This window comes from Papio anubis, chromosome 3 (assembly GCF_008728515.1).
Source record: "Papio anubis isolate 15944 chromosome 3, Panubis1.0, whole genome shotgun sequence".
Classification (NCBI taxonomy): Eukaryota; Metazoa; Chordata; class Mammalia; order Primates; family Cercopithecidae; genus Papio; species Papio anubis.
In genome coordinates, this window is record NC_044978.1 from 133,881,498 (window position 1) to 134,025,676 (window position 144,179).

A 144,179-nucleotide genomic window follows, 5' to 3' on the forward strand; every position below is an offset into this window, starting at 1 on the left:
AAATATATAAAAAATATGAAATATAATTTTATATTTTTATTTTGCTGGGTAATTACTATCATAGATATCTCCCTTTTAAATTGTGGGAAAATATATTCACCTAAACATAATTTATTTTAAAATGTAATGTTTAATCAAACATTAGTGTCAAAGCAAAAATATTTTTATTTATAACTCATTATTAATTTAGTCTACTTGCGATGGGATAATGTATTTATAAAGCATTTAAGAAGTTATGTACCCTGACTCTAAATAGGATAGGATAGGGCCACATAGAGGAGAGCTGAACTCAGTATTGTTCATGAATTTGGTAAGTCATGTTTGCATAGAATTCTATGATAGAATTTGTATTATTTTATGAGAGAGATTTATGATAGTATGTTATGGTTCTACTCATTTTATAAAAGCAAAACAACTAGTGGAATGCCTACTTCACTTTAAAAAAGAACACCATGTTCTAGTTTTTCTTTCCTCTGTATAGACTCCGTCTTCTCTCTCAAAAGCATATTTTAAAACTCGCTGAAATTTAGGTACAATGGCACTTCCACCTTTCTAAAGGGTTCAAGCACAGGGATCTGAATGCACAGTCTGGAGACTTTTTCAGCAATGAACAGCCTGGAGACTGTTTGTCAACAATGAACAATGTGCTTAGTCAGGAGTCTTAGCTGAACAGAGTGAAGAATCTGTAGGAGAGCAAAATACATGTGAGGAAGAACTCAAACTTACATCACAGCTTCCACTACTTTGAGCTACAAAAGCAAATAGGAAGTCACTTCAATTCAAGACATTTATCAATCACCTATCATGCACAAGATTGGACCTTTTGTATTAAAAAGATGAACAAAAGCACAAGTCCCTCCCCACCACCAATTTGGAGAGGAAGGTCTGGTTACTCAACAGAAGAAATAGGACAAATGTTGCAATAGAGAAGCACTCTAAGTAAAAGAGATTCACCTCACTAGAGCTGACTGAAGTTTTCTTATGATACAGACTCTGGTAACTCATTTTCCACCCACTTAAAGAAGCGGTATAAGAAATTATAAAATAGTATATAATAAATATATAATAAATAGAAATTATAAAAAAGTCTTGGAGATTTTATCAGTGAGTTGTGGGTGACTACGAAATGCTCTCAGGAATGTAATCCAGGGTTGAAATAATCTTGTAATCAAAAAGCTAGAGCAGGAGATTACTCCAGCTTCCATGATTTTTTTGTCTTGTTTCTAAACTGGGTGGAATTAAACATTTAAATCTTAATATACAAGATTGATTTATTAGGCCTATTTCCAGTACTGGCTGAAGTATTATTAATTAAGAAGATACAATACCATCAATATTTTTGAGAAAATTATCTTAGCTGTAACATTATTCTGAACACTTTAATCATGGTGGCTGTTAAGCCTTCAGGTTGTATAACACTTTTTAGTAAGAGCTCCAGGATCCTAGCTACACTGAAAGGACGTGGGGCAGGCTGGGGGTCAGTGCCCTCAGGCATCTTAGTTTCTAGGTCCCGGGACTTCTGTTGCTAGGCATTCACTGAAAGAATAATGGCAGGGCCATTGTAAGGGTGGTTTTCTCTCCGCCCTCTTTAAACTTGCCTTTCTCTGCTTCTGAAAATAAGTGAATATTTGGAGACAGCCTACAGAGAAGCCAAGAGGTTTCTGCTTCTGTTGATGTTAGCATTTGGTTATAACCACGGGCAAAGAATATTAAGGTAAGAGCTACCAATAATTTTTTAAATTAACATTTGCTTATTTTTGTAAGATAGAACTTTGTTATTGTTGCTTCAGCTAAGATTACAGGTCTATTTCAAGTATTAATAGTTTAGCTCTTTGTGTAACATACATTGTCTTTTAAAAAAAGCATTAATTTTCCTTTATAATGGGTACTTAGAGTTCAGGAAGAGTGTGCAGAGAAAATGTTCTGGCAGAATTCAATAAGACATGTGAAAATAACCTGAAGAAAAGCATTTATGTTGAAAACTGTTATCATGTTATTGTTTATGGCATTTTGATTGACAGGCTGAATCCACTACTAAATCAACAAACTTTGTACTGTGGAACTGTTAATCTTTTGGACATGGTATGATGCTGCTTTTAATTTTACAGATATTCTGATTGCTCTGGGTATAGAAACCCTGGAGGAGGACAGTTGGTGAACTTACAAATATAACTGCCTGCTTCTCTTTTGAAACCAAACTCTGGTTTAGCTGTTTACATGTTTTCTAATGTAGCAGAAATTGACTTCTTTGTGTCAACACAAAGAATCTAAATTAAAACATGAAATCAGTTAAGTTGGGAGAGAAGGTTGAGTTTAAGCCCTTAAGCAAAAGGATCTGGGTTTAAATGGCAGTTCTGTCCCCTCTCAGCTGCCATATCTTGGGCAGTTACTTAACTGCTTGTTAAAATGGGGATTCTGAGTCACTATGTCATAGGAGTTTTAGAGAAATTAAGAAAGATATTATAGTTTATATGCCACTTAATAGGGTGCTTAGCACAAAATCAGTGCACAGAGTTAACGATTACCCACTATAATAACCTAAAGAAGGAAATCAGCATTAATCTGCCCTTCTCTTGGCATAAGAAAATTCAGAAAATCTGTAAGCTGTCCAACAAGAATTTATAGAAAAGGTGAGTCACATAGAAGGCTCTGTGGTGCTTTAGAGTAAGAATAACGTTGCCTTGAAGATCAAAGAAATTCAAGGATAGGTGAGTCCAGTACCTTATCCTGACAAGAGGAGAGAAAACATAATGGACATTTAAGAATTGATAAAGCATAGCTTTGGTTTCTTGATATAGCATCTCTCCTTTTTACCGATATATCGCTTTACATCGAATGGAACAGTCCTAGGCAGTGTGACCCATGTAATCATGGGAAGAAGAATACAGAGGAGAGAACTGAAGCTTGGCAACATCAACCCATATGTCTAAGACCACACCAGCAGTACCTGACAGCAGGGATGTTAAAAAACAGTCTCAGGCTCGATCCTGATATTTCTTTCTACATTGCACTGCATGTAATTCTAAAAGAAATGTTAAAGGGTTGAGAGGGAAGAAGTCCATAAAAATATGAGAAAAACTATGTGCTTTCACAAAGTAGATAAACGTAGTAACTACTGGGATTTGGGAGCAGAAGCACTGATAAATTAAGGGTAAGGCATTTGTTTGCTCCCTTAATGCAAATCCGCAGAAATCTGTTGCTTGTATTCACTGGAACTTTTTCAATGACTAATTTCTTTAATTTAACGAATGATAACACAGCTTGTATACAGTAAGCTAAGCAACAAATTAACTGCCGGTGGAGGCAACTTCTTAATTTTATTGGGGCATATGCTAGCATCTAGTTAAGTTTAAATTCCAATCTGGCACATACATACTTCAAAACTCAAACCACATTTGTAAATTTTAAGCAAATACATTTGTAGCACAATTCTTAAATTTAGGACCTGCTTGTTCTGAGGTGTTAAAGGACTCGAACAAAGTGTGGCCGTTTTCTAGTCATGACATACAGTCTCCACAAGTTGAGAATGAATGTTGTATGTACTTGTTTTGTTAAAAATGATTTTTTCTAACTGTAAAAGCAGGCGTTCTCATTTTGTATGAATTCTAATGTGTGTATAAATGAATTATACGCCTTTTCACTTTCTTGTAAATGAGGGACTGATAGAAGAATATTATTGATATTAATTAAAGAATATTATTTAATATTCATTAAAGCTGTTTTGTGTTTGTCAAAGGTGCCCATGGTGAATGGAAGATGTCTTTTCTAGTCAGTACTGTTACTGCAACTCTAGTATTAGTTCATCTAGTATTGATTCTTATTTTTACACAATTAAGTGCTGTACGCCTGCTTCAATTCATTAATATATTGTTGAAAGTTGTGTACTGAATCCATTTTGGTTGCACTACTTTAAACTTACAGTTTAGCCTTTGAGAGCTAAAGAGTAATGATACAACTAATAAAAGAGTCTAGCATAATAACTTATGCATTAACTATTATTGAAAATATTTCAGATGAATGTAAAGTGCTTTCTGGGCTATTTTGTATTTTCACTTTGATAATAACACTTGTTTCCAATATCTAGTTATACCTTAAATTTATTACTAATGCCTTAAATTTATTACTAATGCCTTAAATTTATTACTAATGAAAGTTTGTCAGCAGCGGGGATCTCTCTAAATTTAAGCTAAGTTACCCTCTGAGAAAGATTACCTTAGTATTTTGGTGATGTTGATTATCACAATCACATTCACTAGAATGACCATACATCTTTAATTTAATTACTATGATATGGAGTGGAGGATATTGTTGTCTCTTAATTTTACTACCTTAAGTAGGTTTTGTCATGTAAAAAAGAGAATTTAGATTGCTATTCAACTACTTGCTATGAGTTTTTTTGTTGGTGTCTCTTTATAAATCCATGTTCCTGATATTGAAACATTTTCATCAATATTATATTAAATAACAGTAAATATATAAAATATATAACCTTAAGAACAATACTTAACGTTTTTTCATTCTTTAATAAAGTTAGAAAAAATCTTCTAAGCTTTAAATTTATCTGCATTTAGGTGATTTTAAGAGAACATGTATGAAGACAGACAGAGTAAGGTGTGGAAAGACTACTGACCTAGTTTTAGAAAACTTAAATTTTAGTCTAACACTTTTAACAGTGAAGTTTTCTTAATGCCCTTCTGCATTTTTTCCTCCATTTAATGTCCTAGGCATATTACATCTTTGATAAATATCAGTTCAATTTAAGTTGACTCTCTGTGCTGTAGATAATTGCTGCTGTCCAGAAGAATATATATGCGTCGTATTCGGTAAGCAAAAGATTGCATACTTGATTTAAGGAAGATGAATACAATGATAGGAAGAGGCAAACATTCTTTATTACATTTTCATTAAGTTCTTTTCTTTCACTTTAAAAACTTAATTTGTAATATATACACAATAAAATGTACGGCTGTTAAGTGTTCTGTTTCACGCGTTTTGACAATTGCATCTACTCAGAATCTACAACCGAAAGCAAGATGTAAAACATTTTCATCATCCCAGAAATGCTTTTCATGTCCCTTTCCAATCAATCTTTCCATCCCCAAAGGAAACTTCTTTCTGATTTCTATCATTGTAAATTAGTATTTCTTGCTCTTGAACTTTATATAAATATAACTGTAACATAAGTATTATTCTTCATCTCAAATCTCTCAGGAATCATATTGATTTTTGACATTCATACATGTTATTGCATGTATCAGTGTTCATTCCTTTTCATTGCAGAATACTATTTCATTGTATGAGTGCAATATTCCAGTCTTTGTTTATATCTTCTTCTCTTGATATTCTCTTATATTTGGGCTGTTACGAATATTCTTGAACAAGTCTTTTTGTGGACATATTTTTTATTTTCCTTGTGTAAGTATCTCAGGCAAATTCTTGAATCATGAATGACATGAATTTTCAATTTTATAATTGCTGCGCAATTCTGCAAAGTGGTGGTACCGTTTTATTCTACCTGAAATGAATGGGTTCTGATTGCTTCACTCCACTCCCATCCAACATTTGGTGCTATGAGGGTTTTAAAATTTTAGGTCTCTTAATGGGTGTGAAATGGTATCTCAGTAAGGTTTTAATTGCTTTGTTTTGCTGTGATCACTAAAGATGCTGGGACATCTTTTCACATGTCTGTTAGCCAGTTGTGTATCTTCCTTTGTGATGTGTCTGTTCAGGGCTTTTGACAATTTATTAATTGTATTGCTTGTCTTTTCATTAATTTATATGAATTCATTTTATATTTTGGATGGAATAATTTGTTCAAATATCTAAATTTCTATTATTTTCCTCCAAGATGTGACTTGCCAATTTGTTTTCAACTATGTCCTTTGATGAGCTAAAGTTTTAAATTTTGAGGAGATGCAATGTTTCAACTATTTTTAAATGGTTCATGTTTTCTGTATCTATTAAATAAATCTTTCTCTATACCAAGACCATGAAGATATTTCCTTATACTTGCATCTACAAGGTGTATGGTTTTAATGTTTATATCTAAGTCTCTGAACCATCTCAAATTAATGTTTGGATTTGGAGTGGATTCAAGGTAAAGGTTCATTTTTTAAAATTCACATATTTGTTCCAGCATAATTATTTAATAAGATATTTTACCATTGAATGGACTTGGTTCCTTTGTCCAAAATCGGTATAGATTAATTTTTGGACTATTTTGTTCCAGTGCTCTATTTTTCTATTTTTACACCAATATTATATTATTTTGCTTATTGTAGATTAAGTCTTGACATCAGGTAGTATTAACTATCCAATTGTTTAAAAATTATTTGAGTTTTTAGATCCAATGTATTTCCTTATTAATTTTAGCATTGCTTATAAATTTAATCAACAAAAATCTGCTAAGATTAGTTAGTTTTGTATTGAAGGTATAAATAAACTTGAGGAGGATGGACTTTTAAATATCAAGTTTTCCATTCCTTGAACTTGGCATATTCACTTATTCAGGTTTTCAAAAAATTTTTGGCAATATCTTGTTGTTTTCATTGCAAAAATCTTGCAAAATTTGGTTTATTCCAAGATTTTGATGGGTTTTGGATGCCATTATAAATGGAACTTTAATAAATTGCTATTCCCATTGCTTGTGGCTATCATATGAATTACGATTAATATATGAATGTTAATCTTTTATCATGTGAACTTGCCTAAATTCACTAATTTTGAATTCTTTTTCTTTTTCTTTTCTTTCCTTTTTATAGAGACAGGGTCTTGATATGTTGCCGAAGCTGGCGTGCCCTGGCTATTCACAGGTGCAACCAGAGCACAGTGCAGCCTAGAACTCCTGGGCTCAAGTGATCCTCCAGCCTCAGCCTCCCAAGTAGCTGGGACTACAGGAGTGTGCCACCACACCCTGCTTTAGAAACTTTGAGGATTACATCACATTTTTATGTACACAGACAAGTCATTTATATATAGTATAGCACTTTACATTTTCCTTTCGAGTCATCTTACTTCTAACTTCTTTTATTCCTTATTGCATCAGCTAGGATTTTCAATGCAATAGTGAACAGAAGTTGTGAGAGCAAATAATTTTGTTTTTCCTTTTTATATTAGGGAAAAAGCATTCAAAGTTTCATAATTAATAAAGATGCTAGCTATAGATTTTTTGTAGATGCCTTCTATTACTAGTATGCAGATAGATTTCAATATAAACTAGTGTTTAGTCTTGTCACATGTTTTTACACTATCTATTTAGATGTATATACATACATTTCCTTCCCTTCCTTCCTTCCTTTCTACGTTCTTTCCTTCCTTCCTTCCCTCCTTCCTTCTTTTTTTCCTCTCTCTCCTTCTCTTTTCTGTCTCTGTCTCTCTCTCTCTTTCTCTCTCTGTCTTTCTGTCTTTCTTTCATTCATTCTAATATGGTGAATAACATTGCCTGACTTCTGAATGTAAATGAACCTTAACTTCTTTGAATTACCCCTGTGGGATCATGATATATTAGCTTTTACATAATGATATCATTTGGTTTAATACTTCTCCTTTTATGTCAATGAAAGATATTGGTCTGAAGTTTTGTTTTTATTGAAATATTTTTTGTAATATTTGGTATTAGGTTTTTATGGCCTTATAAATGAGGTTGGGATGTGGTATCTCCTTTTCTGTTTTTGAAAAGAATCCATGAAGATTTGTATTGTTTTTTCTTCAAATGTTTAATATAATTTACGAGTGAAGTCATTTGGACCTGGAGCTTTACTTGTGGGAATGGTTTTATTACGAGTGGAGATTTTTAGTTTTCTAAATGTCTCTTTATACCAGTTTTAGTTTTTAAAGGAATATTTTCATTTTGTTTAAGTTGCCAGATATATTGGCATAAATTCTTCATAATGTGTCCTTACTATTCTTGCAATGTGTGTAAGCTCTTTATAATGTCTCTACTTTTATTTTCTAACACTTATAATCTCTTCTCGCTTGTTTTTCTTGATTAGTCTTGCTAAAGGTCAGTTAATCATATTAATTTTTGCAAAAAATCAACTTCGAAAATTATTCTTCTCTCTTCTTTGTCCATTTTCTGTTTCATTAATTTCTGCTATTATTTCCACTATTTCTTCCTTCTACTAACTTTGGGATAATTTTGATCTTTTTTATCTATTACTTAAAATGGAAGCATACCTCAATAATTTCATCCCTTTCTTCTTCCTTTTTTTTTTATTTTTATTTTTTATTAGCCACCATGCCTGGCTATTTTGTTTTTTACTTTTTTTATTTTATTTTTTTTGTATTTTAGTAGAGACGAGGTTTTGCCACATTTCCTACGCTGGTCTCAAACTCCTGAGCTCAGACAATCCACCTCCCTCAGCCTCCCAAAGTGCTAGGACTATAGGCATGAGACACTGTGCCTGCCCCCTTTCTTCTTTTGTAATATAGGCATTTCAAGTGACAAAATTGCACAAAATTTGGTATGTTTTGATTATCATTCAGTTACACATATTTAAAACATCCCTGTTATTGCTGCTTTGACTGAGGATTATTTAGAAGTATATTGTTTCATTTAAAATATTTAGGGATTTTTAACAGCTTACTTTTATTTATTTGTAACTTAACACTTTTGTGTTTATAGAATATTCTCTTTATGATTTTTATGCTTTGAAACTTACTGAGAAATAGTTCATGACCCAAAACATATTCTGTATCAATGATGGTTCCCTTTACATTTAAAAAGTATGTGTTCTGTAGTTGTTGGATGTTCCATGAATATCAATTAGGTCCAATCGGTTAATAATTTTGTTCAAATCTTCTATATCATTGCTGATTATGTGAATATTTGTCTACTAAAGGAAGGATGTTAATATCTCTGACTATGATAATAGATTTATCCATTTCTCCCTTTAATTCTATCCATTTTGGCTTCATGATTTTTATTTTTCTATTTCTTATTTTTATGGCTACATAATGGTTGTACATATTTATGGGGTACATGTGATATTTTGATACAAGCATATAGCATTTAATTATCAAATCAAGGTAATTAGGATATCTATCACCTGAAACATTTATCATTTCTTTGTGTTATGAACATTTCATATCCACTTCTCTAGTTATTTTGAAATATACAATAAACTATTGTGAACTATAGTCACCCTATTGTGCTACTGAACCCTATATCTTATTTCTGCCATCTAATTGTATTTTGTACCCAATAACCAACCTTTCTTTATGCCCCACTCATCACTATCCTTCCCAGCCTGTGATAACCAAAATTCTACTATCTACCTCCATGAGAGCAAATGTTTTAGCTCCCACAAATTAAAGAAAACATGTGTATGTTTTTGGAGCTTTTGTCAAAAATTATTGATGAAAGCAATTGAAGGCGACACAAAAATGGGAAGATATCTCATGTTCATGGATTCAAAGGATCAATATTGTTAAAATGTTCACGCTACAAAAAGCAATCTACAGATTTAATGCAATCCCTATCAAAATACCAATGACGTTCTTCCAGAAATAGAAAAAAAAAATTCTAAAATTTAAATGAAACCACCAAAAATACAGAATAGCCAAAGCAGTTCTAAGCAAAAAGAACAAAGTTGGAGGAATCATATTACCTAACTTCAAATTATACTACAGAGTTGTAGTAACCAAAATAGGATGGTGCTGGCATGAAAACAGACCCATAGACTGATGAAACAGAATAGGGAACCCAGAAATAAATCCACACATTTACAGTGATTTTGGCTTCACATATTTTGAAACACTACTAGGTGCATTTATATTCAGTATTATGTGTTCTTGATTGACTGAGTCTCTTTTCCTCCTTTCTTTCCCTTTTTATATGAAGTGAGTACTTTCTAAATGTTCCATTGTAATCCTATATTGATTTTTAAGCTATATTTTTGCTCTAACAATTAAAATATGCATTTTAATTTATTCTAGTATGTTTTCAAATAACATTTTACTTTTCACTTATAACATCAGAATCTCCTTATAACTGTGTAATTTCATTTACACACCTGCAGGCTGTTTCTGTTCCTCTTTCTTGAATGTTAACTACAAAATGCTATCAATCTCACCATACATTATTGCTGTGATTTTTGTCTCAACAGTCAAATAAAAAATAATTTAATTCATTATTATTTCACACTACATTTGAAATTATAATGCTCTCTCTTTTCTTCTTTATTTCCTCCAATTATAGGTATGTTGAACCATATGAAATTGTTCTACGGATCTCAGACACTGTTCATTTTGTTCACATATGCATCTTTTTTGAATCTATACTAAAGATAATATCAATTATCTACCTTTTTTAATCAATAATAAAGATAATATCAAATTTGTTTACCTATATAAAACTTTTCTGATGCTCTCCATTCCTTCTTGCTAATCTAGCTCCATTTTTCTATAGTTTCTCTTTAGCTGGAAGGGTTTCTTTACTATATCTTATAGGGTGGGTCTTCTGAAATCAAATTCTTTCAAGTTTCACCTATTAAAGTTGTGTTTATTTCCCCTTTACTTTTGAAGGATATTTTTACAAGATATAGAATTATAAGTTGACATGTTATTTTTTTCCTTTGAGCACTTTAAAGGTGTAATTCTATTGCTCTCTCTCATCTATTTGACTTAATGAAAAGTCAGCTATAATTATGTTCCCCTTTATGTGATATGGCGTGGTTTTTTTTTTCTAACAACTCATCAATTGTGTCTCCTCAATTTTGGAAAAGTCTTACCTATAAATCTTTAAAAAATTATCTTTTGTACTATTTACTCTCTCTTTTCTTCTTTATCCCTCCATTTATAGGTGTGCTAAACCATATGAAATTGTTCCACAGATCTCAGACACTGTTTATTTCGTTCACATATTCATCTGTTTTGTGTTTCAGTTTTGATAATTTCTTCTATCCTATCTTCAAGTTAACTGCTTATTTTCTTTGATATTTCCAGTGTGCTATGAAGCTTATCAGATGACTTCTTCATTTTTGTTATGTCTTATTTCTGGCATTTTCATTCAACTTTTTAAAAAATAATTTTTATCTCTGCTGAAATTCCCTTTCTATTCAGACATGTTGTCCACCTTCAATACCCATTCTATCATACTTATTTGAAATTCTCTCTCTTATACTTCCAATACCTTGGTGCTTTCTGGATTTTTTTAGGGTTTCTCTCTTGACCATGAATTACATTTTCTTATTTTTTCATTTGTCTTAAAATTTTTTATTATATGAGGCATTATGCATAAAAGAATAAAGGGTATACTAAATAATATTTACCTCAGAGAAGGACATTCTTATCCCGCTAGCCCTTTAGTGTAGGAGCGGAGTTATCCCAATTTGTAATTGAGCTAGGTCTAATATAAACCAAAATTGTTGTAGTGTTAAGTTTTAACTCACCATGCTCTTAAAATACTTTGAGGGCATGATAAGGATTTTCCTTTCAAGTAAGTTTGAGATCTGAGCACAGGCAAAACTCTGGAGAGCTCTTTATCTTTGACAATACAGAGAAAAAGCTCTCTGAACTGTGTGTAATATGAGGCCTAAAATAAAGACATAGAATTATGTGCTGTCTTGACATCTGCAACCAGAGGGCATCGATGGCCTTAACCCAAAAGTTTCCTTCTCCACTCTGCTCTTGTGGATAAGGTTTCCAGCCCAATATCCACTGCCTTATCAAGGGGACCAGGCATAGTTCCTGCTTATCCCTGAGTAGTAGGTTTCAGTTCCCTGCCAGCCCACAGAATTATTCAAACAAGCCAGTCACATCCGCCTGTGGCAGCCAGGGGACACCTCATACTCTTAATATTACCAAGTCCATCTTCTAGCGTTGTTGATTGTTCACTCTATTCCCGAGTGCAGCCCTGGTGTGGCCCTGCGTGGTATGCTGTGTCCTCTTCCCCAGGGCTTTAGTTTATGTATAAACTGCTGCCAATCACATCAATTCAACATTGGACATCATGTGTTTACCCATTCCTATAACCCTAAGGTGGGAATTCCTCCCTCAACAATAGGGTGAAGAGAGGGTGATTAAAACACTACTTCACAGTGAAAAATCTTCTACTTTACAATGAAAAATCATTTAAAAAAAATCTCTAGTACATTCTCATTTCTTTCCAGACCCACCCTTGGATTTCTACACCTTGGAAGACATCTTTCCAACCTCTTGCCTTATCTCTAGCCTTTGGAGGACCTTTTGAAGCTATTGATTTTCATTCTTTTCCTTTCACTCAGCTTTTGGAGAGCTATGGCAGTGTACTCAGGCAAGGCCTCTTGATGAAGAAACTTCTGGCTCCTCTGTTGGCCTTCTCTGACACTGCCCCAACAGGAGAATGAGGGTTGGGACACCTTGTTACAACCTCGTGAGGTGGAAGTTTAATTCTCCCTTCAGGCTTTGCTGGCAAGGGTGGGTTCTTTTGTTTTTTGTTTTTATTTCTTTTTTCTTTTTTCTTTTCCTGTGCTGTACGGTGGGGGTAGAGTGGTTATTTTCTAAAAACTTTCCCTTCTAGGCCGGGCGCGGTGGCTCACGCCTATAATCCCAGCACTTTGGGAGGCCAATGTGGGCAAATCACGAGGTCAGGAGATGGAGACCATCCTGGCTAACGTGGTGAAACCCCGTCTCTACTAAAAATACAAAACCTATTAGCTGGGCGTGGTGGCGGGCGCCTGTAGTCCCAGCTACTCAGGAGGCTGAGGCAGCAGAATGGTGTGAACCCGGGAGGCGGAGCTTTCAGTGAGCTGAGATCTGGCCACTGCACTCCAGTCTGGGTGACAGAGCGAGACTCCGTCTCAAAAAAAAAAAAAAAAAAACTTTCCCTTCTTTCCAGGCTTTCAATTTTCTAGTCATTGGCCTAAAGAAAGCTTTTATTGGGGCTTTTATTGCTTGTGCCTATTGGTGTTCCTAGTTTGCCAAATTCCCCAGAACCCAGAAATGAGGCAAAAGAAAACTTGGGAACTCAATGCTTAATTGTTCCTTGGGTCACCTAGTCATTCTGCCTTCTTTTCTCCACCCTTCAGAATCTTCTATTTGTTCTATATATAATGTCCATGATTTTCAGATGTACTTAGCAGAAGGAATAGGGAAATATGTCTATTCCATATTTTCAGAAACAGAAGTCGCTACTGATAATCACTTGATAACCAGAGACAGCTTTCCATTAAGAAAATGAAAATATTGTTATTTCTAAAATGATCAAAAGAAATGAGTTTTGAACTCTTTCACTTCAAGGGTACTGTTCTACTTAAATGGGAAATGTAAAATCAGCAATGGCATGGTTCTGTGAACTATTCATATGTTCATTTTCTCATTGGGGCATTTGGTCATCTTTATCAGTATGTTCCTTATGTTCTTATAAAGTTAAAATTTTAATATTAGGACAATATATGTTGGTTTTTTTTTCTGATAAACTAATATGTTTCTCTCACTTAATATTAAGAATTATGTAACTCATTAATTGTCCATCTTCCCTTTCCTGCCAGCCTACTCAAACCTAAATTTTCTTACTTTCAGTTTATTTGTTTATCTTACATTTTTCTAGCATCGCTACTGCTTCGTTATCTTTTTTTTTCTACAGCTCCTAGTCTTTGGTTTATTGTTCTAATATGGCTATGATGGCTTCAAAATAAACCTCATATTTATTTTGAGAATAGATAATGTAGAATCAATAGGCTTTCTGAATTTTCTTTAGGAGGAACTTACAGGAAGCAATGTGACTGAAAGGGTATTTCAGAAGACTTTTGAAGTTGTGTTCCTGGAACAAGTTCATTATATTTATTTAGATCACTTTTTTTTCTTTTGTGTGGCTATAAGAATGTGAAATAGAGCCCTCCTCAACCCATGTGTTATCACTATACATAGCAGTATGGTCATAGCTTCATCCATTCATTCATTGATTCAACAAATATTTACTGAGTGCCTATTGAATCAGAATCGGGCATAAATATCTGTTCTATCAATTACTAATGTGCTACCCTAGGAAGTTATTTCACTTCTTTAAGTTTAACTTCCCATGAGTATAATGAGAATAGAATACTTACCTAACACATGTGTAAGAATTACATAATATGCCAAATTTAACTTACCTAGCACATCGACTCATCAAAATTATGCAGAAATCAGTTTCTCTTCTTCTCCATCCCCTTTGCTGTATGTTGATAACCCCCTTTGTCCACATGTAAATTTAAAAGGTTTTCAATATTTTTCAAACACCATTAAATTGAAAAAACTCTAAAATTTGTTTTCTTCAATTATTTTTGACTGATACATCTTACGGAGGAAGGTTATAATGAAATCGCATTTTGGATGTTTTAAACTATTTTAAGAAAATAGGGATTTCTTGTGAAAAATAAAGAAAACAGTTGCTGAAAAATCCTACTAATGGTAGAAGTTAGCCCATAACCCCAACATTTTACGGAGAATAATAACTCTTACAGTTTTAAAAATGCTTTCAGGCCGGGCGCCGTGGCTCATGCCTGTAATCCCAGCACTTTGGGAGGCCGAGGCGGGCGGATCACGAGGTCAGGAGATCGAGACCATCCTGGCTAACATGGTGAAACCCCATCTCTACTAAAAATATACAAAAAAATTAGCCGGGCATGGTGGCAGGCGCCTGTAGTCCCAGCTACTCGGGAGGCTGAGGCAGGAGAATGGCGTGAACCCAGAAGGCGGAGCTTGCAGTGAGCCGAGATGGCACCACTGCACTCCAGCCTGGGCAACAGAGGGAGACTCTGTCTCAAAAAGACTTTCAATAATACACAGCACCATCTACAGTGAACTCCTCAATCTAAGATTCCCTTTTAACTCACATTTGTATTTTCTTTCAACTTAATAATTTTTTTTTGTTTTTTGTTTGTTTGTTTGTTTTTCTTGCAGTTAGAAAATTAATGCATATGGATTACAAAGGGGAAAAGAACCAAACCCATTATCTCATCACCTACAGATAACCCATTTTGCAGTATATAGTGAATCCTGTGTTTATGATACAATGAAAAATGACATAAAAATCTCCTGATAGCACGTAATATAATAAATTTCATGATTTTTATCTTATAAAATATTCATGGTGAACAAATGGCAAGATGGTAAAACATAATTTAATATAAACAACCTAGTGGGAAATGGGAGGTAGAGCAAAATGACGGGGTCCAGGTATACAAAAATGATGTTATAGTTTAATCCAACAATAGTGTTTAGAGTATCTAGAAGAATGAATAAACTGAGTACACCTCAGTCAGTCATCTCAGCAATAGTATTTTTCTTAATTGTTATTTGATGAATATTAATTAGTCTTAGAAAGCAGAATTTGAGATGAGGCCTCTGACAGTTTCTGGAGCATTTTATATGTCTAATTAAGGGCTGATCCATACACCCCAAATCACTAAATGAGCTTGGGATTCTCTGGGGAGTTAAAGCACAAGATGGCTTTGTAGATCAATAGTGAGATATAGAACCTTTAGCCTTTGGATTGCAGGGTCACTTGTAAGCTAGGATGGGGGTGAGCAAAAGTCATTATTGGTCAATACCTTGTAAGAGGTGAAATGAATTGCTTAGCTTTGTTCAGCTTTTATTATCATTGGATAACTATTTGTTATCTGTTATAGAACCAGTGGGTGACCTTTTATCACTAAAGTTCACTTGCCAAACCAGGTTTGAACAGTCTTTCAAACTGTAGAAGAAAAAAAAAAAAATCAGTGAATGTCATTATTCTGGCAGTTTTATAAATCTTCAAGACAGTCCATTCATCTATTTTTACTAAATCTAGGAAAATTGGTATAAAATTGAATATAAATAGGAATATTTTTCCTAAATTTTACAAAATTACTTCTCTTCTATAAGCCAAAGCTATTTCCTTCTGTCTTTTCCAGATAAAGACACTGTAAAGCCTTTTTCTTTGTACTGAAAACCGTGTTTGTATTGTGACAGTTGTGCAGTTTCATTGCTCTTTTTATTAACTACTCATTTCCTGGATTGTCTGTGCTGGACCTTTTTGCTCCTTTACTAAGGTAAGGCTTGTGGATTTTTCTGTGGTATATCTGAGAAATGGATGCTTTTTACTCCATATCAAAGTCAATTGGGGTTGCTGATGATTGTCTTAGTTTAAATAACTCCATATTATATACTCTCTAGGAGGTCAACAATACACTTATGGAAGTAAATGGCAAAGATTGAGGGAAGAAAAATATTAAGCCCAAGTAGTTAGTAGCCCAGGGAAGAATTAGGCCTTATTTCAAATCTGGTGCACTGTGTCCAGGAATAAGGATTAGAGAAAATATCTACAATAAAACATAACCAAGCAGGAATTAGATTTCCAGTTCTCTAATTTTGAAAGAAGGAACTTAATAATCTAATAACAGAAAATAAAATCTAATAATAGTTTAATAATCAATGACTGAATATTTAGCAAGAGCATAATGCCTGGGACAGAAGTTGACAGGAAGATTGGTTACACATGGATTTAGCTTTCAAATAACATAACAGACAATTAGCAAATTGACAGCAAAGAATATTTTTGCTTTCCTTTATAATCCTAGCATATAAGAGAGTACTGTGCACAGAATGAGGGGTTATGCAACTACTGAACGTGTAAATACATAAATAAATGTATCAGTGAATGAATGAATGAACTATTATAACTTAGTTTACATATCTATTTAAACAGGCTGTTATGAAATTTTATAGACGAGAGGTTAATTGAAGTCTGAGGATCAGAGATTTGCTGGAGAATTTAAATCATAAATCTCATGAAACATCTCTACCAGAAAAAAACCCACAGAAAACTCTTTGATACATCTGGTTCTCTGCTACCTACAACTGGTATAATTTTGTCCTACAGTAAAAGTATAAAAGCATCCTATATGATCCCATTTTAATTTATTTTTATGTGACTCCACTTTTTCTTCATCTATCCCTTACTAGTAAAATATTGATTACCCACATCCACCAGACATTCAGGATTGGAAAATAAAGGAAGTAAAATTCTGATTATTTATTCCATTAGCGGGTATCTCTGGTAGAAGTTCCAGGAGCAGAATTTAAAGTGAGTTCCTGGTATACCTGTCTAACTCAATTACTTATACTTTCCTTTTCTGTTATTACTTATAATCATTGAGATTAAGTAATGATACAGCTGAAGTGTATTTATAGAAACAGAAAGATATATATATTATATATATTTTATAATTTAGGGTATATGTACCATATGAAAGGATAGAGACACTGTAAACAACCTTTTGATTATGTGTACGCATGTTGATATGCACTTGAACAAAATGCAGGTCTCTGGATAGAGCATAGCAGATAAGAAGTATCATAAAAACTTTTCTCAGTGTCTTTATGCAGTAGAACAAAATGTTAAAACTCCTGTGTTCAGCCCATATCAACAAAACTTTACACTGTCTATGGTGAACCTGAAATTTCTCTTTGAAAGCAGTGAAATGTGAAACATGGGTGTGCTCAGAAAAAGAAAGTTACTTCATATTTTTCTCATGGGTTTTCCTGATAATAATTGCCTGTGTTTTCCCATTTACCCTCAGCTTTGTCAGAGACCCTTCAGCACTTCCATAGAGCCATCCCACTAGAGGTCACAGATCACCAAAACCCTACAGAAACAGGAAATCGAACTTCCTGAGCACACTACAAAACACAGAAACCTGTTTCCTCTACACATCTCAAATTGGCAAAGCTTGGTCTTAGCAGATTCAGTGTGGAAGCAGCTATCAAAAAGGCCACACGCATTTTGTCCCCAAATTTCACATGAGCTACCTTGCTTCAAACTACTGAGATGAAGGGGGCAAGATTATTTGTCCTGCTTTCTAGTTTATGGAGTGGGGGCATTGGCCTTAACAACAGTAAGCATTCTTGGACTATACCTGAGGATGGGAACTCTCAGAAGACTATGACCTCTGCTTCAGTTCCTCCAAATAAAATACAAAGTTTGCAAATACTGCCAACTACTTGGGTCATGTCAGCGGAGATAGCTACAGCTCCAGAGGCAAGAACTTCTGAAGAGAGTCTTCTTCAATCAACACTGCCTCCCTCAGAGACAAGTGCACCTGCTGAGGGTGTGAGAAACCAAACTCCCACATCCACAGAGAGAGCAGAAGGAGTGGTCAAGTTGCAGAATCTTACCCTCCCAACCAAAGCTAACATCAAGTTCAATCCTGGAGCAGAACCAGTGGTCCTTTCCAATTCCACACTGAAATTTCTTCAGAGCTTTGCCAGAAAGTCAAATGAACAAGCAACTTCTCTAAATGCAGTTGGAGGTGTTGGAGGCACTGGAAGCGTCGGAAATCGAGCCCCACGGGAAACATACCTCAGCCGGGGTGACAGCAGTCCCAGCCAAAGAACTGACTACCAAAAATCAAGTTTCGAAACAACTAGAGGAAAGTAAGGAATCTTTTTTTCTTTTCGTTCTTTCTCTGTCTAGCAGGTCTAGAAGATTGCGAGTGAAATTTACCTCACTCCCAGAAAATTATTTCAAATTCAGGATGAAATTGGATCATATTTATAATTTCGCCATTTCAGTTAGATAAAGTTATTTATTGTTAGTTTACCTAATAGGGAAAAATGAACAAATAAAATGCAGCAATTTTGTTTTAACTAAAATAATCATTCACTTTTCTATTCACTTATAGAGGTGGTTTTACTTTAGAATAGTCATTGCCAAGCAAAGTAGCACCACGGTGGCTGTTAGTTTAATTCAACTCAAGGATATGTTGATTGTGTTCCAAACCATACCCACAATATGAAAGAGAAAAATAAATAAATAAATAAAATTGGGGCATGAACAGATTTGAAAATTGAAATAGCAGTATTATAAAAAGTAACAGTTGTTAAAGATTGAACCAAGCACACCAGAGGTGCAATCCTGGCTTCAGTATGGTCTAGTTCCATGATTTTGAGCAACTCAATTGATCTCTGTGAACCTTGGTTTCTTCATACAGAAACTACAGATTTAATACAAGGAATGTCAATAAAAATAAAACTTTGCAGGGCTCTCGTTCAGATACAAATGAATGAAATGTGCTTAGGTGTGTGATCCTCACAGAATAGGTGCTCAACAACTCAAATTTTGATAGTACTGTTTTATTATTTGAGTTGTGTTGCCATCATGAATGTGATGACTCAGAAAATCTACTTTTCAGATTAATTTTAATTTAAATTTAGAGCAATTTGAAAGGTTGAAATAAAATAAAACAAATTTAAGGGAGCATTGTTAAAGAGGGTTTTCAAAAGAAGTGATAGTCAAATCAAAATAAACAAAGAAAAAATATCTGGGTGGGTCAATATTTTATTCATTTAAGGCTCCAAGTTATCTGTATGTTTAGAATACTAGAAGTTTAGTGTTATAAAACTAAACTTACAAATAGTTTTTACATGTAATAAAACAAAGTCAAGACACCAGACATGTCTTGGGAGCAAAATGGGGTTAAACATCTTACTAATATAAAATAAAATAAAAGTTAAAAATAGAAGTTGACACACCTGCTATGTGAAAGGCATTTGGTTAAAGCTGTTGCTGATATAAAGGTGAGAAGAAGAGAGACACTGGTAAGAATACAAGCTGATTAATTTACTTATTTCTGTATTATTTATTATTCAAGTCTATTTTTCAATATATTTCAAAAGTTACAGATTTTTTTAAAATATATAAGTAAATCTGATTGTAACTAAAAAAGTATTCACATAGTGGACTTTGGAACAATGCCAGCTTACTGTAAAACAAATAGTACAGATTACAAAATGTTCATTTTGGGACAAGTAGATTTGCCATTAAAAAACATTTAATGGACATGTATTAATCTTTCCCATTTTGGGGGACAAGAGGATTTTGTCTATTAAATAATAATCAGAAATGTCATTTATTGAGAGCTTTTTCTAAATCACTTGAGTGCATCATCTCTGTTAATCGTATTTTATTAGAGGCTGTAATTAAATTTTTAAAAATTAGTTACAATAAAACTCTTGGACATTCATGGGAAACGATTGTGAGCTTTTCAGAGATGCTATAGCTAATAATTTTTTTTTTTTTTTTTTTTTTTGAGATAGAGTCTTGCTCTGTTGCCAGGTTGGAGTGCAGTGGCACAGCTTCGACTCCCAGGTTCAAGTGATTCTCCTGCCTCAGCCTTCTGAGTAGCTGGGACTACAGGTGGCGCACCACCACGCCAGGCTAATTTTTGTATTTTTAGTAGAGATGGGGTTTCACCATGTTGGCCAGGATGGTCTTGATCTCTTGACCTTTTGATCCACCCGCCTCAGCCTCCCAAAGTGCTGGGATTAGAGGCGTGAGCCACCGCACTCAGCCAGAAATTTTTAATAGAAAGGGAAGTATAATAAACAGAACAAAGAGACAATTCAAGTTAAAATAGCATTTAAATGTTATATACCACATAGAAAGTGGCATACAGCTCTGTCATAATTAGAACTAGTAACTAGTAGTTTGATCAATACTAGTTTTTAAATAAATACTAGTTGCTTTATCCAAGGTCCTTGCTTTCAAAGGTTGCGAACGCTTGTTTATTTGATGATTTTTTATAATTTGCCCATCATGTGCCAGCACTGTGCTAGGTTTTGGGACACACAGAATTTTAAAAATAACAATAATTCCTGCCTCTAAGGAATATTCCCTATAAAAAGTAAACACTAACATACCTATCAGACTTCAAAAAATTTGAATATGCTCTATGAGAAAACAATATTAAAGGTATAACTTGCTGAACAGAACTTTATCCTATGACTTTTCCAACAAAAGTGTTCTTAAATTCTTTCTATAGAAAAGTACCTACTCCATGTAGGGATTCTGTTGTTTGAGGTCCTGGAGAGCTTGAGGTTTTCTTTTAGTAATCCTTTCCATTACCAAGATTCCTTACTCATTAAGCCATTCAAATGACAATGGCATTAGAGAAAACCTAGGTCCTTCGCTTAAGGACCTAGGATGCAAACCCTTGATAAGGTCAAAAGAAGTCTTTCAAATTTTCATTTGATTGGCAAATAATAATAATAATAGTAGCAAACACGTACATGGCATCTGTTCCTAGTACTCTACTATTGTGAGTGAATATATTCACTCATTTAATCATTACCATAACTCCATAAAGATGAGGAAGATTCTATCATTATTTCTTTACAGAGGGATTAAGTAGCTTACCTAAGGTCATTTAGCTAACAAATCTCGGGGCAAAGATTCAAACCCAAGCTGGCTGGCTTTAGATTCATTGCTGTCAGCTCCTACATTACACTCCCTTGGCAGGTACAGTCTCTTATCACAAGTGGGAGGATAAGCGTGACCAGTTCACTTCCCAGCTCGTGAGGCTTCATAGGCTATTGATTGCCTCCAGATTACAATCTAGATTTGTCACCCAGTTAGTCACATGATGCCATCCTAGATCTGCCTCCTGCCTACCTCCCCAACCTCATCTTCCGCCACTTCCTTCCTATTCAAATAAGTAGTTCTCTGGTCCAATATATGCTGTTTGTTAAACCCACGTTTTTTCCCTGTCTGCCCCTCTGACTAACAATGGTTCTCTTTTGCCATAATTGTCTCCTTTCCCACCTAATAATAACTGCAGGAAGCCTTCTCAGGTGAAGTTAGGTGGCCTTTCTAACTGCTCCTACAGGTCTCTTTGAATTCCCCTATTCACTGCACTTACAACACTGCATAATAATCATAATGAATTTTTAGTGTCTTTGCATACAGGGACTTATTTTCAGAGCTAGCAAAGTCTCTGGTTTATAGCAGGTACACAATCAATATTTAATCATACTGAATGTGAAATATGAGCATCAATATGTGAATATAAAGAAGAAAGCTTCCCAAGTAAATATTTGCATTTGTTTATGAAAAAAACCTGGTTGATTTAGAATAAACATATTTTTTTTCCTACCATTCTTGGAATTTTATAATAATTCTTCGTAAAAGGAGTATTTGTGTTTATTACAGGTTCTTTTCTAGATTATTCAGGATTACTCTGGCACATTTTTGTTTCATCTTGTAGCTCTTTTTTTTTTTTTTTAGCATTGCAGGAACTCCTGGCTACAATAGCCCTGTGGTTTCCTGTCTGGCAGAGTGGGTATTAGTCAATGACCAAGCACTTTGAAATAGGAAGGATGGAAATAAGAAATTAGGATTAGTGTATTTATATGTTGAACAAATATTTGCTGAACACCTTATCTGTCACCAGCACTGTGGTTGTGCTGGGAGTAAAACAATGAACAAGAACTCCTACGTGTCCTGCCTTATGGAACCAACAGCCCAGTGGCAGAGGTGAGAGGAGGAATAACGGTGAATCACAAATGCTGATTCTGAATGAAGCTTAAGAAATTGTAGTATATAACAGGGGAATGGTCTACCCATTGTGAATGGGGTCAGTAAACCTTGCCTGAGAGGATAATAGGTGAAATTAGGTAACGATACGATTCAACTGCCTGCTTTTCTCACAATTCCCAACCCCTGTACCCATGTATCTTAATTTTTACCAAATCAGTGAATGGCTAGTTCCGTAACTAGAAACCTTGGATAGATCTTTGGAATTTTTCTCTCCCCCCTGGTTTTTTTTTTTTTTTTTTTTTTTTTTTGAGACGGAGTCTCGCGCTGTGTCACCCAGGCTGGAGTGCAGTGGCGCGATTTCGGCTCACTCCAAGCTCCGCCTCCCAGGTTCACGCCATTCTCCTGCCTCAGCCTCCCAGTAGCTGGGACTACAGGCGCCCGCCACCACGCCCGGCTAGTTTTTTGTATTTTTAGTAGAGACAGGGTTTCACCATATTAGCCAGGATGGTCTCGATCTCCTGACCTCGTGATCCGCCCGCCTCGGCCTCCCAAAGTGCTGGGATTACAGGCTTGAGCCACCGCGCCCGGCCTGCCCCCTGGTTTTTATCTAATCTATCAAAAAGTCTTGTTACACCTCTAATAGATCCCAAATACCTTAGCTTCTCTCCATCTTCTAGTTGCCATTATTCACCACTAGTGTTCTAACTGGTCCACTTCTTTCCACCCTTGTTTACCATAATCCATGATCCACACAAGGGAGGAATCTTTTGAACATTTAAGTCAGATTAATGCATTTCACTGGATGTAAGACTTCATTATTGTAAGTGACACATTATTTTAGGTACTAATCAGAAAGAAAACTATGACATCATACTTGCTTACTTTGAATTTTTAGTTTTGTCTTTCAGACTTTGAGATTTTGGTCACATATCACTTTTGCAAACTTAAGAAGAAAATGTAAATGAAACTGGTAAAGTATTTCTAAGGCAATAGCAACAACTGCTGTCTGACCAATTGTGACTGAAAAATGCCATTGATTTCAAGACACATTCTTGATTTCAAAAACGTGTGTCTTAAAATCTGTGAAATTTGGTCTTTCATTCATTGTCACACTCGAAGCTCACTGCACTTCATTTCCTCCAGCCACGCTGGCTTCCCTTCTGTTTATTGAACATGTCAAGTTAATATAAATCTCAAAGGAAACTTTTTTTGTTCTTGCTGGAATGCTCTTTCTGCACCTTTTATAATGAAGGACTCTTGCACCTCCAGCTTTAATGTCACCTCCTCAAAAGGACCTTCTCTGACCCAATAACTATCCTCTCACTTGCCATTCCTTATTTTGTCACCCTTATTTTTTCTTTGTAGGAATTATTTGAAATTATTCTATTTATATAGACAACAGTGTATTTTATGTATTTCTGCAATACATCCAATGAAAACAGGGACCTTGCCTGTCTTATTACTACTCTATTTGCTGCCTAGAACAGTGCCAGGCACATAGAAAGAGCTCAATAAAACTCTGTAAAATCATGGATTATTAGATGGGTTTGGCATCCAGAGGGGAGATCAAGGCTAGAGATACAAATTTGGCGAAGCATTGGTGTATAGAAATGTATTAAGTCATGAATGTGGATGATGCTGAAAGAAAGAAGGACCTAGAATTATGAACAGAGAATCTCTAATATTTGATTAATTGATAGTGGTGGATGCCAGCAATACAGCCTTAAATGGGGTGACCAGAGAAGTTAGGAAGGAAACTATAAAAGTGTGGTGTCATAGAGCAAGGGAAGAAAATATTTTAAGAAGGAGGTAAGTGATCAACAGTGTGAAATGCTGCTGAAAAAGACAAAATGAGGACTGAAAAATAGTCAGTATTTCAGTGACATGGAACTGATAAGTAGTTGAGTGAGCACCGTGCTCTGGCCTGAGAAAATTGAGGTATGAAGGAAGGCAAAAAAGAGCCATTAAAACCAACTCAATTAAGGAGGGCTTTTATGAAAAAAAAAAAAATGGAGAAAGTGGTCAGAAGCCAAGGCTGGTCCAAACAGTTATTTATTTTTTGTGTTTGTTTCTTATTATATTTTATTTTATATACAGAGGGGTCATACATATGTTAACATATTAATGAGAAGGGTCAGAGGAAGGTAAAATTTGAATATGCAGAAAAAAACAGGAGGTTTTTTTTCTGAGTTTAATGACAAATTTGAAAATTATTTTAAAATTACAAAAATTAACCATTAAATTAATTCTACTGTCTATCATAATAGACATTTTTTTCTGCTCATTTTGTGTGAATTATGAACAGGTTTTAGAAGTGAATTATCTGATCAGCTAAATTTCTGTGTTGTTTGCAAAGTTATTATTAGGGCCAATAACATCCAAAATGGGTAATTTTTACACGCTGTAAAATTCTAAAGAGAAACCATTATACTAAAGGGTATTTTCTTTTATCTTTGTGAAATAGACGTCTCTATTACATTACCGCCAGTGAAATAAACACTATATAAAGTATATTCTCTATCAGTTTTTACTCATTAATCGCATTCTTTATTTCATTACTTTGCTGTTTCTACGTTACTATAAATATATATTGCATTTCATATGCTAGAATTTAATGAGTGCTTATATATTCCTAATAATTAAGTGGGAACTTTTTGTATTCGCAAACTTTCTGCTTTTCTGAATATAAAACTGTAATTTTAAGTTGATTATTTGAGGGTAAATGCTAAAAAAGTCAGTTTACAGGAACTGGATTAAGCATAGAATTCTGCATCACGGCATCTGTTAGCCTGCCTTTGTGGTCTGCACGCTGGGAAAGCCTGACACCTACTGGAACAGAAACAGTTTACAATGCCCGGAGGATGCTCAAGTCACAGTTATGCGGGGAAGGGGGAAACAAAAAATAAAATTAGATAAAATAAAACAAATTTATGAAAAAGGTTGTATTAAAGGTTGACTTTAACAATCATTACTTATAAAAAATATACGTTATACATATTTAATTCGATGTACCACTTTAAAAATTGAAAAATTTCACTTTAAAATTGGAAAATAGGTTGGATCCAAGCAGCAAACTCTATGCACATCTTGTGATGGGCACACATTCGGCTCGATCTCCTAAAACTTTACACTGACAATATTGTGTATAGACAGTAATTTGTGGCTGCGAGGCACTCTACAGTCATCTATCATTGAAAACTCAACTACATTCACCACACTGTTCCCACTACAGAAAGCAAATTAATTATGCCTGACGAAAATATTTTAAATGCAAAAGTTGGTACATAAGAAAGGGTTTCTTCTTAAAGTCTAACCATAAATCAAAGTATCTGAAATTCCCCATGATCTGAGCTTTGCATAATTGCTTTTCAAAAAATTATTTTAAATATCAATTTATTTATATGATTCTTTTACAAAACTGATATTTTTATCTCAGTTTGAACATTATATAAAATTCTGTAAAAGAATTAAGTATATAAAGGTACACTACAAAAAAAGAACCACAAACATAAATTATTTTGTTGTTAGGAAATAAAACAGTGATTTTCTTAAGGAAATAAGTATTGAGATGAACTTGTCTTTTGGACTGTTAGCCGAAGCTAAATATCAAATGTCTATTGCTTTATTTAAATATAAGTTATATATCATGAATCATTTCACTAAGTGTAAATTATTTCTTCCCATTTTTATTATCTTTTTTCATGTTGTATATATTTCCCTTGAATTATTTTCTCATTTATGACTAGTGAACTACATGCCAATTATAGTCTCTCAAATTAATAATTTGATTAAAAACTTCTCTTTTTAGCTTGATTAGAAAAAATAAAGATTTTAATAAACAGATTCTATAACACTTTGGAAGTATTTATGTTCATGACTTCTTAAGACTGTAGAGACATTCTCAATATTATTTTTTCCTGAGAGGCAAACTTCGTCATCTGAATTGACCATAAATGATGATGATGGTCTTCTGTGTTAGCTTTATGGAAATTATTGACTTGAAACATACAAACAATTATGGTTAAGATGAAATTATCAGGTCATTAAAGAAGCAAATCAGGAGTTGTGTCTCTTTGTATCTGAGGCAAAAAAATATTGAGGCCATATTATATATATATATTCTCTTTAAAAAAAATTCCACTTAACTCTGAATCATTTAATTATTATGAGCAGTGATAGCAGCAAGTATTTTACTTTTATTAAAACATTTAGTCTCACGACAATCGTGTGAGGTAGATAATATTATTGTAGATGCTTTGTAGATGAGGAAGTCACCTTTGCCAGACAAAGTCATGGCTATAAATTGTGGAGTCAAGATCTAAAAGCAGATAGCCTGGCTCTAGCATCCAACTATGTTATGAGAAATTTTTCTTTATTTTCTTTTGCTTATGCAGGTGTGCCCACTGCCCCCACCCCTCACCCTTGCCTAATTCAGGAATAAAAACAAACAAACAAAAAACTCTAGGCACAGAAATACACTCTCTTCTTTATTCGCCCCTATGTGTGGAGTTAAAAGAATAAAAATCTTGTCCAGCAGGCAGACCTTCATCATCAGAAATGACTTTCTAATTCTGACCTAGGAGGTGAAAAAAGGCATGTATTGATAATGGCTCTGATGTTGCCAGAAATGCCTCATTTCCCTCCTCCTTCCTTCTTTTCCCCTTTCCTGTTCTTTTGTCCTATTTTTTTATCCTTTGCGCTATTTCTTACTTTTTCTTCTTCAACTCTCTGTGATTTTGACAAGAGATATGCAAAATTATTATTTATCACTTTGGCATTTTTTCAGTATGTATTTATTTATTTTTATTGTGGTAAATATACATTAAAAATTTATATCCATCTTTAAACGTACAATTCTGTGGCTTTAAGTATGTTCACATTGTTTTGCAGTCATCACTACCATCTATTTCCAGAACTTTTTCATCTTCCCAAACTGAATCTCTGTACCCATTAAATAATAACTTCCCATTGCAGCCTCCTCACTGTCCCTGGCAATCACTGTTCTATTTTCTGTCTCCATGAATTTAACCACTTAAGTACATCATATAAGTGAAACTGTACAATATTTGTCCTTTTGTGTCTTGTTTATTTTCACTTAGCATAGTGTTTTCAAGGTTCTTCCTTTTCAAAGGTTGAATAATACCCCATTTTGAGTGTGTGTGTGTGTGTGTGTGTGTGTGTGAGATTTTCTTTTCCCACTCATTTGTCAATGGACACTAGAGTTGCCTCTACCTTTCTGTTATTGTGATACATGATATTTTAATGATGTTCTCAAATTAGGGTAGTGTGCTAGGGAGAACACGTACTCTGACTAGTGGTGCTATCTAAAATCTGTTCTACTTTTATTGACTTAGGACACATAATTTTCCTCAGGGACTTAATAATTGAACTGTTAAACCAAATGAGGCTTCAGTTGAATTTTTTCCTTGATTATTGACACCAATAAAAATAGGTTTGTTAAGGTATAGTTGCCTTTAAAATTCTATTTTCCTCTTTAAACAAACTATTTTTTACTAAGTGATATTTTTTAAAAAGAGAGAGAGGGGGAATTATCCACATATGTCAGACTTACAGAGTTCAGAATAAAATGAGCAGGTTTGATTTGTAAAAAGTAGTAAACACTTATTAAAAAATACAAGACTAACTTTTATATATTTAGCATATGTTTGTCCCACTTATCATTGAATTGGGTGAGGATTTTATCCCTATGGACTTCCGGAGTTTAGTGTAAAATGATGTACAACACTATTATTTCATAATTTTGCCATTAGTAATGGTCAAACAGTTAAGTTTTGTTTGGATGTACTTCCATGCAATAATAATCTTATAATTAAGACAATAGTATTTTTCATGAGGTAAATTAGGAATAATATGAATAAGTTATTCTCTTATGAGGGATTAATATTATTCTCTCTAAATTAAGTCCCACCAGAGATTTAGTTCTTCCCCTGAGGCATTTATGAATTCATTAATGTATGCATATGTTGTCATTTGCAAATTGTAGTCATCTTTAAGTACAAGGTAAAGAAATGGACATTTGAGATCTTATACTTTCTCAAGTCAGAGAGGTATGGGTGGGTTTGTGATCTTACACTTTCTCAAGTCAGAAAGGCATGGGTGGGTATTAAGTGAGGTGTGAGGGCTTATTACTAGAGTCACCTGATAATCCTATTTCTTTGAGAGAATGTTAATTTTCAGGAGCAGTATGTCTGTCTTGTCCTATTTTGTTTTCCTCTTGTTCTCCTTTAAATCTCTACGTTCAAGGGGATGATGGGAAACAAAGGTCGTTCAATCCATAAAGTCTCCCCCAGACACAAAATCTTCTCCAGCTTCTCAAAGAAAATTATATACCATTGGCTTGGTTTATGGTGGTGTTTATTGGCTTACCTTGACTTCTAATGAACATCCTTAGGACTTGGTATTTTCATACTATTTTGTCTATTAAAGCCACAGTTTATTAATATGAAAGTTTAAGTAGCTTCTTTTGAATTAGATGACAAGCAATCTATTCATCTGGGTTCTAAGGACTAGTATAACTGAATAATGTTAATTCTTAGATTATCCCTTTATTTCTTGGGAAAATATTCTGTGTGGTCATTAAAGCCATCTTCTTTGCTTCAGTCCCCTCTCACTCAGTTCAGGATAAGAACTGGTATGACTGGGCCATTATTTAGTCAATTAATGGAAGTTTTTTACATTAGTCTTTTCACTAGTTTCCTGAAAGATTTGGTTTCTAAAATGTCAAAATCAAAAATACAATAAACTGTTTATTTATGATGCCTTCTCTTAGTTCATTATCCACAAGTCTTTGAGTTTTATGAATCATAATAGCATCCTTTCCCCTCTCTATTTTATATGTTCAACAAGCTAGGCCTTTGCTCATAACCAAAGATGTCTGCTTTTCCCTAGAACAAACCTTTTACCTATTAACTTGAAAAATCCAAAGAATCAATATGAGCTTTTTTTCAGTACATGTTGCTGCACAAAAGCAACAGAGTTATTACCCTGAAAGAGAATCCCAAATGTGGTCTGCTGGATGGAGGGTTATGACCCCGTGGAAAACTAAATACTTCAAAGTAACTGCTCACCGTCCACCATAATCTGTCTATGGTGTACAAAGGTACAAAGGATTACTAGGTTTGAGCAAAATGCTTGTCTGGGCTCATTGCATTTTCCTTTAAACTGCCCATCACCATTTTGCCATGCTTCATTTTCTGTTTTTAAACCTACATTTTCAGATAATTTGGTTTTAAAATTATATTTACATTTTTAACATCCCTTAATGAGCTTATTTCATTGGTAGCGTAAACCTAATTACAAGTCACACCAGGGGCTCTTTTGCTGTGGATTGTTCTTCCAATTTATACTGGATCAAAGATTGCTGGGCCATGAGCAGTCTGCTGATCTGCTTCTTTGCCTCCTCAACTATTTTAGTCATGAGATTGTTTTAATATTTAGGATTTGAAAAGGCCTCTGCCAAGTGACACTATCATTTTGCCTCACAGGGAATGAATATATTTTTTTCTTTTCAAAGCGCTAAGCATGCAGTGACGGCGATCCTTGTGTTGTTTATGCCCCACACTCCCTCCTCCACAGTCATTCAGAGAATGTTCATGTGACAATTTAATTGTGCTTCTGTTGAAGTTAGTCAGTCTCGGTAATTAGGATCTTCATTGCATTGGCATGAGGAATCTAGTTAATTTTTTAAAGATCCCTTTATTGTGGTCATCTCAATTTCAAATCGTTTTATTTTTATTTCTTTCTTTTTCCAGTTCTTTGTTTTACATTATTTTTGCCTCAGTTGTTACCAGTGATTTAACAACATGTGCCAGCGTGTTTTCTTACTTCTTTGAGGGGCCTGAAATTTTAAACATCGCATTCAAAAGAACACAATAAGTTCTATGGAGCTCAATTTATCTGCCTTAGATGAATGACAATGTGGAATGATTAAATCAAGCAATTAACATATCTTTTTTTTTTCTTTTTATGTGTTGTTTTCTGGAATTTGTGTATGATGTACTTAAGCGGGGTTTTACTATGTGTTTATCCTCCTGGAATTCATTGAGCTTCTTAGATATGAGGGTTGATTTTTTTTTTTTTTTTTTTAAACACATTTAGAAAACTTTCCTTTTTTTTCTTCACATGTTTATTCTGGCCGATCTTAGAACCACTTCAGTTTTACTCATTTATGTTTTTGAATTTTTTCTCTGTACTTCAGTTTGGCCGGTTTCTATTCCTTGTCTTCGAGTTTATTGGTCTTACTTTCCAAAGTGTCCAGACTTCAGTTAAGCACATCCAGTCCATTTTTAATTCATATGTTATATACTTCTAGTTCTATTTAATGGTTAATTGTTTTAAAGTCATGGGTTGCTAATTCCAACATCTATGTCACCCTTATTTTTTTTTTTTTTTCTATTTACTGGATTTTTACTCCATATACTGGTCCTATTTTGCTGCTTTTTCTCATATTTCATTTTGTTTGCTTTTCATGCTGGGCACTGTGGATGCTATGTTATCAGTGTCTGGATTTTATTGTTTGCAAGCACAAAATAGTATTCAGTCCAAGATTCAAGGGCACCCCTATATTGACTTTTAAAATGATATTTCTCTCTGTCCCCCTCATTTTATTAATCTTTGCCACACTTTTAACCACCCTAGTATCCCCAAACTCAGATCTCTATTTTCTTTACTTGGTGTCTTTTCTGGAATCCATCCTTCTGTGATGCAGTTTGAAAATTGTTCCCAGGCACAAAACTAGATTGAATGTGGAGCTAACATCACATATTTTCCCTCAAGCATCATATCACTGCATTGTCTACTGCCCAACATCTGAAAACTGTTGCTTTATACATCTTGTCCAGATTTATAATTTTTTCCATAAAAAGGTAAATCTGATAGTTTATATAGCCAGGGACAAAATCTCTGAAATTTATGTTTTTAGTTTTTTATATGAAAACTTATAGAATAAGCTCATTTAACTCCTTATCTCAAGCTAAGATTTGTTGTGAAAATGCATAGAGTTTGGAGATTAATTTCAGGAAAATTGACATATTTGCATTGGGTTTCCCATTAATTAACATGATCCATTGGCTTTTTCTTTAAAGTTTTTCAATAAAGTTTAAAATTTTTACATATTAAATCTAACACTTCTTTTGCTGAATTTATTCTTAGGTACATTATTCTTGTTATTTTTTGCTATTGTTAATAGTGTCTTTTTGAATTTGTTGTTGGTACAGAGAAATGTAACTGATCTTAACTTTGTGATTGAATTAATATAAATTAATCTTGTATTAACTCATAAACATTTATATTTAATTACATTGCTGAATTCTCTTTTTAATTATAATAATCTGCATCTAGACCATTTTGTATTTTGTTCGGTTACAATCACATCCACTACAGCTAATAACAGTTCTTTCTCCTCTTTTTTGATTTTTAAACCATTTATTTACTTATTTACTTACGCTTTACTGCACGTATTTTAAAGTAATGGACCTGGATCTGAGTTTTTTAATCTCAGTACTAATATTAATACTTGCTACAAGAGCATTCTTGCATTTTGATTTATCTTATAGCTATACTCTGCAGGTTTCTCATTTTAGCTTTGATTTATTCTTTTCTTTATTTTGTTTTTGTTAGTGTTTCCTTATAATTCCTGAGTACAGCAATGCAGTAATAAGTTATTTTCTCTTATATTTAAATATTTTAAAGCTAAATAGCAATCTTACAAAGTTTCTGATCTATAGTATGGCAAAAATAGACGTTTGTCTGTGAAAATAATTTTGATGAAAAGAATTCTTTTTGACAACAGTTTTTTTCCCTAACAATTATAATCTTCCTTAGGAATTGGTGTGCTTATGTACACACCAGGTTATCTCCTACAGTGATATTGGACAACCAGGTCACTTATGTACCAGGTGGGAGAGGACCTTGTGGCTGGACCGGTGGATCCTGTCCTCAGAGGTATGTAATATTTCTTGAAAACAGCCACTGTTTTTGCACCATAATAAATTGTAGCTGGGAATATATAATGTTAGTCATCCAAGGTACATAATACATAGTAGGGTCAGGGGATGGTCGTCGCATTATGCTTCAGTAAGTGAAAATGTAGACACTAATAATGTTTGCCTCATATGGTCATTTTTAGAATCATTTGAGATCATGCAATAATATATTTAGCCTAGTGCCTTGTGCCTTGTAAGCATTCAATAAATGTTCATTCTCATGCTTATTTCTATTTTTACTATCACTATTACTTTTACTCTATATCAGGTCAACAATCCTGTCCTTTAATTGCTTATGAATTTCATGCACAATTTTGAAGATTTATTATTTTCTCTTCATGCCAGGTCAGAGACAAGTTTATAACTTGGTTCATATTCTAAAATTAGAAGTGCTTCTAGTTACAATTATGCATGGTAAAGCAGCTAAGTGAAGCTTTTCTTCTTGTATCTATTGTAATTAGCCATATCATTTGATTATCATTAAAAAAAAAAAAAAAAAGGCCGGGCGCGGTGGCTCAAGCCTGTAATCCCAGCACTTTGGGAGGCCGAGATGGGCGGATCACTACGTCAGGAGATCGAGACCATCCTGGCTAACACAGTGAAACCCCGTCTCTACTAAAAAATACAAAAAAATAGCCAGGCGAGGTGGTGGGTGCCTGCAGTCCCAGCTACTCCGGAGGCTGAGGCAGGAGAATGGCGTAAACCCGGGAGGCGGAGCTTGCAGTGAGTTGAGATCCGGCCACTGCACTCCAGCCTGGGCGACAGCGCGAGACTCCGTCTCAAAAAAAAAAAAAAAAAAAAAAAAAAAATCTATGTTGTTGTCCTAAAAGATGGGGCTGAGTAATTGATAAATTCTCTGAATTCATGTAGTCACAGTAGCTCAGCCAGGGGTGTTTCCAAAGAGCCTGCAATAAAAACTCAAATTGTTATTCAGGCCATGATGGCTAATGTTATGCAAATTGTCATACAAATAACTCAGGCAATGAATCTGACACATGGCAATCTGGAACAGTGCACAATAAGGATACTTAAAATCAAGGTGCTTCTTAGTCCCTTGAGGAATAGCTAAGGTTCATGGTCCAGAGAGCTAAGCACATCTTAGGGATTTGGGAGAGCTGAACTCTATTTCTATTTTCACCCCTTACTCCCTTTGTGACAATTTCCTTGCCAATATGAGACACAAAGAATGCATTGCTAATTCTTTAGTAATGAAAACTTGACCACAGTAGTCCCTAGCATACTGCCTTTCTGGATTCAAGGTGAGCTCTTTTTATTTATTTTTTCTTTTCTTCAAACAAACCAGAAGTATTTATCTTTATTCTCAAATCTTATCTTTTTTATGCCTTCTGAGTGGGTCCATTCATTCGCTATTTTAATACTTGGGTCATAATTGCTACCTTTTCTTTTATTATGTCTGAGCTACATGCAACAGATACTCAATTTGCCAAAGCAGGAATATTGACCCCAACAATAGTTCAACTAACTGCTTGAGCCCATCCTTACAAACTCTATATAGAGTCCCTTTCCAAATTGCTTTACTTCCTACTTAGCTTTAACTATGGGATTGCAGATGATATTTCACTAGACAGAAAGATTTAGTGAAATAAATGAGGGTAAATGATTAGCATGCTTTCACAAATGGAAAGGATCTTGTAGCTCATTTTGCAACTGACAAATAGCCTCAGACATACTCGGTTACCTGTCATGTTATAGTAGAAACTGAAACCCAAGTCCCTAAAGGCCAGTCTATTATAATGTTACTGTTCCACATGTTCAGGGTTTACCCATGTGGATGACTGTTGTCTCCATATAGTTGTACGTGGCAAACTCCAGGATAATAACATGGGAGACTAGCCCACATGTCATGGGCTAAAAATCACAGCTCTACCCCTTTTAGATATGGGACTTTGAGCCAGTTATTTCATCTCTCTGTTCTTTTGGTTTCTCATCAGCAAATCAGGATAATAATAATGCCTTCATCATAAACTAATATGAAAATTAAGCAAGATAGTATGTGCCATTTTACAGACCCATTTGATAAATAGCAACTAAATATTAAAGTCACATGGGTAAGACTAATATGGCCAAATTGCACTTATGACTTACATTTACACACATGGAGCTCACAATTTAGTAGCATTCACTAATTATGTTGATTGTTGTGTTGAACTGCTATAGTTTTCTTATTCCTCTTCTGCTGTTTTATGGTTTCATCTTAGAAATAAAATTTCCTCATATTACATCCCTTCTCTCTCTCTGTCCTTCTCTGTCTCTCTCAGAGAAATACTATATGACAAAAATAGTAGGTAGTATAATTTCAAAACTTCGATGATAAAAAATTCAATGGGAAAATGATAGTGGTTATCAAAATTTCAATTAGATCATGAATATCCAGTTGTTTCAAGTTGTTTGATACTGATCTGGAGGAAATATAGATCTTTTAATTATAACAATATAGGAAATAATATGAATTGAAGTAGAATAAATTATCTCCATATAACTTTAAAATTGGAATGAAAATATGTTTTAACATTGATTTAGCTAAAAGTATTATCAAGAGAAAAGCTATAATATCTTTAGAAAGTCAATGACAGCTATCAATTTAAAATACCAAATACCTTAACTACTACTGCTTTTTGTAATGTATTGAAAGAAACCTAAGTTAGGCAATAATATTGATGATGAATATTATGATTATAACAGCTAATACTAAATAAATGCTTGTTATATTGTAGGCATTTCCCCAAAAACTTTACATTTATTATTCCAACTGATAATTTAATGTGAAACAAATAATTGATTTCCCCCCAACTGCTCAACTCTCTAGATCTCAGAAGATATCCAATCCTATCTACAGGATGCAACATAAAATTGTCACCTCGTTGGATTGGAGGTGTTGTCCTGGATACAGTGGGCCGAAATGCCAGCTAAGAGGTATACTCTAATATTAGTAATCACAATTCTGAACAATAAGAAACTGATTCTATTGAAGAAAAGAATAGCATTTCCCCCTTTGAACCAAAGTAAATTAACATGTAGCCAAATTCCTAGGACTGTTAACTTTCTAAGCTTTCTAACTTGGTAGCTTTTATAACACTCTGAAGTCTCATAAGCTAGTCTCTAATTTCTTCCCCCATTTTTATGTTGGATTTATATGATGAGCAAATGGAAATCTGATGAAAGATCTTACTTATTCTTAACAACAAGCTATAGAGGCATGCCTTATTAAAATATCAGGAATGCTAATTTTCAATTTTTAAATAAAGTGTTATTAGAAGTGACTCAATATAAAAATAAGACTACTCTCTAATTTTGTTCCAGTTCAGTTATTTGAAATAATGTGCATATGAATGAAATTTAGTATTAAAGGACATACAAAGCATGTCATGAATAATTCTCTTTTTCAAAATTCTAATGGAGCTATTTTTTTTTCAACCGAGGTTTTAAGGACTTTCTGGTGGCAAGGCTGATCAAACACATGGTAACCCGCTGTGGCCTAATATCCATGTGACTATTATTTTGCTTTTGGCTTTAAACAGGTTTCCTTTGAAAAATAAAATATGGCATCAGCATACATATTTTAAGTGAATGAATATTACGAGAAAGGCCATTAGCAGTGGTGGGGAGTTCAATCAACAGTGTAAGAGACTGTGATTAAAAATTAACATAAGTGTGGATAAACCATTATGACTCACATTAAGAAAAAGCAAATTATAATACAAAAGCTCTAGGAATCCTGCATTTTAGTTAGGGATATTATTTATGGTTTTACTAGCCCATACAATGAGAATCTGCAGGCAAATTTCACCATAATGCTATTTATTCTGGGTCTGGCCTGAATTTCGAAGATGTTATAAAAATTCAATTTATTTTTAGACTATAGAATGAATATGTACTGCATTTATAACCAGGCAAAATAAACTTTTAAATAAAATATAATCTATGCTGAAAATATTTGGAAATAAAGAATTTAGCATATTCTAAAAAGGCCCAAATATGGCCCTGATTTCTGATTTCCATGAAGTACACGAATATACTCACAATGGTAAAACATATTTGTGTCTAGAGTTGGTGAATGGTTAAAAGTTCTGACTAGTATTTAGAATTCTGTTTCTGAAATCTGTATTTATTTTCTTCTACAAGGAAGGATATCATGAGATTATTAATTCCATCATTATTTCTTGGTGATTCGAGTGTTTGTTTGCAGAGCACATTTCTAGAAATTTAGGATGTTATTACACATCCTATTGGTAGACACATGGAAGGGAAAAAGTCTACAGATGAAACAATGTCATGGACTCTAGTTGATGAGAATTGTTGTTGCTCCATGTTTCAACCTTTTATACTTAGGAATCAATTCTTTATCACTATGGTGAACTACACACATGTAGGAAGAAAAAAACACCAGAATATCCCTGTAAATATAGACACAAGAAACAAAGACTAGTCGACAGCTTCAAATATAGACTGTGTCCTGCCATTCTCATTTTTCAAAGTATGATATGAAATATTTATGAATTCAAGTAGTTTAGGGATTGTTTAATGGCACCTTATATCCTAATTGGAAGTAACCTGTGGATAGGTTTTATACTAGATTTACAAATCATTGTATTCATTTCCAGTGACAAAAAATGTCCCAGAACAGTTCCGATTACTACCTTCTGTCATAACAGTGTAATTGGAACCACTCATAATTCAGGTATCTGCTGATTGATTAAGCTGTTATTGAAAGGCCTCTTTTCTAAGGAAATCTACAATGGGAATAATGTTCCAATGGCAGATGTGCATATTGTGTCATGTTGTCATACAACCAATTCTAATATAGCTTTGATTCCAAAAGAACCCCCTGTTGCTACCTACTATACTTTGACCATTCTACTTTTCACTTTTAGTGCAGTTGTATTTTCAATGACTGAATTTTCTATTAGTGCAATTGATGCACTGGTTGTGTTAGGAACTACTGTGTCCCTTTGTCCCTTGAACCTTCATTATTTCTCTCCTGGGGGGCTGTTTGCACATTTTCCCTTCTAATAGCTAACCAAATTGTAGTAGGAAGATCTTGTAAATATGCAAGAAATATCACCAGTTCAGGAATAAATTGGAGCTATTTGCAACTGTACTGTTTTTTACTTCTTCTCCTCCACTTTTGTACCCTTCTTTCCATTTCTTTCTTTTATACCCTTCTTTCTATTTCTTTGGGGATGTAAATCCATCACGAAACTGTTAGAAAGAGATGTGGTGACTCAGAATCCATGGGTGATTCTCTCTTTATTCCACAATATGCTAATCTGCTACACATGTACTTCAGCTGCAACTCAGATAATCAAAATACTGGTAGCCACAGTTCTAGATTACCTTGTAGAAATATTCATCATATTGTCAAAAGGAAACCAATTTTAAAAATCTAAATGAATAGAACCTTATATGGGGAAAAAAAGGAGCTTTAAGTCCAACATCAAAGTAATAATTCTGATATGTTTTACATTTGTTATGTCATTTTCTCATTTCAAATATATATATTTGTACATAATGAGGAATGAGTCATCAAAGACAGTTTGCACAAGGGTTTTGCCTTTAGAAAAGACCTAATTTTGTGATATGGTATTCAAGACACTTTTCAAAAAGTCAGCAGTAACATACACTTAAACCTGTTTTATAAAATTTGCAATAATGCTCTTTTCCAGTAGATGTCTCTAAAATATTCTGAAGTGGGACGAGGAAAGCATGACTTACTTTAACGACACAAAGGGCAATGATTTAAACACAAATAATGTTAGATTACAGAGGATGAAGAAAACTTGTCTGCAAATCTGTTTTTAAAAATACAGTGGCTTTAATCATCAGATCCTTTATAGGAAAAAGGTATCTTATAACATTCTGTTTTGTACTACAGATATTATGAATGCTGACAAAATGTGAGCATGTACAAGTGCGGAAATAAACTGGCCCCACCATATGTTATGAATATATAACAAATATTTGGTTTTACAAATGCTGTGAAATCATGCAATAAATTATATAAGAGCTACTGTAACTAACATTTGAATATGGGGCTTCTCTAGCAGGAGGATTGTAAAATGCATTCCCTGTAGTTCTGCATGCCTAGTTCTTCCCAGCAGTAGCAAATGTTTTCTTCTTTGAGAAAGAACATTACCTTCTCTAAGCATCTTTCACAATAAAATGATGATGCCTTTAGTGAAGAACACTGTGTACCATAAGTGGTTATTGCACCAAACTGCCTACTTCAATTTAACTAGTAAATCTCAGTAAAGCTTAATATGTACACCGAACATTCACCATGCCAGTATTCACCTGATATTGATGGATCAGCTGGAAATCTGTCTCCTCAAGCCACACAGGAAGGTTTTCTGGCTCTGAGTGGGAGAGAGCAAACATTCTCATTACTGAGTTGCCATTAATGACTTCCTCCATATGGTTCAAAGGCCTGGAAGGAAAACAACAACAAAATAATGCAAATAAAACCCATCTAATTAAAAAAAAAAAGGATCTAATAAGGAAGCTGTTGCTCCTACTGTAGACACTTGGAGACTTTGCTTCTGTAAGTCCTTGATCTATCAAGGTCAGGGCTTCCATTGCAAGGGGAAAAGAAAGAGAGTAATTGTGCTGGGAGAAAAGCAAAAAGGAATCCAACTTAAAAAATATATTGCATTTAAAAAGAATCTGAAGTGCACAAACATCTTTACAAATTATTTGACTGAAATAAATGTCCTCCGTCCCTGTGCTTATCGCTTAGAAGGGAACAAGAAAAAGAAACTTAGAAATCTGTCCTGTAAGGAACAAAGCAAAGGTCTGTGTCAAGTGAAAGATAGATTGCTTGGAAAACCTAGAATCTGTGGCAGTCCTTGTGGTAGAGAATACATTTGGGGAGACAGAAAGATTGCTAAATGAAAAAACAAAAGAGCATCAATCAACGAGGCTCTTTATCACAGGAGAGTAACTGACTCCACTGTCAGAGATCCTATCAGCTCTTTGCTGTGGCTGGTTAAATCCCGTGTAATAAATTGGGATGAATGGAAGTATTGAACTCCAGTCAACAAACAGAAGTAGGGAAAGATAACATAAACTATTGAATTTGTAAAACAGGCATTTCAGGTTTTCAACAGCCTTGGCAGGGACTCCATCTAATGAATTCCCGAGCAAAGAAATTCATGTGACCACTGGATCTCAAGGATCTTTGTGTGATGCTTAATAGTTGTTTCTTTTATTCAGGAGTACAGTTTTCTCACTTAGATTCTAAAAAAAAAAAAAAAAAAAGGATTTAAGAATATTGCTAAGAGCAAATGGGAAGCTTTATGAACATGCACATATACACATGCAATTACATTAATTTTTGGCATTTAATACTATAAAATACTTCATAATCACATTTTCTTTCAAATTAGTGATCTTGAAACTATAAAATATGAAAAAAGCTTAATTTCTCTCATTTTATATATATTATTTTCATATACTGAGGAATGAATCATCAAATTTTAGTGTACAGGAAAACTAGATTTTTACTTGATTCTTCTATATATGTTTATTTTTTATCTCTTTCAATTGCTGTTTTTTTTTTTCTTTCTGACAACTTTTTAACTTACTCTCTCCTCTCCCTCTTGTCACTGATTTTAAAGTTTTTTCTTATGTTTTTGGTTACTATTTTCAATATATTGATTATCTCCCACATATCACTGTCTATTCCCTTTTTTAATGTAATAGCATTTTTCAAGATCACATGAATGATATATATCTCAAATTCTTTTGACCCTCAGGTCAATAGAAAATTAAACTTTGATGCTCTTCATTTGCCTCTTTTCTATTCTTGACACTTTACCTCTCACCTAGGTACATTGTTACTTCCTGAGCATTCAGGATCTTTCCTGGACTGGGTACACAGAAGGAACTATATATTGATGAAGTGCTCCTACTGAAGTCTCAAATAGGATCCTAGAAGAGTTAAAATACCCCCCACACATCCTCGTGTGTGTGTGTGTGTGTGTGTGCGTGTGTGTGTGTGTGTGAGAGAGAGAGAGACATTGCCCTTGCTTCCCGGTCCTTGAAGGATGTTCAGTAAAACATTATGTTATAATCTTCATATTAAATATGCAGCATGTAATACTTTGTAAGAAGTAAAATGAAAAGAACTGACTAAAATTCCATTATAAAATGCAACTTAAAATAACATGTCACTATTTATAATAAAGCTTTACTAAAGTATTTTGAACCCCGGAAATAAATCCTGTGTAAAATGCTTTTGTGATTTGTATTGAGGTCTCTCCACTTCAGGATCACGAGCACCCAAACCAATCTGCCTTTTGATTATGATGATTGGTGGGAAGGGGCAGCAGTCACAGTCAATACTGTATATAAATCAAAAATTAAGAATGCATTACTTTTTATTTTCTTAAATTAAAGCATTGTCTTTAACACAATCTAAAACTACAGACCAAGTAAGAAAGTAAGATAAATCGTACCAAAAATCACTCATATCATTCTAATAATTTCTAAGCAATTTATTGATTTCTACAAATTATATTGGTGTGGTCTTTTGCCATGGATGATACCAGCTAAATGATGTCCTGGTCAGAGAGATAATTTAATATAGGGAACTCTCTCAACCTCCTTTAATGACTTACCCATCAGATTTAGAGAAACTGGGTGACATGAGGTCTCAATAAGTTTGTAATTTCTATTAACATCAGTTAAATTATCCTCCTGCTGAATTATCTGTTGGGCTTTCCTGAATAAAAAGTGATTGCATTCAATTTTTATCAGCACTTGAATACTGTGTGTATTTTTGAAAGTTTACTATCTTTACTATTAACTAAATCATGAAAATTCCTATATAAATATCCTATTTGTTTATAGAGCTTTGTAAATGTCATAAGGCCAAATTCATCTGGCAGCATAAATCAAGGAATATTTATTGCATTTTTTTAGTTTTGTCATATAAATTTTATTTTCAAACAATTTATTAGAAAACCTTTTTCTTGTATAATTGGTCTTTTACTAATTTTTGTTTCAAATAGTATATATACATCTATAGATTTCAATTAATATATGTTCTTTTAAAATAGAATATATAAGTTTCAAATGTATATTTACAGAATACATGAAATTTTCATATCTATACTATCTTTGATCAGATTTTTTTAATTGTCTCCAGTTTAACTAGGGGAATTTTCTTTTCTTGTAAAGCTGAAAAAGGATTGGCATTTCTGTTAGTGTGTCATCTCTGAAAATCAGTTCTTTTTTTTTTTTATGTTTTTTTTTTTTTAATTTATTTATTGTTATTATACTTTAAGTTGTAGGGTACATGTGCATAACAAAGTCTATTTTCCAAATGTTAAATTTCACAATTTATATGAAAGTGAATTCATAGGGCTTGATATAATTTAAAAAATGCCTTTTTAGCTGTAACATCACAGGCTATCTTTGAAGTCCAAGTATTCTTCCAATTTTTATTATTTTAATTTTTAGTATGTACTCTTGCTTTCCATCTGTCTTTCCATCTTTCTCTCTCTCTCTAGTCTATCTTTATTGTCTCTTCTCTATTTGATATATAGTAGTAAATATGAAATTCATCTAGAAAAGATTTCAAGTGTTTACTTGATAACACATTATACTTTCAGTCAGAAATATTTGAATACAGTAACTTAGAGTGCCAAAATTTAAAAAAATAACAGAAGTCTATCTAAAATTTTGCCTGGAATTCCTGGTTTACTTTTTCACTATTATTGCACTGGCTTCACCTATCTAAAAAATTAAATTTTCACATACACAAATTTTGTGGAAAATTCCTTTCTCGAGTGTTCATATGTATTACTACATTACTAATGTAGTATTAAAGATGGTTTTCCTTCTAATTTACTGAGATTAAAAAAAAATTAACTGCTTTAAAATTCTTGATTTTTACATTTTAGTAAAATTATGAAAATACTTGTATATGAAAGAGTTCAAGTTTCATTAATAATACTTTTATATTTTATCAAGTTGACTTTTAAGTTTTCTAAGAAGTTGTCTTACAAAAAGCAGTATCATAAAACTGATTTGTAATGATATTCCTAGATTAGAATTATTATATTAGGTAAGTTCTATAATATTTTTACTTTCTAAAATGCTCTATTATTTTTAATGCTCTTATTATTTTAAAAAAGAAATAATTTAAAATTCTGATTTTTTTCTAAATATTTTATTTATTTTGTGGGCACTTTATTAACATCTGATAAAGTATTTTTTAAGTTTTTTACTTCAATTGATTTCATTTAAAAATTTTATTATTAAGAATACTTATTTCATGAGACTAATTTCATAACATTCTTTAATATTTTCTTCTTCATGATTCATGGTTGCAAATGATGTTTAACATAATGGGTAAATGTCATTATGATGAAAAATGAGTCTAGTAATTTTATTTCTTTATTATACAAATTTGTATGATTGTTTGAATCCAACATTTACCTAGCAAGAAAAAATAATCTACCAATATTGAAAATCAAGTTGATTTTCATTCCAGAAATGTAGCTTATTTATTTAATATTGAATTTATTTTTTATAATTATTTGGTATTATTTAGATGTTGTACATATTAAAAGATGTTCCAGACTAACTGAGTTTGGCACAGTATCATTACCTAATTTATGACTAGGTTCCTAAGTGATACAATTTTTGTTTTATTCTCAGATTCAAAAAATTCATACTCATGATACCTGAAACAAATGCTTTTAAAATTTGGTTAAACTTTTGTTTCTTTTTCAGTGTCTTCAATAATTTACTATAAACTTCTGGACTATAATTATCAAATAACTATACATTTAGAACAATTAGCACATACTAATAAGTAAAATAAATTGAGCACCAAACGATTTGGAAGTTCTAGCAAATACATAAATCATAAGTAATGATAAACTGTTCATTCTACTAAAACACTGACTGTTTCACAGAATCTATGCAGTGCCTGACATCGGTCCAACAAAATGCTAATTTTGAAAAATAGTTTTCAGATGTTGCCACAGTAGGAATTCTATTCATCACATATCCTACAAAATACATCCTTTATCATGTATCCATGATTAACTTGTAATTAGTTAATATTATAATTGGCATAACTCAGCCTGTCAGTTATTGGACTTCAGCATTATATATTTGCCAACAGTTGTGGCTTTATTATATTTCAATATTTTAACAATTGGCCGACCACATTGCTACATACTGGCAAAACACAATCATGGAGTTGGGGAATGTGCAATGTTGCTAGATGGGAGTAAGGAGCAACAGTCTGGCTTTTGAGTGGAAAGCGATTTTATTTCTGAGACATTCTAAAATTGTCATTGGGCTGTAGATTTGATTGCTGTGAAGGCAGCACAAACACCCTTCATATGCTTCCATGCTTAGCAGTGCCTCTCTAGGGATCTTGTGCGATAACAATAGAAAGAATGGCAATGTCTACATAAGGAAATCAGGAAGCTGTGAAAGGCACCTTCCACCCCCATCCCACTTCACTCACTCTTTAAGAAATGGTATGAGACTCAAGGTTTTCGTTTCTTAAACTTTATTAAATCATGTCTTCAACACATGCCTTTGTTATTAACAGGAATGCTATTTAAGTCTATGAAGATTGATTTCTGGATTGCAATTTTAGTATTAATATATCTAGTATTTTCTGCATTATAACAATGAATTTCCCTCTTAGAAGTAGAAAGCTTAGCAATTTGTTCTAAATTAGTGTTCCTAACCAGGGCCATACATAGAAATCACCTGTAGAGTTTTTTGTTTTGTTTTGTTTTTTAATACGCACATGTCCCATTCCCCAAAATAGATCCACTGAATGAGAATCTCAGGTGAGGGAGTGAAAAGAACATGGACACTTAATGTTTCAAAGTATACAGGAACTTCTGATTTCCATCCATGAGAAAAAAAAGTTTCTAATGGGATGTAAAGAAATATGTGTTATAATAAAAGTTAATGATAGAAAAGGAAATTTGAAGAGTTACCTTGTTTGTATACCACAAAACAATATTATCTTTGCTTTCACTATAATTATGCTTCCCTTCCTAACAAAGTATCAACAGCCTACTGAGTAATGGTACTACCTTCAAATGCACCAGCTCTTTTTGTTCCTATGATCTAGCCAAAAATGTAAGCAGCAAATAAATGAAAAGATCATTGTTCGTCCTGTTACATTCACCTGTTCTTACCGCTATAAATACTTATAAGTTTGTATCCTTAACACTCATATTTAAATTAGTAGGTCCAAGGTGGCGTTCTAGAAGTTCTACGGCCAAAAGTTTCCAGGTGATGCTCATACTGCAGATTAAGGAACCCCAGTCTAAGAACCATTGCTTTACTCTCTAGTTATACTCTTGGATGGATTTACATTTAAGCTGCCAGAATAAAAGGCCTCATTACACCATTTAAGGAGGAATCGTGATAAAAATTTATGCAATGATTAAATGGCTGTATCTGTGTGAATTAATTTAAACTTACACTATAATAACCTTATTGCTAGGTCTTAGAAGAAGATTTACACTTTCCACCACCCACTCCATCCCCTAAATAATTACACTATTTCCCAAGCTGCAGATTGCCTTTGTCCACCAGATAAGTCAACAATTACACAGGACTTTCTAGAATACAGTGGAGGAAATGAAAATCAAAAAGAAACAGCATCAAAACAAAAATATTGGACATGAATGGAAATTCATTAATTTAGCTCAATGCCCTGAAGAAAAACAATGCAAAATTCAATCTAACAATAGAGACTCAAATTAATATCAAATATACTTCCTGTGGAGTAGAGAAGTTTAAGTACTATAGTCACGGCCACATATGGCTTAGGGAGCATAATTAACATGTGCCAGAGATGCAGAGTTTCATTGGTTCATAAATTCACATGGGAAGAAGCACAGCCAGACACAAAACACTTGTTTCCTCATGTCTGACATGCAGACTTTAATGGATAAATTTGTTCATTAGAAGTCTGTAAATTAAAGCCACATTATTTGATGGTCTCAATATTTTATTTTATTTATTTTAATTATTTATTGATTGATTTATTAGTAGAGTCCTGCTCTATCCCCCAGGCTGGAGTGCAGTGGTGCCATCTCGGCTCACTGCAACCTCCGCCTCCCAGGTTTAATTGATTCTCCTGCCTCAGCCTCCCGAGTAGCTGGAATTACAGGCACCCACCATCACACCAGACTAATTTTTGTATTTTTAGTAGAGACGGGCTTTCACTATGTTGGCCAGGTGGGTCTTGAGCTCTGACTTCAAGTGATCCACCTGCCTTGGCCTCCCAAAAGTGCTGGGATTACAAGCGTTAGCCACCACACCTGCCCTGTTCTCAATATTTTAAATAGTTCATTTCTCTAAACTGTTTTCCCCAATGAAAAACTATATTGCCATTTAAAATATTACTTGAGTCATGTTAAATTCTTCAATAGAGTTGATTTATTTTATGAGAATTTCTATTTAATGAAATTTCACTGACTTTACCAGTTGATTTGCTTAAAATATGCCTGCAATAGTTTACTTTTATTTTTAGTCCAGTTTGAGACTATAAAAATCTGGAAACAATCCATTTAAGTGGCACTATTAATGAAATACCTGTTTTTATTTTAGTAAGGAACCTGTAGCTGTCCCTTTTATCCAAGTAGACCTCAGTTGGAAATTGCCTTGTTAAACAATCAGCCTTTGTGGCAGTCCACTTATAAAACGGTTACAGCTTTTAACACAGCGGATTTTAAAATCCCCTCAATTAGGCAGGCAGTATACATCTGCTAGTTTACACAGCTCCCGCAAACTACTATCCATTTTCATGGAAAGGAGGCCTGAATAATTTTATTTGTTTTCCAAGCAGAATTAGAGTCCTGCATTTCCCACTCCAGTGTGGTGTCACATTGCCCTATGGTTGGGGGCGGAGCAGCTTACTCTGCAGTCATCCCCGACCATCATGCTTCAGTACACGGGAAAATGAATGTCAGCCACATTATTGTTCAGGACTGGAAAAAATGAGGCCGTCCCAGCGCTTAACTGTCTCTGTTCTCTTTCTGCTTCCTTTTAGCCCAGGAACAGCAACATTTGATACACACCAACCAGGCTGAAAGTCATACAGCTGTTGGCAGAGGAGTAGCTGAGCAGCAGCAGCAAGACTGTGGTGACCCAGGTCATAGACTGTAATTGCTATCATCTCTAACCCAATTATTGCCAGTGCTATTTATTACAACTTCTAAGCAAGAAATCTCTTAGCTGTCAAATGATTGGTGGTGACACATTAGCATACTTCTCAGTCCTTTTCTACTGGTGCTGGATGTTGGGAGAAATTGTGGATAAGCTATAATAGGTACTGAAAAGACCATGTATAATTATTGAAGCTTTGTGTGCAAACACAGAAGGAATAAAAATGCTATGATATTAGGTTGTAAGGAAACCACAGGTTTCCAAAACAAGACCAAACTTTCGTTCTCCAAAGAGTGCCATTATGGAAGACCCTTGACATGGAAGGAACAACACATTATTTTAAGGGATCTAAGAAGGTTCTCTTCCATTCATTGATAAGAGATCGCTTAACAGGTGCTGATCCCTAAGAAACGAAATTATGACTAAGAATCAACAAGAACCTCCTGCTGATCCAAAGCTGGCATGTCACATGTTTTTCCGTCTTTCTAATCAGTTTTTGCCATTTCTTTTAAGCTAAACTTTAGCTCTGACAAACATAAGGTTGGTTGCTGCTAAAAACATCTATTCACTGTGTTTGGCATGGATCTAGTCATACAAAACAAGGCATTCAATTAAGAAATGTCACTTAAAGGGCTGTCTTGAAGAACGCAGCTGAATATCCCCTAACAATGGTATTGTAATTTTTTAAGGGATTGAAATTCAGTATCTTTATAAAAGACCATAACATTCTTGAATTACTGCAATACATGTGTAAAGGGATAGACAGTATTATTGCTATATAAAGTGATTCAAACTAAATTATAAGTCTCTTTATCCTTGATTAATGAATACCTCAGTAAACAATAAAATTCTCAGAACATAGCTACAACTACCTACATATATACAGCTGCATATTTTTAATATCGAGGTATTGAATTTGGAAGCAGAAGATGAGCCATCAGCTCTGTAACTGCGAGCAAGTTATTTTGGTTTTCTGTCCCTTTGTTTCTTTTTGAGAGTGTAACAGTAACTCTTTGAAATAATTTTTTTAAAACAGAAAATTCTGAGAAAAGTTAAAACATTTTAGAAATCGAAGCTATTATAATGCTTTTTACAAATTTCTACACTTAGTCTTAACATTCAAGTTGCCATTTGCTAAATGAATATAGGCTTATAGTTTCAAATGTATTAGTGCAAATATAGTTTATTTGAATTACCTTCAAATCTATCATGAAATTTAAGTGATTTTAAATATATATATATATTTAATTTTTAATTAAAAATTGAAGTGGTTTTAGGCCAGGCACAGTAGCTCATGCCTATAATCCCAGCACTTTGGGAGGCTGAGGCAGGTGAATCATGAGGTCAGAAGATCAAGAACATCCTGGCCTACATGGTGAAACCCCGTCTCTACTAAAATAAAAAAAGTTAGCCAGGCATGGTGGTGCCTTCCTGTAGTCCCAGCTACTTGGGAGGCTGAGGCAGGAGAATCTCTTGAACCCGGGAGGCAGAGATTGCAGTGAGCCGATAGCATGCCACTGCACTGCAGCCTGGCGACAGAGCGAGACTCGGTCTCAAAAATAAAAAATAAAAAATTAAGTGGTTTTAAATACATATAATTAATTTTTAATTTTTGTGGGTACATAGTAGGTGTATATATTGTTTTGATACAGGTACACAATGTGTAATAATCACATAATGGAGAATGAGGTATCCAGCCCCTCAAGCATTTATCCTTTCGGTTACGAACAATCCAATTATATTCTCTTAGTTATTTTAAAATGTATAATTAAATTATTATTGACTATAGTCACAACATTGTGCTATTAAATAGTAGGTCTTATTCATTCTTTCTTTTGCTCTTCTTTTTTATTTTTATTTATTTATTTATTTATTTACTTATTAATTTTTTTAGAGACAGGGTCTCTCTGTGTCACCCAGGCAGGAGTACAGTGAAGTGATCATGCATCTGAAGCCTCCATCTCCAGAGCTCAACCAGTCCTCCTGCCTCAGGTGCCCAAACAGCTGGGACTACAGGCGTGTGCCACCATGCCTGGTTAATTTTTTTTTTTCTTTACAGAGATGAGGTTTAGCCATGTTGCCCAGGCTAGTCTTGAACCTCTGGGCCAAAGCAGTCCACCTGCCTCAGCCTCCCAAACTGCTGGGACTATAGCTGTGAGCCACTGTGCCCAGCCTCTAACAAAATTTTTATACCCAAATAAAAAACAAATTTGTATTTATATATTTTTAAACATATACACACACACACACACACACATATATATTTAATTTTTAATTAAACATTTAAATGGTTTTAGGCTGGGTGTGGTGGCTCACGCCTGTAATCTCAGCACTTTGGGAGGCCAAGGCGGGTGGATTACAAGGTCAGGAGATCAAGAACATCCTGGCCAACATGGTGAAATCTCGTCTCTACTAAATTAGCCACATGTGGTGGCACACACCTGTAGTCCCAGCTACTTGGGAGGCTGAGGCAGGGGAATCGCTTGCACCTGGGAGATGAACCATTCCACCTCACTCCAATCAGCCATTATCCTTCCCAGCCTCTAATAAACCATCCTTCTACTCTCTATCTCCTTGAGTTCAATTGTTTTGATGTTTAGATCCCACAAATATGTGAGAACATGTGATATTTGTCTTTCTGTTCCTGGCTTATTTCCCTTAGCATAATGATCTCCAGTTGCATCCATGTTGTTGCTTTGTTTTTTATGGCTGAATAATACTCCATTGTGCATATATACCACATTTTCTTTATCTATTCATCTGTTGATGGTCACGTATATTTCTTCCATATCTTGGCTATTGCTGCGAATAGTGCTGCAATATACATGAGAGTGTGGATACCTCTTGGATATACTGATTTCCTTTCTTTTGTGTATTTACCTAGCAGTGGGATTGCTAGATCATGTGGTATCTCTCTTTTTAGTTTTTGAGGAACCTCCAAACTGTTCTCCATAATGGTTGTACTAATTTACATTCCTACCAACAGGGTATGGCGGTTCCCTTTTCTCCACATCCTGGTCAGCATTTGTTATTTCCTATCTTTTGGATATAAGTCATTTTAACTGAGGTGAGATGATATCTCATAGTAGTTTTGGTTTGAGTTTCTCTGATGATCAGTTATGCTAAGCACCCTTTTATATGCCTGTTTGCCATTTGTGTGTCTTCTTTTGAAAATGTCTATTCAAATCTTTTGCCCATTTTTTGATTGGATTATCAGATGTTTTCCTATAGGGTTGTTTGACCTTCATATATATGTTGATTATTTAGTCCCTTGTCAGATGGGTGGTTGCAAGGATTTTCTCTCATTCTGTGGGTTGTGTCTTGACTCTGTTGGTTGTTTCCTTTGCTGTGCAGAAGCTTTTAAACTTGACGTGATCCCGTTTGTCCATTTTTACTTTGAGCATCTGTGGTTGTGGGGTATTACTCAAGAAATTTTTGCCCAGACCAATGTCTTAGAGACTTTCTCCAATGTTTTCTTGTAGGAGTTTCATGTTTTGAGGTCTTAGACTTAAATAGTTAATCCTTTTTTATTTTATTTTTGTGCATGGCAAGCGATAGAGGTCTAGAGTCATTCTTCTGCATATGGACATCCAATTTCCCCAGCACCATTTATTAAAGAGATTGTCTTTTCCCCAGTGTTTGTTCTTGGCACCTTTGTTGAAAATGAGCTCACTGTAGATATGTGGATTTGTTTCTGGGTTCTCTATTCTATTCCATTGGTCTATTTGTTTTTATTCCAGTACCATGCTGTTTTGGTTACTATAGTTCTGTATTATAATTTGAAGTCAGGTAATATGATTCCTCCAGTTGTTCCTTCAGTTGTTCTTTTTGCTTAGGTAAACTTTGGTTATTCTGGGTCTTTTGTTGTTCCATATAAATTTTAGGATTTTTTTTTTTTTTTTTTGTATTTCTGTGAAGAATGTCATCAGTGTTTTGATAGGGATTGCATTGAATCTGTAGGTTGCTTTGGATAGTATGGACATTTTAACAATATTTATTCTTCCTATCCATGAACATGACATATCTTCATTTTCTTTCATTAGTGTTTTATAGTTTTCATTATAGTGATCTTCCACTTCTTTGGTTAATTGAATTCTTATGTATTTAACTTTGTGTGTGGCTACTGTAAATGAGATTACTTTTTTTTCTTTCTCAGATTATTCACTGTTGGCATATAAAAATGCTACTGAGTTTCATATGTTGGTTTTGTATCCTGCAATTTTACTGAATTCATTTATCCATTCTAATAGTTTTTTGGTGGAGTCTTCAGGTTTTTCCAAATGTAAGGTCATATCATCTGCAAACAAGGATGCTTTGACCCCTTCCTTTCTAATTTGAATGCCCTTTATTTCTTTGTCTTGTCTGATTGCTCTAGCTAGAGCTTCTAGTGCTTTGTTGAAAAACAGTGGTGAAAGTGAGCATCCTTGTTGTGCTCCAGATGATAGAAGAAAGGGGGTTTTAGTTTTTCTCCATTATATGATACAAACTATGGGTCAAAATATATTTTTAAATGGTCTCAATTTTCTCTTCTTCTGTATGCAGAAGTGATGCGAAAAATGACTGACCAGGTAAACTACCAGGCAAACAAACTGACACTTCTGCAGAACAAGATTGACAATATTTCTTTGACTGTGAATGACATAAGGAACACTTACTCTTCCCTAGAAGGAAAAGTCAATGAAGATAAAGGCAGAGAATTTCAATCTCTTCTAAAAGGTAAAAATAAAATAAAATAAATTATTCATTCAGTAACACAGGAAGCAAATGATTCATTTTTCTTTTCTTACATCACTTCGAGATCTTTGCTTTAGTCTGGGTGGTATGGAAACCTAAGAAAGATATTTTTTGAATGAGATATAAAATCACTAAAATTCTGAAATAATTTGAAATATCTACATTTTATTATATATACTGAAGTATTTGAATATTCCATTTGGTTGATAAACATAATGCATCTAATTATAGCCTTACTTATATTCATTTTTAGTTAACGCGAGTCATATTAATTTACTTCCATTGTGTTATCCACTTCAAGAATAAAGATACATTTAGGGGATCAAGACAGCTAGATGCCTGTTTGACTCAATACTAATCTGAAGTGGATCATTAGCCCCAAAATTTTCTAGGTTATGGTGTAAAATCTACTAAATACATCCTAAAACATTCCAGTTATTATTAATATTAAAAAAATTTATATATGTGAATAGGCTTTGCCTGAATTTTGTGCTCTTAAAACAGTGGGCTTAAAAGCAGGCTATGTTTCTTTCTGGAGGCTCTACAGGATAATCCATTTTCTGCTAATCCAAGTTGTTGGCAGAACTCATTTTCTTGCAGTTGTAGGACTGAGGTCCCTGTTTTCTTGATGTCTGTAAACTGAGGTCCATTCCCAGCTTCTAGAAGCCATTGCATTTCTTGACTCATAGTCCTCCATCTTTAAAGCCAGCTACACTGTGTTGAGTTCTCTCTGCATCTTTCTGACCATGTAACTCCATTGGACCTACCTGGATAATCAGAAAAATCTCCCTATCTCAAGGCACTTAACTTAATCACATTTGCCAAGTCCCTTTTGCCATGTAAGATACATATTCACAGATATGGGGAATTAGCATATGGACACCTTGGGGGAAATGGGTGTGTCTTATTCTGCCTGCCACAGAGATTTATGTATAGTGAGTAATTGCTATGAAAGTGTTATACACAGGATACAATGGGACTACTTGACACTTGCAACAAATCCAATCTAAGGGGACCAGGGAAAGCATCTAGAAGGAGAAACCATCTCGATGTTAACCAGGCAAAAGGGTTTCAGGTAGGGCAAGGATGTTCTAGGCATGCAGTTAGTTTGGTTCCTGGGAGTGTCCCAAATGGGTTTATTGTATGAAACTTGTCTGTTTGCAAGTTTCAGGATTACTGGGTTTTTTCCTTTTGCTTTATTCATTAAAAAACTCAGTGTACAACCCAATTTTTATGATTCACAAGTTATCTTTTCTCTATTGTGGTTCTCAGATTTAAAAAAGACAAATAGGTGGATATTTAATATATCATCTACCAGTACAGACACTTACATAACTCAACAACAATTATGATTTTTTAATCATATAAATAATTGCTGCTACTCAGCCACTAAAAGAGAGACCTTGTCCTACGTATCTGATATGACCCAACCTTACCAATGCTAAGCATGAGAAGGAAATATTTTCCATACATATTTTCTATGAGAAGGAAAGAAGTCAAATAGAAACAGTATGTAATTGACTATAACCATCTGAATGAGATTTGTTTAGCAAGAGTTGGTTCTCATGAGCTAAGAGAATTAGCCTGTCACCTATTTTTTGTGACCTACCAGCCTACTACAAAGATTCTGGCACTGACACAGGAGAAAAATCACACACTCACAGCAACAGCGTTAATAATGAAACTCCCTCCTCAATAGGAGGAATTAATTGTATACTGAGCACAGTCATTAATTATAAGAACCAGAGGGCTTGAAGTTAATGAATATTCTTACAGGAAACAAAAACTAAACCCACCTGCAAGGTGCTGTGCTTGCCTAGCGAAACCACAGCTTCCTCCTTTGTTTATTTTACATCCAAGGTGAAAAACACTGCTTAATCTGACAGTAGCCATAGAAACTGTTGAAAATCAAATGTCTCAAATCCTTAAGAGGAGGTGGATACCTTAAGAGGCACCTAAATGTTATTAAAAGGCCATACATTCACAGTCACAGAAGGGGCATGCGAAGGTATCTAATACCAAATATATCTGGTAAGTCACCAAATGTAATATGCTTTTAAGAAAGTGGAAGCATATCAGTCACAGGAAACAGAATCAAATAGAATTAAAACGATATGCCCACTCAAATATTAACATAAAGCACTTTGATATGTTCTTGCAAAATCAGATTCTTGCACAGATGCTTGTTTAGTAACAAATTGTAGAAATGTCATCTGAAAAGCTTCTTATCCCAAAACACATTTTTAAGCTAATAATCTGTTTAATGGCTTTTCAGACATTGCTGTGATTTTGCACTCTCTTCAATGTATTTTTCCAAAAAAGTGTTAAAGCATAATAGCTAATTTATATTATTCATTTTCATTTTTTTTCCTAATTATATTGATCAAGCTTTTGTACTGAGTTTTATCTATCTGCAGCGTTTTTGCTTATTGTTATTCTTATTATGGCTTTCAGGTCATGTAGTTTTTTGTTTGCTGAAGTTAAACATTTATTGTAATTGTTCACAACTAATAAAGTCAATAAAGCTTAAATTTTATTATTTCTTTTAAATTTTGAAAAATTGTAAGGTTATAAAGTCAAAGAAGGTCTAATCTGAACCTTAAATGTTTTATTATATTTCATCAAGTTTTTGACGTCAGGAGAATTAGAGTCATTTTTAACTAATGGGAAATGACTAAATGTTCTTATAGAAAGAGTAATATTACTATTACTATTGAATAGTACCTTACACTCAATGATACTTACATATTCTTTTTTAAGACCAGAAGTCTAATTTTCTAAATTTTACTTTCTCTGTATAGCATATAGAATGTACTTCATGAATATTTATTTAATAAATGGGTGACTGGTTAAATGCTAAGCAAAATGTAGAAGATAAAAATATTTTAAAGCCTTTCTGGTGTGATTATCCATGTTATTTGATACAAATGCTAGGACTGTTTCTGCATAATTTATCTTAATTGTGGCTAGTCTTTTCTAATTCATTTAGCCTTTTCTTAGTACTTTAAGGCTGTGGTCATTGATTACTATTCCATATTTCATGTTTTGTTTTCTTTTTTCAATTACATACAAATTGATCTTTGGACTTTTAAACTTACTTTAGTTTCCACTAAGTTTATAAAAAGTAAAGTAAAATATCTTTTCCATTTTTTTTTTTTCATCTGGCAACACTGATCTTTATGATGTAGGATTTCCAGAGAAACGTTTATCCATCTAAATTGTAATATTTACAGCTTTGTTTTTGTACAAAGTTGTCAATATCAAAATGCTCAAACATCATTATATTTTAATAATCACTCTTTCACATATTTTATGTAAGTCCCTCATGTATGTTAAGTGCTTTTTAAAACTTACTTACAAAATAGAGACATGTAGAGCCTATTCTTTTAATCCTAGGATGATCTTTCTTTAATAGACTACCTAGTAGCCCTAACTGATGGCAATATCCCATTGTACAGACTTTCCTGTCTAAAATGCTTTGCATTATGTTGTATTTTACATTATAGTCATTGATTATGGTGTTAGTCCATTTTCATATTGCTACAAAAAAAAAAAAAAAAAAAACCTGAGAGAGAGTAATTTATATAGAAAAAGAGGTTTAATGGACTTGGTTCCACGTGGCTGGGGAGGCCTCACAATCAAGGCAGAAGGTGAAGAAGGAGCAAAGCCACACCTTACATGGTGGCAGGCAAGAGAGCATGTGCAGGGGAACTGCCCTATATAAAACCATCAGATCTTGTGAGACTTATTCACTATCATGAAAACAATATGGGATAAACCCCTCCCCATGATTCAATTATCTCCCAATGGATCCCTCCCATGACATATGGGTATTATGGAAGCAACAATTCAAGATGAGATTTGGGTTGGGACAACGCCAAACCATATTTTTCCATCCCTGGCCCCTTCCAAATCTCATGTCCTCACATTTCAAAACGATCATGCCTTCCCAACAGTCCCCCAAAGTCTTCATTCATTTCAGCATTAACTCAAAAGTCCACAGTCCAAAGCCTCATCTGAGACAAGGCAGGTTCCTTCTGCCTATGAACCTGTAAAATCAAAAGGAAGTTAGTTACTTCCTAGATATAATGCGGGCACAGGCATTGGGTAAATACATCCATTCTAAATGGGAGAAATTGGCCAAAACAAAGGGGCTATAGGCCTCATGCAAGTCCGAAATCCAGTGGAGCAGTCAAATCTTAAAGCTCCGAAATGATCTCCTTTGACTCCATATCTCATATCCAAGTCACACTGATGGAAGAGGTGGGTCCCCATGGTAGTGGGCAGCTCCACCCCAGGGCTTTACAGGGTACAGCCTCTCTCCCAGCTGCTTCCATGGGCTGATGTTGAGTGTCTGTGGCTTTTCCTCATGCACGGTGCAAGCTGTCAGTGAATCTACCATTCTGGGGTCTGCAGGACAGTGGCCCTCCTCTCACAGCTCCACTAGGTAGTACCCAAGTAGATACTCTGTTTGGGGGGGTCCCACCCCACATTTCCCTTCTGCACCACCCTAGCAGAGGTTCTCTATAAAGGCTCTGCCCTAAAGCAGACCTCTGCCAGGATATCCGTGTGTTTCTATACATCCTTTGAAATCTAGGCGGAGGTTCTCAAACCTCAAATCTTGACTTTCGTGCATCTGAAAGCCCAATACCACATGTAAGCCACCAAGGCTTGGGGCTTGCACCCTCTGAAGCAATGGCCTGAACTATGCATTGGTCCCTTTTAGCCATGGCTGGGACACAGAGCACCAAGTCCTGAAACAGCACAATGGAGCAAGGTCCCCATGAAACCTTTTTTTCCTCCTAGGCTTCTCAGCTTGTGATGGGAGGCACTGCTTTGAAAACTCTGACATGTCCTGAAGGCATTTTCTCCATTGTCTTGGCAATTAACATTTGGCTCCTTGTTACTTATGCAAATTTCTGCCACCAGCTTGAATTTCTCCTCAGAAATTTTTTTTTTTTTCTTTTCTAGTTCATCATCAGGCTGCAAATTTTTGAACTTTTATGCTCTGCTTCCCTTTTAAACATAAGCTCCAATTCCAAGCCATATATTTGCGAATTAATAAAACTGAAAAGAGCACCCAAGTGACTTCTTGAACTCTGCTGCCTAGATATTTCTTCTGCCAGATATCTTAAATCATTTCTCTCAAGTTCAAAGTTCCACAGATCTCTAGGGCAGGGGCAAAATATCACCAGTCTCTTTGCTAAAGCATATCAAGAATCACCTTTGCTCCAATTCCCAATATGTTCCTCATCTCCATCTGAGACCACGTAGCCTGGACTTTTTGGTCAAAACCATTCAACAAGTCTCCAGGAAGCTCCAAATTTTCTGACATATTCCTGTCTTCTTCTGAGCCCTCCAAACTATTCCCACCTCTGCCTGTTACCCAGTTCCAAAGTCGCTTCCACATTTTCAGGTGTCTTAATAGCAGTACCTCACTCTACTGATAACCATTCCCCACTCTACTGGTAACAACTATATTAATCCATTTTTATACTGCTATGAAGAAATACCCAAGACTGGGTAATTTATAAAAAAAAAAAAAAAGAGGTTTAATGGACTCACAGTTCCATATAGCTAGGGGAGCTTCACGATCGTGGCAGAAGGCGAAGAAAGAGCAAAGCCATGTGTTACATGGCAGCAAGCAAGAGGGTGTGTGCAGGGGAACTGCCCTTTATAAAACCATCAGATCTTGTGAGAACTCACTATCTTGAGAATAGCATGGGAAAAACCCACCCCCATGATTCAATTACCTTCCACTGGGTCCCTCTCACAACATGTGGGGATTATGGGAAGTAAGATTCAAGATGAGATTTGGGTGGGGATACAGCCAAGCCATATTAATTATATTTTGAATGTGAATGGACATATCTTCCATTTATGTGTACTTCATCACTAGATATTATAAATAGATCTCTAGTACATGTATTTTTTTCTGTTTTCTGTCTTTGTATGCAAGTTTTTTTATATTTTAAATAGTCATTTTCTATTCTAAATAGTTATGAATATTAATAACTGTGAATAGTCCAGTATACTTTTCCTGTTCCTTTTTTTTCATGCTACGTTTAGAGACTACTGCAATCATGTCTTACTATTAATCCATGTTTTCTAATATTTGAGACAGTACTATGTGTTTCATTACTTGCAAGTTTTCTCTTCTCTTTTTGTTAAAAATTAATGTCATACTATAATAATATGTCAGGTGTATCTTGAATTCCTATTTTCATTGGAGGAAGACTTAATTTTGAAATTCCCAAGCTTCATTATTATTATTTTATTGTTATTATAAACCAGTATTAAATCTTATGAATATTACTTCATTTTTTCCTCATTTGAGAATATCATTAAGATTTTCCCCAGAAGTCAATTTATTAGCTTTTATAAGCTCAAAGCATAAGCTCTGAAACTTCATTACTAGAAACCTAATAACACAGTCATGAACTAACATCAGGTATTATTTACTAAAGCAGAAAGCCCAAAGCCATTTATTTTCATACAAAACTAAAACTAGACCTAGAATTATTACACACAACAGTGTATTACTGAAGTCAGTAGTAGTTCCCTCATGTCTTTCATCCAAAGGACCTTAGTTTTATGGTTTTATTATGTTCTAGTATGTTTTGCAAGTGATATCTCCTCTCAGATTTATTATTTAAGGAATTGATCACCTTTTGTGAGTTATAGTAATTTTTAAAATTTTATAAGTAAATGTAGTTAAGTGGTATTTTTATTATTACATGTTATTAATGTTTAATTTCAAACTTTTTAATCTTTTTAGAGATGCTTAAAGTCTCATATAATGAAAATTATGTATTATTTATTATTTCTTTCTCTAGATCTAAAATCCAAAAGCATTAATGTACTGGTAAGAGACATAGTAAGAGAACAATTTAAAATGTTTCAAAATGACATGCAAGACACCGTAGCACAGCTCTTCAAGACTGTATCAAGTCTATCAGAGGACCTTGAAAGCACCAGGCAAATAATTAAAAAAGTTAATGAATCTGTGGTTTCAATAGCAGCCCAGCAAAAGTCTGTTTTAATGCAAGACGATCGGCCCACTTTGACTGATATAGTAGATCTAAGGAATCACATTGTGAATGTAAGGCAAGAAATGACTGTTACATGTGAGAAGCCTATTAAAGAACTAGAAGTAAAGCAGACTCATTTAGAAGGTGCTCTAGAACAGGAACACTCAAGAAGCATTCTGTATTATGAATCCCTCAATAAAACTCTTTCTCAATTGAAGGAAGTACATGAGCAGCTTTTATCCACTGAACAGGTATCAGACCAGAAGAATGTTCCAGCCGTTGAGTCACTTAGCAATAATGTCACTGAATACATGTCTACTTTGCATGAGAATATAAAGAAGCAGAGTTTGATGATGCTGCAACTGTTTGAAGATTTGCACATTCAAGAAAGCAAGATTAACAATCTCACCATCTCTTTAGAGATGGAGAAAGAGTCTCTCAGAGGTGAATGTGAAGACATGTTATCCAAATGCAGAAATGATTTTAAATTTCAACTTAAGGACACAGAAGAGAATTTACATGTGTTAAACCAAACATTGGCTGAAGTTCTGTTTCCAATGGACAATAAGATGGATCAAATGAGTGAGCAACTAAATGATTTGACTTATGATATGGAGATCCTTCAACCCTTGCTTGAGCAGGGAGCATCACTCAGACAGACAATGACATATGAACAACCAAAGGAAGCAATAGTGACAAGGAAAAAGATAGAAAATCTGACTAGTGCTGTCAATAGTCTAAATTTTATTATCAAAGAACTTACAAAAAGACACAACTTACTTAGAAATGAAGTACAGAGTCGTGATGATACCTTAGAAAGACGTATCAATGAATATGCCTTAGAAATGGAAGATGGCCTAAATAAGACAATGACTATTGTAAATAATGCTATTGATTTCATTCAAGATAACTATGCCCTAAAAGAGACTTTAAGTACTATTAAAGATAATCATGAGGTCCATCATAAATGTACCTCCGATATGGAAACTATTTTGACATTTATTCCTCAGTTCCAACGTCTGAATGATTCTATTCAGATTTTGATCAATGACAATCAGAGATACAACTTTGTTTTGCAAGTTGCCAAGACCCTTGCAGGTATTCATAGAGATGAGAAACTAAATCAGTCCAACTTCCAAAAGATGTTTCAAATGTTCAATGAAACCACTTCCCAAGTGAGAAAATACCAGCAGAATATGAGTCATTTGGAAGAAAAAATGCTGTTAGCCACCAAGATTTCCAAAAATTTGGAAACTCGGTTGCAAGACATTGAGTCTAAAGTTACCCAGACGCTCATACCTTATTATATTTCACTTAAAAAAGGCAATGTGGTTACAAATGAGAGAGATCAGGCTCTTCAACTGCAAGTATTGAATTCTAGATTTAAGGCATTGGAAGCAAAATCCATCCATCTTTCAAGTAACTTCTTTTTGCTTAACAAAACTCTCCATGAAGTTTTAACAATGTGTCACAATGCTGCTACAAGTGTGTCAGAACTGAATGCTACCATACCTAAGTGGATAAAACGTTCCCTGCCAGATATTCAACTTCTTCAGAAAGGTCTGACAGAATTTGTGGAACCAATAATTCAAATAAAAACTCAAGCTGTCCTCTCTAATTTAACTTGTTGTATAGATCAATCGTTGCCTGGTAGTCTGGCAAATGTTGTCAAGTCTAAGAAGCAAGTAAAATCATTGCCGAAGAAAATTAATATGCTTAAGAAACCAACGGTAAATCTTACCACTGTCCTGATAGGCCGGACTCAAAGAAACACAGACAACGTAATATATCCTGGTAAGCTGTTACTGAAAAGTAACTTTTAATCTCTCTTTTTACTTAAATGATATTTAATAGATCTGTACAGTTGAGCAAGACCATTAAATATAAAACAACATACCTGAACTTGGGTAGATAGTCAAGTTGTGAAGATGACTGACATTTAAATCTGAATCTATCTTACAGTATTTTAGGTATCAATACAAAACAAATATTTCTAGTGTGTATTTGGCTATAAGTTTCTAAAATTTTTCTGACTAGCCCTCTATAAAATAATTAAATTTGCTCCTATAGAACAATTTGCTTTGTACAAGTAATTAAACAAAGCTGTTAAGCAAGGAGATCTTTGATAGACCAGACTTGCTCATTTTGATATGCAATAGGAACTCAGTAAATATCTGTTCAATGATGATCTGACAATGAATGTCCAGGAAATAGATTTGGGTAAATCATAGAAGGTCATCAATGCCAAGCTAAGTGCTTAGACATGATTTTGTAAAGAGTAGGTGTCTGAAAATTTGTATCAGTGGATTGGTTGTGGTAAGAGCTGCAACTCAAAAGCATGAAGCTAGCAATAGTGTATAGTGTGATTGCAGAGGTGATATTAGGGATGTTACTGAATGAATATTGGCAAGAGGCATAGAGGAAGCTCTAAGGCAGATGTGAGAAATGTTGAAAAGCTCCCATAAACAGAAACAGAGGGAGAGTGTCAAGAAAAATGATTTGAGGAACATCAAATCTTGACTCTCATCCTAGCTGTATTAGTAAGTTTCTGTGTTAGTTAATAGCACTAGGTAAAACGTTCACCTCTCTAGGCCTTAGTTTCTTCCTTTTAGGTGATGAGATTGCAATAGGTGATTCGCTGAGGTGCTTAGTAGGGATATGCTGAAGACTGCATCACTGTAAAAAAAAACACGATCTGTTCACAGCCTTAATGCATGACACTTGGAAAAGAGGGAGACCTAGACTTTTCCCATGTTTTGAATTTGGGAAATGACAGAATAGTGGTACCATTAACAGATGTTCTAAACACCAAAGAAGAAGCATGTATTTTGGAAGAAAGAGGAATTGTGTGGTGCATATAAATTGCATAATAGTACCTCTGTATGAAATAAGTGTTTTATGAATATGGTTGTCATATAAGTAATATTGAATAATCTTTTCACAATAAGAATGGCTATTCATTCTTACAAAAAGAAATGGCTGTATTTTTCTCATATGAGTCTGTTGTTAAATTATAGCCCATTTGTATGAATTTTGTACTTTATTGCTTTTTCATTACAAAGGATGACCATTATTCTAACATAATATGACTCTTATTTAATGTATGTTTTGATAATATTAAAAATAACAATAAGAGTTGAATTCTCTCCATTATTTAAATTAGTATATTTATTTATGACTCCCCCAGATTAATCTGAACTAATAGAACTAATTTTACTTCTGTAGGAACATAGAACAAACTATTTAGACTTATACGTTTCCCAGAGAAAGACAGTAACTAAGATGTTCTTACATTAACAATTTTGGGAAATATAAGGAGTTGTTTTTTCATACTATTTCTATTCTTGGTCTTCACGTGGACACTTTATCATGATCTTCAATTAGCTATACAGCATGTGTGACCATACATCAGGCAAGCTATGCTATTTTTTAAACATATATATATGCTATTTTCGTAGTAAGTATAAAATTGAAATAGCCTCAAATAAATTGAGGCAAAAACATTTATAGAACATAAGAACTTTCAAACTTTGATAATATAATGAATCCATGTTAGAACCTTATAAAAATTGTATCTAGATACTTGTGATTGACTCAATATTGAGCTTGATAAGCTAATAATAAGAAATAACTGTTTTGATTCTTCTTTTCCAATAAGGCTTTGATAACATTGCTTCCTGTTCCTTTATTTACTGAGAATAGAACTTTTTATGTTCCTGTCTACCAAAAATAACTAGTAAATAAAAGTTCTTTATTTTAAGTGAAGATACCAATAATGATGTCAAGGTAATAAAGGCCTAATTCCCATGTGCAAGGTAGATATTCATTTTATGCCAGACCGGGCCAGCAACAAAATGTATGGGACCCTTTTAAGTGGGTGCATAGGTTTGCATGCCCATTAAGCCAGCCAGACTTCCATGGGTCATAGAACAGATGTCACTCACTGGGCAGCTCAGCAGGCAAGGGCTATGAAAGATGATGAAACCAATGAACTCAGGCTAAGTTCTCTTGTAAGAATCAAACAATTGCAGAATAAACTACTACTTTTGATACCCTGTTTTATACCAGGAGTGGGACACACTGCTTAAATTTGGCTGTTTCATTTCACCTTTGATATTATATAGGTATTATACAGGCACATTGCTCTCCCACATAACTAAAGCCGGAAGATAATTTATCATCATCTTATGAATCTCAGAGTCATATTATTCAGATTATAGCTGCCATCATTTGCAAAATAAGTACAGTATATAGAAAAAAAACAATAGAAACAGTGTTTTAATCTTAATTTTAATAACTGATAACTTACTTTGAAGCCTGATAATATTAATACTGTAATAATATGACATTAGTTAGTATTCATTAATATTTACTGTATGTTAGACACTGTGAAAATTCCCAATATTCATAACTTCATTTAACAATACCTGTGAGGTAAGTATTATTATTTATTCTGAAGATGAGTAAACTGACCCTCGGAGACATTAACTCAAGTATCCTGCCTAAGGTAATTCAACTAGTAAGTGATAGAGCTTGGCTTCTGGCCAGCTAGACTCAGGGCTCAGTCCTCAACCACATGCTCAGAGAGATTGTAGCGTGTGTTCACATGCCTTTCTCTTCTTTCTGTTTCTGTTTCATGCGTCATATGTTTTTCAGTCTGGCCATATCTGAATATTCCATATGGCCAGAGCTGATATTTTTAGGGAGTCTCTTTTCTTGAAGACCCAAATACTGATAATTTGTTTCTGCACATGAGGAAGTAGAGGTGCTACTTTTCAGTTTGGCTTTTCTGGGATATGGCCAGTGGGTACTTATTGAACGTCACCATCAAACAGTCACAAGGTTTTCCTTTGCCTGACGAAGAAGGACAAAATTCAGAGTACTCATCCCTGCCACTTCCTTTTGAGCCATTCCTACATTTATTCATGCTAATTCTGATTCCTAGTAGGCCACTGATGATAAGCTATTCTGGTTCAATTGCTAAATACTTGATTTGTTTCTAAACAATATTCTAATAGACACCAAGAGGTTTTTATTTCATCTTTGAAGATTTGTTTGTACAGCAATTGGCAGACTTATCCCTGCAGAGAGCTTTTGGCTGCCTGCCCTTCCAAGAGCAGCTGAATCCTGCCTTAACACAATGTCAGCAGCTCACTGTTGAGCATGTGCACCTCCTGCTTGTAAAACCATTGGCTTTTTATTTCAACTTTTCCCCTAATGTTTACCAATTTAGTCCTCCTTCATAAGCCTCTCTTATTAATAATTATTCCTGTACTCCCAAGAAAGGTTACTTTGTATAAAACATTTGGTAGTGTTTTAAAATGTAATTTTAAAAATTATAATAGATGTGAATATATGCTATTTAAAAGAGAAAAAAATGAGGATCTAGTGAATATTTACCTGCCTTATATCACATTGAAAACATTTCTAAATTTTGTGACTCAGCATAGAGGCAATTGTGATGACTAATGAGCCCTGAACTTGGAATCAGGACACCAGGGTTCAAGTCCTGCCTGGCAATGTATTTATTTGTAATAAGTTATTTATTTTTCTAGACCTTTCTTTCCTCATTTATAAAATAAGAATAACATACAAACCTTACAAGCTTATTTTGAGAATCAAGAATATAATCTGCAGATAGTGTATTAAGTTATTGCTATACGATGCAATTTTCTTAGCTATATTCAATGTATATGTTTTTATTTTCTCAACATTTTCACTTAATATTTCCATGCATCAACATAATTTACAAACTTATGGCATTTCATTGTTACTTATTATTACTTTGATAAGTCACTTTGTTTCAAACTCTGCATATGCTTATAACTTAGCTTATGGTTATCATACAACGACAAATCAAAAAGAATAGGATACAAAATATAAAGACAGTGTAAAAACATGTACATTGATAAGCACTGAAAATAAATGTCAAAAAGTGGTTTTCTCCAAGTGATTTTCTACTATTTATGTGATTTTTCCATATTATAAAATATTTTCAAATATACCTCAAGATAACTAATAGGTTATCTTCTGTACAAAATGGCTGAATATAAGCCAGTTAAATTTTGAAAGCTATCTGCTTCAATTTAGAATTTATGATGTGTTTTAGAAGTCCCCCAAAAGCAAGTATGCATTTTGTAATTCAATAGAAGCGCTCTTAGGATCTGGTGCATCTATAGTGTTCACAGCTGTGGTTTATTATGGCAAAAAGTTCATAATAGGATCAGCTAAGGAAAAAGATACAAGCTGAGTCTGGGGAAATTTAGGCACAGCATTTTTTATGTTTATCCCTCCCATGATGGACAGCATTTCTGTGTGCTCTTTTTTTCTAGCCACATACACATACACAAAATTAGTAACATGTGTACATTAATTCTGCCCAGACACGCCCATCAGATACTCAGCACCCAAGAGTTCTACTGGGGGTTGGTCACATTAGCATCCTCTGCCTAGGACATACCAAAACCCCAGACTCTCAGAAGGGAAGCAGATATTCAGCATAAGCCATATTGTTTGTACAGAGAGTCTGGGCATGGTGAATGACACTTATCAGTTAGGGAATGGAGAGAAGTCAAGTTCCCAGATGCTAACCAACGGTAAAACCTTCCAAGTAGGCCTTTCTAAAGATAGCAGTCTCTGGCCTGCTCTGTTCACTCTTCTCTGCAGATTATCTTAAAGATATTCTTTGTGTCAGAATTGGTTAGGAGGCCTGTCTGCTGGGGATGGCCTCCCCAGTTTGTGTCAATAAAACATACCAGTGTTGAAGGGAATAGTAAATGAACTCCTTTTTGTTCATGGCTCTCTGTGAGAAGAACAGACTACCCCAGATTTCCATATGATTCCCTTCATAAGGAAGGATGATGACAGCTAAAGAGCGAATGCTGACGAAATTGACAACCTTTTCCGTCACCTTGTCCTCAGTAAAGTAGCCAGGCTATCTAAGGCGCACAGTCAGAAACCCAGATGTTTAATGATCGCATTCTCTGAACCAAAATTTCTAACATTTGCTCTGACATGAAAAAGGAAACGGGAAGGAATTCCAGGTTCCATTTACACAGTTACTGCATATGCTTGGGTTCTTTCCCAAGCAAGAATCACAGGAGCTGTTTCCCAACAATAGATGATTTCTTTGACACCAAGGCTTTGAAACGAATTTTGATTCTTGTTTGTAAATTAAATGCAATAAACATATATTTTTGTACTGGTCATTAACTATATTATGAATTTAAAATTGTACACAATAGTATTATTTTGTAACTTATTATCAAACACGAAAAGGAAGGTGCCAGGATTATTAAATGACAGATTGTAAATTTGCTATGGAATGATCTAAGTGAACATGATATTTTCATCCTGACAAAAATCACAGCATAGAAATAATAGCTGTGTCATATATTAACTGCATATGAAGTCTGAAAAACATACTTCAACTTTTTAATTGCCAGTTTTACTATACATAGATTAAAATGGGCTCTCCAAAGAAATAATAATTATTTTAGGATAAAAACCTGATTTGAACTTTTTAATTCTGATTATGTTGACAGCATTGTTTTAGGGGAAAATATCACATGACACTCCATTGATATCAATATTAATAAATCTAAACTCAAGTGTCTTTACCCTAAAATCAAATTACCAGTGAAATTATGACACAGTGTTTGTAGAAATAAAGCAATCAATGAAAGAAAATTATTGCATGTTGTGCCAGAATGATAAAAGTTCTAAACTACACCTATATTTTTACTTTTTACAAAAATGTAAACAATTGTTTTACAGTTAATCAACCTTCCTTTCAGAATTACTTTCCAGACTTTATAATCTTAAACAAGTGTTAAGATTTGAAATTTGGGTGGAAATTTAGATTTGAGGGATATTGGCATGAAAATGGTGTTTGGAAACTCTGGGTGTGGGTGAACTAAGCCAGGGGACTCAATAAGAGCAGAGTCAGAGGAACAGCAACCTCTAAAGCGTAACTAGAGAGAGAGAAGTCGGGAGAGAATATCAAGAAGAAACAAAAGAGACAGGAGGATGAGTTCATCTGATGTGGACGTTAGCATATGATTGCATTTTCCAGGCCTGCCAAAATAAATTGGAAGTTATAAAAAATACATAATATCCCAAATCATCATCTGAATAATAATGAGACATCAACACTACCTTTTATATGTAACCTAAACTCAGTGACTTTACTGTCAACTAAGAAATTGCTTGTACACAATCATGTGTACATGTATTTAGTCATTTACTTGAACTAGGAAGTTTGTTTGAAAATGTGAAATTGCAGATTTACCTCAAGAGGATCTTTGTAAAACACCTTCCTAGACGGATGCTACAATAAAGATATAATTTCTATTATTCATGGTCATATTAGCTTAAGATGTTGTGCTAAAACTTTTTAAAGCAGTTTTTGTTTTAGGACTCAAATGAATTATTTTTAGAATTATGAATTTGATTTGAAAGTTATAATGATTCATAATTGTTCAACTTGATTCAACAAATATTAAGTCCTAAGTGGGATCAAGTTAGAAAGCAAGGCTCTGGCTCAGTAAACTTTGCAATTTTTTTTTCTAGAAGAATTTGCTAGTGAGGCTGGGAGTGGTGGCTCACCACTGTAATCACAACACTTTGGGAGGCTAAGGTGGGCAGATCACTTGAGGCCAAGAGTTCGAGACCAGCCTGGCCAACCTGGTGAAACCCCATCTCTAATAAAAGTACAAAAATTAGCTGGGTGTAGTGGCACGTGCCTGTAATCCCAGCTACTAGGGAGGCTGAGGCAGGAGAATAGCTTGAACCCAGGAGGCAGAGGTTGCAGTGAGCCAAGATCGTGCCACTGCACTCCAGCTTGGGTGGCAGAGTGAGACTCCATCTCAAAAAAAAAAAAAAAAATTGATAGTGAAAGATATACCTATAGAGCAGTGTTATGTTCTGTTATATTTTATACTTTTTTGATGTTTTGGTACGTGCATATGAATACCATGTTTTTATGAAGCTATTTTGAATGTGAAAGAAACAACACACCACAGCATATTCTAAGTATTTATCTAACTTGTATTCGATTTTTGACTTTTGTACAGTTTAAATTTTTTCTCTATGTTAAATAGTGTTGCACTAATAAATTTTTGTGAACATCTCTAATCTTACTTCCTTAAGATAACATCCAAGAAGTAAAATTATTGGTGCAAAGCCCATGCACATTTTAAAAGAATTTGATAAATATTGCCAAGTTTCTCTTCAGAGAGTATCAGTTTACGCTCCCTTAAGCAACTTATGAAAGGGCCGTGTTTTACCTGTGTGCACATAAATACACATGGGCACGTTAACTTTGCCCAAAAAGTTTGTCTAAAAAATTAAAAAATATTTAAATATGAGACTTTTAACAGACAATGATGACACTATTGGTATCTTTTATTTTATCATTTTAATAGTTGTGCAGTTATATCCCATTGTAATTAGGGAAGCATATTTCGCAGCTATATGGACGAGGGTTGTTTAGAGGCAGGCAAAGTGGTGTTAAGACTGCTGTAATCATCTAGATATGAGAAAATGAGAGCATCAGTTAGAAAAGCTAATGGGGATGGAATGGAAATCAAAGAGCAGGGAGATTACTTTTGGGAAGTTACATTTGGTAAAATAATAAGTTTTATAGACAACAAAAAAGGCAGGATGATGACCTATAGTATTCTTAGTGATTTTGAAATCCTAGGTAGGAAATTAAGGGACCTGAAACAATGTGAGTTTATTTGTTTGTGGTATAACTTACATTTAGTTAAATGTACTAATGTTGATAGATAGCTTATGAGGTTTGACAAATACATAGTCATATAACCTTCACTATAATCAAGATGGAGATCAGTTCCATCACCACCCCTAATTTCCTCATGCGCCTTTGTAGTTAAACCCTGTTCCCACTCCCAAGCACTGGCAACTGGTGATCTGTTTTTTTCCCAGACAATTTTATTTTTTCCCGAATATCTAAGAAACAAACTCATACAATATGTGTAGGCTTTGGAGTCTGGCTTCTTTCACTTCATGTAACATATCTGAGATTCATCCATGTTCTTGCATGTATTCCTTTTTATTTATAAGTAGTAGATTGTATAAATATACAATTTCTTTATCTATTTACCAGTTGAAGGATCTTTTTTTGGTTGTTTCCAGTCTGGCGTTACTGTGGATAAAGCTGCTATAAACATTCACATTCGGGTTTTTGTATGAATGTCAGTTTTTGTTTCTCTTTTATAATTATACAGAAGTACCATAGTTTGGTTATAAGATACATAGTTTTAACTTTATAAGGAATGACTAACCGCTTGGCATTTCCATGAATAATGTATGAGAATTGCTCCAAATTTTTGCCAGCACTCGACATTGTCAATATCTTTTATGTTGTTTTAGTAGGTGCATAGTTATATCTCATTGCATTGTGGTTTTGTTTTGCATTTTCCTAGTGACTAGGAACACTGAACATATTTTAATGTATTTTCCAGACAATGTTTTTAATTATTCTCTTGATTGATGGTTATGACACTAAAGAAAAAGGATAAATCAGTTTATGACATCAAACGAAAACATTTAATTTCATAGGTCATGGCTTAAGATAACAAAATAATAGTTTAACAGCAAGGGATGAAGTAAATCCTTTGGGACAGGTCTAAGATATTTGCTGAAGATTGCTGATACAACTAATTGTGCTTTAAGGTAATATATGAAGGGTTGAGGAAAAAAGATCCCAGAAAACAGTATAAGAAACAATGGGTGTGATATAAAAAGAATAGCAAAAATAAAAACTGACGGTTTGAAGGAGAAGCAGTAAACATGGTTTGAAACAGTATTTCTATCCATCTATACACCAAAGAACACAATGTTAATAATTAAAAAAATGAATTTGAAAACTTAATAAAAACAGATAAGTATTAGTATTCCTGAAAGTTGCTGGCAATGGGCATATGAAATATTTCTAGAGCAATAGGAAGATAGACCTTATTTGATATAAACAGTTTTGACAAATGGGGAAGCATAAAAGCACTGAAAGTTTAGAATGTGTCCATTAATATGGAAATGAAAACATTTTATAGAGCATTGGAATCAGGATGAAACATACAGAAAAGTGCAAATGCTGTGTGGGCATATGACCTAGAAGCAGATTTGTACAATGCTTTCATCTGTGTATTGTAAAACTGGAGGAGAGGCAAAACGATAGGTTCCCTCACTAATCTGTTGGAAACTCCATTGTGCCCTAGCAAAGATCAGTTATCTGCCCTCACAATGTTACTGTTTACATGAAGAAATTAAGATTTTGATGCTAAAGTAGAAGTAAGCAATGAAATATAAAGTAAAATTAAAATAAAAGTATATGATAGATAACATTATATGTAATACAAATAAAAGTAAGAATACAGTAGGAATCATCAACACAATGTATCCCTTCATTTATTTATCAAATTCCGGTTGAGTAAGTTCTGAATGAGCACTGAGAAAAGTTGAGTGAATAGAATAAACTCAACACAGCCCCTCTTCTGATGAAGCTCATACATTAATCAAGTAATTATAATAAAAAAATGACAAATATTAGCAAAGACAGGGTGCTTTGAAAATGTAAGGTGCTCTCCAATTGGTTCAAATTTAATATGAACATTTAGGATATATGAAACTAGGATTAATAGAAAATTATAACTAGAGCACATATTAGGGTCCAGAAAGCAAAGACCAGAACAAATTGAAACTTATAAATGAAATATCAGTTATGCTGCTTGCACAGTGGTAGAATGTTGAATTGGAAGAACTGTTGACCTAATTGCACTGATCTCCATTAAAAAAAAAAAAAATGGACAGGAAGGAGTTTAAGAGGTTATTGAAAAGTAAGGAGAGAAGTTGTGGAAAGTTTGCTGAAATGGATTCACTCCCAGGCACAGTGGCTCACACTGTAAACTCACATTTTGGGAGGCTGAGGCAGGTGGATCATCTGAGGTTGGAAGTTTGAGATCAGCCTAGCCCACATGGTGAAACCCTGTCTCTGTTAAAAATATACAAAAGAGCCTGTTGTGGTGGCACGCACCTGTAATCCCAGCTATTTGGGAGGCTGAGGCAGGAGAATAGCTTGAGCCCAGGAGCTGGAGGTTGCAGTGAGCCAAGATCACGCTACTGTACTCCAAACTGGACAACAAGCAAGACTCCAGTTCAAAAATAAAATAAATAAATAAATAGATAGATTCGTGTGTCTAGGATAACATGACAATGATAACATACTGTCAAACTCTGTGACCTTTGAGAAACTGGGAAGAAGGTTGAAATTTGATAAGAATGTGGTATTCTATTCCATCTTTTATTAATTTGTCTATTCATTCTTAAAACTAGTATTTTCTATATGTCAGGCATTGTGCTAATAAGTGTTGATATGAAGTTTAAGTAATAGAGAACATGATCCCTGACCTCATGAGACCTCATACTCTTGTAGGAAGTGAGAAAGACACCAGAGCAATTACAGTTGAGTGTGATAAATTCAAGAAGACGATTTTGGAGCATCAGGCAGAAATGGAGAGAACTAAAGTAATTTACTCATAGGGATGAGGAAAGATGTCAAAAAGAAAATGATGCTTTATTGGAGTTTGATTTTTGTTGGTAATTCAATAACAAGTAGCCTATTAAGCACAAATATGAGTAGGTACTTATAAAGGCACCTGACCATTTTTTAAGTATTTTAATAATAAAGGAGAAAAATAAGTCAGGTGGTATACAAAAGTTGATTTTGTTTTGTTTTGTTTTTTGAGATGGAGTCTCATTCCGTCGCCCAGGCTGGAGTGCAGTGGCGTGATCCTGGCTTACTGCAACCTCCGCCCCCTGGGTTCAAGTAATTCTCCTGCCTCAGCCTCCCGAGTAGTTGGGATTACAGGCACACACCACCACACCCAGCTAATTTTGTATTCTTAGTAGAGATGGGGTTTTACCAGGCTGATCTCAAACTCCCGACCTCAGGTGATCTGACCGCCTCAGCCTCCCAAAGTACTGGGATTACAGGCATGAGCCACTGTACCCAGCCAAAAGTTGATTTCTAACTCATTGTATAACAAAGTACAAATAGCTTCAGTTGGAAAATCAGTGCCAGCCAATCTTCAGTTGTCTGTTATAAAGCTCTGTATTTGTCACTAATCCATTAGGTATTTCTTTTCTAGTGGTTATTTTTATCAATAACTTGGAGGAACGCATGAGACATAAATTTGGAAATAATAACAAAGATGGGGAGGGTGGCTGAAACATCTCATGCATAATAAAACTGAATGGTTTCTTTTTTTTTTTTTTTTTTTTTTTTTTTTTGAGACGGAGTCTCGCTCTGTCGCCCAGGCTGGAGTGCAGTGGCCCGATCTCAGCTCACTGCAAGCTCCGCCTCCCGGGTTCCCGCCATTCTCCTGCCTCAGCCTCCCAAGTAGCTGGGACTACAGGCGCCCACAACCGCGCCCGGCTAATTTTTTGTATTTTTAGTAGAGACGGGGTTTCACCGTGGTCTCGATCTCCTGACCTTGTGATCCGCCCGCCTCGGCCTCCCAAAGTGCTGGGATTACAGGCGTGAGCCACCGCGCCCGGCAAAAACTGAATGGTTTCTATGGACAGAGATGGTAACTCATGTCTAATAAGATAAATTTTATTATCAATAATAATTGTAAATTCATGTTTAAATGAATTAAATAAACATGAGATTTTAGAAAGCTTCAATATATCAAAGCACAGGAGACCTGTTATGAGACAGTGTAATACAGATGCAGAAATAGACAATGAATACTTAATGCTTGTGTTATCTTAACAGAAGTGTAAGTTCATTTCAGCAGGGGTAACTAGCAATTGCTACCATAACCTACTCTGCTTGGGCTCCATTGGTGCAATATGTCCAGTTCTGGGTGCCATGGACATGATTTTATATACTAAAATGTGATTATTTTGGCAGAGACTTGGAAAGTCCAGACATACCTAAAATAGCAAAAAAGGCACAGAAAGGAACTTAAAACAGAAGCAGTCGAAGCAGGTACAGACAAGAGGCTGAGGCATCCTGGGCAGATAGTCAGTAGGCACCATGAAAGATGTCCTAGAAGGCAAGCTGTGTGCAGTCTCAAGAAGTCTGGGCTACTGTAACAGCAGGAGTAGATGCAGACCTTCAATTAAACTTAAGTGGAGCCCTCCTCTAGATGAATGACCCTAAAAAGAAATTGGAAAAAGGGGTAAAATAGTACCCTCTGAAATAACTCAAAGAACTAGAGCAAGGCAAGACCCCATTCCTAAAGTAATGGAACATAAAGAAGCAAAAAATGGAATGCTGCTCCTGGACATTAAATAGCAGGCAGAAGCCTTCATCCTGAAGATTCAGAATAGAGCCAATAGCAATGCAGATAAGTCTATTCTTTTCTACAGTTTCTTAAATTCTCCTTATAGCACAGCTTTGATCCCTGATTCATGAACAGGGCCAAGGTTACAGGTGAGTGTGATTTTTTATATTTGGGAAAATTAAAATTATAGAGCTGACCAAATTACATAAGTTAGTGTCCCCCAATGCTACTGCACAATTGATACATTCCTAGTAAAACGCATTAATTGAAACCTCTCCTGTGAGTTGATCACTATGCTAAATTCAGAGAATGTAAAAATAAATGAAACAAGTGCTTTGATACAAAATATTCACATTACTACAGGTAATGAAAAGTCATTGATGTTTTTGACACAGGAAAATAATAGGCAAAGTTCTCTATTCACATGCAGCAAAATGAGGTTAAAGGAATGTTAGCCAGTTGAAATATTTGTTAAAAGATATTGCACACACGTAATAGTTTTAATACTTTTCTTAATAAGGAATATTAGTTTATAAAATATTAATAAGGAATAATAGTTTATAGAATATTGCAGAGAATATATCAATATAATTCTGATTAATTTCTCATTACATAAGTGCAATATTAATATATTTGCTTTGCAAAAAATGTTAATAATACAGGCACGCAGTTTGGTCACATTTTATGTGAATTTCAATTATACGGATATAATGTATATGAAAATTTAGATATATAGAATGTATATAGAAATTTATAAATCTCACTTCATGAGAAAAATATTGCACAAAGCAAATAACTTCTAAATTAAAAATCAACAATCACCTGGTTTGAAATAAGTGGATGGTAAACTACATCATTACCATAAGGTGGCACCAGAGTAATTGTGGCAAGTAGTGTAAGCGCTGAATTCTTCCGACCTTGTTTCTGCATTTACATAATTATGTATTATCTTTATAACCATATTCGTAATTTGAAGCTTTCACAACAAATGAAATTATTCTATATGTAATGTGTGAGCTGTAACTTTCTGTCTTCAGTAAACCAAACCTGTTGGGGAATCTACCTCATTCTTTAATTGCTGTCTAATATTCCTCAGTGGGAATATGTTATAATTTATTTAACAAGTTCTGCATCAGTGATCATTTAGGAGTCTTTAAATTTTTCACGAATGCAAATGATATCATTTTGAATTGAAAAATTGTCTTCGTGCACATGGACAAGTATGTCTGGAGTATATATATACAGACAGAAGAAACGTTTGGCTCAAAGTAAATGAACCTTTTTAATACTGATAAATATTGTCACATTGTCCTATTAACAGCTATAGCAGTTTATACTCCAGCCAGAATTGCATGAAAAGGCCCATGTTCCCTTATATTGACATGACTGGATATTTTCTATCTTTTTAAATGTTGCCACCTGATATTTAAATAATGTTATTATTGCTAAATTTATTATTTCTTAATTAGCAATGAAGTTTCATATGCTTTAAAACTTTTAGTGAGATTTTGTCGGTATTGTTCAATGATTTGCCTACTGATACATTATGCATTTTTTAACTTATTTTTTTCTGATCTTTAAGTGAAGACCATTTCTTATTTTTATTTATTTTTTATTTAAAAAAGTTAGAGATGGGGTATCACTATGCTGCTCAGGCTGGTCTCAAACACCTGGGCTCAAGCCATCCTCATGCCTTGGCCTCCTGAAGTGGTGGGATTACAGGTGTGAGCCACCGTACCCAGCCTCATTTTCCATTTTTTAAGGGGAGAATTTTTTTTTTCTTTTCAGAGCTTTTCATATGTTACGAATATTAGTCATTAGATTGCCATGTCTTCTAAAAATATTTTCTTTTAATTTGTTACTTATTATTAAACTTTGAGAATGGTAGTTCTCAATGCAAACTAGTTTTAATTCTTAGGTCAAACATGATAATGTTTTTCTTTTATGGTTTCAGGGTTTTGTTTTCCTTTGCTTTGCTTTGTTTTGCTTTGAAAGAATTTTTTAAAAATTCAAAGCTCTAGAAAGATATTCTCCTTTTTTGTTGCAATGCAATCATATTGATTTTTTATATTTAGTATTTTTGTATATGTGGAATTTATATTTTTATATATATTAAATACCAGCTTAGCGCCGTGTATTGAATAGATATTTTTCTTCTCCAGTGATTTAAAGCATTACCTTTATCACGTACCAGTTTCAAATATACATGATCTGTATTGAGATAATTCTGTTCTGTTCTGCAGTTGACAAGAATGTTAACATTTCACACCAATAAATGTAATGGATCCCAGATTTTTGCCCACTTTACTGAAGGAGATATCAGAGCTGAGGGATTTGCATGACGTTCTGTGACCAGATCGACAGGCATCCTGGGCTGTGGAGCCCATTTTTCTTACTTAAATTCAGTCATTTTCCTATTCTGATGCAAACTACGATTTGAGATCAACAGGAAAATAGGTCACTTTATTCTCTTTTACCTTGATTCTTTTTCAGTAACAGAGGAGTATTCAAGCTGTAGTAGGCATCCGTGCCAAAATGGGGGCACATGTATAAATGGAAGAACTAGCTTTACCTGTGCCTGCAGGCATCCTTTCACTGGTGACAACTGCACTATCAAGCTTGTGGAAGAAAATGCTTTAGCTCCAGGTAAAAAAAACTATATGCATCTTTGGACGTGCTCATTGTCATAAATAGAAACACTTTTTGAGAATATTTATGAATGAATATTTAAGCCTGCTTAATCTGGATCTACTTGACAATTCCTTTTACTTTTCCGAAACTTACTGAATAATGTACCTGATTTACAAGTGAAAATGTCTTTTTGTTAGGCAAGTTCTTATTCACATGAACTTGTTGAAATTTTCAATATTGCTATATAGAGGCAGTTTATGGAAAATTCCACCCTCTCACAAACTTTTTTTCTCTTGTGCATCCTAAAAAAATATGGATGTATATATCTGACTGATAGAAACACTTTCTCCTCAAACAAGTAGTTAAAGAAATACATCTTTGATTTATGTCTGGTATGGTCATTTAAATGAGGCTTTAATACATGCTTAGTAACACGTTTTCTGTGAATGTTAGACTAATGGTACCATTTTGACTGTGTGAGAACTAGTAGAACATGCTCAAATGTATTAAGTAAAACAAGATGGCATTTTTATTTATTTAAATTCATAAGTATTGTGCTTTGGATTTACTTCAAGAATGCACCATTTCTGATTTTTATACAGAAACTTATGTGCAGCATAAAAATGTGTTATTTAATGACTGCAAAAAAACCTATTTCAAATCAGCTTTTTCTTAATAATATCCTGCATAGTGAAATGCAAATTTTTTTAGTCTGTTTTTAGATCTCAGCCTTTGTAAGTACAATTGGCATTAATTACACAGAAAATTGCCTTTGTCTACTTTGCTACAGTGAATATGACTTTATATGGTTTTCGTTTTAGCCTTTAGAAACTGCTTGACAAGGTGCCGGAAAAATTGTTTCTACATCATGTCAGCTTCAATTCCTGCAAGGGGCTTTAAAACATTCTGACATAACCATAATAATCATAGAGTGCTTTGAATTCCTTTATCTCTCGGGAGATCAAAGCAACATGCAAATTATGTTTGAGGCATTTGTGTGAGGAAGGTGTCAAATGTTATTTTTATTGTATCCTGGTCTAAATGGAGAAACTGAGGCACCAAGAGGCTAAGCAATTTAGAGTAATTTGCCCAAGAGAAGAGACAGGCATCGAGACACATGCACCTTTGCTAAATTTTATGGATGGCCTTTCTCTTCTGCTAAGACTTTTTGTAACTGAGATAAAAGTGATGAAGATATAAGGAAAGACAAAATCAGATAAAAACATGAAAATTAACTCTTGCCATTTTTTCCTTTAACAGATTTTTCCAAAGGATCTTACAGATATGCACCTATGGTGGCATTTTTTGCATCTCATACATATGGAATGACTACACCTGGTCCTATCCTGTTTAATAACTTGGATGTCAATTATGGAGCTTCATATACCCCAAGAACTGGAAAATTTAGAATTCCATATCTTGGAGTATATGTTTTCAAGTATACCATCGAGTCATTCAGTGCTCATATCTCTGGATTTTTAGTGGTTGATGGAATAGACAAGCTTGCATTTGAGTCTGAAAATATTAACAGTGAAATACACTGTGATAGGGTTTTAACTGGGGATGCCTTATTAGAATTAAATTATGGGCAGGAAGTCTGGTTACGACTTGCAAAAGGAACAATTCCGGCCAAGTTTCCCCCTGTGACTACATTTAGTGGTTACTTACTATATCGTACATAAGTTAGTATGAAAATCAGACTATCACCTTTATTGAGAAACAGCCAATGTTTTCATTTATCTTTGCTTGCACATCTGCTCTGTTTTTGTTTTTTTCTACAGGAAAAGAAAACCAACTTCTTTTTTTAATATGAGTAAACTTGTATGTCTGTTTATTTTATAAAATTATTTGAATTTTTTTTTAATGTCTGAATATGAAGGAGTTCTTGATCCTAAAGAAATTTAGTGGCACATGAAACAAAGTGAATTTGTTAGCATAATTATTCCTCTTTTTATTTCTTCATTTTAAATCATTGCAATGTAAAGTAATATTATAAAATGGTAATTACACCATATTATCAGTCAGTTTTCTTTCCAATAAAACACTTAACTTTTGTTATTCCCTCTATATAAATATATAACATACATTTTCTACATTCACAAATTTCAATAAATTACTCAAAAAATGAAAATGGTTTTGTAAACTTTTATTTTTACTCTTTACGTTGAATTGATCAATTTTCCATACTAAGATTTTCATTCAGAATCAAAATTAAGCAAGTTGAATTGAAAACCTGAAATATGCTTAACTATTGTTCTCTTCCTATAATTATCTAATTATAACATAGTAATTGACATGTAGTTGGACATGTACACTCAAGTCTAAGAATATATGAGTGGATCATTTACCACCACACAACATCTATAAGGGGGAAACAGTATTTTTCTAATAAGTATTCTTCTATGGCAGTACCTGCAGATCTGCCCTTCTTCTAAAGGGTAAGTCATTATCTGTGTAATACTACAATTTATGGGATGCTCACTATGCCCTGTTTCTCTTCTAAACAATTTACATGTGATGTCTCATTCCTCACAATAACCCTTGTAAAGTGGGCATTATTACCATGATTTTTATAGTTAAAGAACCTAAGACACAGAGACCAAGGCCCATGAGCTCACAGGGTGGAGGTAGGATTTGGAATCAGGCCATGTCTTCTCCAGAGCCCACATCCATCCTTTCTCTATATTGCCTCCCACAGATGTGCTAAAATTTATTTAACTAATCCTTTATCCACTATTTGTGTAGTCTCCCATTTTTTATTATTACAATATTACTGTAGTGAACATGCTTAAAAATACATTCCTTGGATATCTGACAAAATGTTTCTGAAGAACAGACTTTCATAAGTAATAGTAAAAATTATAAAAGTTTTGGTATGGTAAGTCTTTTTTTATGAATTGATTTGTTTAATGATCACTATAACATAATGAATTTCATATTAACCTATGAAATTTGTACTACATATTATTACTCTCTTTCTGCCCATGAGAATCAGAAGCACATAGAAGTTAAGTAATTTTCCTAGTAGTATAGCCAATGATGGAGAATTTCTGGGACAAAGGATGACCATAATTTTCCATTTCGATTGGTACTAACAATCTAAGTCCTATCAATATGAAAAACGGCTCCTTATACCCCACACATCCTCATAAAAATTAACAATTTTTGAAATATTTCCAATCTTGAAGATGAAAGTATCTTCTATTTGTAGCAGATACTTGAACATTTTTCAAATTTGCCAAAACTTGAAAGCATACATCCATACAAAGACTTGTATGTAAATGTTCATAGTTTATTTGTAATAGCTTGAAAACTAGGAATCACCCACATGTCCTGCGACAGACAAGTGGTTAAGCAAACTTTCACGTACATATACAATACAGTACAACACCTGGGAATTTCACAATAACTATGCAGAAGATTTTAAACTGCAGTCTAACAAACTTCGTCACCTCTGCAAGGAGGAACTCTAAAGTAAGTATTGTCCATCAGAATGTCCTGCATTGAGTCAAAATAATCAGGCCTTCATACTGTAGCCTCACTCATTACTAGATTCAGGCTGCCAAAGAAGAGTGTGACCCAAGAGTTAAAACTGACAACTGGATGCATTAGTCCATTCTTGCATTGCTATAAAGAACTACCTGAGACTGGGTAATTTATGAAGAAAAGAGGTTTAATTAACTCACATTTCCACAGGCTGTATAGGAAGAATGGCCAGGGAGGCCTCATGAAACTTATAATCATAGTGGAAGGTGAAGGGGAAGCAGGCACATCTTACGTGGCTGGGGGAGGAGGAAGGGGAGAGGTGGGAGGTGCCACATACTTTTAAACAATCAGATTTTGTGAGAACTCACTATCAGGAGAGTAGCAGGGGGGAAATCCACTTCCATGGTCCAGTCTCCTCTCACCAGGCCCCTTCTCCAACACTGAGGATTATAATTGGATATGAGATTTTCTTGGGGACACAAATTCAAACCAGATCACTGAATGACTGACAACTTTTTATCTTGTTATGTGTAACCATGTCATTTTCAAAAACATTTAAAAAGTTCTCATGATATCTTCAGTCTCTGCCTAAAAATTTACTATAGTCTAAATTTTTAAAATTTTATTTCTTCACAGATTAAAATAGATTTTATTTTCCATATATACTTTTCGACATAGATTTCAGTGATTTCATTATATTGTTTTTCTTTACTGTTACCAGAACAGAAGGAAGTAAATCATTTGACAATGTTCATGATTGCACTGTCCAATATAATTTATTTATTTTTAGTTAGATAATAACATTTAGCATTACATAATGCTTTGGTGTTTGGAAATATAATTATTAATAATATTCTTTATTTTTATATGGATTTGTAGAATATACAATTAAATAACAAATTGCCACCAATAGCCAAGAGGCATTATAGCAACTTTTAAGTTGCTATGAACTTGCTTGGCTATTTTTTTAAAGTCACTCAATATAATCAAAGATAATTTAGTATTGTATTTTTAACCATCATCTTCAAACTTATACATGTAGAAAAAAATATAGCACTGGAACGTTTCTTTATTTCTTCTATGGAGATAGCCAAGTACCTTGAATATTATTTTTTAGATTCAATTTCAGAGCCCTTCTCTCTCACAATATCTTCCAGCCACACCGGCTCCCAAAGTACACCAAGTCACTAATTACTGATGAATATCTCAAATCCATTCATTTAGTATTTAATAAGTAGCTAATTGAAGGTACATAATATAGGAGGCATGATAAATTATATATAACAAAAAATAAAAAGTATATAAAGTAAATCAGTACAGACAAATGTTGCATTTGAAATACATAATCCGGGGTTATGATGGCATTTACGACCACCAGAATCATGGATAGCTCTGTAAGAATGAGAAATTTATCTTTAATAACCACCCACCCCCTTTTTTTTTTTTTCCGCTGTTGACCAGTCTTCTGTTACCTCCTTTTGTATTTATTCCCAGAATTGAGAGACTTCCTATTCAAAGCTATGAGTATCTACAATTGCTCTTTCTTACTCTTTTCACTGGTCAAAATTTGCAATTTGAAAGAATAAGCTAATATTAGTTAATCATTAAGAAATGATTAAAATAAGCCATCCTAATTTTCAATTGTCTTGATTTTTAGGGCACATAGAGATAATTTTTTGGTTGTTGTTCATCTGTTTCAAAATATAAATTTGTCAACTCACATTGGAAACCTTGTGAGTCATACATAGTATTTGTCTTCAACAAAGGTAATTTTCAATGTAGCAAAATTTTTCTCATTATTCAAAATTTTGTCTATCATTGATCATTGCAAGGCACCTGTGGGATACATTAAAGCAAAAATATAGGCTTGCCTTTCCTAGAGTGTACAATTTAGCTGGGTTGCTTTCCTGTGTGGAAGGCAGGGATGTTTTCTTATTTCCTGTCCCTGTGATTTCAAACCGAGGGTTTCATCAACAGACTGGGGAGTGTTATTAAGAACCTTCCCTTGAGTGCTTTTACCACAGCTCAGTGAGAATTCTCAATGAGCTATACTGCATTTGTGTTCAGAGAAAACAACAATAAAGTAGTATTTATTTCTCTGGGCTGACATCCTAATTATACAATCTAAAACTCTGGGAAAAGTCCAAATTTTTGAGTTTTTATTATATTTACTCATGAATTGCTTCATAAACTTTCAAAGCCAAGGCTTTAGTCAAAACACTTTTCAGATTCCAACTATTTAAGTTAGCTTGGGCTGCCACAACAAAGTTCCATAGTCTGGGTGGCTTAAACAACAGACATTTATTTCTCACAGTTCTGAGGGCTGACAAGTCCAAGATCAAGGCGCCAGCAGATTTGGTGTCTCTAGTGAGGTCCCTTTTCCTGGCTTATAGAAGGCAAAAGGCTGCCTTCTCATTGTGTATTCACATGTGGAGAAAGAGGGGAAGAGAGGGTGAAAGAGGGAGAGGGAGAAGGAGCATGAGGGCGGAGAGCACATGAGAGCTCTGGTCTCTTCCTTCTTTTTAAGACACTAATCCCATCATAGGGCCCCACCCTCATGACTTCATCTAAACCTAATTAACTCCTGAAACCCCACCTCCAAATACCATCACATTTGGGGTTAGAGCTTCAACATACGAATTTGATGGAGGGAGGGGGCACAAACATGCAGTGTACAGTACCAAGTGTTGAATGTAGTGATATTTAAGATAGTGTTTTAAAACATTCCTTGCATAGCTTTTAAAATATCAGTCTATAGTAGATCCTAGTTATAATGTGATTTTCTATTAGATTCAAATAAACATTTATATCAAGCCCACTGAAGATAACAGTGAATGTGCTACATGACATTATCTTAAAGTTGATGTATTTTTTCAATGTATTATTTGGATTCAAATATTTATTTGGATTTACTATTTTTTTGATTCATACTATTAATTATATCTGCTCAAGTTAACAGTGAAAATAGTACATAATGCAACCCAAGGAATGGGTGTTCTTATAAATACCACTTTACTCTCCTAACTTCAAGCCACTGATAAAGAAATTGACTCACTGAGTCCCTCTTACCAGGATACAGATGATTATGGATAGTTTCTGTTATTTTTGTAATTTACTTCCCTTCATTTATGCTTGCTGCCACAATCATCTTCAAAATATGTGATTATGCATAATATATATAAAGAGAACCACATGTATATTTTTTATTGATATGAAATCTGTGGATTAAGGATGATAGTAATTTGCCAGAAAATATACGTAGGAAAAATACATTTATTTGTGCTTCCAAATCCTTTCTAAAAGTGATTTAAGGTGACTAGATATATAATTTATGTTGAGAAAACTATTAAACTTATACAAAGACATTTAGTTGCTATTTATATATCAAATATATCTCAAGAATATGGTCTTTCCTTATCCTAATTTCTTAGGTATATTAACATGCATTAATTTTTATGATTTGTCATAGAGCCACCTTGCTATTAACAAAAAATAACCTACAAAGATTCCTCCCACAGTCTCAAACCCTCCTTCAATTCTCTACTGTACCCTTTTGCCAACCTCACCATCGTAGCTTTACTATTTTAACAAATATATTTAGATTTCTTTATTCCAGCTGAAGAGGAAGCTAAATAGTGTAGAAGTTATTCTGTAGATGAAATTCAAAGATCCTCCAGAGATTACATGTCTTTTTAATGTGACTTTAACTGCCCTTTCTGAATCTTGTCATTAAATCCCTTGAATCTTGATTCTATTTGATATATTAATTCTATTTCCTTTAAATGGTCAGCAGACTGACAGCTCATCAGTGAGTTTTCCTCTATTACAGAGCTCTGTGTTAACAGCAAGCTATGTAATCTACCCCATGCAATGAAGGGAAGAATAAACAAAGGTGGAGGGAAGAATAAACAAATTACATTTCCGTATAATTGTGGCTTTTTTCTTCCCATGTGGTACACTCAAAGGAGAACATCTGTTTGAGGAAAAGAAGCCATCATTATTATCAACAACACACCTACATGCTCTAAAGGCATTCTTGGGTATCACAAAAGAACCTTTAAATGTAAGAAATACATTGTAGGTATTGTTGGAACAATACTAGTATCTGAAAACTGATTCTATAATCAGTTTTGAAGAATAAGTATATTAAAATGCCTACAGAGCATTTTAGAATTCCATGAGGCCATATACCAATTGCTCATCAATAAAGTTCTTGGCACTGCAGCTAATGGAAAAAACACTGAGTTCAGTAAATGCTCAGAACATGCTGGAGATATAGAAAGAATTAAATGTCTCAAATTCATGAAAAAAAAAATCTGAGAAAGTCACAAAACTTAGAAAATTTTCTAGTAAAATTCATTTTACACATCTTAATGGAGATATATATGAATTTTTAAATATAAATACCAAATCTACTCCTAATTTTTATTTTTTAATCTGAAGAGGTAAAATATGAGATCTATATTTGATTAATGTTGTCGTCTTTGTTGAATTAGGCCTACAAAGCAGATGTCGAATTTTCTTAAAATATCCTCATTCTGGGTTTTAACAAACAGCTACTACATGCCCTAGCTATATCCTAACATACTGATGCAGTTTTGCCAACCAGATACGACTTCTTCACGCTTTAAACTAAAATCCTAAGCACCTTCACCAATTGAACAGACACATCTTGGCCAAGGGGATCCCAGAGAAACCTTAAAAACTGAGTTCCTGGCCATGACAGGATGGAAAGCCAGACATGCCTTGTTATACTGAAACAGGACATTTTCCACCACCCCTTTGTGGGCCTCACGGCAGAGGTACCTCACTTACTCAGTCCAACCCCTCACAGGAGGGGGAGCACACAGGTGAATGGGCGCAGGAGCTAGGGCAAGTGCTTCTGGGCACCAGCAGGAGCAAAACTCCATGCAGGCCCTGTGGCTGCATCTCGCAGGAGTACCCATAACCCCCAAAGCCCCAGAGGGGTGTGTTACAGTGCTGCATGCTTTTAGCTTTGCAATCTGTGGACAACTTAAGTGTTAATCAGCTCAGTGGGCCCTCTGCCTTTTTATGTGAGGCAGTTGCTCTCCGCCAGTGAGGGCAGAGGGTCGAGGGTCGGTGTGATAGCCTTTAGCGTCCACACCTGTGTGGCACCCAAGCTCTTGTTCAGTGTCCAGGAAAAATCAGGTTGCACAAATGAATTAAAGGGTGGTGAATGAGGAGGATTTTATTGCTGATGGAAGCGACTCTCAGAGGAAGGGTGAGCTGGAAAGGGGATGGAGTGGGAACTTCCCCTGAAGTCTGGCTGTCTCCAGCCAGACTCTTCTCTGAAGTCCTGCAGTCAAGCCATCCCTCTGAAGTCGAACTATTTCTCTCTGATGTTCAGCTGCTTCTTCTCTTCTCCACTTCTTTGCTCTCTGCCAGTGGATCCTGGGGTTTTTATGGGAACAGGATGGGGGTGGGTGCAAGCCAGGGATGGTTTTGGAAAAGGCAACATTCGAACAGGAAAACGGGGATGTAAAGTTCTCACTTTGGCCTCAGATTTCAGGCTTGAGGGTGGGTTCCTGGGCAGGAACCCTGCCCTTTTCTGCCTAGAATTTCTCTGACTCCTGTCCCTGTCAATACCTCCTCTCTTTGAGGGTCTAGACACAACAACTGACCAGCACTGATGTTAAAATAGAGACCACAAGACTGACAGAGAACAGACTCTTTGTGGCAATAAGATATCAAATTATAAACAGCACTAAGGCCATGCCAGGCAAGGGTTAAGTCATACACCCCTATACTTAAAGAATAAACTATATTTTAACTGCCACAAGGGTTTTTTGTTGTTGTTGTTGTTGTTTGTTTGTTTCTAGCAAATAACAAGCGCTGGCCTTGAGCTAAGCAAAACTAAAACAATTTGCAACTCTACCATAGGCAGACTAACTGGTCCCTGGCCCCTGCTCCACAAGCCATAACTACAGCTTTGATTGGGCAAAAGACTGATTTCAATAACTGTCTCCCGATAAGACCACTGACCATGGACTAATTATGGCTGAGTGCCTCTGTAGCTCTCCTTCATCTTTTGATGTATAGGGCCTAATTGTAACACATTTAAATGTTAAGTTGCACCCCCAAGGTAAACAAGGGTCATATATTACATGCATATTTACTTAATATTCATGTGTCAAGACCACCTTTATGAATATTCATAGCTCCTCCTGTAACCTGTTGAATATGTATGTTTGGCCAACCTTTTCAACTTAAATTCTTGCCTTACCCCTCCTTTCCTCAAAGTGCCTGCAAATGGCTTCAGCTGGAGGCACACTTCCCAGCCTGCCAGATGGCCACCTCGCAAGGCTGTAACCTTTTACAAGAAATGAAGTCTCCCTTTCTAAATTTATAGATCTTGTGATTGTTTTAGGTTAACCACACCAATGGAGAAATTTACTTGGCAAATGACCCTGTGAGAAAACTATTTTCAATAGGGCCAAATGGTTCCAGCCTCAAGGGGAATGATCACATTCAACAGTGAATAATAATGCAAAATTGATTTTGTCATTTTCTTTTTGATGTGGACATTACCCAGAGTGACTAATCTTCCTTATATCACTACACTTTTAAAGGCATAATATCATTTTTTCTATAATTGTAAAATCTAAAGCAACACAAACTTCAGGAACAAACCTCCTGGACATTTTCTTTCCCTATTGTTTTTCATCTTCTGGTGGCTACCTGGCAGAAGTTAACAACAAAGACAAGAACAAGAACAAGAATTAAAGGTAAGAGACAAAAGAACAGAACAGAACTAAGGAGGAGGAAGAGGAAGGGAGGTGGGAGAAAGAGAAAGAGAAGGAGGATCACAATGAGAGAAAGAAAGACGGGAATGAGAAGGAGAAAAAACTACTGTTGATCCCCTGTGCATCAAAAATCTGCATGAAAATTTTGACTCCCCAAAAACTTAACTATGAAGAAGCTACTATTGACAGAAGCCTTATCAATAACATCGACTAGTCAATTAGCCCATATTTTATATGTTATATGTATTATATACTATATTTTTACAATAAAGTAGGCTAGAGAAAAGGTTAAGAAATTCATAAGGAAGAGGAAATATATGTGTTATTCATTAAGTGGAAGTGGATCATCACAAAGGTCTCCATCCTCATCTTTATGTCCAGTTAGCTGAGGAGGAAAAGGAAGAGAAAGAGTTGGTCTTGCTCTCTCCAGGGTGGGGGTGACAGAGGCTTAAGAAAACCTGCGTATAGGCCAGGCCCAGTTGCTCATGCCTGTAATACCCGCAGTTGAAAAGGCCAAGGGGGCCGGATTGCTTGAGCACAGGAGTTTGAGATGAGCCTGGTCAAAATGGTGATACCTTGTCCCTATTTTAATTTAAAAAAATTTTAAAAAGAAAACCTGTGTATAATTGGACCCACACAATACAAACCTATGTTGTTCAAGGGTCATCTGTATATCCAAACTGGTAAACTGGTCCATGTTAAGAGACAGAGGGTGAACAGACACAGTGTGACATAGTGTGGCAGAGTGAAAGCCACAGAGATGTAAGATCCTGGTACCATTCCATCAACCTGCCTCTAGCCTAGATGATGTGAAAAACTAGGAGAGAAAATCTATAATAGGAAACCATTACTGTCTCTACTCACTCCAGTTGCCATTTTGAAAACTTGCAAATTCATCTTGAACACATTTTGAGACATACTTTTGAACACATTTTAAGTCCATCCTTTGGACTTTGTGAAATTGCCATTCTGCAACAGATGCTGGAGAGGTTGCAGAGAAAATAGAACACTTTTACACTGTTGGTGGGCGTGTAAATTAGTTAAACTACTGTGGAAGACAGTGTGGTGACTCCTGAAAGACCTAGAAGCAGAAATACCATTTGATCCAGCAATCCCATTACTGGGTATATGCCCAAATGAATATAAATCATTCTATTATAAAGATACATGCAAATGTATGTTCATTGCAGCATTATTCACAATAGCAATGACATGGAATCAACCCAAATGCCCATCAATGATAGATTGGATAAAGAAAATGTGGTACATAAACACCATGGAATACTATGCGGCCATAAAAAGGAACAAGATCATGTCCTTTGCAGGGACATGGATGGAGCTGGAGGCCATTATCTTCAACAAACTGACAAGGAAACAGCAAACCAAACACTGCATATTCTTACTTATAAGTGGGAGTTGAACAATGAGAACACATGGACACGTAGAGGGGAATAACAAACACTGCAGCCTGTCATTAGAGGTGCGGGAGCTGGGCAGGAGAGCATCAGGAAAAATAGCTAATGGATGCTGGGCTTAATACCTAGGTGATGGGATGAACTGTGCAGTAAACCACCGTAGCATACGTTTACCTATGTAACAAACCTGCACATCCTGCACATATACTCCTGAACTTAAAATAAAAGTTGAAGAAAAAAAAATTGTCATTCTTTGAGTAACTTTATACTTTAACTGTCCAAGGGGTTCACCTTGCCTGCTGCCTAGACAGATCCGATTCATCAAGACAGGGGAATTGCAATAGCGAAAAGACTAATTCACGCAGAAACAGCTGTGCGGGAGACGGGAGTTTTACCATTACTCAAATCAGTCTCCCTGAGCATTCAGGGAGCAGAGTTTTTGTTTTGTTTTTGTTTTTGTTTTTGAGATGGAGTCTCGCTCTGTCGCCCAGGCTGGAGTGCAGTGGCGCTATCTTGGCTCACTGCAACCTCTACCTCCCGGGTTCAAGCAGTTCTCCTGCCTCAGCCTTCTGAGTAGCTGGGACTACAGGCACGTGCCACCATGTCCAGCTAATTTTTGTATTTTTAGTAGAGACGAGGTTTCACCATGTTGGCCAGGATGGTCTCGATCTCTTGACCTTGTGATCCACCCGCCTCGGCCTCCCAAAGTGCTGGGATTACAGGCGTGAGCGACCTCTCCCGGCCGGGAGCAGAGTTTTTAAGGATAACTTGGGTGTTGGTGGGGAGCCAGTGAGCCAGGAGTGCTGATTGGTCAGGGCTGAAATCATAGGGAACGGAAGCTGTCCTCTTGCGCTGAGTCGGGGTTCCTGGGTGGGGGCCACAAGATCAGACAAGCCGGTTTGTTGATCTGGGTGGTGCCAGCTGATCCATCAAGTGCAGGGTCTGCAAAATATCTCAAGCACTGATGTTAGGAGCAGTTTAGGGAGGGTCAGAATCTTGTAGCCTCCAGCTGCATGACTCCTAAACCATTTCTAATCCTGTGTTTTATGTTAGTCTAGTCCCTAGGCAAGAAGGAAGTCTGCTTTGGGAAAGGCTGTCTTTGTTTAAACTATAAACTACAAACTAAGTTTCTCCCAAAGTTAGTTCAGCCTATGGTCAGGAATGAACAAGGACAACTTGGAGGTTAGATGCAAGATGGAGTCAGTTAAATTGGATCTGTTTCACTGTTTAATAATTTTGCAAAGGCAGTTTCAATACTAGCTTCACAAATTAGCAAGAAAAAGGACTAGGATTATGCCTCCATTTAAAAAATTATTTGTGAGTATGTGTTCTCATTTATTTCCCTGTTAACTCTTGAAACCTGGTAATTTGCCGAACAAGAAAAAAAAAAAAAACTTACCATTTCCATAAATTTTCTTTTAGTGATATCCTAAGATTATTCCCTGGTATAATGTGACCATTGGTGCATTTGTTCAGCATACTCCTTGAAGTCATACGAGGCAGCTCTGTCCATTAAAACAAAAGGCATAAATGGGTAAAGTGGGTACAGTTTTAATAAATGGAACTTAAGCTTTCATAATGGAATTGCTAAATTTCAACACTGGCATTGCTACTGAATTAAAGTAGGAAATTAGCAAATACATTTAAACTTTATTTTTTTCTGAACTCTAAAAGTGCGGGAAATGGCATATGAATTTTAAAATATTTTTTAGAGTAGTGGGTTTAAAATAAGTCTTCATTGAATTCAGTTGGCCGTTAGCACAAATATGTTCTTATAAATATTGATCAGAAAATAAACTGTAAGAATATGTACTACTGTCTCTCCCAAAAAGCTCGTAAAGATAACACAAATTTCCACTTAAAATAAAACTTTCTTGATTTCATCCTGCATTTATTTTGGAAAAGTTGAGAATCTCATAAACAAATAACAGTGGGAGTGGAGTTTGGGAGAGGAGTTTCTTTATAAATCTCAGAAAAGACATCAAAGGCACATTCTTCTGATTTTTTTCTTGCTAAAACGTTTTATAATGTCATCCAGGCAAGGTTATCATGATAATTTTTTAGAATGAGTGAAAAGATATTCTGGAAGTTACTCTGTTTTGTTCTCCAACCCTTTGGATAGAAAAGGCAAACAAACAAGCGCGATTTTGTTCCTTTTTTGCCAATTTGAAATCTTATTTTGACCTCTTGATTCACCAGCCTTATGTTTCTGGGCAACTCCCCACATTTCCTTGGGAGCCTCTCAAACTGCTATCATTTACCCAGCAACAAGGACAATTCCAGGCCTAGACAAATGGCATTTGTGGTATCTGAGAACTAGCCAAGACCTAATGGTCTCTCCCCATGTCCCATTGGCAGGAATGTTCATTCATTTTTCCCCACGTCCACTCCTTTTCTATGAAAGCAAGCCCTAAGGCAGGAGATCACCTTCTCATTATCCAACAGCTTGATTCTCTACAGGATCCTCTGAATGTCAGCAGATGAATGTCTGGCTTTGCAAGTGAAAGGAACAACTTTGGTCTTTTTACTTGCAGGATCCTGGTTCTCCTTTTGCTTCTCCCTTCTTTTTCTTTCCCCATCTCTTCCCTCTTCCCTCCTCCTCTTCCTCTCCCTTCTCCTTTTCCTCTCCTCCTTCTCCTCCATCTTTTCCTCTTCCTCCTTTGCTTCCTATTCTTTCCATTAGTTTTTTTACGTACTTATTACTGTATTTCTCTTCTTTCACTTTCAGTCTCTCTTTTGCTCTCCTTATTCTTTTTTCTCCTTCTTACTCTCTTTCTGACATACATTTTCATAAACCGTCATTTAAAGAATGTTGTTTTGTTTTCTCATTTTATTTTATTTTTACCTCATAAGTTCTAAGATCCTAAAATAATACAAAACACACTCTAGGAAGCACTATATTATTAATGAAATTAATTTTCATTGAATATAGTACTGAAGCAGGCCTAAATTGTGTTTCTTTATGAAAGTATTACTGCTAATGTGCTGTTCCATAGGATTTTACAGCTATCTAAATTAATTACGCTGCCATCTGGGTAGTATATTCCAAAGAAAAAAATTAACACCATTATTTACAAATTGCATCCAGTTTTAGCATAGATGATATTTTGCCTATTTGGGTAAAATATTTTTCATCATGTGCAAAGAAACATGGGATGATCCAAAAAATAAAAATACTGCATCTATAGAAAGAGATAGCTATCTTTTAAAATCATGTAATATGAAATAATACACAACTAAATAAAATTACAATCAGGATAAAAAGATACATCGTTTAACTACACACAAAAAAACTGTTTGAGTCAATTTTTTTCCCTAAATATCAGAAGCCTTTTGAGTGTACAGAGCTGACATTATTGAAAAGCAGTAGTACATTTCAACTGATGAAGATTAAGCATGATGAATGCTAGATTGTCTCAGATAAAATCACGTGTGTTGGCAGAACATCTGTTATAGCCTCCCTTCTTGTTATTTTATTGCAAATTTACAACCTATTGCAATTAAAATAACATGATTAAAATTATAGACATTTTGAATAAAGGGTAATTTATAGACCTCTCTAAATAATCAAACCTATTTTCCAAATGACCGAAATTTTAAAAAGAAAAGATTTTTGAACTCCTGTATATTGCTTTTCATTACAAAGAAACACTGGCATTTAGTATTTACATTCAGGCGTAGCTACTACAGAAAAAAAAAAAAAATTCACTCCCATAATCAGAAACCTGCAATACTCACTTACTAGTTATATTTATTAGAGCTGTTTCACAGGGACTTAACATTGGTTTCTCTTGTTCATGATCTCTATAAGGTATCATGAGTCATACCTTATAGATATCATATATAGTATGGTCAACATATAGTAGATAATTTATTTATGGTCAACATATAGTAGATAATTTACTTAATATGTTTTTAGTGAATGCTTGACTTAAATAATTAATGTGAGTGAAGTATTCATAAGGACATATGTTTTAGGTGTGCACAAATATGTTAGCTAAAATTACTTCAAACAGAAATATGCTATAAAGAATCACATAATTTATACATAAAGATGTGTGGAAATAGTAAGGGTAAAATTTAATTTTTATAACAATAATCTCTCATATAAATCCAGTTCCCTGTGATCATTGTCCATAACAATTAAATAAAGTCTATAGTACTAAATCAACTCCAAAGACAACTCTATGAGAATCATCTGTAAACCATAGTTTGATTATTTGCATGTCTTTAAAAGTTCTGATTCCACTGTTTATTTACCTTAAATCAAATTTTTTTTTTAGCGACAATAATCACAGATTTAGGCACAAAGATAATCAGGCTTTCCCTTGTAAACAAGACCTAAAATCAGTTGTCAATTGGTCAAACCCAAAGGTCATACCGATCTGATGCAAGAGGCTGGTTAATAAGGGTGGGGAATCATACGGACACAGACGATTGAGTTTAAACTACAGTCATCAACCTCTTAACCTCAACTTGTTTGTGCCTCATTTTCTTCACCTGTAACATGGACATAAAATGATTCCTACTTATTAAGATTCTTATGTAGATTAAATGTGACAATGCAGGCAAAACATTAAGCACAATGACTGGTACTTAGCAAATACCCACAAAATGATTGGCTAGCACTATGATTATGCTAGAAAAAAGATTGTGAAGGATAAAGAAGAATGCACAGGAAAGAGGAGACAATTAGAAAGCTTTAAATAACTGCTTATTGTTGGATTCGAGTTTTAACAAAGATGAACAGAACTGGCAGAGTACGACAACTTTTGGAAATGAATAAATCAAGAGATATCATGTCACCAGCATAAGCTCACACAGGCATCATCTGACAGATTAAAAAACTAAAAGGAAAAAAATAGATAAAAAGATAGCCTTACACATTCAATTGCTTACTTCTGAAATGAAATATATCCTTAGCCTAAGGTAATATATCAGTGTTTCAGCAAAAGGCTGGCATAGGAAACAAGGACATATGAACAAGAAAATGCAAGAGGAAATTATTTGTTGAACTTCAGGCAGCTATATTAATTTTTCACTTTTCTTTGTGTCATAGTGACACAAACCTTGCAGGGGTGTAAAAAAGGATTAACTACAAAAGGTTTTGCAAAAATAATTATTACCAAAATGAAAAAGGATTTCTCCCATAAGTAAAATGTTTAATCCATTTTTAGTCTGCTTATTGTCTTTCTAGAATCTGTTTTAATATGGTATTCATAGATTCTTTAGTATTCTATTAACCATAAATGTCAATATAACAAATCACATAGACCATGTAGAAGTTAGAGCTACTGAATATCACAAGCTGTTCTAATGAACCAAAATTAAATGAAAATTAAGGAAACCATTTTATATTGCTAAAAATTATTTGGCTCAGTAGTAATAAAATGCTTCACTAAAATTTTTTGATTGATCTCCTTAAATTAAGAATTTTCAAATATTCAATTAAAAATACTATTTCCTCACTCTAGCATGCTGGAAAAGACATTAGATTAAAAGTGGCACAGAAACAATGAACTAAAAGGATTTTTCTAAAGAGATGGAATGCATAGTGGCTACAAACAAGATTGCTTACCTCAAAACCTGGGTTTTCCACTTACCTGCTGTGTGCCCTATGGTTAGTTATTTAATCTGAGTGACAATTTCATCTTCTATAAAATGAGAAATAACAAAAATTATACAGGCATATCTCAGAGATACTGCAGATTTGGTTCGAAACTGCGGCAAAAAGTAAATATTACAATAAAGAAAGTCATGCAAAGTTTTTGGTTTCCCAGTGCATACGAAAGTTATGTTTACATTATACTGTAGCCTATTATGTGTGCAACGGCATTATGTTGTTAAGGTATGTAAAAAATACATATCTTAATTTAGAAATACTTTATTGCTAAAAAATGCTGACAATCATCTGAACCTTCAGCAAGTCATGATCCTTTTGCTGGTGAAAAGTCTTGCCTGGATATTGATGACTGCTGACCAGCATGGTGGTTGCTGAAAGTTGGGGTGGCTGTGGCAGTTCCTTAAAAAAGAAGACAATGAAGTTTGCTGCAGCAATTGACTCTTCCTTTTACAAAAGATTTCTCTGTGGTATGTGATGCTGCTTGATAGCACTTTGCCAAAAGGGAAACTTCTTTCAAAATTGGAGTTAGTCTTCTCAAACCCTGCCACTGCTTTATCAACTCAGTTTATACAATATTCTAAATCTTTTGTTGTCATGTCAACAATTTTGAGAACATCTTCACTAGTGGATTCTGTCTCAAGAAACCACTTTCTCTGCTCATCTGTAAGAAGTAATTCTTCATCCATTCAAGTTTGATCATGAGATTGCAGCAATTCAGTCCCATCTTCAGGCTGTACTTGTAATTCTAGTTTTCTTGCTATTTCCACTGCATCTGCAGTTACTTCCTCCCCTGAAGTCTTTGAAGTGTTGAACCGTTCAAAGTGATTTATGAGGGTTAGAATCAACTTCTTCCAAATTCCTATTGATGTTGATATTTTGACATCCTACCATGAATCACAAATGTTTTTAATGGCATCTAGAATAGTGGAGCTTTTCCAGAAGATTTTCAATTTACTTTGCCCAGATCCACAAGGAGAATCACTATGTATGGCAGATGTAGCCTTACAAAATGTATTCCTTAAATAATAAGACTTGAAAGCCAAAATTACACCTTGATCTATGGGCTGCAGAATGAATGTTGTGTTAGCAGGTATAAAAACAGCATTAATCTCCTTATACTTCTCCCTCAGAACTCTCGGGTGACCAGATACATTGTCAATGAACAGCAATATTTGGAAACAGATCTTTTTTTTTTTTTTTTTCCCTGAGCAGTACATCTCAACAGGAGCTTAAAATAGTCAATAAACGATGCTATAAACATATGCGTTATTATCAAGGCTTTGTTGTTCCATTTCTAGAGCACAGATAGAGTAGATTTAGCATATTCATTAAGGGCCCTAGATTTTTGGCATGGCAATTGAGCACTGGCTTCAACTGAGAGTCACCAGTAGCATTAGCCCCTAAGAAGAGAGTCAGCTCGTCCTTGGAAGTTTTGAAGTCAGGCATTGACTTCTCTTTAGCTATGAAAATCCTGCATGGCATCTTCTTCCAAAAGAAGAAGGCTGTTTCATCTACCTTGAAAATCATTTATTGTAGCCTCCTTCATTCAATGATCTTAGCTAGATCTTCGGATAACTTGCTGCAGCGTCTACATCGGCACTTGCTGCTTCACTTTGCACTTCTGTGTTATGAAGATGGCATTTACTTAAGCCTATGAACCAACATCTGCTAGCTTCAGACTTTTCTTCCGCAGCTTCCTCACCCTTCTCAGCCTTCATGAAATGGAAAAGAGTTAGGGCCTTGCTCTGAATTAAGCTTTGACTTAAGCGAGCATTGTGTCCATATTGATCTTTTCACCAGACCACTAAAACTTTCTCCATATCAGCAATGAGGCTGCTTCATTTTCTTATCATTCATGTGTTCCCAGAAGTAGCACTTTAACTTTCTGTCTAGATTTTTTTATTTGCATTCAAAACTTGGCTAACTGTTTGGCACAAAAGACCTAACTTTTGACCCATCTCAGCTTTTGACATGTCTTCCTAACTGAACTTAATCATTTCTAGTTTTTGATTTAATGTGAGAGACATGCGATTCTTTCTTTCACTTGAACAGTTAGAGGCCATGGTAGGGTTATTAACTGGACTAATTTCAGCATTGTTATGTCTCAGGAAACAGGAAGAACAAAGGAGAAAGAAAGAGATGTGGAATGGCCTGTTAGTGAAAGAGTCAGAACACACACATTTATTGATTGTTTGCCATCTTATACGGGCATGGTTAATGGCAACCCAAAGGAAGCATAATAGTAACATAAAAATTAACTGATCACAGATTATCATAACAGATATAATAAGGAAAAAGATTGAGTTATTATGAGAAGCACAAAGTCTCTTTGTGACATTTTGGTCTATGGTTGCCATGTTTTCCAATAGCCTGTGTTATTCCAATAGCACAGGCTATTGGAAAAAAATGGCACGCATAGACTTGCTCATTACCACAAACCTTCAATTTGTAAAAGAAAATGCAATACTTGCAAAGCCTCAATAAAATGAAGTGAAATAAAACGAGGTGTGCCGGTGTCTACCTCATAGATTTGGTATGGTGATTAAATTAATTAACAGACATACAGCATTTAGAATACCACTTGGCACAGAATTCGTACTCCTGAAGTATTTGCTACTGGTAATTCTGGAATTCTTCACTTAAAGATGATAGCAACAAATATTTGAAACCATGTCAAAGTGTAAAAAAATGTGATAGGATCTTTCTGGATGTCAGGACACTATTGCTCAGAGCTGTTACGTTTCAATTTATTATCTAAAAAAGCTTTTTCCTAATCTCAAAAATATTTCACTTGAAACAAAGATTTTGAGATGCTCAAAGAATCTTTCTTGAAGTAAATATCAAGAGACGGCAACAGGCAATATTTTATTAAGAATGTCTTGAGTAAGCCAATGTAAAACAAGAACTTTCAGCTACTAAAATTAATTTCCCACTCATTTCTATTTATCTCTGTCGCCCTTCTGAAGCTTTTTTTCTTACATGAGCAGGTACCTTGGCTATGGTATAGGGAAACCACAGGTTTCAAACTTAATCCACATAATTCCTGCATATTTGACTTAGTTATGTGTCACTGAAGGAGAAGGTTAGAAATGATCTAATTAGCTACTTCATGAAGTGGTTAGATGAAGAGAAATTCTGAGAAAAAGAGTCATGATGAAAGAATAAGTATATTAAAACAGCCTCATCGACCACTGACAACAAATGCAATTCAGCGAAGTAAGGTGGGAATAGAGTTAGGTTGAGACTGACTCAGTTGTATTGTTAGATTCGTGATTTGGCAAAACAAGAGAAAAGCAAGATTAGAAGTGATGAAATATTAACAAAGCATACTCTTTTATCATATACATGCACATTTACAAATACATAAACACATAGACATCTTGTAAACTAAAAATAAAATCCTAAGCACCCCATTGCCAGAACTGATCCCCTCTTGGCCAAGGAGACCCCCAAAGAAACCTTAAAAACTGAGTTCCTGGCTATGACGGGATGGGAAATCACACAGGTCTCATTATACCTCTACCCTTTTAGGGATTATACACAACAACTGACCAGCATTAATGTTAAAATAGAGATTACAAAACTGATAGAACAGATTCTTCATGGTAATAAAATACCAAATTATATACAGCACCTAGGCCCATGCCAGGCAAGGGTTAAGTCGTGCACCCCTATACTTAAATAATAAAATATGTTTTAACTGCCTGGGGAAGGTCTTATTATTCATGTCTTATATCCTGTCCTTGGGTAAAGAATCTTATCGTGAGATATTCAAATCTGATCATGAGTTCTGCAAATTGTTGACGTACTGATTAGTATGTAACCTACTGACATTGAAAACGACACTAATTTGTTTCTAAATCATAAAGTTTTGCTGATTTCTTTCTAAATCATGAAGTTTTACTCATTGTCTTGTGCGTTAAACATTTGAGCCTGTGAGATGTTATCTGTAGCCAATGATTGTAACCTCTGGATTGTAACCTCCAATGAAAAAGGACAACTCCAGTATGAGGAGTCACCCTCCCGTCTTCTAAACTTTCTTACAAAAGCATTCCAACTTGGAACAAACTTTGGAACATACCCACCTTTGTTGGTGTGTCTTTCTTGATTGATCCTCAAATTTGGCTTTAAATAAAATTGTATAATATTTTTTTCTGCTTCAACAGTCTTAATTTTGGTCAACAGTCTGAAAATTTGGATTACTGAAAGAAAATAACTGAGGAAAATTGTTTTGCACTTTGGATTTTCCAACTACAAATGTGTCATTAACTTCTAGTAAAACAGCTCTTACATAGGAAAAAACTGAATGCTTTAAAATGAGAGCATACAAAGAAAGAAAATGTGATATGAAATTATTTTCTAAAATAATTTGGTATGGTGGTTAAATTAATTAACAGACATACAGCTTTTAGAATACCACTTGGCACATAATTTATACTCCTTTTTATTTTTTTATTATTGTGTAAATCAAGAAATATTTGGTTTCATTTAAAACTGAATGTAATCAATATGAATTACAACATTTCTATGGATTTTAAATATTTAAAATATTATTAAATAAAAATTCCTGATTTTGAGAATAATCCCAATGTAATATTTTTGTTTTCATGAAATGTTTGTCCACTTTACTGTGATAAAGTATTGGAAAAAAGATTAAACTTAACTAAAAATATGAAAGGAAGATCAATTTACTTGTTAGATGTGGGAATGCAAATCTCAGGCCACAAATGCAAATGTCAAATTTATTTCCCTTTCTTTTGGTACTAATCCCCTCCAGGCAAAACCTAACTCGAACTCACGTTTTTTTTTTTTTTTTTTTTTTTTTTTTTTTTTGCAGTGTATACAATACACTGGGAAGTGTAATTCAGTCACTCCTGTGAACCCTTAGTCCCCTATCTTCTTCCTTCTTTTTTTTTTTTTTTTGAGCCGGAGTTTCCCTCTGTCACCCAGGCTAGAGTGCAGTGGCTTGACCTTGGCTCACTGCAACCTCTGCCTCCCAGGTTCAAGCGATTCTCCTGCCTCAGGCTCCCGAGTAGCTGGGATTATAGGCATCCACCATGTCAGCCTGGCTAATTTTTTTTTTTTTTTTTTTAAGTAGAGACGGGGTTTCACCATGTTGGCCAGGTTGGTCACAAACTTCTGGCCTCGTGATCCACCTGCCTCGGCCTCCCAAAGTGCTGGGATTACAGGCCTTAGCCACCGCACCTGGCTCATCTTCTTCCTTCTTATGCTTGCTTTTCTTTTAGAAAGTAGCTCTCCCAAGCAGAAGACTCTCTAGGTCTTTAGGAATAAAAAAATGTCTTCAGGTGATTTGATCTGGTCATATGAATCTTCATGAATTAAGAGACAATAGAAAGAGTGGATGTACATCCAAAAAAAGTCAACATTTTTTAAATCCTTCTAAAAAATGTATTTGTATATTATGGTAAGCTATTGCAGATCTTAAGCCACACAATGGACTGCACAATTAATTCCAAGATGGGGAGGTATGGTGAAAGAAAATACCAATACATAATTACTTTTATATTGGGGAGAATATATACCTGCTTCAAGAAAATTCTCATACATAAGTAAGTTCTCACATTGCTTTATAAAATTATTAGGTTAATTTTAGAATTCAAAACCCTTCAAATAGTGATAAGCTGAAGGAGAATAAGATGGTAACTATCTCAGTATATTTCATAGTCTTTGACAGTCCAGAAACCCTAGATGCCATTAGATATTAAAAGGAGACCCAGCATTTCACTTACCTACAGGTTTCTTTCAGGAAACAAATTAATGTATAATCACATTGTAAACTTAGGTAATGTGCAAACGATCCAGTTCTGTTAACAGTAGAAATGAAAAGAGAAGAGTATTTTGTGGGTAGTGTTGGTCTAGGGCTTATCCTGTCCCTGGACACTTTATTGGATGAAGGGTTATTATGTAATGAGAAGCTTATTATATTTTGAGGCACATAAATTATTCTCAATATTGAGCTAAGACTCATTTCTCTATTATTTTCTGTAGAAAATTATTTTCAGGCTCTAGCTACAGCTTGCCAATGCCCCTTTTCGAGTGTCACACCCAGAAGCGCATGTTGTGCTGCAAGGCCAGTTCAAATGTCATGTGGGAGGATGCTCAGGTGCTTAAGCCCAATAGGAATTGTCAAGGGTGTCAGGCTCTTGACATTGCGATTGCCAGTGTCTGCCCCTCAACATTTCCGGTTTCCCAGGAAGTGTCACCAAGAATCATTTGAGATAGGACAGTAGGCTTTTTTTCCGCACTTTCACATTAGTTAAGACAGTCCATAAATTAAAAAAAAAAAAATTACCGAACTTAGTGGTAAAACAGCAATTGTAGTAAAACACATTTATGTGATATTAAACACACAACAAAAAATAATACAAAATGTATTGTTATCAAGTGAATTGTGTCCCCAAACCCCAAATTCTTATGTTGAAGTCCCAACCCCCAGTATCTCAGAATGTGACTGTGTTAGGAGATAAGGACTTTAAAGAGATGATTAATGTGACCAGTAGTAGAAACAAAATTTTTAAAAAAATAAAATAAAGAAATGATTAAGTTAAAATGAGATATTTAGGGTAGGCCCTAATCCAATCTGACTGGCATCTTTATAATAAGAGTGATGTTCACAGAAGAAAGACCATGTGAGGACAGTGAGAAGGCAGCTGGCTGCAAGCCCAGGAGAGTTCTCAAAAGAAACCGAACCGGTTGCCATCATGATCTTGGACTTCTTGCCTCCAGAATTGTGAGAAAATAAATTTCTGGTTTAAGCCACCTAGTCTGTGGCATTTTGCTACGGCAGCCCTAACCAACTAAACTTTACAATTCTTGCTTTCATAGGAGCTGTGTTTATTCCACAGCTATACAGATATTTTGATTCACATATTTAGTGATAGCAGGAAACTTCACTGGAGCTTCAGGTTGAAAACATTTTGGTACTTCTTTGAAATGCCTACAAAAAAACATCTGAGAATTTCATCATATTAAGTCATCTTATATATGTATACAACACACACACACACATATATGATTATAAGATTTTTATAATGTTATGTCTCTGTCTATATCATCTATAGCTTATGTATCTCTATGTAAATATCCCCAGTAGAATGAATTCCCTTAGGAGAGATGATGTAAGTTATTTATGTCAACATGTAAGTTTTATAAGTATTTGTCTAAATTTGGAAAACACTGTGAATATTAGAAAATAATAGATTGCAAAGATAATGATCTTATCCATGAGGAATACCTCATGGAAAGCTTACGGGGATGTAGTAATACCACTATCTAACCAAAGCAATTTGCCTTCTCTAGCCAATTGCTAGAGCAGCATTTTAAAAAGTGCTGACAATATACTTACACAATTGCCTCCAACGTAACAATCTTAATGAGAAATTTCTATCTGTGTTTTGATCTTTCCACAGCATGATGACTGCCCTCTTTCAGAGAATTGCACCACTCATTTGCTTGTGTATGCTGATAACACCATGCTGTCAATTCTGTATTGTTGGACCTGTCTATTTTATTTCACATACTTGATCATGAGTCCTCACATTCTTATAAAGCATATGTTACTGACTTAAATAGGGCTTGTTCTTTGCTCACACAGTATATATAGTACCTTATTATTAATATTGCCAAGCATTTTCCCATTTGCCATTAAGACCTATGGAGTTTAATTCTTGAATAAGATGGCTCTGGAATTCTTGAATCTAAGTTATATTTTTCTTTCCAAGACCATCATTCTATAGCACAGTTTCAGCTGACATTGTTATGTTGATGATATATGAGTTTATTTTTCATCTCTCAAAAAGCAATTTAAAAATTGATTAAGTACCTGAGTGTCATTTGTAAAGTAAAATTGTGGGCATCCATCCATCATCTGAATGGTGCTTCATAACTCTTGCTTTCAAATGAGTTATGTTTATTCCACAGGTATAGGGATATTTTGATTCATATATTTAGTGATAGCCGGAAACTTCACTGCATCCTCCGGTTGAAAACATTTTTTGGTACTTTGACATGTTTACAAAAGTAGCATCTGAGAATAATGTCATATTAAGGCATCTTATATATGGTAGCTATTTAAGAGACTATCAGGTATGCATTATTACCCCAGTTTTACAGAAGAATTTACTGGAAGACTCATAAAGGTTATATTATCTACTAATCTGAACTAGATGTCAAAAGAAATATATGAACCACGCCTGATGCCAAACCCACGCTTACTTACTATGCTACATTAACACATAACTCTCATTCAAATAATTGCGCATGAATTCTAATTGGGTTCTTCACCTGAAGAGTCATTATTTTAAGGTTGATGTCATTCAATATTCCAGCTTTTAAAAATGTTATTTAAATTCATACAGCTGGCTGATCATGTGATTCAAAACAAGTCTAAACAATAATTTTTTTTTTTTTTTTTGAGACGAAGTCTTACTCTGTCCCCCAGGCTGGAGTGCAGTGGCCCAGTCTCAGCTCACTGCAAACTCCGCCTCCCAGGTTCATGCCATTCTCCTACCTCAGCCTCCCAAGTAGCTGGGACTACAGGCACCCGCCACCACGCCCGGCTATTTTTTTGTATTTTTAGTAGAGACAGGGTTTCACCATGTTAGCCAGGATGGTCGTGATCTCCTGATCTCGTGATCCACTCGCCTCTTAACAATAATTTTTCAAGCCCTATCGTAATAGAAAAAAAGTTGATATTTTGTTTGATACTAAAATTAATAATTGGTCAGTGTAAAAAAAAATTAAGAAAGTGAGAAGGTAACTTCCAAAGGGAAAGAGATATTCTGAATAAAATGTGTATATCCAACAAAGGATTTATGTTTACAACATATAAGAAACTCTTACAAATCAATAAGAAAATAAAGTATAGCTGAAAAAAAAATAGACATAAGTCCTCTACCAGGGACGTGACAAAAGAGGATATCCAAATAGCCAATGAACATGTAAATGAATGCATAACATTGGGAAATGCAGAATTCAAGCACAGTGAATTGCACAGTGAACATACCACTGAATTGCTGAAAATAAAATGCTTTGAAAATAACAAATATTCATAAGGATGCAGAAGAATGGAATTAAGAACTTTCCTGAGCACAGAAGTTAGATTCAAAGGCCCAGTGCAGTACCTCATGCCTGTAATCCTAGCACTTTGGGAGGCTGAGGCAGGTGGATTTCTTGAGCTCAGGAGTTCAAGACCAGTCTGGGAAACATGGCAAAATCCCGTCTCTACTAAAAATACAAAAAAAAAAAAAAAAAAATTAGCTGGGCATGATGGCATATGCCTGTAGTCCCAGCTACTTATGGGGCTGAGGTGGGAGGATCACTTGAGCCCAGGAGGTCAACGCTGCAGTGAGCTGAGATCACACCACTGCACTCCAGCCTGGGTAAAAAAGTGAGACCCCATCTCAGCAACAACAAAAAAGGAAGTTAGATTCAAAATATAGTGTTTGTCAACACTCATTTTTCAGAAAAGGTGTGGTGGAGCTGAATGCATTAATATTTGGAAAAGGTTCCTCAATCAGGAATCATATATGACAGCTCCAAACAGTAGTAGGCAGGTCCCACCTGTTTTCAAGATATGCTAATATTATGTCTTCATTCTTTTCTGTGACAGCTTTGAGTGACTGCAGAATAATCAACTTGAATTTGAATGTTTTTCTCCTACATTTTATGATTTTTTATATAAGACTGATGTGACACTTGGAAAAGTTTGCAATGATGACTGACAACAACAATTTTACCATATGAACATCTACTGTGGTTTGATTTTATCGTCTAAGACAGGGTTTTAAATTTTTTTTTTTTTTTGAGATGGACTCTCGCTCTGTCACCCAGGCTGGAGTGCAATGGTGCGATCTCGGCTCACCGCAACCTCCGCCTCCTGAGTTCAGGCAATTCTCCTGCCTCAGACTCCCAAGTAGCTGTGACTGTAGGCACCCACCACCACACCCAGGTAGTTTTTGTATTTTTAGTAGAGACAGGGTTTCACCATGTTGGCCAAGCTGGTCTCGAACTCCTGACATCGTGATCTGCCCACCTGGGCCTCCCGAAGTGCTGGAATTACAGGTGTGAGCCACCGTGCCCGGCCGAGTTTTTAATTTTTTTTCGTTTTTGGTTAAGAAGTGTTTGTGCATAAAGTGTAAACAAATAAAATTTAAAAATGTATACTAATCTGGGTGTAAAAGTGGTTTGGGAAACATGTAAACCCTGCTTGCTTTGCCTGCTTCTTCAACAGGGATGATTTGAACCACATACCATTTAATTCTATCTCTCCAGTTACTTGACGAAAAAAAAAAAAGTTTAATTATCTGAATCACCAGTGCTCTGGTATACAGATCTATCCTAGTGTTTTTGAGCACTTTCTTCAAAAGTAAAGTCTCTGGAACCCTCAGGAAAGTCGTTCACAAATTCCCTTAAGAAACACTAATTGAAGACACTAAACTCTATAATAAAATGTATTAAATTATGAATTATCACTATAAATGAGAACTTTTGTGAGTATAATTGTTAAAAGTAATTTTGAGTTATTAAAATAAAATCATAAAACAAAATTTTTCAAATTTTTTATTTTTAATCTCTGTGATTCAAAAATCTCTAGCTTGCCTGTACAAAACCAGTGTCAGAGAACAAAAAAAAATGTCATCTTGCTTCTAATTTAATGCGTGGTTTCCGCAGCAAGGAGACTGGCCTCTGGTTTCAGCCCTGTCTGAGATTGGGTATGCACCTGCGTGAGTAACTTTAACTCTGCTTCATTTTCTCTTATCAAAAACGACAAATAGTCAAGTTAAATAATGTATAAAGACTTGTGGTAGACCAAATAATACTCCCTAATAATATCCCACTCCTAATCCATGGAAACTGTGAAAGTCAACTCACATGGCAAAAAGGGACTTTGAAAATGTGATTAAGCTAAGGATTCTGGATGAAGAGATTATTCTGTATTATCCAAGTGGGCCTTAAGTAGAATCACCTTTTTTTTTTTTTTAATAAAAGGGATATTTGATTCGGGAGAGACAAAGGCAATGTGTCATGGAGGAATGCAGCCACAAGGAATGATGCAACCACAAGTCAAGGAATGCCAGCAGCCACTAGAAGCCAGAAGAGGCAAGGAATGGATTCTCCCTGGAGCCTGCCAAGGTATTATGGCTCTGCTGACATCTTGCTTTCAGCCCAGTGATACTATTATACTTTCAAACTACAGACCTCCAGAACTGTGAGATAATAAATTTCTGTTGCTTTAGACCACCAAGTTTGCAGTAATTTGTTACAGAAGCTATAAGAAGTGAATAGAGGACCCTTGCAGCTTTAAAATTGTATGGGTGGCAAAACAAATTGAAGATGTAAAAATCAATAGGCATTTGGAATAACTTGCTTTTTACTAACTAAAATTCTAAAGTACAACTGAGCATTAAAAGCTCTGGGCTTCTTGACATCTGTGACTCTGGTTGGTTGAGAAATTTGCTCTAATTTTTTTACTTAATGTGAATGCTTGTTACTTGAAAAAGAAAAGCAGTCATTTGCTACTAGTCTGTAACTCACCTAATCTCTTCTTCTGATCCTTTTCTTTTGACTACTAATTTTTAGAATTACTCAGAGGTCAACCATGAGTATTATTCTTTTCCATTTTTACCTGCTCAGTCTAGGTGATCATATCTATTCCTTTGGTTGTAAATGCCTTCTGAATTCTGATAGCTCCCTGACTTACATATCTGAACTTCAGATTAACAAATCCAGTTGTGAGATTCACAGTTCCTCTTGAATAACTAATGGTATCTGAAATTTAAACTGTGCATTAAAAAGACTCACTTTTCTACTTGCACACTTCTATCTGTGCTTTCTCCAGCACTTTCTATTTTAATAAATGGAGCCTCCATCTACCAAGTTGCCCTAAGCAAAATATGAGAGCAATCCTCAATACTTCCTTTTCTATCACCCACCACGTTGGATTCATCACCAATTTTGCATATTATGTCTCAGAAATTTTCTGTTTAATCACATCTCTCCATCTCTAGAGCACATCTCATTGTCCCTAGCCTGGACTCCTTCTAGGTCGTCCCCTACTTCTAATCTTGTCTGTTTCCAATTCATTCTCAACATGGAAGCCAGTTTGATATTTAGATATGTTTATTTGCTTCCTTAAACACTCTTATTTTTAAATAAATAAAATCCATGCATGACTTAGTCCTTTCCTGTTTCTCCAAACTCATCTCAAACTCTCCATCTTACCTCGCACCTATTATAAACACTCAGGCCTTTCCTCAGTTCCTCTAAACCTTCATTTGTTTCCTGCCTCTACGTCTTTAGACTGATATTTCCTTCTGCATGGAACAATCTCCCAAACCCAGCCCCAGCTATGCATGACTTTTCATTACGGTTTCAACTTACATTTCACCTCCTTAGGTAAAATCTAAAATTCTCCTGATTCATTCGATGCAAAAAAAAAAAAAAAAAAAAAAAATTCCTCCCCAGCTAGTGTCTATCAGGGCACCCTTTTTGTTCCTCTCACAGTACATATTAGAACTTGTTGCTTCATTTTATTTATGTGCTTATTACCTGACTGTATCCCTTACTAGGCCATACTTCCCATGGGAGGATGGGATCTCATTAGTCCTTTATAATGTTTTGTTTTTTATTGTATTTTGCATTTTGTTTGTGTTAAAGTTTTACATGCACAGAAACTTTTGAAAGACAAACAAATGGTTCTGAAGATCACGTTTGTATCCATATTACTTGAGATTTCAGTTTTAGGAATTATTTAGTCACTTACTATTGAGGAAAAAGAGCAGTTAACTTTCTTCCCCCAAGCCCCATGGACATATCCTCTTACCACCACCAAACTTACCAATGTAGCTAGATCAATTGTTTGATTAGATTAATATTTTATGTTTACATTAGGATGATTATGCAAGTGTCAGTCACAGATGAGTTTTCTCTGGAGCTAGTTATCTTGTTTTCATTGGCTTGTTTTCTTAGTTTTCTCTGTACTCACCACAATTCAATTCTAAACCCTTTGCTGATTGTCTAAATCTTCAAAATGATCAGACACATGAATCATTCTATGAATTTCTTTTTTTTTTTTTTTTTTTAAGAAATATCTCTGCTCTCTGGCTCCAATCTGGGTTCATTGTCCTCTAGGCCTGGTGAACAGTTGTCATATGGAGACTCTTCTTACTCTCATAGTGAAGATTCCCTTATGTCTCTCCAAACGGAACCTATTCCATATTTTCTTCTTTCTTGTTTTAGTCCCTCATTTTAATGAGACGTAATTCTTTGCTATCCTGCATTACTAAGATACTTTTATTCTTTCCTTGTCCTTGATTGAATATGGATTGATTTCAAATCCTCAATTTAAAATCAATTTCTTTCAGCAATCTCAGCACATCGCTCTGTGACTTTGTCAGCTTCTTACATGGCTATAGAGAAATTCAAAGTAATTTTGACCCATCTTTTGTTAATACCCCTTTTTTTTTTCCTCTCTTTGAAAGTTTACAGAAGTTTCTCTTTGTCCATAATGTTCTGAATTTTCACAGGTTCTTAATGTGCCTACAGATAGGTTTATTTTTATCCACTGATTTGTACACTCTATGAAAAAAAGGGAAAGATGAGAGTGGGAGAAGATATATTTGTAACTGAGATGGCAAAATTGAGGTAATTTCTGGTGAATTTTACTTTTCTAATGAGGTAAAGTCATCTACTAAGGGCCAAAATAATTTTTGAAAAAGTTTTTCAGGTCTATTGAGGAGACTGAGAGATTGCTTATTAGGCAAGTTTATTCTAATTCTTCCTTGGAAGAAATTACAATCAATGGAACTCCTTGATTTCTTCTTGCTCAATAACATCCTTTTCTTTCAGATAGAAGTCCCTTTAGCATTTCTTGTAGGACAGGTCTGGTGTTAATGAAATTCTTCAGCTCTTGTTTGTCTGGGAAGGTCTTTATTTCTCCTTCATGGTTGAGAGAGATTTTCAGCGAATATACTATTTTAGGGTAATTTTTGTTTTCCTTCAGCACCTTAAATATGTTATGTAACTCCTGGCTTGTAGGCTTCCCCTGAAAAGTCTCCTGCCAGATGTATTGGAGCTCCATTGTGTGTTATTTGTTTCATTTCTCTTGCTGCTTTTAGGATCCTTTCTTTATCCTTGACCTTTGGGAGTTTGATTATTAGATGCCTTGAGGTAGTGTTCTTTGGCCTAAATCTGCTTGGTTTTCTATGACCTTCATGTACTTGAATGTTGATATTTTTCTCTAGGTTTCAGAAGTCCTTTGATATCACCCCTTTGAATATACATTCTACCCTGATCTCTTTGTCTACCTTCTCTTTAAGGCCAACAGCTTAGATTTGCCCCTGTGTGGCTATTTTCTAGATCTTACACTTGTGCTTCATTGTTTTTTATTCTTTTTTCTTTTGTGTCCTCTGACTGTGTATTTTCATACAGTCTGTCTTCAAGCTCACTAATTCTTTCTTCCACTTGATCAGTTCTGTTATTAAGTGATTCTGATGCAGTCTTCATTATGTCAGTTGCATTTCTCAACTCTAGAATTTCTGTTTGATTCTTTTTAATTATTTCAATGTCTGTGTTAAATTGATCTAATTTTGATTTTCTTCTCGTTTTACCTTGAATTTCTTTGAATTTCCTTAAAACAGCTATTTTGAATTCTCTGTCTGAAAGGTCACATGGCTCTCTTTCTCCAGGATTGGTCCCTGGTGACTTACCTAGTTCATTTGGTCAGGTCATGTTTTCCTCGGTGGTCTTGATGCTTGTGGATGTTCATTGTGTCAGGGGATTGAAGAGTTAGGTATTTATTGTAGTATTTACAGTCTGGGCTTATTTGTGCCCATCTTTCTTGAGAAGGCTTTCCAGGTATTTGAAGGGATTTGGGACCAAAGTCTAATATCGCTGTGTTTTTTGCAGACTTACAGAGGTATAGCTTTGGTGGTCTTGGACAAGATCCAGAAGAATTTTCTGGATTACCAGGCAGAGACTCTTGTTCTTTTCCCTTATGTTTTCGCAAACAACGTCTCTCTCCATGCTTAGCCAATGGAACTGGGGCGTGGTAATGCAAGTACTCCAGTGGCCTGACATCTATAAATTTAAGGTATAATGAAATTAAACATGGACAGATCTGATTTAGGCATCGTTCAGTAAGGGATAATCCTTGCCTGTTCTTCCCACATGTATATCATTTTATAAGTTACAGATTTTATAGATTTTTTTTTCACAGATTACAAATATGATTTAGGCCCACAAGTTCAGCTACATTTCCTAAAGTCAACAGAAGAATGTTGGTAACCACTGATAAAACATGAAAGAATTAAGATATTATAATTTACTAAATAGAGTGAGTGTTTTATAACAAATTCAAATAACATGCAGGTATAGTTACAATGATGTTCTTGCTAATTACCAATACTTTCTTAATTAGCCATCGAAGACACCTCAATCCAACTGACCAACAGTTCTACAAAGATCTTTTTGTTCTTTCATCTTCTGTTTTTACATTTCATGATCATTTATATTCTACACAGAAATTTGCTAAAGCATGTCAGACTGATCATTTGCTTTTATCACAATTGATGAGAAAATTTCAAAATTTCTCAGCAATTTAGAAAGTATGAATCTTTAACCAGAAAATTTGAGTTTGAATCCTAGTTCCATGTCCTTTTGAAAGATGTAACCCTTGTCATCCTAGGGCTCTACAGTGTAAAATGGGACTATCTTTCAGAGCTGCACGAGGATTTGAGACACCTTGCATAGGGCTGGGTGCAGAGTAGGTACCTGAAAAATGACAGATTATGTTTTCATTTTTTTCCCTCTAATTATTCTAGGTTTAATCATAAAACTACAATGATTTTCTTTATCAAACAGATATTATTAGTCCCATTTTCATTGCTCTATTCCTTTAATAAGTTGTTGACACAAACATCTATGCCAGAAAAGGAATTGTAAACTAAGGGCCTGTCAGGTATGTACATACAATTGACAAAGCCTGTGAATATGTTTGCCACAAAATGCCTTCTACCGCAGCTGAAGTAGAGTTTGCATCAGCACCCCTAACTTTCACTGGAAAAAAAAAATCTAGGCTGAATGTGGCCTTGAACACAGCTAATTTAAAAAATGTCCCTTCTTCTATCATATTTAGTGCATCTTTGCTATCTCAACTGCATATGAGCTCCAAAGCTGTTCCTTTTTTAAATTCTGTATTTATAGCATTTCATTGCTTAACTACTTCAGTTCACAAGCATAACCTGGAGTTTCCTCATCCCTTGAAATCTATTAAGATAAGTGTAAACCCTGTCCTGTGCCCATGTATAAATAACATTTGCTAATGTTTATGAAAATTGTCAAAGGTTTATGTTCAAATGGCCAAATTCTGGTTCCAGGTTCTTTGCACACATGCTATACAACCCATTCACAAATCTGAAGCTTATACTTAGTTTCTGCTAAAATTATATCATTCATGTAAGATGCTGGATGAAGAAGATCTATAAAGACTTCAGTGGGGGTGACTGAGAAAGATTTATGTTGAAGCAATGCCAACAACTTCCAGTCAGACATTGACAACCATGGTCTTTAAAATCCTTTTGCCTCCCATGCTATTTGGGGCTTTTCTTTTGCACTTTGTTCCATAGAGTGCCCATCCTTCAACCATCATACTTGGTACTTCCTATCCCATTTTCTTGAGTCTTTTTTTCCCTCTAATTCAATCCCTTGAATAGTGTTAGTTTGCTAAAGGAGACATTTCATCTCTTATGTCATAGTATTTTCATGTCTTGCATCACAGTGTGATCTAAAGTCTTTAGTCAGCAAAGGTCATTAAATTCCCTAGAAAGTGTTAGTCTTGCTTTCTGTGTTAAAAGGCACACGAACAAGTTTGATCTTTCCAGTGGCATTATGATGTGTCACTGAGATCCCCTTTCAGGACTGATGAACCTCTTCCCTGGGTAGTGATAATATTGTTGCTGTGAGCCCTCAGCTACCGGCCTTCTTCAGAAATTGGCTCAGGTGGAGATAGTCTCCTTGCCCAAGGTCATGGTCCCATTCTAGGAGTAGTACCCAACTAATGACTGATCCATGTGGAGGCATAAAGGCCTTGGTTCCTTGCTTAAACTCAGAAACTTTGACAGCCATATCAGCCTCAGAGCTCCCTGTGGGATCAGGTGACTGAGCTGAGGTCTTTGTTGTAACTATGTTGTGGCTTAACCTTTCTCCTCCTCCATCCTGCTTTCCTCCTTCTATAATCTAAACGTTTGTGTCCCCCCAAAATTCATACGTTGAAATCTTAACCTTCAATGCAAAGGGATTAGGAAATGGGGGTCTTTGATAGGTGATTAGATCATGAGGGCTCTGCCGCCCTTATAAAAGAAATTCTGGGCCGGGCGTGGTGGCTCATACCTGTAATCCTAGCACTTTGGGAGGCCAAGGCGGGCGGATCACGAGATCAGGAGATCGAGACCATCCTGGCTAACACGGTGAAACTCCATCTCTACTAAAAATACAAACAACAACAACAACAAAATTAGCCTGGCACGGTGGCGGGCACCTGTAGTCCCAGCTACTTGGGAGGCTGAGGCAAGAAAATGGCGAACCCAGGAGGTGGAGCTTGCTGTGAGCCGAGATGGCACCACTGTACTCCAGCCTGGGTGACAGAGCGAGACTCCGTCTCAAAAAAAAAAAAAAAAAAAAGAAAGAAATTCTGGAGAGCTCCCTACCCTTTTCCACCAAGTGAAGACACAGCGAGAAGACAGCTGCTGTGAAGGAGGAAGCAGACCTTCACCAGAACCTGATCATGCTGACACTCTGCTCTCAGACTTCAAGCCTCCAGAGCTAGGAGAAATAAATTTCTTTGTTTAGAAACCAAGAAGTCTAAAGTATTCTGTTACAGAAACCTGAATGGACCTAAACGTTTCCTTTTCCTTCCATAGTCGTTAATCTCGACACTACTTTCTACCAAATAAAAGAGATCTTATCTCACAGTCTGCTTCCTAGCTGCAACAGTCCTTTGGTAGTTAGGAATATGCAATAAGTAAGATAAAGATATTTGAGAGGGAAGGAGGAAATAAAACGTGTGGAGAGACATAAAAGAGAATAAGAGACTAAGAAAAGAAGTGTAGATGGAAGTAACCAGGAGTTTCAACACTTAAAAGTGAAAATTTAAGTCGTGGCATCTTGGTAGAATCAGTCTGAAAATACTATAGGAGAGTGAGTAGCAACTGATGGAGATAAAAGAGTAAGAAAGGAAATTATTCAAATAGGAAGTTTTATTACACTATAGAAATATCTCTATTGTAGTCAGAATAGCATAGTAGATTTGTCTTTGTGTTTCTAGCAGTTTTGAGGTATATAATGTATACTTCCTTGAGACATGATTTTTGGTTCATCGATTACAAATCCAAAGATTTTTACATCTTATCTAACCATAGAAGCAGAGGATAAATGCCTGATTATAAAAATCAGTATTATTATAGCAGCATATTTGAAAAACAATTCCCAAATGACACAGGCTGTGAAAACCATTGAAAGCTATTTCCTTGGCTTTGGTCATGGTAGATTCACATCTGGCATTTGGTCAATCACTCATTAAATATTAACTAGCTTTATTTATGCAATTTCAAGGCTCCTTTTACCCTTTGAAGGGTTCAAAATGTGCATGTAACAGTTAATAGCATATTAACTATTTAAGTAAAAGACACTTGAAAACAGCTGGTACAAAAAGATCACTTTGACCTTCATGTTGTTTTTTAAAAGCAAAGGGTGATATTCCCGTGTGAAAGACCCTCTTGATATGAGAAAGAAGCAACATCTTTATTTTTCAGGAAGAGAAGTCAAAAACAAGAGAATTTTTTCCAACTTCGTTGAAATATCTCTTGTCTTTTAAGCATCCCACATAACTTAGCTATTTCTCCATAACTTACTATTCTTTGTCCAATCCAATATATAAGTAACTGACTCAAACTGCTTCTTCAGGTCTTCATTTTTTTATGAGGGCTTTCATGCCCCATAAAACTTGTATTATGCTTTTCTCTTGTTAATTTTATGTTATGTCAATTCAATTCTCAGACTTAGTCAGAACTCTAAGAAGATGGAGGTAGACTTTTAAACCCCTACATCTTTTAATGGAAAAAAATGGAAGGAAAGAGAATCTTCACAGGATAATTAGGTTCTTTCTCACTGATCTGGAGATTGCTTATCCAATTTACGCAAATTTCTTCGCTTTTCATTTCTCTTCACTTTAAGCATGAAATACAATAGAAACAGTGAACTAAGTACAAAGAAAAGCTTTTTTGTTCTCAGCATGAAATTTCCTTCCAAATAGAATTATCCAGTTAATTTATATTAATATAAAAAAGAAATCTGTACAACATTTAACATTTCCCAAGTCTGTAACTTCAGTTATTTAAAATATATAAAATAATTTTCAAAAAGCTTAACTCTAAAACTGAAGACTTTTATATACAGAAAGCTATGCATATGTCTAGTTATAACTAAAACATGCTGCACAGATTTGGCACCTAAACATGCCAAAGGTTTGAAAATATTCAATGACATTGCAAAAATTAGAAATATTATTAACTTTGAGAATAATAACATACCTCAATGAAGTCATATAATTCTTTTTTTTCCAATACACATCTGAGCCTCTGTTGCATGCTAAGCATTTGTCCAAAGGGTTTCAGAGGAAAATGTGACCCACTACTTAACCAGCAAGAACTTACCTCCTAGTGAGGTAATTAATGGCAAGTTAGCTGTGTAATACAGTGATAAAAGCACTATCATAAGGAGAGTAGGAAGGACCTAATTCATCCTGAGGAATGGGGCACAATCAAAGAATACTTTTTTTGTGGAGTCTAAAAGGATGAGTCAGCCATACACCTCAAGGCGGGTGGTAAAATGAGTGAATAATACCCGGATAGGTAAAAGGAGGGAGACATTCAAAACTGGAAGCTTTGAGGGATCCTGGCATGTGAAAATGGCAAATGTATGTATGTCATTGCACAAAAAGCTGTGTGTGTATAAGTAAGTATATGTGTGTGTGTGTGTGTGTGTGTACAAGGCAGCTACAGGGGAAGGAAAACAATTTTTGCTTAAACTCATAAATTCTTAGTTGGAAGGAATCTCTGTAAAGAAAGACAGATAAACAAGAGAAAAGCAAGCAGAAGTTTATTTACAAGTATATTTCATATATACATTAGAGATAACAAGGGAATGAGTAATTTTCCAAGAAGTGGTTTTGAATTATAGCTTATATAGCATTGTCAACAAGGAACAGTGAATTTTTAGAGAAGTGAAAGACAAAGCAAAAGGACTGTGAGTCTCCAGGGATTGCAACTTGTGGGGAAAGACAAATAAATGGCAGATGAAGGCTCTTAGTAAAGCTTGTTAATATAGATTTCTCTGGTGCCATTGCCAGGTCCGTAGTGTTCTAAAGTTGTCTGTAGTTATTAACCTTTTTTTCCACTGGTAGGGATATCTTTTGTCTTTGTATATCTATGTCCTGCTTTTAGGTAAATAGAGGGAGGGCAGAGAGCATTCTTGCATCTACTTCTAATTGCCTTCAGTTCAATAGTCTTTCATTTTTTGGTGTGGCATAGTCTGTTCTCCCACAGCAGCTGATGAGTTTGAATATGCAATAGTATGACACTAATGAAGGGTCTTATATGCTCTGTTAAGAATTTTAACTTTATTTTGAATTCCATGGGGACTCAATGAAAGGTATTTCAAGAATCAGCTACTCAGGAAAGATAGAAGTTTGAACTTTAACAGACTGTTTGAGGTTAATCTTTTCCAGACTAATGAACATGAGTTAGTATAGGGGTGTGTCCTACTAATTATTCTGGTGGCCATGGTTACACACCACACAGAAGACCAGATCTCCTTAGCCTGCACCAGAGAGTCTCATGTGAGAATTGCCTGAATATCTGCTTTAATGAATCCAAAAAGGTCTCTGTCTCTGAGTCCCAGCTACTTGGGAGGCTGAGGTGGGCAGATCGCTTGAGCCCAGGAGGTTGAGGCTGCCATGATTGTGCCACAGCACTCCAGCCTGGATAATAGAATGAGACCCTGTCTCACACAAACACACACACAAAAGCCTTTGAATATGGGTCTTTTTTAAAAAACCCTAGGTGATGTTAGTGGGCAGTAAAAATGAAAGCTTCTAACTTGCTTTTGGTCATAGAGGGAAATATAAAATATTGGGAGGTTTATAAAGAATGGAAAAAACAAACATCAAATTGCACTGTTCAAGTATTTTAGATGTTTGTATCCCCTCAGAGTCTAATGCTTACTAAGTGTTAAAGGGGTTTAGAGAAAAATGAATACGTTTTCAAAGAAGGTTTATAAGCTAAAGTACAACAATTAAAGTCGGAGCTGTAGTCTATCATTCTCCCAAGACACTATAAGCACAGGATTCTTCAAACGTTCTATTTTTACATATATATGCCTTTGCTCTCTAGAATAATGTCTTTTAGATTATTCACATGGAAACATCTTAACTGTGTCTTGAAGCTGTACTGCTGGGTCTTTCTTGGCACCAACTTCACTTCCAGGAAAGAATAGATTGTTCACATTGTTTGGCCTTTCTAGCACATTTTTATTACTCCGATAAAGCACTAACCACATTGGGTTGGCTTTTTTTTTTTTTTTTGCTGGACTGTGGACACCATAAAGAGTAACTCACCTAGATTCCCCTTGTAGTGTCTAACAGCAAATGTTTGAAACTTTCAGGTTATGTACGCAAAGATGCATAATGGGAAGGTGAGTGAGCAGCGATCAAAGAGGATGAAGGTTATTTAAGAAATATTTTGCTTGACTAAAAGAATAAACAGAGGGTTGAAACAAAAGGAGCACTGATTTTTATACAATATTGATATGGAAGAAGCTCATCACACTTTTCTACCTGTGATATTGATTTAGACTGGTCCTCGATGGAGTGAGAAGTATAGCGGCCCCATGATCCTGCTTTTCATTTGCAAAAAAGTTGTGTGGAGTACCTGTGTAAACAGGTCCTCATAGAAATTCTCAAAGCTATTTGTGATCTAGATAATTACTTGATGGAACTCAGAATGACTCACATACAGTACTAATATTTTGTGGGTTCTACTGAGTCAGAAGGTTTACTTCTTGTCATAATTTTTTTTTCCTTTTTGACATCAGACATTGGGAATCACAGACAAGCAAGAAAGGGAAAACTCAAATACGTCTTGTCCTGCTTTGGATAAGAATAATAAAATATAAAAACAAAACAATACCACTATATTTTGTATATTGTTCCATTTATATGCCTGAAAATATATGTTCAGATTTGCTTTTTAATCACATCTGTGGAAGTAGGGCACATCACGCCACATCCACACCTATTGATGTGGATAATTTGGCTACGCTTGTTTTCAGCATTGTCTTTGATTTTTAAAATATAGCTTATTACTGGAACTACAAATATCAAATCAAATCTATTCTTTCTTTTTCCTTAATAAATGTTCTGATTATGTTAGACAAGAAGTAAAACTATTCTATCTTCTTTAGGATATTATCATCTCTATCATTTGAAGATGATTTTTGAAATGATACAAAATCTGCATGCTATGCTGTTTATAATGTGCTAGAGATGAACAAGCCTCTGGGTTATAAAAATATTTGCTTAAAATGGAAGACATACAAATCAGATGTTTGCGAATCAAAATATACAAATCTAAGATGTAGGGTATTATCAAACCTAAGTCTTCAGATTTCATTTTCTGTAAAGTCACAATATTATTAAGGATTAAGTAAAATTGAATAAAGGGCTGGCTTTCTTTTTGGTTCCTCTTTCCGGCTTATCTGATTTAAAAATGAAGTTAAGATGTCAAAGCCACTGTTGAAATAGCATAAGGAGTGTGATTTGATTCTGTGCATCGATAGATTCTGCAACCATGGAGTAGTCTTTTAACCTTTTTGAAATTCACATGCACTATGTCAAAAAGGACTTTATTACCAGGTTAATAAGATCATGCCTGTAGAGTATTTTAAGCTCTTTTATTCTGAGAATGATAAGCAAATGTGAGGTTTTATTATCATTATCATTATCATTGACTTCAAAGGGAATTTGGCTTTCACAGCTCAGTGGGATGAAAAGAAAGATAAGAACCTGGCTGGTGGTGTTCAAATAAATGTCAGGGTTAAGAACTCAAGGAGAAGCTGAGAAGAGACTGAGGGAGAAAAACCATGTTTCATTGGTACATCAGTTGAGAGCCAGCTAGAGCAAGATTGAATCCTAAATAAACTATCAGGGCAAAACATACATACTACACAGTCACACTCTCTGTTTTTCTCTCTCTCTCTCCCCCACACACATACACATGCACACACACAATCTTTTAAATTCATTTCTCTATTATTCGATCTAATATATTACTCATTCCTCAGTGTTAAATTCAAAAGATAAGGATAAGCAAAATTACTCTAATTGTATTTCTGACTGCTTCTCTTAATGGATGTGTTAATGGAATTTCCTTACATGTTTAATGTTGCATATATTAATGAAAAATATAGCAGACCACTTCTGTTAGATTAGACCAAAACAGCTATTTAGTCCTAAGAAGTAATGTAAGTAATTTCCCAGTTTGAAAAATATGGTAATATTGTGAGGAAAATCTTAACATTTTATGGTGGTGGTAATCCTATTGCGAAATCAAAAGTGACATTTTAACATAATTTAACATTTGCATTTTTTTTAGCTCAGCTGAGAGCCAAAAAGAAAAAAAAAATCTGCTTTATATATCTAATATTGCTCATTGAAATGTAAATCACAATAAGTGACTTGTGTGGAAATAAATGGACAAACAGCAGAAAAAATAAAAATGTATTACCTTTATACAGCCATTTGTCTTCTGATAGCATGAGTAAAGCTTAAGTCAGATACAATTAAATGGACTGAAGCTTTAACAGTGACTTTTGAACTGCTTGATTTAACAAAATCAATCCTCATAAATTAAGCTATCAGTCAGTGATCTATGATACAATTAAGTTCCATAATCAAAAAATGCTACAGTGCATGCAGTGTCACTTGCGCTATTCCTAACGCTGAATTTTAACTACTGCTGGCTACCTCTTCCTGCAGGGTTGTGTAAAACTCCATCTGGCACACTAGACACTAACATTATGATACATGGTTTCTTTTCTATTCTTCAATTTAGGCTGACATCTGGTGGTCCAGGGGAATGACAAGCAATGCCTCTGAATGTAAACTGATTCACAAATGCGGCCTTTTTTTTTTCCCCGTTTTCCCTTTGTCTTTCTGAAGTGCTTGAAATTGCTACCAAACCAGTTAATTACATGGAAATTCACATAGAATAACAATTTAAACAGCAGAACAATAAGGGTGAAGAAAGTGACCTTCACGTGATGAATTATATACATGTAAGTATATCGAACTCTGCAGTGACTACAAAGCATCAATAGAAAGCACCATATATTGGCCAATTAGACTCACTCAGAAAGGGTACTATTTAATGGCACCACACTGGGGATCATAATGGGAATGTGGTACATGTAAGATTTCCTTCTTTCTTTCTCCCTGTCAAGATAGTTGGAGGGAGGGAAATGAAGGGAATGAGGGGGAGGGGTAGAGGGAGCTACTGTGTATAGTGAGAAATTGACATTTAAACAGGCATGAGGTAGTATTCGAAAGCATTTATCTTTTATTTTTCTTTGGGAAGAAGCGGACACTTCCAGCAGTTAGCCGCAGTCCAGACGGCAAACACAGTGGGCAGAAGGAGGAAAAATTCAACTCTCCCTGTGCTTGGGATTAAAAAAAATAACAACAAAAAACCTCTCAAATACCTCCAATTAATTTACTGTGGTATATGCCACTAATTTCCAAATCACGGAGGAGCAGAGTGATACACTGTCAGCCTTACGACGTTCATGTCATTTGTACAATTTATCCGTACAGAGAAAAGGAAAAAACACCTCTGATTTTTCCTCACATTCATCACTTAGCTACACCATCCTATAATATTTTGACCAAAGAAGAGTCTTACTAAATGGGCATTTTGTGTTCATTTTTTCTATCTTTTGCAATGATTGTAAATAGCGTAAGAAATAAATGTAATGCTTAGATTGACTTTGATCTATATTTATGAAAGGTTCTGGACTGACAGAATTATGGGTAAAGTTCCCCATTGTGGTAAAACACACACACACACACACACACACACACAAAGACAAAACAAAACAAACAAACAAGCAAACAAAGGCTTTAACCTTGTTCAACAAAGACCATTCTGAATGTTTGGGCTGGTCTCTGTTTCCACTTAACCTTGTGACTCTGAAAAGGTTATTGGAAGGAGTGCCAATTATGTTGGCGCTTTTGAAATATGGCCAAATCCTCTAGGAGGTAGACTCAAGCTGCCAATACCTAATCTCATAAAGGTCACTCGAAAGTTCAAATGAAATTGCTTTTAGTTACTATAAAACTCACCTGAGTTGAAATGACTGTGCTAAAGGAAAAATGTTTCCACCTGCTCTTACCAGTCCTTTCTTCTAAGAGTAAAGTTTAGTCAGTAGCCATAAGATTTCTCAAGAAAGAAGAATTATTTTAAATAAACTTAACAACTATCATATAAACTTTTAAAGAACGAGAAGAATGAATATATGTTCTATAAGAAAATTACGTGCCCAGAATGTCTACAACAAACCATCCACAAGAAAGGTAGTGCCATTCTACTAGACTTCATGTGACTATTGTATTTATTAAGGAATAAGGCAGAGGAAAAATTGTACTGTGATTTCAGAAGCATTCAAAAAGTCTTTCTCTCACAAACATCTTATACTGATTGCTAATGAATAGCTGTCAAAATTATACATTAGTTCTCTTGGCTTTGGGCTTTGTGGCCTCCCAGCATATAAATATTTTTCCAAGCAATAACTTTTAGAATTATGAGTTTCATTTTTATGAGTCTGTATTTTTTTTTTTCCTTAGACAGAGTCTCATTCTGTCACCCAGGCTGGAGTGTAGTGGCATGATCTTGGCTCACTGCAACCTCCACTTCCCAGGTTTAAGTGATTCTCCTGCCTCAGCCTCCCGAGTAGCTGGGACTACAAGAATGTGCCACCATGCCAAACTAATTTTTGTATTTTTAGTAGAGACAGGGTTTCACTATGTTGGCCAGGCTGGTCTTGAACTCCTGACCTCATGATCCATCCGCCTTGGCCTCCCAAAGTGCTGGGATTACAGGCATGAGCTACCTCACCTGGCCACGAGTTAATCTTTTTTTTTTTTTTTTTTTGAGATGGAGTCTTGCACTGTTGCTCAGGCTGGAGTGCAATGGCGTGATCTTGGCTCACTGCAATCTCCACCTCCTGGGTCCAAGCGATTCTCCTGCCTCAGCCTCCTGAGTAGCTGGCGTGCCACCACGCCTGGTTAATTTTTTGTATTTTTAGTAGAGACGGGGTTTCACTGGGTTAGCCAGGATGGTCTCGATTTCCTGACCTCATGATCCACCCACCTCGGCCTCCCGAAGTGTTGGGATTACAGGCGTGAGGCACTGCTCCCGGCCTCATGAGTCAATTTTTTAAGGAATTTTATTTCATATATGTAACATCTATTTCTTCTAGCTCTCCTGGTCTTGGTATAAAATGATGGCATGTTAAAAATAATTAAAACTATTTCTTTGCAAACTATTAATATAGTATTTTTATCTTTTTAAAAGATTTTGCCACATATTAGGCAGAGTCCTAAAAGAAAAGCATATTGTATGTAATTGTCTAAGTCTTCTATTCTGAGACCTCCATTTCTGAGTAACCCACATAAAACTTCACCATCAGTTCTACCTGTACCACTTCCCACTGCCACCTCTACTACCACCACTATCACCACTGCTCCTTGGCTGCTGCTGCTGACATGGCTGGTGCCAACAAGACCACAAATTGCAGCCCTAGACCTCCTGTCAAGAACACTTGATGGCATGGTTTTGGCATTGAAGCACAAAGGCAAAACGCCTCTTTCAGATTCAGACTTAAATTTCCTTTCTTCCTCTCCACTTTCCTTCCTTTCTTCTTTCTTCATCCTTTCTTTTCCTTCCTTTCTTCTTTCTTCATCCTTTCTTTTCCTTTCTTTCTTCTTTATCATGAAAAATGTTGCTCAGATCACATGTGTAGACATTCAGCTATTGACATAGTATGAAAATACAGTTACCACGGGATTTTGTGATATTGTATCAAGCTTTTAAAAAATATAGAACACATTCGGAAGGAAGCAGAGTTCTAAAAAAGATTGAACACCAGAGCCAAGAGTGAATCTTTTCCTTTCCAGTAGAGTGGAGCTAGATTATTTTTAAATACTTGGATTTCTTAATTGGTGCTAGTTTTTGTTGGGTGATACCCTGCTAATCCTATTCTAGAATCTAGAACTATACAGACCCATTTTTGAAGCTTATAAACAGACAATAGCATGATAAAATACACGGTAGGCAAAATGTAGAAATAAAATATAACGATACACAGTTATGTTTACATATATGAATTATATTAGTGTCTTTCTTATTTTTCTCAAGTCTTATTTGAATCATGGTTTACAGATGGTACCAGTAGTAGAACACTGGGAAAGGAAAGGGAGAGAGGGAATCACTGAATCTAGTATAGGCTTTATTTTTTCACATTGTTCCCCCAAATACTCTTGAGATTATGAGAAGGAGAAGACAATATAACCAGTTTTTTTTCAATAGAACTATTGTTGAAATAGCTTAATTACTTTCTAGAGTAAGATATGGAAGTCTTGTTAATACTACATGTATATCACTTTGGTGTTGATAAAAAGAGTAATAAAAATATAACTATAATAAAAATATAATATGAAATATGTTAATGCAAAGTAGGAGATTTATTGTGGATAATACATTTAAGTTAGGTTTTATGTGAAAACACAGGGATTGTGTTTAAACATTAAAGAGCATCTATAATTTATACATGTATTACTGTATTGAATGCTATTACTTAAAATAACTATCTTTTTTATGCAACAGGACCCTTTAACAAACAAAATTCAGTCTGATATTAATGTATAGGTATTAGGGATACATTTCAGCAATCTTAGGGGACTTTCTGTAGCTCTAGCAATTGGACCTACTACATGTTTTCAATTTTAAAATATCGTAAGGGGATCCTGATTTGGGGCCAGGGCTACTGTGCCAGTCTACGTCTGGATGTCATGCACCCAAGGTTGTTCGTCAGAGCAAGCAGGTTCCATTTCCAGATGGTTAGCTTGAGTAAAGGGGGAGATTAGATGCCTCTGCTGTCAGACAGCCAAGAATTCCTGGGATGGTCCAATATTCTGGCTGCTGAAATTTCCGTCATAGAAAGGGAGCAATTGCTCTCCTTTGTTGAGAGAGGCTGGGTTTTATGTTATTGTTGCTTTATTTTTTTACCTGCATAGTCACAGCCAAGATCAAAATGGTTTGCATTTGTTTATCTCCTTTGAGAGCCAGTGCTTTTTTCTGCCCAGCTGTCTGTAGCTCTAGAAGCCATTATGCAGGAAGTGACAAAAGCCAAGTAGCAGTTTCCTCAATTCATTTCTCAGTATCTTTTCCTTCTATTCTTTCTCATTCCTACGTGTCCACATGGCCTCATTACGGGAGCGATAACTCAGAAAGTGAGTCAGACAAAGACAGATTGAGGTTTCCCAAATGTAGCAGCTGAACAGCAGCCATTAAGCTTCCTTAAATGTAAGTGGCACAGTTTGAAAAACATAAGTGATTTACTTTCTTTCCTTTCTCATGTATGTGACCTGGAATTTTCATATCTCTAGAACTTATCTCCAGGTACTGATAAAAAGATGACTAAGAAATTATCCCACCAATACTATCTGATGAGACAATGCTTCAATAGAAGTATACAAAGTACTAAAAATGGAAAGGAATGCACCTGCCTAGGCAAAAGAAGGGAACCAATGGAAGTGAGATTTGAGGAATGAGTGTCTGTAGCAGGTGGAGAAAGCAGCACAGTGTTTCTGAAGAGTGAGTGAAACAGCACAACCTGAGGAAGTAGTGGGAGAAGAATCCAAAGGCAGAACCCGGGGTCTGGGTATGATTGCGTACATAATTGAAGCTATATTCTAGAGCCTTAAGAAACTGCTGATAGATTGTAAGCAAGCAAATAGCATGATCAGATTTTCAGTAATTTGGAAGATGAGTTTAAATGCTGAGGGCTGAGAAACAGGATTGATGCAAAGAGCGGGTTGAGATACAGAAAGGCTGGTAAGAGTGGAATACAAAGGCCACAGATGAGAAGCATCTCGGGATGAATATACACATGTTTAGGGGTGAGATTTTCTTTTGAAGAACACCCATGAACATAGTACCAGATGTATGTATTGTATCTGTTACAGAACAAATTGTAGAAATTGAAGAAATATTGCCCCAGACAAGTAAGTTCAAGAGTCAGAATAGGAATGTAGGACTTGCTCAAGGAAGAGAAGGGACATTTGAGGTAAGCCTGTGGAAACAGAGCAGTATGAGGGCATCAAATATACTGCAGTGTGCAAAGAAACTCAAGTGTGAAGGGTATTTACTTCCCAGTTACTCAGTTGCATTGTGGTACTAACAATTTCTCAGATAATAGCAGCTACATTTCCATTATTTAAGTTTTAAATGTTAACTGTAATAGTCCTTGATTCACTTTGTTGTGGCTCTTTTATAACAATTGAAAAAATGAAAATAGTTTTATTAAGGCCTTTTTTTGTCTACTAAAATTGAATGAGTAGCATTATTCTGGGGGTTTATAAAGACAGCATCAATAGTCTTAATTTTGTTTTTCTTGAGTATTTAGCCAATGAATAATTTTAATTATAATTTTCATAAAAATACACAGATAAATTATTGATGAGAATGCAAAATGCACATAAAACATAGGACTTGGAATTAATTTAACATGAGAGGTCAGTTCTCATATGTTTATCCCTCTCTGCTATGTGAGATACATCAGTGAAGTATTTTGAATATACTGAATTAAGATATTTTTAAAATAATAAATCATCTTTAGTTTCTAACTGCAAATGAAAATATTTGGATATATTCATGGCTGATCAAAAGAGTGAAAGGAGTAAATAATGTGCTATTTTTTTCTTATTCCAGTATTCTTAATGGAACTCAGCCAATAATTCCCCATCTTCTTTCTCATAACCAAATGTATTCTTGGTGGCATTGGTATGCAAGAAAAGATGGCTTTTGGATTAAGGTTAAAATGGGTTGGACATTGTGGTGACAGCTTTCTCTCTTTATCCAGTGAATTTATCTCTGTACACAAACTCCCATCATTTGAGGTTTTGTTTGGTTTAAAATAAGAAGATAGCTTTCTTAATTTGATACTTGATTTCCATATCAGCAATGCTATCACATTGTAACCTAGTGGCAGAACTGACAATATTTGCACATAATGAGCAAGAAAGCTTCTTTTCACTTCCAAAGCTATGCTTCCAGTTCAGGGACCTTATTAATGCTTGTCTTACTTACTACAATAACCTTCTGACTGGTCTCTTTGCCTTTAATCTCCCTGACTTGAATTCATCATTCTTCCTCATTAATTTTCTTTTTGTACCATTCTACTCTGACCACTACCCTTCTCAAAAAACTTTAATGACTCTCAATTCTCCACTTCAAAACATATTTTAAATTCTTTAGATCAATTATTATAGTATTTTTGGTTCCTGTACCAAAAAATCTTATTGAACCTGATGACAGTTATGGACACTCTCCCAGTAAATAGATATTATGTTAAAACTTACATCAAAGTTTCATAAAATGTCCAGCTAATTCACAGACACTCTGAAATACATAGGAATAAACACCTCCATATTTCTTCCTTTCATTTAGCAATCCAACACATATCAGTAGTCTTTTATTATATATCAGTAACTGTTCTTGATGCCTAGGATAAAGTAGTAAATAAAACACGTAAAAATTCCTACCTCATTTGACTTATATTCTAAAGTGAGCAGGTAAACAATAAAGATAAATAAGTAAAATACACCATATGTGAGACAGTGATGGGTGCTAAGGAGGAAACAGAAATCAAAGAAGTAGGATATAAAATGTTGAAGGGCAGTTGAGAAAGTAGATATATAAATCAGGAAAACTTTCTCTTTTTTTTTTTTTTTTAAGACGGAGTCTCGCTCTGTCGCCCAGGCTGGAGTGCAGTGGCCGGATCTCAGCTCATTGCAAGCTCCGCCTCCCGGTTTAGGCCATTCTCCTGCCTCAGCCTCCCGAATAGCTGGGACTACAGGCGCCCGCCACCTCGCCCAGCTAGTGTTTTTGTATTTTTTAGTGGAGACGGGGTTTCAACGAGTTAGCCAGGATGGTCTCCATCTCCTGACCTCGTGATCCGCCCGTCTCGGCCTCCCAAAGTGCTGGGATTACAGGCTTGAGCCACCGCGCCCGGCGTAAATCAGGAGAACTTTCATTGAGAAAGTAATTTTTGAGTAAAAACCTGAAGAAAGTGAGCTAGCCATATGTATATTTGGGAATAGTATCCAGATATCAGAACTAGCAAGTTCAAAGGCCTGAGATGAACATGCTTGGCAAGTTTGAAGAACAAAAAGACCATTAGAGCTGTAGTGAACAGAAAAGAAATGAAGTCAGAGAGCTACATGTAACCAGAAAAAGCATAGCTTATAGGTAGTAGTAAATACTTTGCTTTTTGTTATGAGTGAAATGTCAGCCATCAAGGCATACTCAAATTTCTTCTCAGTCTGGTTTTAACCAACTTTCATTTTAACTATGACCACTCTCTAAACCATGTAACATGATTTTAATTGATCCCCAAAGCAATGTAAAATGTTACTACTAGTATACACAAATCTCATATGTTCATATGGCTAGCTCACTTCCTTCAGGTTTTTTACTCAAAAACTACTTTCTCAATGGGAGTTTTCCTGGTGGACATATTTAATTTCTCAACTGCCCTTCAGCATTTTATATCCTACTTCTCTGATTTCTGTTTCCTCCTTAGCATCCATCGCTGTCTCCCATGCTATGTATTTTACTTATTTATCTCTATTGTTTACTTCCTTGTATTAGGATATAAGTCAAATGAGGGTAGGAATTTTTATGTGTTTAATTTACTACTCTATCCTAGGTATCAAGAAGTGACTGATACATATTTTAAAAAGATACATAAAATAAAATACACACACATATTTTTTAAAGTAAATATGTAGATATGTAATTTAAAAGTATCTTTTTTTCTGATGCTATCAACTGAATGTATGCGTGTCCCATCCCCTGCATTCATATGTTGAAACCCTAATCTCCAGTGTGATGGTATTTGAGGATGGGACATTTGGAAACTGCACCTGAGATATCTCAACTCATCTCCATTTGTCACTTATCCTCCAGGAGGCTAGCCTGGACTTCCTTATAAGGGTAGTCACAGAAATCCCAATAGCAGCAAGGAGGAATAATCACATATTACAAGTGTTTTTCAATCTTCTACTTAGTCATACTTACTGTTATCATTGGCCAAAATAAGTCATGTGGCCAAGAGTAGAGTCAGTATAGGAGGAGACTTGAGAGCATAGAAAGGCATGGACAAATTGAGAGCCATTACTCTACAAATCTACTATAAATTACGTACGTTGTTAAAGGTGACAATTTTAACAGACTCTCTTGCTTACAGTAGTAACAAGACATTGAATATCAAAACATATATAAGTGGCACTTTTAAAAGAAAAACCAAAGTGTAAATCAAATCCTATAATACAGCTTTTTTTTTTTTTTTTTTTTTTTAAAGGAAGTTATTCTTCAGAGATGCATGCTACTAAGAATAACTCTTATGTATTGACTATTTGGTGCTTGGCATACATTTTTAAATTTAATATTTACAGAAAATCTGCCAGGCACCAATTTTTACTCCCTTTGTATAGAAAACAATCTGAGGGTCACAGGGGTTAAGTCTCTTGTCCAAAGTCAGGACCAAATGAATATTAAGTCTATGCTCTTTTCCCTACCTGTCACTCTGCAATAGAAAGAGAATAGACTAGACATCAAGAAATAGGATACGGGGGAAAATGGCAGATAGGAGGCAGAACTAACTCGCAGCTAGCTCCCACTCCAATGAAGAGAAGCATGTGGAGACCCACACTGGGAACTTTTGCTCCAAGAACTATCCCAGAAATATACCAGGGAAGTGGAGAGAGTCCACAGCCCCTTTGAAGGAAGTGAATTGTTGCTGCAGGCTCCGTGAGACAGCTAGGAATTGTGAGTCTTGCTTTCTTGCTTGCTTTCTTAGCCGGGAGGCTTGTAGCCTGGGGCACATTCTCAGCCCTGCTTACTGGCTGCCTGGAAATAAACTAAGTGCTATTGGGGTTGCGTGGTGGGAGTGAGAAGAGCATTTCAGGTTGTAGGCTGCAAAGGAGCTGGGTGAGGCCATGGCTGCCAGCTTTCCCCCACTTCTCTGGCAACCTGTGTGACACAGCAGAGGCAGGCATAATCCCCCTGGGAACGTAACTCCATTGACCTGGGAACCACACTCCCATCCCCTACAGCAGCCACAGCAAGCCCTACCCACGGAGAGTCTGAGCTCAGAAACCCCTAACCCTGCCCCCACGTGATGGTCTTTCTCTAACTTCCCTGGTAGCCAAAGACAAAGGACATAATCTCTTGGGAGCTCTATGGCCCTGCCCATCACCTGATCCTCCCTATACTATAGCAGCTGATGCATTCTTGAAAGTGCCACCTCCTGGCTGGAGGCCAACCAACACAAAACCAACGCACTTAACAAAAATACAACCAAGGACCCTCACAGAGTCCACTTCACCTACTTCACCTCCCTGCTACCTCCACCAGAGCAGGTGCTGGTATCTACAGTTGAGACCTGAAAATGGATCACATTACAGGACTCTTTGCAGACATTCCCCAGTACCAGCCCAGAACCCAGTAGCCCTGCTGGGTGACTAGATCCAGAAGAGAAATAACAATCACTGCAGTTCAACTATCAGTAAGCTCCATCCCTAGGAGAAAAGGGAGAGCACCACATCAAGGGAGCACTCCGTGGGACAAAAGAATCTGAACAGCAGCCCCTTGAGTCCCAGATTTTCCTTCTGACATAGTTTACCCAAATGAGAAGGAACCAGAAAAACAAGGTTCTTTAGCACCCTCAGAAGGTCACACTAGTTCCCCAGCAATGGATCCAAACCAAGACAAAATCTCTGAATTGCCAGAAAAATAATTCAGAAGGTCGATTATTAAGCCAATCAAGGAGGCACCAGAGAGAGGTGAAGGCCAACTTAAGGAAAGAAAAAACAATGATACAGAGTATGACTGGAAAAACCATAGTGAAATAGCATAAAAATAAACAGTCACTTCTGGAAATCAGAGACATACTTAGAGAATGGAAAAATCATGGGAAAGTCTCAGCAATAGAATTGAACAAGTGGAAGAAAGAACTTCAGAGCTTGAAGACAAGGCTTTCAAATTAACCCAATCTGACAAAGACAAAGAAAAAAGAATTTTAAAAAGATGAACAATGACTTCAATAAGTTTGGGATTATGTTAAACAACCAAACCTAAGAATAATTGGTGTTCCCAAGGAAAAAGAGAAATCTAAAAGTTTGGAAAACATATTTGAGGAAAAAATCAAAGAAAATTTCCTCAGCCTTGCTAGAGATCTAGACATCCAAATACAAGAAGCTCAAACAACATCTGGAAAAATCATCACAAAAAGATCATCACCTAGGCACATAGTCATGTTATCGAAAGTCAAGATGAAGAAAAGAATCTTAAAAACTGAGGCAAAAGCATCAGGTATCCCATAAAGGAAAACCTATCAGGTTAACAGTAGATTTCTCAGCAGAAACCCTGCAAGCTAGAATGGATTACAACCTATCTTTAGCCTCCTTAGACAAAGCAATTACCAGCCAAAAATTTTGTATCCAGTGAAACTAAGCATCATAAATAAATGAAAGGTACAGTCTTTTCCAGACAAATGCTGAGAGAATTTGCTACTACCAAGCCAGCACTACAAGAACTGCTAAAAGGATCTCTAAATCTTGAAACGAATCCTTAAAATACACCAAAATAGAATCTCCTTAAAGCATACATCTCACAGGACCTATAAAACAATAACACAATGAAAAAAATCCCCAGGGTATTCAAGCAACAACAGCACAACGAATAGAATAGTACCTCACATCTCAATACTGACGTTGAATGTCAATGGCTTAAATGCTCCTCTTAAAAGATACAGAATTGCAGAGTGGATAAGAATTCGTCAACCAAGTATCTGCTGTCTTCAAGAGACTCACCTGACACATAAGGACCCACATAAACTTAAGGTAAAGGGGTGGAAAAAGATATTGCATGCAAATGGACACCAAAAGCGAGCAGGAGTAGCTCTTCTTATATCAGACAAAACAAACTTTGAAGGAACAGCAGTTAAAAAAGACAAAGAGGGACATTCTATAATGATAAAAGGACTAGTCCAACAGGAAAATATATATGCACCTAACACTGGAGCTCCCAAATGTATAAAACAATTACTACTAGGCCTAAGAAATAAGACAGACAATAACACAGTAATAGTGGGGGGCTTCAATACTCCTCTGACAGCACTAGCAAGTCATCAAGACAGAAATTCAACAAAGAAACAATGGACTTAAAGTATACCCTAGAACAAATGGATATTATTAACAGATATTTACAGAGCATTCTACCCAACAACTGCAGAATACACATTCTATTCATCAGCACATGAATCAGTATCCAAGGCAGACCATATGATAGGCCACAAAACAAGTCTCAAAAAATTTAAGAAATCAAAATTATAGCAAGTACTCTCTCAGACCACAATGGAATAAAATTGGAAATCAACTCCAAAATGAACCCTCAAAACAATGCAAATACATGGAAATTAAATAACCTGCTTCTGAATGATGGTTGGGTCAACAATGGAATCAAGATGGAAAATTAAAAATGCTTGAAACTGAATTATAATAGTGATACAGCCTATCAAAACCTTTGGGATACAGCAAATACAGTGCTAAGAGGAAAGTTCATAGCCTTAAATGCGTAAATCAAAAAGTCTGAAAGAATACATATAGACAATCTAAGGTCACACCTCAAGGAACTGGAGAAACAAGAACAAACGAAATCCAAAACCAGCAGAAGAAAAGAAATAACAAAGATCAGAGCAGAACTAAATGAAATTGAAACAAAAAATATAAAAGATAAGTAAAACAAAAAACTGGTTCTTTAAAAAGATAAACAAAATTGAGAGACCATTAGCGAGATTAACCAAGAAAAAAGGAGAAAAGATTCAAGGAAGCTCAATTACAAATGAAATGGAAGATATTACAACTGATAACACAGAAATACAAAAGATCATTCAAAGCTATTATGCACACCTTTATGCACATAAACTAAAAAACCAAGAGGAGATGGATAAATTCCTGGAAATAGACAACCCTCCTAGATTAAACCAGGAAGAAATAGAAACTCTGAACAGACCAATTACAAGCAGCAAGATTGAAATGGTAATTAAAAAGTTACCAACAAAAAAAGTCTCAGACCAGATGGATTCACAGCTGAATTCTATCCGACATTCAAAGAAGAATTGGTACCAATCCTATTGACACTATTCCAAAAGATAAAGAGGGAATTCTCCCTAAATCATTCTGTGAAGTCAATATCACCCTAACACAAAACCCAAAAAGGACCTAATAAAAAAGTAAACTACAGACTAACATTCCTGATTAACATAGATGCAAAAATCCTCAACAAAATACTAGCTAACTGAATTCAATAGCATGTCAACAACATAATCCACCACGATCTAGTGGGTTTCATGCCAGGGATGCAGGGATGGTTTAACACATCAATAAATGTGATACATCACGAACACAAAATTAAAAACAAAAATCACATGATTATCTCAATAGACACAGTAAAAGCATTTGACAAAATCCAGCATTCCTTTATGATTAAAATCCTCAGCAAGGCCAAGCGTGATGGCTCACACCTGTAATCCCAGCACTTTGAGAGTCTGAGGCAGGTGGATCACTTGAGGTAAAGAGTTTGAGACTAGCCTGGTCAACATAGCAAAACTCCATATTTACTAAAAACACAAAAAATTAGCCAAACATGGTGGCACATGCCTGTAATGCCAGCTATTCGGGAGGCTGAGGCAGGAGAATTGCTTGAACCTGGGAGGTGGAGGTTGCGGTGAGCCAAAATCACACCACTGCACTCCAGCCTGGGTGACAGAGTGAGACTCCATCTCAAAAACAACAATAGAAACAATAAAAAGAAACCTCAGCAATATCAGCACAGAAGTGCCATACTGTAAGGTAATAAAAACCATCTATGACAAACCCACAGCCAACATTATACTGAACAGGGATAAACTGAAAGCATTACCACTGGGAACTGCAACAAGACAAGGATGCCCACTTTCATCTTTTCTATTCAACATAGTACTGGGAATCCTAGTCAGAGCACTCAGACAAGAAAAATAAATAAAGGGCATCCAAATCAGTAAAGAGGAAGTCAAACTGTCATTGTTTGCTGATGTCATGATTGTATACTTAGAAAACCCTGAAGACTCATCCGAAAAGCTCTTAAAACTGGTAAATGAATTCAGCAAAGTTTCAAGATATAAAATTAATGTACACAAATCAGTAGCCCTGCTATACACCAACAATGACCAAACTGAGAATCAAATCAAGAACTCAATCCCCTTTACAATAGCTGCAAAACAAACAAACAAAAAAACAAACAAACAAACAAAAACTTAGGAATATACTTAACCAAGGTGGTGAAGGACCTCAACAAGAAAAACTACAAAACACTGCTGAAAGCAATCATCAAAGACACAAACAAATGGAAACACATGTCATATTCATGAATGGGTGGAATCATTATTGTGAAAATGACCATACTGCCAAAAACAATCTACATGTTCAATGCAATTCCCATCAAAATACCACCATAATTCCTCATAAAACTAAAAAAAAATCCTAAAATTCATATGGAACCAAAAAAAAAGAGCCCATATAGTCAAAGCAAGACTAAGTGAAAAGAACAAATCTATAGGCATTTCATTACCCAACTTCAAACTATACTATAAGGCCATAGTCACCGGTATAAAAACAGGTACTGGTATAAAAACAGGTATATAGACCAATGGAACAGAGTAAAAAAAATCCAGAAATAAAGCTAAATACTTATAGTCAACTGATCTTTGACAAAGCAAACAAAAACGTAAAGTGGGGAAAGGATACCCTATTCAACAAAAGCTGCTGTGATAGTTGGCAAGCCACATGCAGAAGAATAGAACTGGATCCTCATCTCTTACTTTATACAAAAATCAACTCAAGGTGGATCAAAGACTTAAATCTAAGACATGAAACCATAAAACTTCTAGAAGATAACATTGGAAAATCCCTTCCAGACACTGGCTTAGTCAAAGACTTCATCACCAAGAACCCAAAAGCAAATGCAACAAAAACAAAGATAAATAGATGAGACTTATAATTAAACTAAAAGACTTCTGCACAGCAAAATAAATAATCAGAAGAGTAAACAGACATCCCACAGAGTGGGAGAAAATCTTCACAATTGATAAATCCAGCAAAGGAGTAATATCAAGAATCTACAAGGAACTCAAACAAATCAGCAAGAAAAAGACAAACAATCCCATCAAAGAGTGGGCTAAGGACATGAATAAACAATTCTCAAAAGAAGACGTACAAATGGCCAACAAACATATGAAAAAATGCTCAACATCAGTAGTTATCAGGGAAATTCAAATCAAAACCACAATGCGATACCACTTTACTCTTGAAAGAATGGCCATAATCAGAAAATCAAAAAATAATAGATGTTGGTGTGGATGTGGTGAAAAGGGAACACTTTCACACAGTTGGTGGGAATGTAAACTAGTACAACCACTATGAAAAGCAGTGTGGAGATTTTTTTAAAAACTAAAAGGGCCAGGTGCAGTGGCTCATGCCTGTAATCCCAGCACTTTGGGAGGCCGAGGCAGGCAGATCACCTGAGGTCAGGAGTTTGAGACCATCCTGGCCAAAATGGCAAAACCCTGTCTCCACTAAAAATACAAAAAATTAGCTGGGCTTAGTGGTGTGCGCCTGTATGCCCAGCTACTCAAGAGGCTGAGGGAAGAGAATTGCTTGAACCCAGGAGGTGGAGGTTGCAGTGAGCCGAGTTCAAGCCATTGCACTCCAGCCTGGGCAACAGAGCAAGACTCCATCTCAAAAAACAAACAAACAAACAAAAAGAGCTAAAAGTAGATTTACCATATCATCCAGCAATCCCACCACTGGGTGTCCACCCAGAGAAAAATAAGTCATTGTATGAAAAAGATACTTGCACATGCATATTTATAGCAGCACAATTTGCAATTGCAAAATTATGGAACCAGCCCAAATGCCCATCAATCAATGAGTGAATAAAAAAAAATGTGGTGTATATATATCATAGAATACTGCTCAGCCATAAAAAGGAACAAAATAATGGCATTTGCAGCAACCTGAATGGAATCGGAGACCATTATTCTAAGAGAAGTGACTCAGGAATGAAAAACCAAACATCGTATGTTCTCACTCATAAGTGGGAGCTAAGCTAAGAAGATGTAAAGGCATGAGAACGAGACAATGGACTTTAGAGACTTGGGGAAAAGGGTCGTGGGTGGGGTAAGGGATAAAAGACTACACACTGGATACACTGTACACTGCTCAGGTGATGACGGGTGCACCAAAATCTCAGAAATCACCACTAAAGAACTTCTTCATTAAAAAAAATTAAATAATAATAATAAGTGAAAAAAATCAAGTTCCTTGTTAATTTTACATTTTAGATAATAGAGATCGATGTATCATATAGTACCATCAGTTTTTATAGGATCAAAATGTAATATGATAAATATTTAATTCTAAAATGATACTCAAAGTATTGTATCTTTATCATGCTTCATGTATTTTGAAGGTGCTCAGTATCCTATTGTGTCTAAAAATAATTTGCTGTGTGTATACGCTCCTTAAAGGATTTAGATATGTGAATTCGGTGGGGAGGGCAGATACATCACCTTCTATTGTAATACTTGTTTTCCAAGTTAAATTTGAAGTGTAATAGATCACCTTTTTGCAGTGGAGGGGACTAAAAATAATACAGGTTTACTATGGTGCAGTTCTGGAGGTCAAGAAGTTCAAAATAGGTCAGCAGGGATGTGTTCCTTCTGGAGATCTTTAGAGGAGAATCTATTTCTTTACCTTTTCCCACTTCTGGAGGCTGCCCGTGTTTCTTGGCTCTTGTCCCCACCTCACTCTGACCTCAGCTTTGGTCATCACATTGATCAGATTTTTCAGTTTAACTTCTCTTTGTTCTCACTATTTGTAATTCTTCTGAAATGATAGTTATAGAAAATGGTTATAATTATTTTTTGTCTAGGCTGTACATTTTATAAAATTGGCTATCTTGATTGTTTAAAAAAGAGTCCTAATGGTTAAAAATCCAACTAAAAATAATAAATAGAGGAGTACCTAGAAAAAAAAGAAAAAGAAATAGGATAAACTTCTGGCTATAACATACTTTCTTCATGTAATCAACATTTTAACTCAGAAATTTCTCTGTACTCCTTCTTGACTTTCCATCTTGCCCAGTAGTATCCTAACCCAAGCTGGTATCTTTTGCTGGAATATTACAATGACTAATACAAGAAGTACTTTTTCAAAATTTAAATTTGCTCATGTTATTTCCCCTTCTTACAATTCTTTAACGGATTTGCTGCACAGACTCTCTTTCTCTCTGTCTCTCTCTATAACAAAACTCACAAGACTCTGCAAGATCTGGCCCCTAACTACTGCTTCAAACTTTGTGCTACAGACACAAACTTCTTTTCAGCAATTAATAAATCAGTCAATTTAATCAATAAATATTTTTGAGTGACTATCATGTACCTTTCTGTGGTACTGGCTATACGTAAGTACACAAAACAAAGATCAGTGCTATCAACCGAGCTTACATTCTAGCTAAGCAGTCAATGAATACACAAGAAACACTATCTATATAAACTCTAAACTATGTGAAAAGGTAATAAGCCCTGTGGAAAAACAAATAGAAAAATATGGCAGGATAAGCATGGAGTGGGGTAGGTTGGAGCATTGTGGAAAATGGGACAGTCAGGATAGACTCCATTGCGAATGTGGACCTGATGCTTGTGAAGCAGCTGGCTCAGGAGGTATCTGGTAGAGGGTACTAAAGCATTAAGATGGGAGTAAAGCTGGTGTGCTCTGAGGATGTCAGGGAGGGCAGTGCATTTGATGCTGAGAGGGTGAAGGGGAGAGCAGAGAGAGGTAACAGAGGTAAACTGGGTTACAGATCAGATAGCTCCTCATACAGCTCCCACCATGGAGCCTTTGTACTTACATTCTCACCTTTCCTCATTTGGTAAATTCCTGCTTATCATTCCCATTTCAATTCAAGTTTACTTTTGTTGGAAAATCTTTCTGATGAAGTCGACTAAGTCATCTTATTGCAGGTTCTCATAGAACTATGAATTTCTCTTTTTTTTTTTTTGAGACAGGGTATCATTCTGTTGGCCAGGCTGAAGTGCAGTGGTGCAATCATAGCTCACTGCAGCCTCTGCCTCCTGGGTTCAAGTGGTTCTCCTGCCTCAGCCTCCCAAGTACCTGGGATTACAGGCAACTGCCACCACACTCGGCTAATTGTTTTGTATTTTTAATAGAGACTAGATTTCACTATAGTGGCCAGGCTGGTCTCCAACTCCTGACTTCGGGTTCAGGAGACCTTCAGGAGACCTGAGGCCGAGGCAGGTGGCCTGAGACCACCTGCGTCGGCCTCCCAAAGTGCTGGGATTACAGGCGTGAGCCACCATGTGTGGCCTCTCTTGTATTCTTTATCACGGTTATGTTTTACATTTTTGGCATGATTATTTTGTAATACTTTCACTCCCTGCTAGGCTGTAGGCTCCATGAAGATTGGGACCATTTCTGCTTGTACTTGCCACAGACTTCACAGCACATTTCACAGTGTTGAAAACCTAGTAGATGTGTAATAAATTATGTTGAACCAATCAGTAAATGAAACACAGATTAAGCACTTATGTGAAGTGACACAGCAGAGTGAATATGAACAAATCACTTCTATGTGCCAAGACTGTATTCCTTCCATGTTCAATGGACAGTTGGACTGAGTTGTCTCCAAGATCAATTGAGGACATATGATTTAGTGAAAAAGATTCAACATATTGCCTTCTTTTTTTTTTTTTTATCATACTTTAAGTTCTAGGGTACATGTGCACAACATGCAGGTTTGTTACATATGTACACATGTTCCATGTTGGTGTGCTGCACCCATCAACTCATCATTTACATTAGGTATATCTCCTAGTGCTATCCCTCCCCGCCCACCCCATGACAGGCCCCAGTGTGTGATGTTCTCCTTCCTGTGTCCAAGTGCTCTCATTGTTCAATTCCCACCTATGAGTGAGAACATGTGGTGTTTGGTTTTTTGTCCTTGCGATAGTTTGCTGAGAATGATGGTTTCCAACTTCATCCATGTCCCTACAAAAGACATGAACTCATCCTTTTTTATGGCTGCAGAGTATTCCATGGTGTATATGTACCACATTTTCTTAATCCAGTCTATCATTGATGGACATTTGGGTTGGTTCCAAGTCTTTGCTATTGTGAATAGTGCCACAATAAACATATGTGTGCATGTGTCTTTATAGCAGCATGATTTATACTACCTTGGATATATACTCAGTAATGGGATGGCTGGGTCAATGGTATTTCTAGTTCTAGATCCTTGAGGAATCGCCACACTGTCTTCCACAATGGTTGAACTAGTTCACAGTCCCACCAACAGTGTAAAAGTGTTCCTATTTCTCCACATCCTCTCCAGCACCTGTTGTTTCCTGACATTTTAATGATCATCATTCTAAGTGGTGTGAGATGCTATCTCATTGTGGTTTTGATTTGCATTTCTCTGATGGCCAGTGATGATGAGCATTTTTTCATGTGTCTGTCGGCTGCATAAATGTCTTCTTTTGAGAAGTGTCTCTTCATAACCTTTGCTCACCTTTTGATGGGGTTGTTTGTTTTTTTCTTGTAAATTTGTTTGAGTTCTTTGTGGATTCTGGATATTAGCCCTTTATCAAATGGGTAGATTGCAAAAATGTTCTCCCATTCTGTAGGTTGCCTGTTCACTCTGATGGTAGTTTCTTTTGCTGTGCAGAAGCACCTTAGTTTAATTAGATGCCATTTGTCAATTTTGGCTTTTGTTGCCATTGCTTTTGGTGTTTTAGACATGAAGTCCTTGCCCATGCCTGTGTCCTGAATGGTATTGCCTAGGTTTTCTTCTAGCGTTTTTATGGTTTTAGGTCTAACATTTAAGTCTTTAATCTGTCTTGAATTAATTTTTATATAAGGTGTAAGGAAGGGATCCAGTTTCAGCTTTCTACATGTGGTTGACACCCCACTGTCAACATTAGACAGATCAATGAGACAGAAAGTTAAAAAGGATATCCAGGAATTGAACTCAGCTCTGCACCAAGGGGACCTAATAGACATCTACAGAACTCTCCACCCCAAATCAACAGAATATACATTCTTCTCACCACCACATCGCACTTAACCCAAAACTGACCACATAGTTGGAAGTAAAGCAATCCTCAGCAAATGTAAAAGAACATAAATTATAACAAACTGCCTCTCAGACCACAGTGCAATCAAACTAGAACTCAGGATTAAGAAAGTCACTCAAAACCACTCAACTACATGGAAACTGAACAACCTGCTCCTGAATGACTAATGGGTACATAACGAAATGAAGGCAGAAATAAAGATGTTCTTTGAAACCAATGAGAACAAACACAACGTACCAGAATCTCTGGGACACATTTAAAGCAGTGTATAGACAGAAATTTATAGCCCTAAGTGCCCATAAGAGAAAGCAGGAAAGATCTAAAATTGACATCCTAACATCACAATTAAAAGAACTAGAGAAGCAAGAGCAAACACATTCAAAAGCTAGCAGAAGGCAAGAAATAACTAAGAACAGAGCAGAACTGAAGGAGATAGAGACATAAAAAACCCTTCAAAAAAATCAATGAGGCCGGGTGCGGTGGCTCAAGCCTGTAATCCCAGCACTTTGGGAGGCCGAGATGGGCGGATCACGAGGTCAGGAGATCGAGACCATCCTGGCTAACACGGTGAAACCCCCCCATCTCTACTAAGAAATACAAAAAACTAGCCAGGCGAGGTGGCGGGCGCTTGTAGTCCCAGCTACTCGGGAGGCTGAGGCCGGAGAATGGCATGAACCTGGGAGGCGAGCTTGCAGTGAGCTGGAGATCTGGCCACTGCACTCCAGCCTGGCACAGAGGAGACTCCGCCTCAAAAAAAAAAAAAAAAAAAAAAAAATCAATGAATCGAGCTGGTTTTTGAAAAGATCAACAAAAATCTATAGACTGCCAAAGCAAGACCACAGAGCAGCGAAAGAGAGAAGAAATCCAACAGACGCTAATAAAAATGATAAAGGGATAGCACCACCGATCCCACAGAAATAGAAACTACCATCAGAGAATACTATAAACACCTCTACACAAATAAACTAGAAAATCTAGAAGAAATGAATACATGCCTGGACAAATACACCCTCCCAAGACTAAACCAGGAAGAGGTTGAATCCCTGAATAGACCAATAACAGGCTCTGGAATTGAGGCAATAATTAATAGCCTACCAACCAAAAAAAGTCCAGGACCAGACGGATTCACAGCTGAAATCTACCAGAGGTACAAGGAGGACCTGGTACCATTCCTTCTGAAACTATTCCAATCAATAGAAAAAGACGGAATCCTCCCTAACTCATTTTATGAGGCCAACATCATCCTGATACCAAAGCCTGGCAGAGACACAACAAAAAAAGAGAATTTTAGACCAATATCCCTGATGAATATCAATGCAAAAATCCTCAATAAAATACTGGCAAATCAAATCCAGCAGCACATCAAAAAGCTTATCCACCATGATCAAGTGAGTTTCATCCCTGGGATGCAAGGCTGGTTCAACATATGCAAATCAGTAAACGTAATCCAGCATATAAACAGAACCAATGGCAAAAACCACATGATTATCTCAATAGATGCAGAAAAGGCCTTTGACAAAATTCAACAGCCCTTCATGCTAAAAACTCTCAATAAATTCAGTATTGATGGGATGTATCTCAAAATAATAAGAGGTATTTATGACAAACCCACAGCCAATATCATACTGAATGGGCAAAAACTGGAAGCATTCCCTTTGAAAACTGGCACAAGACAGGGATGCCCTCTCTCACCATTCCTATTCAACATAGTGTTGGAAGTTCTGGCCAGGGCAATCGGGCAGGAGAAAGAATAAAGGGTATTCAATTAGGAAAAGAGGAAGTCAAATTGTCCCTGTTTGCAGATGACATCATTGTATATTTAGAAAACCCCATCATCTCAGCCCAAAATCTCCTTAAGCTGATAAGCAACTTCAGCAAAGTCTCAGGATACAAAATCAATGTGCAAAAATCACAAGCATTCTTATACAACAATAGCCGACAAACAGAGAGCCAAATCCTGAGTGAACTCCCATTCACAACTGCTTCAAAGAGGATAAAATACCTAGGAATCCAACTTATAATTGATGTGAAGGACCTCTTCAAGGAGAACTACAAACCACTGCTCAACAAAGTAAAAGAAGACACAGACAAATGGAAGAACATTTCATGCTCATGGATAGGAAGAATCAATATCGTGAAAATGGCCATACTGCCCAAGGTAATTTATAGATTCAATGCCATCCCCATCAAGCTACCAATGACTTTCTTCACAGAATTGGAAAAAGCTGCTTTAAAGTTCATATGGAACTAAAAAAGAGTTGCATTGCCAAGACAATCCTACGCCAAAAGAACAAAGCTGGAGGCATCATGCTACTTGACTTCAAAGTATACTAAAAGGCTACAGTAACCGAAACAGCATGATACTTGTACCAAAACAGAGATACCAAGCAATGAAACAGATCAGAGCCCTCAGAAATAATACCACACATCTACAACCATCTGGTTTTTGACAAACCTGACAGAAACAAGAAATGGGGAAAGGATTCCCTAATTAATAAATGGTGGTGGGAAAACTGGCTAACATATTGCCTTCTAACTGTTTGTTGCCCTAGATCACTTACAAAGAGCTGTTACTTATAAATACACTTTGTTATGGGCTGAGTTTTGTCCCTTCCTCCCCCTAAAATTGATATACTGAAGTCCTCAACTCTAGTACTTCAGAATGTAACTGTGTTTGGTGATAGGACCTTAGAGAACTAATTATGGTAAAATGAGGGTTTTTTTTTTATGGGTGGGCCATTTTCCAATATGAATGGTGTCCTTATAAGAAAAGGACATTTGGACACAGGTCACACAGAATGAGGACAACTATGTGAAGACACAAGAAGATGACATCATCTGCAAGTCAACAAGAGGCTTCAGAAAAAAGCAAACTTACTGACACTTTGATCTTGGCCTTATAGCCTCCAGAACTGTGAGAAAATAAATGTCTTTTGTTAAAGCTACCCAGTCTGTGGTATTATGTTATGGCAGCTCTAGCAAACTAATAGACAATCAAAAAAATTCTTCAGACATCTGATTTCTGGTTCTGCATGTAAGGAAGGGGCTTAGAACTTACCACTCCACCTTAACAACAGATAAAAAGCTTCCCCTCCTGCTAAACCTCACTACCACATTATTAAAGGCTATTTAGCACAGTTCTTTTTACCTAGTACATCATGTCTGGAAATTACAAGGGATACCAAAGACAAAAAATATAGGTTTACATGACAGAGCAAGCACCAACCAGAACCAGACATGTCAGGGATGTTGAAATGATCAGACCAGGAATTTAAAATAACTGTGATTAATATGCTAAAAGCTCTAATTAATAAAGTAGATAGTATTAAAGAACAGATGAGCACTGTAAGCAAAAATAAATAAATCCTGAGAAATAACCAAAAAACGAAATGCTGGAGATTAAAAGTGCTGTAACAGAAATGCTTTTGGTGAGCTTATCAGTAGAATGGACATAGTCCAGAAAAGAACCTCTGACCTTAAGTATAACTCAGCAGAAATTTGCAAAGCTGAAAGGCAACAAAGGTAACAAAGATGAAAAAGAAGAAGAAAAATAAAAAGGAACAGGAGAAATATTTGAATCAGTAATGACCAAGAATTTCCTTCAAATTAATGTCAGACACCAACCCACAGGTCCAGAAAGCTCAAAGGACACCAAGTGGGACAATGAAGAAGAAGAAAAAATAAAAACAAAACAAAAAATCTAGGCACGTCATTTGCAAAAACCTAGGCATATCATTTGCAAATTACATAAAATCAAAAATAAAGAAAAAATCCCGAAAGAGGGATAAAACATCTTACCTATAGACTCCTCTATAGATGAACAAAGATAAGAATTAATCCAACTTATCTTCAGAAACCATGCAAGCAACAACAAGAGGAATAAAGTATTTAAAGTGTTGAGAAAAGAAGCCAACCTAGAATTCCATACTCTGCAAAATTATCGTTTAGAAGTGAAGGAGAAAGAGTTTCTCAGACAAATAAAAATTGAGGGAATGTCTTTCTAGCAGATCTGCTTTACAAGACATGTTAAAAGAAATGTATCTTAGAGACAAAAAACATAATACAGATAAAAACTCAGACCTATATAAAGAAAGGAATAATACCAAAGATAGAATAAGTGAAGGTAAAATAAAAATTTATTTTTCTTGTTCTTAATTGATGCAACAGATGACAGTGTGTTCAAAATAATAATGGCAGCAATGTATTTTAGTACATCTGCATATGTAATCTTATATGTAAGTGAAATGAATGCCAGTAATGATACAAGGGACAAGAGGGAGAATTAGGATTGTCTTGTTATTGTATGATTCTCACATTGCCCATTAAGTGGTAAAATGTTATTTGAAAGTGGGCTTAAATTAGTTGTAAATGTATGTTGCAAGTTCTAGGGAAGAAATGGGGGAAAAAAAGAAGTATAACTGATATGCTAAGAATGGAAAGAAAATAAAATCATATAAAATACCCCAAACCACAAAAGGCAGAAAGGAGCAGAAGACAAAAATAGGAACAAAGACCAAGGGCAACAAATTAAAAACAGTGACATATATGGTAGATATTTATTTTAAATATCAGTGACCTAAATACACCAATTAAAAGACAGAGATTGTCAGAGGGTATCAAAAAACAAAACTCAACTATATGTTGTCTACAAGAAACTCACTTTGGACAGAGAAAAATTTACTATGTTAACACTAACCAAAAGAAAGCAGTAGTAGCCATATTAAACTTAGACAGCAGAATTCAAAGCAAGAGGAGTTATCAGGGATAAAGAAGAGCATTACAAAGTTTACTTATCCTCCACTTATGATTTATAGATATCTCTGATCTTCATTTGCCATACCAATGCTCCCATCATCTTCCTTTTATAGATATCAGCTAAAAGAGAACTTTTAGAAATCCTAGTGCTCTGCCAATCAGAAATATGAGACCAGAGAAGTTGAGTGATTTTCCTAAGACTTTTCAGCCAGTCAGATTTCTGTATGCATTACCATTGGCCTGGTGAACTGCCCTGTCTCATAAACCTAGTGGACATTTTTTGGATAAGCAGGTCCACAGGTCCTTAATGCTTTATAAATACATTCTTTTCTTTAGAAGCAATTTATGAGAAGTGAAAATGAGTTTAAATACACCAGTAATGATTTTATATTCTTAATACTTTCAATATGAGGTAACTCAATAGTGCAATTCCATTACATTTATGAATCCAGCAATAGTCTTTCACACTGAATTTTGTAGCAGTATCTTTTGTTTGAAATAATTCAAATCTGATATTTTAAACTTCTAATAAAGTTTGAAATATTTTTAACCAGTATTCAAATTTGTTCAAGATAAATTGCAGATTATTCTTTCTTGTGTATTTTGATCTAAAAGTAATAGATTACATAAATTATTTTAACCTCAGAAATGAAATGTGTTTTTTTATGTATACTTCATACACAGATTATTATGAATAAACTCAAGATTTCATTGACATTAAATGTGAGTGGAAATCATCATTTGTTTTGGAAACAAACGTTTAAAAATAATTCCTTCTATTTTAATATATAACTACTAAGTAAGCATCTAAATATAGCCTATACTGCTCCATGTATGATTAGAATTATAGATTTCGTCAGTCACACATTATTAGCATATTAATAATAGTTTCTATTTTAAAGGAAATCACTTTTTCTCAGCTCTCTAAGAGGATTCATAATTTCTTTGCGCTGACCTGACAAATGCAGTAAAATAGTATTAACCTATATCTGATTGCATGCTTCACAAATGCATTATTTCTCATTACTAGACTTTAGTTCCTTCCAGATGTGTGTAAACTGATGTCCAGATCACTCTTCAGAGTTACTTATAATGAATATTAATTTTTGTCACTCAGCTTTTTCTGAAGATGAAGGTCCCCTTATTTAAAATAGACTTAAAATATATTTTATTCTCGTCTTTTTTTCTGAGAGTATCAATCACAATGAAAGGATTTCTATCCTGTCTCATTTTTATGTTTAATGGTGATGTTATTAAAAAAGCACACTTATATGGAAGATTTTTATTAGCCAATAGCAATTCACTACTGCTATTCTTGTTACACATGAATATCTCTTGAGGAGCAACAGTTTATATTCACTTAACTCAAAAATATGAAGAGATCCTTGGTTGCATGTTGATTTTGAGGGAAGAATACTTTATCTGGTTTATCGTTGAAATAAATCCATTCTTTGATATTTAGAGAAATCTTTGTACCCAAGTCCCTTTGATACAAAGAGGATATAATAAAATTCTAGAAAAGAATGATGTGTGTGTACTGTGAAGGCAGATGTTTTAAACCATCTAAGAGACAAATGAAAAAAAAATGAATTGATTCAAGTTCAGTAGCCAGAAGCTGAAGGTGGAGACATTTAGGTTTTTGTAGACCTTCTAATATTTTTTCCTTCTTCTTCTGGCAAGGGCAGCCAAAATTCATTTTAGGAAATTGTCACGACCCTATTTTGTGTGGTCTTGATAAGACTGTAAATCAAGCCAAGGTAAGGCACTTACCCTAAACAGGTGAATTAGACTGTCTCTCCATTTCGTGCTTATCTTCGGCCCGTAAATATTGATAGGAAAGCCTCAAGAATGTACAGGAAAAAGTCATTGGTAATCTAGATGCTGTGGCAGAAGTACATTGTAGGACTGGTTAATTATAATTTTATAATTTAGTACATACGTGGTTAAAGTATTATGGAAGAAAGTGTACTACAATATGAACTCCATGTTGTTTCTTCTCAAAAGAAGGAACATTTTCTTGAATTGCCATGAAATAGACCCTGAAATTACAGTTTGAGAGCTTAGGAGCATCATGGGCACTGTGCCACCAGGGTTAATCAGTGACATCATCTTGAGCATGTCCTCTCACCTACAACGCTAAATGTGTGGAATAGAGAAATGCTCAGCTACTGGGGGGGCAGAGGGTGGATGTGTGGACCAAGATAGAGCTAGACTAGATGGAAAGTGTGATCAAGTGTCTGTTTGAAAAACCATACCTGGAATATGGTAGAACAATGCAGGAACATATAGGATGTTTTAGAAACAATTGATGCTGTCGATCAAAATCTACAGAACTTCAGTCCTAAAGTTTTCTGATACCTTGGACATTTATCCACCAAGAAGATGTATATTATAACCATAGAGCTGTGTGAACACAAATGGCCATGATAGTTTTCTTTACATATGGCTGTTTGATAAAATTAACTTAATTTTACCAAAAAAAAAAAAAAAAAGAAAGAAAAAAAAATAGGCCCGGTACAGTAGTACATGCCTGTAATCCTAGCACTTTGGGAGACCCTAGGCAGGCAGATTGCCTGAGCTCAGGAGTTTGAGACTAGCCTGGGCAACATGGTGAAACCCCGTCTCTGCTAAAATACAAAAATTAGACAGGCATGGTGGCAGGTGCCTGTACTTTCAGCTACTGGGGAGGCTGAGGCAGGAGAACCGCTTGAACGAGGGAAGCAGTGGTTGCAGTTAGCAACTCACTGCACTCCAGCCTAGGCAACAGAGCCAGCCTCTGTCTCAAAAAATAAACAAAACTTATTTAATTTAAAAAAATTCAAAATCACCTCTGACTATAGAATCTTACCTTGTTTGAATATGAAAAGCATCAACGAGTATTATAACTAACTACTCTGCACCACTGAATTTCATAGGAAAACAAAATAACCTAGAAAATGGAAAAAAATGAAAAAAAATCCAGAATTATTAATCTTAATAATGGCATGGGACTGCCACTCACCCCAGAGCACTTCCTGGATATTTAAAGTGAGGTTAAAGAGTATAGTCACATTGCCTTCACACAGCAAACTAGAAACAGCCCTATGATGGAGGCCACTAGCAAAATTTCCAGTGTCAGTAAGACCTGTCTGATTTCTTTTTCTGAAAGTAAAGTATAGTACCATGAGGGTATATCACTCCATTCACTGTTCTAGGGCAGAAAGCATCCAGCATGGGAGAAAGATAAAGTCGGGAAGACTCAGCAAGTCTAGTCCTTCCAAAGTCTTCTGCCTCCTTTTATTCTAGCCACGCTGGCAGCTGATTAGATGGTGCCCACCCAGACTGAGGGC

At 35.3% G+C, this 144,179-nt stretch overlaps 1 protein-coding gene across 1 annotated transcript; it reads left to right on the plus strand.

Moving 5' to 3' along the window:
- The first annotated feature begins 1,643 nt into the window (after positions 1–1,643).
- Positions 1,644–78,027, plus strand: MMRN1 (multimerin 1). The gene is made up of 9 exons (XM_009207185.4): positions 1,644–1,714; positions 17,523–18,375; positions 32,099–32,218; positions 35,087–35,193; positions 46,322–46,423; positions 50,980–51,153; positions 58,008–59,996; positions 75,008–75,160; positions 76,406–78,027. Exons 2-9 carry the CDS (start codon positions 17,771–17,773, stop codon positions 76,825–76,827), a joined length of 3,672 nt encoding a protein of 1,223 aa, XP_009205449.2. The 5' UTR covers positions 1,644–1,714; positions 17,523–17,770; the 3' UTR covers positions 76,828–78,027.
- Positions 78,028–144,179: the final 66,152 nt, after the last annotated feature.

Coding starts and splice junctions, on each gene's coding strand:
- MMRN1 (XM_009207185.4), top strand. CDS start 17,771: ATGAAGGGGGCAAGATTATTTGTCCTGCTTTCTAGTTTATGGAGTGGG. Junction 32,219..35,086: donor GGTGGATCCTGTCCTCAGAG/GTATGTAATATT, acceptor TCAACTCTCTAG/ATCTCAGAAGATATCCAATC. Junction 51,154..58,007: donor ATTTCAATCTCTTCTAAAAG/GTAAAAATAAAA, acceptor TTCTTTCTCTAG/ATCTAAAATCCAAAAGCATT.